Raw genomic sequence first — 144,179 nt, forward strand, 5'->3', positions numbered from 1 at the left:
CCTGGAACCGCTGTTTCAGTTGCCACAGTGAAGAGGGAACCGCGACCGACTCCGTCATCAGACTCCGTCGCTGGCTTTGTGTCCTGAAGGCACCGCAGGCCGCACCGTCTTGTCCTACACCACATGCCTTGGTCTCACCTACGCCATCTGCACAATCATCACCAAGCCGCTGCCGGCACCTCATCGAGAGGCACCGCGACCAGCACCACCGCGCTTCCCTTCACTGGCCTGGTCTCACCGACAGGGTTGCCGCTGGCTCGACACCCGTGACCGCCTCGTCACACACAGCTGTCCGGCTCAGCCAGCACCGATTCCTGCCAACCGGCTCTGCCGCTGCATTGCAACGTGCCAGCACCGTATCGAGCATCGTCTCGCCTTGCACTACCCGCCTTGGTCTCACCGATGCCGTTTGGACAATCCTCACTGAGCCACTGCTTGCACCACATCGAGGGGCACCGCTCCGTGCACCACTTCCACTTGCACCATAACTGTGACGGGCGCCACGACCGGCTCTGTCACCTGCACCGCAACCTGCCAGCAAAGCATCAAGCACCGTCTCGCCCTGCACCGCCAGCCTTGGTCTCACTGCGCTGTCTGGACGATCGTCACTGAGCCGCTGCTCGCACCTCATCGAGGGACACCGCACAGTGCACCGCTTCCACTTTGCCTCGCAACCGCGACGATGCCAAGACCGACTCGCAACTCAGTGTGAGCCGCACTAAAAAAGGTACTGTTAACGAGTTTGTCCCGCTGTTGCTGGCCCGTACCGACGCGGTCATCTGGAACTGCGTGACTCTGTTGTTTTCAGCATCGCAGTAGACTCGGACCGAGCTACCGACTGTGTTTTCAACATATTTTTGCCATTTAAAGACATCTGGTGAAGCAACTATTTAAAAGCACTGTATTGTGGATTTTTATCGCATTTGGTCTTGTTTAAGTATATTTAAATATTGGATATTTTTCTAAACTGGTGTGGTGTCCTTTGGTAGTGCTTACATTGTATTACTGTTGGTTCTGCGCAAATGCTTTACACCCTGCCTCTAAGATAAGCCTGTCTGCTCATGCCAAGCTACCAACGAGATGAGCAGGGGTTATTTTATGAGTGTAACTCCCTTATCCTGACTAGAGCGGTGGTTCCTACCTGGCTTTGGTGCAAACCTTAGCCAACCAGAAATCCCATTTTTAACATCAGCGGTGAGGATAGGACTTGTGTTTGTAATTGACTTACAGTGATTGGTGTGCACTACTACCATATCGCAGGCCATTACATACCACATACGTGTTCTTTTTCTTTTTGGCCTATTTTTGATCTTGCCAACATTGAACTTGCTACTTGAGCATGCCAGAATCTAGAGCATCGTCAATTGTATCAATGAAAATTTCCTTTGAGGAGAATAGGTTGGAATCCCTACAACATAAAGGAATTGAAAACCATTTGCAAGAACCTAAAAGTCCAGGTCAGAGGCCTCACCAGGAAGGAGGAGCTACAAAAGGCGCTGAGGGCCTGGGTAGCAGTCAGACATGCCAGTGGGCAATCTGGTGATCTCAATGGAGAGGCAGAGGATCCTGTACCTAGAATGGATGTGCTCTTGGGAGGGGGGGGGAACCTTCTAGGCAAGGCAGCAGTAGCTTTTCCCCAGAGGAGCTGGGGGACAGGCGTGAAGCAAGGAAGTTTGAGTTGGAGAAACTCAAGATAGAAAGTGAGAGGGAAGACAAAAGAATAGCCATGGAGAAAAAGAAGATGATATTAGATCTTGAGAGAATTATCAAGGAGTTGGAGCTAAAGAGTAGATCCAGCTCAGATGGTGGCAGCACCTCTTCAGCACACACAGACAGGATTGTACACATCCCCAAGAATGTAGGTAAAGAGTACAAGAAGGGCAATGACATACAAAGGTGGTTTCAAGGGTACGAGTCGTCTATTCATATGAATGGATCCCTGAGAGGAACTGGGGAGCGGGGTTATGGCCTCTCTCTCCAGAGGAAGCTAGGGATACTCTGATAGCTTTGGGTAAGGGGCGGGACCTTGCCTATGCTGACATGAAAGACGCTCTCCTCACTAGGTATGCGCTCGCACCTGAGAAGTACAGGGATCAGTTTAGGTCCAGTAAAAAGTCTGAGTCCAAGACTTGGTTGGAATGGTTGGATATGTTCTGTAGGTCGCTGGATGGCTAGGTGAAGGACAGTAATGTAACAGATTTTCAGAGGCTCTATAATCTGATTGCATGGGAGCACTTTTCTAGTCTATGTTTTGCAGATCTGCGCCAGCACGTAGTTGACAGTCAGCTAACTGACCCCAGGAAGCTTGATATGGAGGCAGAAAGCTGGGTGAGTACCTACGTGGTGAATTTGAGGACTCCAAGGAACCCAATGCGGGTCCTCAATGTGAACCGACTCAAGCCCCACTTCGAGAGGTCCGAAGTGAGTATGCTCTTGGCGACAGATGATGAGGTGGAAGAGTAGAGTGAGTCTCTCCCTGACCTCCTAGCTACCAAGGAGCATGATGGGTCAGTGGAGGGTGTGATTCTCTCCCCTAAACTGACTCAAGAGAGCAGCAGGGGGACTGTCGCCAGTTCTTGGGACAGTTCGCCCCACTGTTCTCTCTGACCCCAGGTGTTACTCACTGATGTACCTATGACATGGACACTGGTGACAGCCCTCATGTAAGGCACAATATTTACAGGTTGACTGACCGGGTCAGAGCCAGCATCAAGGAGGAGGTCTCTAAGATGTTGGTGTTAGGGGTGATCGAGCCCTACAGCAGTCCTTGGGCCAGCCCAGTGGTCTTAGCCCCAAAGGCTGCTGCACCCGGTGCCACTCCAGAACTGCGTTTTGTGTGAACTACCGTGGGCTCAATGCCGTTACCAGGATTGACGCGCACCCCATCCCCAGAGCTGATGAGCTCATTGATCGGTTGGGAGCTGCCAGATTCCTCAGCACGTGTGATTTATTGTCTGGGTACTGGGAGATTGCCTTAACTGATGAGACCAAGGAGAGATCAGCATTCTCAACCCCAGTAGGTCATTATCAGTTTCGAGTGATGCCCTTTGGGTTGAAGAATGCCCCTGCCACCTTTCAGAGGTTGGTCTATCAGGTGTTGGCTGGACTGGAGGATTCCAGTGTTGCCTACCTGGATGACATTGCTGTGTTCAGTTCCAGCTGGGAAGAACATTTACAGCACCTCCAGAAAGTGTTGAGGGCTCTGCAAGGAGCAGGCCTCGCGATCAAGGCCAGTAAGTGCCAGATCGGGCAGGGTTCGGTGGTGTACTTGGGGCGCCAGGTAGGCAGGGCCGGACTGGGAACTGAAAGCAGCCCTGGCAAATTTTGCCAGACCAGCCCCTGTCCGGAGCGCAGCGAGCGATCCCGACGGCTAATAGGCGGGGTTGGAAAACGACAGAACAAAATGGTGAACTTTACAGCGCATTTCATTACATATTCAATTGCATCAACCTAGTGGTAGGGTGTTAGCTGGTGGTGGTAAGGGTGGTGGTTAGGGGGTGGTAGTGGGTAGTAGGGGGTAATGGTGGTGGCAGGATGGTGTTGGTAGGACGGTGGTGTGATGGTGGTAGGGTGGTGGTTAGGGTGTTGGTAGGGTGGTGGTGATGGTTAGGGTGGTGATGGTCTTTAAGCTGACTGTGGGTAGGGTGGTGGGTTGGCCACTGGTATAGTGGTGATAGGGTACTAGTTAGTGTGGTCATAGTTAGGGTGGTGTTGGTGGTCAAGGTGATGGGTGGGGTGGTGGTAACATTCTGGTAGGGTAGTGGTAGTAGGGTGTTGATGGTGTTGGTATGGTGATGGTGGTGGTTGCATAGTTTGGTGGTGAGGGTGGTGGTAGGGTGATGCTGGTTAGAGTGGTGCTAGAGGTGTTAGTAGGGTGGTGGGGTGGTAGATGGTAGATTGGAGGTGGTGGGTAGGGTGGCAGTAGCTAGAATGGTGGGGGTGGTGAGATGGTTGTGGTGGTGGTTAGGGTGGTGGTGGTGGTAGGGTGTTGGGGTGGTGGCATGGCTGTGGTGGTGGTTATGGTGATTAGGGTGGTGGTGGTTAGGGTAGAGTGGTGGTGGGGCTGGTGATAAGGGTGGTGGTGGTGGTTAGGGTGGTGGAAGTGGTGGTGGTTAGGGTGTTGTGGTGGTTAGTGTGGCTAGGGTCTTGGTGGCTGTTAGGGTGGTGTTCAAGGTGGTGGTGGTAGGCGAAATTAAACCTACTCAAATGTTTTCTGACGGTGCCCAGTAGCATAACTGGTGATCTTTGGTAATATGGTTGGTTTCTAATGCACTGTATTCTTAGTAAATAACAAGCTGTTGTTGGATATCAAAAAAGTGTAAGTGTACGTTTTAATAAGCTTTAACTACAGAACAATCTCTCCCGGCCCCTTTTACAAATTCCTCTTAAAATGCTTTGCGTAGATGAAATCAATGGCATGCACACCTCTCTGGAAAGAACCAGGTTCAGATTCCTGTCCTTCTCTACATAATAAAAAAAAACACTCTTAAAGAGGCACCTTGGGGATCATAGTTTTCTTGTTAGGTTTACCTCAGAGCATCCCTCTCTTCATGGACATAGTAGAGAGATTACGAAATAAAGACTCTGGTGCAGGGACCATTTTTGAACATGGCGCTTTGGCCAAGTACTGAAACTATACCAGTTGTAAAATGACATTTTTGCTCTGCAGCAAATGCTGTTGCTCAGTAGAAAGTAATCGTCTCTCTGAAAAAAGCCTGAAGCACCACGGAATGCACTCTAGTCGAGTGCTTAGATAAAAAGAAAAAGAGTAGTTCCCAACTACGTGAGCAGTGGGAAGACACAAGAATGTGGGCCATGCTCCTGGAGAGGGACAATCGCATGAGGCGAAGGAAAGCCCACATACACAAACGAATAACAAGAAAGCAAATAAGAGTCACAATGAAGTCAACCAGTGGTAAGCAATGGATGGCAGGGCTTACCACTTAAACAAAACGTTGCGCAAGCGACAGCATGCGCTGTCTCAGGTGAGACGTTAAAAAGTCAAATGTATCCTTGTGATTAATATTGTGTCTGGATACTCATCTTGTACATAGGCATGGCAACTACAGTTTGGCTGAAATCTAGAGGGTCCATGACAAGGTTTATTTTCTTAGCACTACCATATTGATTCGATTGAGTAGAGTATCCTTAATTTCCCGCACTGTATAAACCAAACTTCAGGGCAGAATCAGTAAGGAAGAAAAAGCCAATCCTTCGCGTCTAATGGCAGTTCTCAAACTCTTCTGCAATAGAGTTGATTGAGTTGAACGTAGGTTAGTGCCAATATCTGACCCCCTCGATGCTAAATAAAGATTAGATGACCAACCTCTGCAACTCTAGCTCTTTTCTGCCTTTAATTGTTAATTCTCTTTGTCGTATTAACTCGAGCAGTAAATAGCATTTGAAGAGCATGCTCCTCATGTCCAGGAAGCGCGCGCTCCGTAATCGAGAGAAGAATCCACAAATAGTCTTATTAACTCACTTCTAGGCATCCTATCTTCCAATCGCAGGAAGTCATTCTACTGCTGAGTTTTCCTTCTGATTGCCCTGCTCACCTGCGGTGACGGCGGTGCTCATTAATTATTTTATTCATTTGGCTGCAGTGCAGCTGAGCCTGGGGCGTCAGCCCGGGGCAGGAGGAACCAAAGGGCTGCCTGCAAGGGGGGGGGTAGGAGTAGGACAAGTAGCATAGGCTCCGGGAGTCCGGGCCGGCCAGCAGGCCCAGGCACGGCACGACACAACTCAACTAGTCAAGCCAGGCAGGCAGCGCAGGCCCAGCCTAACCGTCAGCAGCCGGCTCCGCCGGGTCGTCTGCGCTGGGCCCTGTTCACCAACAGCAGGCCTGCTCAGTTGCTCACAAATAGGGACGACCAGGGTGCTACGCAGTAACGCAGAAAATGCAAACAACATCAGTGACTCACCTGCGGGCAGCAGACAGTCGGCAGCAGGGAGGGACAGGCATGCAGGGCAGGGGCTAGAATGAAATAAATTAATTTATGGGGTGCCTGTGCCTCAGTCTCAGTTGTTCTGGAAAGCTAGTCCTCTCGACCTGGCCTCACATCACGTCACGGTCCGGGTCACGCGCACTTTTTATTGCGCGAACCCCAATGCGCATGTCACAACCACCAGCCGCCCCACCCTAAGGTGGGTGAACTGAGACAGCGCAGTCACGGCGGATGAGACAGCTGCGCGCGACCCACCCCTATTAGATGGTGCACACTGCACAGACAGTGCTCCGATGCATTATGATGTTATGAATGATTGCATTTGCAACAGTAAAGAATCCAGAGAGAGATTGTGCTTTTTTTTTTACCCCCGCACGGAGCGCAGTAGTGTGTGAGTGACTAGTACTAGTCTGCTGTACTGAATGAACATTTCTGTCTCGGATTTATTTTCTGACTAGTAACGCCGCGTCAGACCAAAAACCGGCCCCAGAAGCAAAACCGGCCCCCTGCCGAAAAACCGGCCCCCACCCCTGCCAGCCGACCGGGGAATTGCCCGGTGCCCGACATTGCCAGTCCGGGCCTGCAGGTAGGAAGCGGCCAGGTGGCGCCCCTACAACCGAAGATTGACACCATTCTGGCTTGGGAACCGCCCAAGACCCAGACAGAGGTGAGAGCATTCTTAGGTCTCACCGGCTACTATAGGAGATTTGTTAAGGGCTACGGCACCATTGTTGCCCCCTTAGCGGAGCTGACTTCGACCAAGCAGCGCAGGAAGATGATCGGGACTGAGTCCTGCCAGAAAGCTTTTGATGCCCTAAAGGCAGCCATGTGCTCGGCGCCTGTGCTCAAGGCACCCGACTTCTCCAAGGAATTTGTCGTGCAGACTGACGCTTCAGAGCATGGTGTGGAAGCGGTGCTCTCACAACTGAACGAAGAGGGCCTAGATCAGCCTGTAGTCTTCCTTAGCAGGAGACTACTCCCCAGGGAACAGAGGTGGAGTGCCATATAAAGGGAAGGATTTGCTGTGGCCTGTGCACTGAAGAAGCTGAGACATATCTGTTTGGGACTCACTTCCGGGTTCAGACGGACCACAGACCCCTCCGCTGGTTAATGCAGACGAGGGGTGAGAATCCAAAACTGCTGAGGTGGTCCATCTCGCTACAGGTAATGGACTTTACGGTTGAACACCGCCCTCGTATAGAACACGACAACGCAGATGGTGTGTCCAGGTTCTTCTGCCTTAGTGAAGAGAACTCCAATGGGGTTGGGTAGTTCTCCTTACTTTCAGCTGGAGGGGACATGTGTTAGACCTAGCATCTTTTGGCGTGTTTCCCCTGACTTTTTGCTTTCTGACCTCCTGTTTTTGACTCTGTTTTTGCTGGTGTAATGATTCTGCGCACTTTCCTCACTGCTGTCCAGTGGTAAAGTGCAAGTGCTCCTGTATAACATGTGTTATGGATTGGGGTTTCCATGATTGGACTATTTGATATATGTGTCGGTCCCCAGTAAAGTGCACTGGGAGTGCCAGGGCCGATAGATCAAATGCTGTTGGTGGGCTGCAGCACTGGATTGTGCCATCCACATAAACAGCTCATAAAGTGTAACTCGGGCCTGCCAACGCAGAGCCTGTGCGCAGCCTGGGGCTGCCATGTCGACTTGGCAAGTGCACCTACTTGCAAGTCCCTAAACCTTCCCTTTGCTACATGTGAGTCACCCCTCTGCTGGTCAAAGGTAACCCCTTGGGCAGGGTGTATTGTATGTGAAAGGAATGACATGCCCTGGTGTGTGTGGCATGTCCTGATAGTGAATTACAGCCTACTTAGTGTTTCACTATTGCAAGGCTACCTGTTGTCCATAGGCCAGAATGGGCAGATCATTAGAGCCTATGATCCTAACTGACCCAGGGAACTCAAGATGATAAAATACATCTTTTAGTGAAGTTGGTTTTAACATTATGGGTTTGAAAATACCACTTTTAGAGAGTAGGTATTTTCTGACCTAACCATCCAGCCTGCCTCTGCTAGCTTGTGTGCTAGCTGTCTGGTTTGTGAGTGACCTGGGCTGGGGAGACTGGGTGAGTCAGCAGGGCTGAATAGGCACATCTACACATAGATGGGTGGGAGGAGTAGCCCCTGGGTCTGAAGAGGGCTAAGCTCGCCTTCCATAATGCTGATTGCACCTCCTGTGGTGCGTCTGAGCACCCTGGCCCACACTGACAAAGGAAGAAGGTGCACCCTGGCAGAATGTACCCCCAAACTGGTTTGAACTAGATCCAGGCCCCTCTGCCTTCAGAGGACAAATGAATTGCTGGTATAAATACTGGGGCCCAGACCCCAGAGTTTTAGATTACTTCTGAACTAAGGATCCTGCCAGGAAGAAGAACTAGGAAAGCTGGAGGAGGAGTACTGCCCCTATGCTGCGTGTTGAAGGGTTGGCCTGCAGCGATTGCTTCTGTCTTGAAAAAGGAAAGGACTGGACTGTGCTTTCATCATCCTGCTGTTAGAATTTTCTCCAAGGATTTGAAGTAGAGCTTGCCTCTTGCTGAAAGTCTCAGGGATAGAAAAGACTTCAGAGAACTCGCTGGAATCAAGGAAACTGCCAAGACGAAGAGCTGGAAGAGCTGCCAGGAGGAGTACTGCGCCTTTGCTGTGCTGTTGCTTTGTTGGGTTGGCCTGCAGCTGCTGCTTCTGCCTTGGGCAGTGAAAGGACTGGACTGAGCTTTCTCTACTTGTGCTGAGTATCTCGAAGGGCCTGAAACCAAGCTGGCCTCCTGTTAAGAAGTCTCAGGGACTGCAAAGACTTCACCAACCTCTAGGTATCGCTCCTGGAACCGTTGTTTCAGTTGCCATAGAGAAGAGGGAACCGCGATCGACTCCGTCACTGGACTTGTGTCCTGAAGGCACCGCAGGCCACGCCGTCTCGCCCTGCACCGCACGCCTTGGCATCACCGACGTTGTCTGGACGATCGTCACTGAGCCGATGCTCGCACCTCATCGAGGGACACAGCACCGTGCACCGCTTCCACTTTGCACCGTAACTGCGATGGACGCCCCGACTGGCTCTGTCACCTGTACAGCAACCTGCCAGCACCGCTTCAAGCACTGTCTCGCCCTGCACCTCCAGCTTTGGTCTCGCCGACACTGCCTGGATGATCGTCACCGATCCCCTGCTCGCAGCACATCGAGGGACACCGCACCGTGCAATGCTTCCACTTTGACTCACAACCGCGATGTATGCCAAGACCGACTTACACTTCCGTGTGAGCTGCACTAAGAAAGGGACTGTTAACGAGTCTCTCCCGCTATTGCTGGCCCGTACCGACGCGGTCAGCTGGAACTACGAGACTCTGTTGTTTTCAGCATCGTGGTAGACTCGAACCGAGCTACCGACTCGTACGAACTGTATTTTCAATGTATTTTTGCCATTTAAAGACATCTGGTGAAGCAACTATTTTCAAAGTACTTTAGTCTTGTTTAAGTATATACAAATATTGGATATTTTTCTAAACTGGTGTGGTGTCCTTTTTCTAGTGCTTACATTGTATTACTGTTGGTTCTGTGCAAATACTTTACATACTGCCTCTAAGATAAGCCTGACTTCTCGTGCCGAGCTACGAAGGGGGGGAGCAGGGGTTATTTTATGAGTGTAACTCCCTTATCCTGACTAGAGTGGTGGTTCCTGCCCGGCTTTGGTCCAAACCTTAGTCAACCAGAAATCCCATTTCTAACAGACCTTATATTGACATAGAAATTAATTGAAAACATCGTAATGTCCAGAGGGCCCGAACACTAGTAGATACCAGAGCGGAGGCCACTTTGATATATGGAAATCCCAAAAAGTTTAAATTACCGTATTTCACAATCACAGGCTTAGGCGCAAAAGCGACATCAGCAGTGCAGACAAAGGTCCAAATGAAAATAGGGAGAATGCCAAAAGACAGTACACTGTATTGATTGTGCCCCTCTCTGAATATATTATTGGAATTGATATCTTGAAGGGAATGACTCTAAATTTGGAGGATGGGTACTATCAATTTGGATCAAAAAGGTACATTTCAGTTGGCACCCTAAGAGTGGGTCACTTGAAGATTCCTCCAGTGAAGGTGCCCCAGGCTGCTAAGGTAATTCATTAGAAACAGTACAGATTTCCAGGAGGGGATGAGAAGATCAGTGCAACCATACAGGACTTGATAGAGGCAGGGGTGGTGACTTTAATCACTACCGCCTGAAATAGCCCCGTGTGGCTTGGGCACAAAAGTGACAATACTTGGCGCATGACAGTTGATTATCGTGAATTGAACAAGCATACACCTCCTTTGACTGCCGCTGTCCCAGATACTGTTACCTTAAGTGAGAAAATACAAAAGCATCCTGGGACTTAATATGCGACTATTGATATTTCCAATGCTTTCTTTTCTATATAAATAGCCCCTGAATGCCAAGAACAATTCTCTTTCTCATGGAATGCTAGGCAACTAACGTTCAGAATTCTTCATATGGGGTACTTACACAGTCCTACTATCTGTCACCGGCTGGTGGCTAAGCATTTAGATGAGGTACCAGTTGTTCCTGGAGTACAGCTTTGCCATTACACTGATGACGTAATGATAGAGGGAGAGACACAAGAACAAGTGCAGATTCAGTTGGACAGGATTGTGGAGCATTTTCAAAGTAAAGGGTGGGAGATAAATCTCGCAAAGGTACAATGACCCTCTAAAAATTTGAGGTTTTTGGGTATTCAATGGCATCTGGGACTCAGAGAGGTGGTGCCCCAGGTGAAACAAAAGATCAATGAATTTGCTGTGCCACGAAATAGGAAGGAAGCCCAGTGGATCATTGGATTGTTTGGTTTTTGGAGACAGCACATCCCTCACTTTTGGCCCCTTTGTATAAAGTTACGTGAAAGAAAAAATGCAATTGAATGGGGAGAGCAACAGCAAATTGTGTTTGAATCAGCAAAAGAGGCTATACAGCGTGCTTTGGATCTGTGGCCAGTGCATGAGGGGGATGTTGAGCTGAATGTGACAGTGCAAGGACTGTATGCTAATTAGAGTCTGTGGCAGAAGCAAGGAAAAAAGAGGGTGCCTTTAGGATTTTGGACAAAGAAATTGCCAGATGCTGGAGAGCGGTACATTCCCTTTGAAAAACAGTTGCTTGCATTTTATTAGGCCCTGGTGGATACTAAGCAATTGACCCTAGGGCACAATGTGATTTTGAGACCTGAGATTCCTATTATGTTAGACCGACTTGTGTAGCACAACAGCTGCCTCGGCAAAGAGGCGTCCCAGCGCTTACTACAGGCAGACCAAAACACTAGAGCCTAAACCGCAGGGAAAAGATGAGTTTTTATAGCCTTTTTAATTGTCAAATAATTCTCCAGGCTGTGGGTGTGCATGGGGAGGGAATTCCACAGTTTGGCTACCAAGCAGTGGAAAGAATGTCCCCCAGCACGCACGCATTTTACCCGTGGAACAACAGCAAGGCATGACCCCAGAGACTGCAAGTGGCGCATAGGTCTGTATAGTACCAGTAAGTTGGTCAGAATATATGGGGAGGAGAGTTTCAAGATTTTGAAAGCCAGGCAGAGAGCTTTAAATTCTATATGCCTGGCTACAGGCAGCCAATGTAGGTGCCGGATTGAAAAAGGAGGATCAGAGGAGGAACATGGCGGCTGCCAGCTAAACGGCCGCGGCTCGACTCCTCGGGATGCAAGGACGTCAATGAGGTTCCTGACGCTTTAGAGGCTTGTTTTCGTTCCCTGAGCGGCATGATGTGCTGCTGGTAGAAATGATTACATCGGGGCAACAAAACGAAAAAATACTGAGGTTTGGCGGCATAACGCAGTGTTTTGACATCGACTGTAGCTCCAGTGGACGCAGTGAGTACGTTTGGTGCGCGAGGTGGGTGGAGGCAGCCCAAGCACGCAGCGACGAGACTAGGCTTTGTTTTTGCTCCATGAACCGTGGCTGGGGGACGGAGATATTTACAACGGAGGCGGCGGGTGCGGTGAGAGCTGCGGTGAGAGCAGCGAGAGCAGTAAAACTAGTGGCGGTTTTCGCGCTTCTGGTGTTTTGGGCATAAGTGTTTGAGTAAAATTATCATCACTAAAGCTTTCAACTGTAGTAGCGGGAAAAGCCAAAGCCAAAGTAACCCCGGTGGAAGGGCATCATCGGAAGTACATTTTGAAGTACTTGTCGGGGGCGCCTGTCAAAGCGGTGTGAGCGATCTCAGTCTACCCATTACAGAAAATGTCCTACCTCACAGCAGGAAGGGGGGGCTTCTGAGGGTGTAGGTGGATGGATGGATGTCGACATCTGTAAACTTGTGGGGGCTGCGAAGTAGGGGGTGGTTAAACTAGTGAAACTAGTAAAATTAGTAAAAGTGAAGGATTCAGTAAAGCAGACTGAAGCTGCTGCTCAGGGCGAGGCACAAAGCAGGAAAGTCAACAGATACGCTCTTAGAGCCAGATTGATACAAGACCCTCTGCAAGAAAACTCTGGGTGTCCTACGCGAAAATCTCCTCCTATTCCTCTTGTCAGGTCAAGCAGCAAGCAAGGCAAAGGCAAAGGTAAAGGTAAAGCCTGCAGCCCAGATGAAGACCTAGAGGAGTCTAGGTTAGGAACAACAAATAAAAAGGATACAGGTGTAAACAGAGGGAAAGCAAAAACTAAGAAAGGTGCCCCACTTTACACAAAGTTTACACCTTCGCTGAAAACATACTATAAAGTTATGGCCACCAGCACTTCTCAGACACCATCTAAATCGTCAAAGTCATCAAAACCACCGACATCCTCACCTGCACCTGCACATGTACCTCAAAAACCTGTCACTAAGCAATGTACAGCTGACCAAAAGAAACTTTTTCCGCTGGAGGGGAGTTTAGAAAATAAGAGTCATTTTGTGAAAGCACTCACGAAAAACTCCCTTAGCAATGAAGCTAACAAGGCTGATAAGGTGGAAATCAAGATTGAAAATGAGATTGAAAATGAAGTTGTTTCGAGTGTACATTCGGATGTGAGCCTATCAAATAAGTAGTCTGAACTGATAAACAATAATTCCGAAGAAGGGGATACCCCTCAACCATGTCACCCTCCTCTTGGTCAGCTCGAGAAGCAGGGAAATTCAATATGCACTAGTAAACCCAGTGTCACTAACTCAGAAATAACCTCATCAATGTTGGCAGATATTCTCTTGACTATGAAAGAGGAAATAACAAACAGATTTACTGTTTCGGAAAACAATCAAGCAGAATTGGCTAGTCGTTTCTTAACATCCGAAGCGAACCAGGCAGCTATTCAGGCCTCGTGTGAAGATTTAGCAAAAAGGCTGGATGATGTCACTTTAAGAACAGAGGCACTGGAAAAGGAAATGCCATTGCTAAGGGATTCTCTGCATGCCACTGATAAAGTGGTCATGAAGCTAAGTGCGCAAAACCGAGAACTAAAAGAAGATATCGAAAGGTTAGAGAATCACTTTCGACGGAATAACTTCAAATTACTTAATGTGCCTGAAGCTTTGGAAGGGGCCAACCTGAAGGGGTTTGTGATAACGCTAATGAAGGGAACTGTTTTGAAAGGAGACGAGACGGTGGACCTGGCACGGGAAATCCAGAGGGTGCACCGAGATCCCTTTCGTAGGAATCCTGCTAGGCAGAAACCACGGAAAATTCTAGTAAACTTTTTGACATATACAGTGAAAGAGCAGATCCTTTCGTTAGCACTGGAAGAAAAATCTATTGCTTTTAACAGTTCCAACCCCTTCAACTTTCAAATAAGGTCCGATATCTCACATGTGACAGCTACTAGACAATGGGAGCTTGGGAAAAGGCTGGACGAGTTGAATGGACTGGGAGTAAGGGCACAACTAAAGTTTCCTGCACATTTAAGGGTGATGTGGAATAACCACATGCATCTGGTAAAATCAGGGGAAGAGGCAGACACTTTAATCGCGAAGATTAGGAAAGAACAGGGATCAAAGTGCAGTGAATAGAGACTCTGTCCTGTTCTTTTGTTCTTTGCCCTTCTTCTTCCTTTCTTTTCTTTTCTTTCTTCTTCTATACGCCGCTCAGGGTGGTTGACAAGTTGTACTAATATTATGATAAAAAGATGATTTTCAGGACCACGTATATTTAAAAAACGAAAATAGAAATTGCATCCTGGAGAGAGCTTTAAATTCTATACGCCTGGCTACAGGCAGCCAATGTAGGTGCCGGATTGCACCTGAAGTGGGGCGTCTTCTCTGTGATGGGTGATGAGTTCCCCCAAGACTCACAGAATAGGACATGCAGAGAGGCCAGCATATTCAAATGGAAGTGGTACATACAGGGCTGGGCCCAAGTAGGTCCTATAGGCACTGCGGTGTTGCATGAGCAGGTGGTGCAAGCCTCAATGGGAGATAAAGAGGTGTTGCATGATGTACCTGAGAAACAGGAGTCTCCTGTGAAGTGGGGTAGGCCATTTGAAGAATTGTCCTTAGAGGACAGGAAGCATGTGTGGTTGACTGATGGTTCAGCCAGGTATGTAGGGGCTAAAAGGTACTAGAAGTCAGTGTCATACAATCCTGTGACCAAAAAATTGTTGACCACTATTGGAGAGGAAAGGAGTAGCCAGTTCGCAGAACTATATGCTGTGTATCAAGCGTTGAAACAAGAATTGCCAGGAAAATGTCATATATACACTGCCAATGGGTTAGCCACTTGGCTTCCCACGTGGCATGCCCATTCCTGGATGATATATTCAAAGGAAGTGTGTGGTAAGAAACTGTGGAAAGAGATCTGGACCATGCTGCCACAAAGCACAGTTACTGTGTATCATGTAGTTGCTCACTGTTCCACCGACTCACTCAACCGCTGGTTTAATTCCCTCACAGATGAAAAAGCTAAGATGTTGGAGGCCGAGGTGGAAACACAAGATTCTGACCTGGTTGGGATTGTGAAATGGGCACATCAGAAGTGCGGGCACCTCGGAGAAACGATTACTAGCAGGTGGGCACAGAATAGAGAGATACACATTACCCTAGATCTGATTAAAACTGTGATCTCGCAATGTCCTATTTGTCAGCGTATCCAACATAGACCAGTACCACAGATAGAGAGAGGCCAGCTAGGCAGAGGAAAATTACCAGCACAGATCTGACAGATTGAGTGCATTGGGCACCTACCAACTAGTTAACGATGTCAATATGTGTGCATGGCTGTAGACACATACTCCAGATATTTGATATAATTTCTATGTAAACATGCTACTCAGTTGAACACACAGAAAACATTAGACTTGCTGATTTTGTATTATGGAATTCCATTACAGATTCAAAGTGACAATGGGTCTCATTTCAAAGGCAAATTGGTGCAGGATTACTGTGTACAACACAACATTGTGTGGGTCTTTCATATTCCGTATTACCCGCAGGCTGCAGGTCTGATTGAGCGCTTGAATGGATTGTTGAAAGATCAATTGAGAAAGTTGTCTGATGGGTCATTGGAAAATTGAAGAGATCATTTAAATGGGGCATTGCAAATACTGAACAATAGACCCTTAGCAAATGCAGAAACCCCTTTGATGCTAATGCTAACTCCAGCCTTGAAGATTTAGCCTCATGTAGCCACCAATACCATTCTCTACTGGGATCGTAAAGGAAAAACAAGGGACCTCATTGTACCTCCCGTGAACTGACGGAAGCGGTTCTTTTGTTGCAGATCCATCAAAGATGGAAATCAACATGATCCGCGGTGACTGCTAACCAGCACCCGCGTTGACTAAGACATCAGCATCCTGCTAATGAATCTTCTAGAAACCAAGCTCTGAAACCAAGAGGACAGCCATTGCGCACCCCAGAATTGCTAAAGTCCACGCACTCATTAGGGATTCCTAGTGAGTATTTTAAATTCACCTGCACATGGTTTTCACGCACACCACCAATATTCTAACAATTCCTAAATCAGATGTTCCTCACATCGTAGGTCCTGAAGAGACCCTACATCCATATTAGGGTTGAAACGCCATCGACAAATGAGAAAAGCGAACCATTGTAACTGGCATTCTATCAACATATAGATGTTATGTATTTTGAAAAAAGAAAGTGGTTGCTTTTGTAAACAACAACGTTTATTTGAAACCTTGCACATTTTGCCTCACAAATGTTATTCTCATGTTTTGGTTCATAATTTCACTTGGGACACACTACACAACTGTAAATAATTGTTGCTATATGTGTAAAACTTTTTCACTACAATTTGAATTTCAATAAAATTATTGAAGAAATGAATCAGTGTGTCTGAGTCTCTTTCTATCTGGAATCTCACATTAATCCCTGCCTACGTATGCGATTTTCGCCTTTTCTTTCAAAATTACTATGAGTATCTTTTCCACAGGAGCCACTGTCTTTCTTAAAATATTCTCTACTGGGAGACCGCTCATGGAGCTTTGGCTCTGTACCGGGTGACACCAGAGGCTGCAGGTCTTGATCTGCATGCTTTGAAACTGTACAGATTCAAACCAAGAGATACAGCACTCATTGAGACAGGAGTGGGTACCCAGATTCCCCCAGACAACTTTGGATTGATTGCCCCTCGATCTGGATTGGCTCTAAAGGGCATTCAAGTGGTGGGTGGGGTCATTGATGCAGACTATCAGGTGAAATCAAGGTCATCCTAATAAATAGTGGAGACGCTGATTTGATAAAACAACCTGGAGACAGAGTCGCTCAAATAGTGATCATGTCAGTATACGGAGGGATAGTCAAGAAGGGGACTGCCCCAGCCCTTCTCACCATGCATGGGGAAGGTGGCTTTGGCTCTACCGACAAGAATCCAGGAGCCAAGGTGTGGGTAGAATCTCCAAATAGTCCCCCCGAACAGGCAGAGGTTATTGCAACAGGAAAGGACGACGTCCTGTTAATCATGAAGCCAGGGCAGAAAAGATGGGAAAAGATGGGAACATGTGCCTGCTGATAAATGTTACTTGCGGGAATGAATAATACTTGTTTGTTCTCTGTTCTTTTAGATCACAGCATGGTGGGTCTGTGTTCTGCTTGTGCTCGCTGGAGTGTGTTTGGTCATGTTCGAGTGGGGCAGGGAGAGACCGGGAGCCCCGTACTCCGAAGTGGCCAGCTGACTGCGCAAATCAACAGCACTTGTTATGTTATGTTATGTTATTTTGTGACTTTTATAGCGCACGGCTACTCAGTGAGTATCCCGGCGCTTTATTGACATCCTAAAAGCAAACATAACACATAAAGAATACAGAAGGAGCACAAAAAATCTTTATTATTATTTTTTAAAATCTAAGAAGCAAACAGCCAGGTTTTGAGGGCCTTTCTAAAAGATAGCAGATTGGAGTTGCTTCGTAACAAAAAGGGCATAGAGTTCCAAAGCTGAGGAGCCCGAAGCATAAAAGAACGACCTCCCAGTCGAGCCTTCCTCACACGGGGAACAACGGCAAGAAACTGTGTTTCTGATCTCAAAGATCGCGACGGGCAATATTGCTTGAGCCTCCTCTGTAGGTATTTAGCCCCAGTGGAATAAAAGGCCTTATGGGCAAGAGTCAGAGTTTTGAAAACTATCCGCTGTCGGATAGGCAGCCAATGAAGTGCCTGTAACAGGCCAGAAACATGCGCTCGCCTGTGCAGGCCAAAAATGGCGCGAGCCGCCGCATTTTGGACCACCTGCATCCGCTGCAGGAGGTATTCGGGCAGGCCAAGATATAAGATTTTAGCATAGTCCAATCTTGAACCAATCAAGGCCTGCACCGCAATCCTCCTGTGATCTTCTGAGAGCAGCGGAAAGAACTTCCGCAGCATGCGGAGAAGTCCAAAGCACGAGCCTGTAAGAGTGAGGATCTGAGATCTGAGGGTCAGGCCGTTGTCAATTTTGACCCCCAGATTCTTTGCCACCTGCGAAGACTGGTTCGGTGGAGACATGTCCGTCGGCCACCACATCTGCCAGTCCGGGTCGGATTGACAACCGAAAAAGAGTACCTCCGACTTATCTGAGTTGCACTTGAGGCTGTTCAGTTGGAGCCATTTAAAAACAGCCCCAAGGCACTCACAGATACTCTTTCCGTCAAAATCCTCCCCTTTCCGGCAGATGAAGAGCAGCTGGGTGTCATCCGCATAGGATACGATCTGGGCTCCATAGGACTCCGCCAGAGCCGCCAATGGGGTCATAAAGATGTTGAACAAAGTCGGGCTCAGTACCGAGCCTTGCGGGACTCCGACTCCCAACGGCGGCATCTCGGCGGAAGCCGAGGAAACCCAGACCGACTCTCGGCGACCAGCTAGAAAAGATGTAAACCATCTCAACACCGTCCCCCTCAGACCGATCTCATGAAGTCTTGAGAGGAGACTCCCATGGGGGACGGTGTCGAAGGCCGCCGACAGATCGAGCATGATCAACATCGCTCTACCACCCAGATCTAGCATCTCCTTGATGGCCTCAGAAACCTCCAACAGCGCCGTCTCCGTGCTCAGATTGGGGCGAAAGCCCGACTGAGTAGGGTGAAGCAGGTCGTTAGTTTCCAGAAAATTGGAAAGCACGCTGTGAACATGCTTCTCCAGGGTCTTGGCTAGAGCCGGAAGAAGAGAAATCGGCCTATAATTGACCAAGACCTCAGGAGCCAAACCGGGCTTCTTAATCAAAGGAATGACCATAGCCCGCTTCCACGCCACAGGAACCTCACCTAGGCTGAGGGAGCGATTCAGGAGAGGGTTAACCAGCGAGTTAACTACCTCCGCCATCCTCGACAAAAATTTGGCCGGGCATGGATCGAGCGGTGACCCAGATTTAAGACTTAAATTTAACTTAGATTTAAGCACTGCTGACTCGACCTGACAATGTGTGGTCCTATCTTGCACAGACAGTCCTCAACAGGTTGTACTTTCACATGACAAACATGAAAAGCACCATGGACATTATTTCCTCATGTTTTGCAGCTAAACCTACCCCTGTTGATGTACTGTTGCAGACATTCAATGTCACAAATGCAGACGGGGCAGTGAAGAAACATGATGCGAGAACTCATTTGTTACCTTATGAGTTTTGCCGATTTTGTCCAGAAACTGCTGATGATAGTTGGAAAAATCTAACACAAGTGATAACGTTCAATATCTCTGAAGGCGACATTTGCTTTAATTTGACTTGTGACCCCATTACCATTGGTAAATGTGCTCAAATACGACTTGAAAGAACTGAGTTACAAATGACGTGGAAACAACAAACTCTATGCAAAAATCGAAATGAAAGTACATGCAAAAATATGCAAATCAACATGATATGCAAACTTTTTGTATCTGCTGCCAGTCATTTCAGGCATGTTAAATTGCCTGTAGGGTGGTTATTCTTATGTGGTAATGTTACATATACATACATTCCAGCAAATATCACAGGTGGACCGTATGCCTTTACTAGATTAGGCCTCATGATATTCCTGATAGATCCATTATCACATGTACGGAATACGAGAGTAGCTGTAAAACTCAATGAATATTGTGATTCTGAAATTAATTTACTATCTAAGTCAGAATATATTAGTTTAGCTGCTTCAATATTCAGAATTCCAGGCCTAACCATTTATACTTCTAGGACTGTTAGTGAATTAGCATGTTTGATGGTGAAAAATATTAATCATACATCAGTTGCTTTAGCAGAATTATTATTAGATCTACAGGGGCAAGAAAAGCTATATTACAGAACAGAGCTGCAATTGATTATTTACTTTTGAAACATGACCATGGATGTTCAGACTTTGAGGGAATGTGTTGCTTTAATCTTTCAGATCATTCCAGTCAATTTAATCCCACATTGAGGTTTTACACAAGTTAGCTAAAGATGTCAAGCAGGATGTAGAAAAAGGGTGGTGGGATTGGTCGTTTGGGTGGTTGCGGATTTTGGTAAACTTCGCTCTGTTTTAGGCGTGATAAAATTAGCAATATGTATCTTGATATCATTATGTTGTTGTATCCAGTATGTACCTAATCTCTTATCTATGCTTCTACCTAAAGCAGTTGATCTTAGACCAATATGTTATGAAAGCCAATGGTCAAAGGGTGGAATGTTATGTTATTTGCACTTATAGAGCGCACGGTTACCCTTTGGTATCCTGGCGCTAAGTGCTGGTTTACCGGGGAAGACAAGTGTATTGTACTGAATATACTGTTATTAAGAACGATATGTTGACCATTGGCTCCATTTGGCATAATTGACTCAATTTTCTTTGCTGATTCCATCTTGTGTAACAGACTCCATTTTCTGTGCTTGCATGTAGCTGCAAAGTGGGGAGAGTATGTTTTCGCTCTTCACTTGTTTTTTGCTCTTCACCAATCAGATAACCATGAGCAATGAACTCCACTCTGCTAGTGGAGGCTGCGGAGATTTGTTAACTAAGTATTACATTAAAAACACAGAATTGAAGCAATAATTCTGACTCGCCACGTAGCAGAGTTAGCTACTGCACCCACAACCCCATGCTAAATCAATTTTACCTTTACATGCTAAAAAGCATATAACCAATTCACAAAAGTGAACTTTAAAAAAATAACAGGCAATGAGAGAGGTTATGATTTTGAGGTCACCCCTAACCTAGGGGTAGGGCAAGCAGATGCCTTGAACACAAAGAACATATTATGCTGAACGATTCGGTGGTGGTCCCATCCACCTAGGACCACCCCAAACAAAGTTATGGGCAAAAATGCAATGCCAACGAAAGGCCCGGCAAAGCATTATGGGGCAAGATTCTAGATTCCGGGGCGGAAAAGGAATAATATGGTGGCGGTGTCTAATAGACACCGCCAGACATATTATAATGTGTGCTTTTCAGTGCCTTTCCACAGCGGCGATGCCACCACGGAAAGGCATTCGGTCTTCACTCTGGGGGCCCCCTGCAGGCCCCCAGAATGAAGTACAGGTGGGGGGTGGACATGGGGGGTATCTGTGGTACCCCCCTTCATTGTCATTGACAAAGCGGCAGGCACTGTGAAAGTGCCTTTTCAGCATTGTGGCGGGCGGTGCAAAGAGCACACCCCGCCACAATGCTGAAAATACAGGATGTGCCCACCTCTGTGGTGGGCACATCCTAATAGCACACCCGGGACCCCCGCCCTTATGGCGAGTGGTCCCGATTTACGATGGGATGACGGGCGGGCAAAGTCTGCCCGTCATCCTAATGAGGCCCTAAGTGTTCCTAGAGTGTGTATAGGTGTAAAGCCAATAACCCTCCAGGGGAAGATCCAACCCCATTACCTGATGGGAAAGAATGAAGGACACTGATTGGACACCCCTTATGGAATATCAGACTGCTGCAAGATGATTTCTCAGCATGCCAGGACGTTCGTGTCAGTAGAAGTGTCTCCTCTAATAATCTATCAGGATGCTCATCTTTTATAATAAAAAGCAGCCTGGCAAAGTGTTCAGAGATTAGTGATGTTATGGATATTTTGATAGCCTTGTCGCTGCGTGGATGAAGATAGTGATGACATTTGTACATGGTACAAAACAAGATCTTTTACATGATGTGCAGGGCCTTATGATAATGTTGCCAGAATCTAGATGTAAAACAAGTTTAGTTTTCAGAGAAACTAATCCAACATTGCCATCCATGAAAATGTGTGCTAAAGGTGCTGGAAATGTTATTTGTGAGGACAATGTAGGAATGAGCTGCTTTGCTTCATGGGCCTAACCCGGGAATGGTTCACTAAGAGAATATCGATGTCACGAACATCGATGTTCTAAATATTGAAAAATATATACATCTACTGCAAAAATATCAATTCCCATACCTTAACATGCGAGTACAAAAATAATTCAGAAAAAATATCAAGGTAAAAAGTATAGATGTAAAAAATATTGATGTAAAAATATATATAAAATTAAATAATATGTATTAAATATATTAAAAATTAATAATATTTTTACCAAGTTAAATTACATGTAATATACATTTTAACCAAATATAACAGATAAACGTAATTAAAAAAAACTCACATAACAATTTTTTACATGTACATATATTTACTTTAAAATATTTTATTAAATAATATCTTTCTTTAATTTTCAAACTTTTCAATTATATCAAAATATTATATATATATATATATATATATATATATATATATATATATATATATATATATATATATATATCAAGTGTTTAAAATAAAAAACATTCTAGAATAAATTAAAACATTAAACTATTAAAAAAAATTAAACTTACATTTCCCAAAACAATAAAGGCAACAGTAGGGAAAGTGTTGGATAGCGGAATAATTAAATTTACTATATCAACTCCAATGAGTGCAACAGTAGGGAAAGTGGTGGATAACGGAGGGGTAAAAACTACTATTCCCACTCCAGTGATAGCAACAGAAGGGAAAGTGTTGGATAGCGGAGGGGAAAAAATTACTATTCCCTCTTCAAAGAGTGAAACAGTAGGGAAAATGTTGGATAGCGGAGGGGCAAACATTTCTATTCCCACTCCAAAGAGTGCACCAGTAGGGAAAGTGTTGGATAGCGGAGGGATAACAATTACTATTCCCACTCCAAAGAGTGCAAAAGTAGGGAAAATATTTGTTAGCGGAGGGGTAGAAATTACTATTCCCACTTAAGTGAGTGTATCAGTAGGGAAAGTGTTGGATAGCGGAGGGGTAAAAATTACTAAAAACACTTAAACAATTGAAGAAACCCAAACATTATTTAATATTTTTTTTAAATTATAAAAATAAATAAACAATATTTAAAAAAATATAAAATAAATATATCAAACATATAAAAAGAACACATAATATAATATTAATCACATATAACAAAAACTTACAAATAATATATAAAATAAATTAATGGATACATTTATAAACAATAATTATTTGAAAGTCGCAAATGTTAACAAACAAATATTTAAAGCATAAATGTATTTATTTTATTTCTTACCCTATAACACCACACCAGTAACAAAACACCTCAACATTATTTATTACATTTATTTCCATAATTAACAAAATTAATACTCAATTAAAATATATTATTAATAAAAATTAAATCATTGAGTACACATGTGTTAACACTATGATATCCACAACACACACCTAAATTAAACTTTAAAAAAAAACACAAGTAAATATTATTTTTAACAGTAAAATTATTACTATCTACAACTAATAATTAAATAATTACAATGTATTTATTACCCACCTTTCACCCATTTAAAAGTAAAAACAACACGCACAAAATAAACAATTACACAAAATAAATATTCAATAATTAACATTAAATAACATCTATATAATAATTTGCTAAACACAAATTACTTACCACTGTTTACTCCTATAGACACAACAAACACTTAAAATTAATTACACAATTACCATAATTACTAATTAATTAATTACAATTAATTACTAAATAATTATTAATTCATCAATTAAAAATAAATTACTTTCCACACTTATAAACACGCAACACACACCTAAAATTAATTACACAATTACAATAACTAATTACCAAATCACTAATTAAATTTAATTAACAACCAATTAATAATTAATTAATAATAAATTACTTTGCACATTTAACACTATAACATCTCAATTAAACAAATATTAATAAATAAAAATTATTCAATGAATTTCATATAATTAAAATACTTCCCACCCTATTTCCCTATAAACCCACAACCCAATATGGAACTAAAAACGCAAAATTCAAATTAAAAAAATGAATAACTACTAAAAATGATCAATACATTTTATATAATTAAATTACTTCCCACCCTATTCCCCTATAAACCCACAACCCGCTACAGAACAAATCGCAAAAATAAAATAAAATAAAATTAATAACTATTAAAAATGTTACACATATATTAAATATACAAACAATTCCTATGCAAAATAAATACATCACATACATATAAAATATATACTAAAATACATAACAATAATAACAAATTGATATTTTTAACAACTAAGGGTGTCATCAGTATTGTGGGCGGATCGCCACCGGGCTGGCGGTGGCGATCCGCCTGCCAAATGGCCCTGTTGCACCCCCGCCATATTAGCATGGCGAGGGGCACCGCGGCAGAAGGAAAGACCGTCTGCCGCTTTTCGCCTGGTCGGATTGCCGGCGGAGTTTGCCTTGGGGGCCTGTTACGGGCCCCCTGGGGCAAGGGGGTGGGGGCTGCACTATGAAAGGTACCCCCTTTCATTGGCATACACAAGGTGACAAGCACCACGCAGTGCCTGTCACATTGTGCATGCCAATGCACAACATGCATATTGAACATTGTGGCGGGTGCTGCTTGAAGCACTGCCCGCCTCAATGTTCAATATGGAGGAGGTGACCGCCAGGGTGGCGGTTGCATCCTAATGGGCACAGCGGGACCGCCGCACCCCTGGCTGTCGGTCCTGTGTACCGTTACGGTGGCAGGCGGACTTTGTCCGCCCGCCATCGTAATGGTGCCCTATATTTTTGCAAACAATATTTTACACTAAGATATTTTTAACTTCGATATTACTTACCTAAAATCAATATTCTTGACCACAAGAATTTGTCTGTCGATATTTCTGACCCACAATATTTTTTAACTTGGAATTTGTGCAATTCTATATTTTTTATTTGATTTTCTGTCCCTGCACCCCCGGGAATATAACAACTTTTACTTCACATATCTTACTATCTACTAAGAACAGTGACTCTTTTTCTCAATTATGAAGTCTTGTCTACCTGCAGTGGGAACACAAATGCACGCAACATTTCTACGGCAAAGAATGAAAGGTAAATTCAAGTGTTAGCTGAAAACCTGAACTTCAAGTATAATGAAACTCGGGTCCATAATACAAGCTAAGTTAAAATCTGCACAGTTTACATTATGTGCACATATCTATTGCACATTTACATTTATTTTCTCAACACGATCATTAGAAATTGTTAACGCAAATATCAATACAAATTACACTATGATATATTAATATAGTTTTTCAATTCACATTCTACACACATATAAATTAAAATTTTCGAAGTCACAGTTATAGATTATATACCCTTGTAACACATAGGCTATACCGGTTAATAAAGGCCCTCTCCAGCGTTAAAGGCCCAAGCCAAAGGCAAGGGCCTTTAACAAGGTAGAGGAACATACTGCCACTAGAGGGTAGAATGTTCTAACAAATAAAACAAACAGGTACATGCATCAAAGGATTTTGCGATCGCAAACGGTGCGAATTGCAAAAATCGCCCGTTTGCGATCGCAAAATCCTTTTTTGGAATGCATGCAGGTACAAGGCCCTCGCAATTTAAGAATTCGCAAATATTTGCGAATTCTCAAATTGCGATTGCATTTAAGGAATCGCATTTTGCGATTCCTTAAATGCAATGCATGAAACATTTTAAAATTGCGATTTCGCAATTAAAGGGAGCAAATTACCATGAGATTGAACCTCATGGTAATTTGCGAAAACTTTGAAAAATGCACTTTTGTGCATTTTTCAAAGTTTTATGTTGTGCCCACACATGCCCTAAGGGCATGTGTGGGCACAACATAGGTGCATAGATTGATTTCAGGGGTGCAACAGGGTGTCCTTTGGACACCCCTGCACCCTTGAAATCGCAATCTCAATTTGCGATTAGCTAATTGCGGATCGCAAATTGAGATTGTCTTCCCATTCATTCCTATGGGTCTTTTGGCCCATAGGAATCAATGGGAAGGGATTCCTTAATTGCGATTCGCTAAAAAAATTGCGAAATATTGATGCATTGCCGTTTGCGATTTCTTAATGTTCCCATATAAGGAATCGCAAACGGCAACAATGATGCATGTACCTGAAAGCCTTAAGGGAGCGCGAGGGGATTGGAATCCCCTCAGGCTCCCTGAAGCCTTTGTTCACAGCCAGAGCTGTGAACAAAGAAACATTGGAATGTTGGAGCTCCAGGCTTATACCAACCATTATAAGCCCGGAGATACTCCATTCTTTTCAATGGAGCTTCCAACATTCCAATGTTCTAATATAGCCTTATAGCCCACCGTAGCGGGCTATACCGCCAATTAAAGGCCCGCTCCTGCGTTAAACGCCCGAGCCGAAGGCGAGTGACTTTAACAAGGGACGGGACTTTAATAGCCGGTATAGTCCTGCTACAAAGGGCTATAAAGCTATGAGAACATTCTGCCACTAGAGGGCAGAATGTTCTAACAAATTTAACAAAGGGGCCCATTATCAGGGTGTGAACAATGTATGCTCTCCCACACATATTTTCAATTGCAACACAATGCTGCTTGCAGCTAGGAGATGAGCAGCTTTGATAAAATGGTAACGAACTGCACCTTTTACCCACTTGTTTGTTTCACATTGACTCACTAATGGGCACACCTAACTACAATTAGTTGACAACAATCAATCAATCAATCAATCAACCATTTGTAGAGCACGCTACATACCGGTGAGGGCCCCAAGGCGCTGGGGAGAGGAGGGGGGCCTCTACTGATCGAACAGCCAGGTCTTGAGAAGTCTCCTGAAGGTCAGCAAGTCTTGGGTCTGTTGTAGGCTCAGTGGGAGGGTATTCCAGGTCTTGGTGACGAGGTGGGAGAAGGATATCCCACCAGTGGTTGTTCTTCGGATGCGCGAACGGTGGCAAGTGCCAGGTCGGTGGAGCGCAGCTGGCGGTTAGGGATGTAGAAGGAAAGTCTCCTGTTGAGGTACGCTGGGCCGGTCTCGTGGCGTGCCTTGTGTGCGTGGATGAGGAGCTTGAAGGATATCCTCTTGTTGACGGGCAGCCAGTGCAGGTTTCTCAGGTGGAGGGTGATGTGGCCGTGGTGTGGGACATCGAGGATCAGTCGTGCTGAGGCGTTTTGGATGAGTTGCAGTCGTTGGATGAGCTTGGTCGGGGCTCCTGCGTAGAGGGTATTTCCGTAGTCGAGTCTGCTGCTGACGAGGGCCTGGGTGACTGTTTTTCTTGTATCTGTTGGGATCCACCTGTAGATCTTGCAGAGCTTGCAGAGGGTGTTGAAGCAGGAGGAGGAGACGGCGTTGACTTGCTTGGTCATGGAGAGCGTTGAGTCGAGGATGATTCCCAGGTTGCGTGCATGGTCGGTGGTTGTCGGGGCTGCCCCCAGTGCTGTCGGCCACCAGGAGTCGTCCCAGGCTGATGGGTTGGAGCCGAAGTCGAGGACCTCCATTTTGTCCGAGTTCAGCTTCAGTCGGCTGATCTTCATCCAGTCGGCGACGGCCTTCATTCCTTCGTGGAGGTTGGCTTTGGCAGTAATGGGGTCCTTGGTGAGGGAGAGGATCAGTTGAGTGTCGTTGGTGTAGGAGACTATGGGGGTTGATTCCGATCCGGTAAAATTCTCGTCCATACGAATCGCATCCGGAGCCGTTTCCGAACGACTCGTACACACACCGTACGACTCGACGAGTACGATCCGGACCGGGGTATCAGGACGCGATTCGTACGGTCCACGTCAGGTAAAAGCGATTCGTACGGAAAAGCGCACATTCACATACACACCGTACGGTGCGTACCCCCCCATGATCACTGGGGTACGGTGCGTACCCCTGCGATCATGGGGGGTATGCACCGTACACCCATCGGACATGGGGTACGCACCATACACCCAGGGTACATGGGGTACGGTGCGTACACTCCAAGTTCACGGGGTACGGTGCATACACCCCGTGATCGCAGGGGTACGCACCGTACCCCAGCGATCATGGGGGGTACGCACCGTACCGGGGGGTGCGTTCTGTACCTGTTTCGGGGCGAACTCTGCTTTTATGGCTGTTTTTAGCTCCCGTAGAAAAAAGGTCGTACGGTGCGTACCCAACACGAATCGTACTTGCCGGTTCGGGAAAAGCAGCCGCGAACCTTACAGATGTCGCGTACAGCGGGTTCCGACAGAGATTTGTACGGGCATTTGATTCGTACGGTCCCTGTAAAATTCGTACGGAGTCCAGCTCCTGGTACGGATCGTACTTCGTCGTTCATACGGGGGACGTTGCAGGGTACGATTCATACGGGAAAAACTCTCTGAACGGCAATTTGGAGCACTTTTTACTGGATCGGAATCGACCCCTATGTTGAGGTCGTGCTGTCGGGCCAACAAAGAATCTGATATAAACAAATGGACTGCTTTACTTTAGAGCACAGAATTAATACCAATAATGACTTAATCAATCCACTAACCTTGGGGTCCGGGCCGGAGTAGCATGCTAATCCCTGTAAGGAGCGTCAATGCCTTGTGAGACGGTAGCAAACGCAGTTACAACACATGGGACGGAAAATTATAAGTCTCTCATTGACTATGAACCGTAGTTTAAAAGCAACACCTGATGGAAAAATGTGCAGCTAAACAGGACCACCCCACCACAATGTAACGTACCCTGCAACAACATTAGACTTATCACCTTTAATCCTTGGGTTCTGCCTTGGAGTCTCTATTTGTAATAGTTGTGATAGTATCATGTTGCGCCCGCCATAAGGTATGCGGATAGATGGGCAAGAAGAAACAGGATGCGAGACCCAGTCTAGTCCGTCAGCACCACCAACCGTCAAAATGAAGGAAGGTCAAGTGTGTCAACGCAGACAGTCAAACATGTTGGCTGCCTTTGAATGACAGCAAAGCAAATACAGACGGAGGAGAGGCTGTTTTCCAACACGATTTTAGAAAAAAAATCGTCTGGCCATCTTTAATTTGTAAAATAATACAGGAGCTATATATTTACTAGAAGTCAGTAAAACATCCTAAATGGGATATACAGAAATTATGACTTCCAGAAACTTTGTGTAAAGCGAATGATCCAGTTTTTTCTGAATGCATCCAGCATGCTCTATTTAAAACATCAAAGCTACGGCGTTATCATTGGCAAAGCAAAACAAGCCCAATCACTCTCATAAGGAAGCCAACAACCAAATTAATATCCTACCAAAAAAAGCCCAACTGACGGTCTTTATTAAAAATTGTAAAAAGAGTAAAAAATTATAATAACCGAATGTGGAGGTGTAAATATAATGGAGCTGGGGAGGATGCTGAAGCTGAGGAATAGGGTTGAAGTCTAACGGGATACTCAACATCCTGTTATTGGTGAGGGGGAGGAGGGGGGAGCAGGCAGAATGGAGAAATACAGAGGGTATGGCGTTATGACTAGAGGAGCCGACTTTGAAGCTCATGAACCACGTTTGAGCCTGAGCTCTGATACCTTCCGAGTGGGGGACAAAAGTCGCCAAACACGCAAATGGAAGGGACAAATGCTGCATTAACATGCTACTACAGGCAAACAGTAACAGAGCAGGAACCAAGAAATAAATAGTACCCCAAGGAGCAGATCAATAGCCATGGCATAATGATACCATATCCCTGCGCCAGGGGAAGAATGAAAGAGAAAAAGGAGGGACAAAGAGGCCGGGGCTGGTCACTAGCAAGCACGGATTGTTAAAGGATCCTGAAATAGACAAATGAAAAGCAATGGCAAGCAATAGGTGGAGTTGAACTCCACTAGGCATATACAACAGGTCGCTATGTGACAGTGCAAACGCTGCCTAGGCTCAACCTAAAAAGGGGGTCATTTCAGATAATCAGTTTTATTACATGTTTGTTACTGCACTGTTCCAGTGGGAAAAAGTGTCACGCAGTGTGTCACACTTAAACAACTTAAATGTCACACAGAAGCATACAAAAACATGGAAATGTCACCGACACGGCAACTGAAAGCTTGGCAGCTATGCAAACCCCTTCAGGGCTAAATGCAGTCCTTGTCTGAGACACACTATCAGTACAGTGATGGGTAGGGGTGCAACTAGACCCAATCTTCGGGGGAGCTAAGTCTCCCTATCACGGCCGGCTCGAGCACTGGTGGTGGCCGTTACGGCAGTCCTTTGTGGCACTCTCCTCCTCCATATCCTCCTTCTCCATGAATTCCCTCACTACCACTCTCCAACAGTGCACCTCATCTCTCCACAGCCTCTCTCTGACGTACATTAAAAAGTTTTATAGTGCTACTCAGAGTTCACTTACACTAAGTTCTGTGAAATTCATGGTACATATTCTTTGCAGCAGGCACATTAACCCTCCGTGACACCTTACGATGAGCAAAAAATCCAACTGGACAAAATTATGAACTCTCACTAGTAGGAACATTAATCACCAGAGTTATCTTGATATTTTTTATTGTTGCCTGAAAACGCCATGATGCACAAGAATGTAGATGTGCTTTTAAACCAAAAATAATTTTTTAACACAGTGCCCCCCCACCCCCCACCATGGTTGACGCCAGCTGCGGCTGCGCCAGCCGTATCTCCCTAAAGCCTGTCCTACTCCTAGCAATGGGGCAGGAAAAGCATTTCCAGAAATGGGGTGATATCTAACCTCATACTGTAGTGTAGTTCCTATTTGCCTAATAGGCTCTGCGCATTGGAATAATATACACTATAGTTAATGCATAGGACTGAGGTCAGTATGCCTCTATTGAGTACATTAAACTTAATTACTTGTATGTGCCAGCTAACTCAGAGGTCACTAGAAACTTCTTGACTGAACTAGAAGGGATTCGTTTCTGACAACCGCATAAACATGACAACTTTGTTTCCCTTTAGAATCGGAACAGTTCTCAGAATCGTGGAAACAATAGTTTCACTGAGTCAATCGTGCATGCTTCCTTTCCGTAGAGTTACACAGAAATAGATAGACAGACGTTTTAATAAAAGGGTTTATTGAACAGTCTAATTTCTCATGCAAGAGATATGAACTGCTACAATCGTAAGACAGAATGCGAAATAGAATATGTACAGCGTTAGCAGTAAGATAAAATAATACTGCAATAGCATGGTTTATAGCTGTGACATATATTCATAAAATACAAACATAAATAACACAGGCTAAAATGTGAATACTCGTCTGGTGCTTCTAGCTAGTTCTACCCCAGTGTACCTAACCTATGTGTAGTACGAGGTATGAAGTAGTTGCTGTTTTTCAATAGTATAGTTTAGCTATAGTTAGTATTGGTATTGCCAAGAGTACGTCTAGGTTCTAGTCTGCTCCCTACCTTAGAATGAGAGAGGTTGGAATCTCTTTCCGGGTCTCGGTCTCTAACACCCCTGGAAGGGAGTCAGAAACACTGGAACTGGATTCTCTGCGAGGAGGATGTCAACATCTGGTCAGTGCGTCAGTCGGGGACTCAAATTCCTTCTGAACTTGCAGTGGTGAGCCATATCGAGCTGTGTAGCCGAGCCGTGGTTTGCCAGGGTAAGTGAATGTATACTTATACCTTGAAGGTGTTTAGGAGTGCCAGCATTGACGTAAAAGTCGGGCAGAGGAATGTCATGAATGAACCCCTAAGAAATCGTTGTTCATGTATAATAAATGAATTATTGGAGAAATCAATAATCCAAGCAGGCCTAGTCCCATAGGCTAAAGAGTCTGGTTTCCAAGAACTCGCTGTGATGTGGGATGGACGGATGTAGGTGGCCATGACTGTATTTGGTTTGCATGGGCAATGCCTAAATAAGGACTGGGATTCTATGCCTAAATAAGGGCAAATGAGAGTTGTGCCTATATAAGGGCATGGTTTGAGAAACCTATGTATGGGTATCTAAATCGAAACCCAACAATACCTATTATAGGATCTATTTAAGTGTTGGGGTGTAATACTTCCCCCAAATTCCAGCAAGCAAAACAAGTTAACAGATTTCTTGTAGATGATTTAAGGGAAAGAAGACTTCATCCCTGAGAACTTTTTGAAACTTTTGGGATCAATTTGCTAAAACAGCGAAGACCCTTATGGGCTTTAATGAAATATTTGAGTACTATCATGGTGCACAAGGATAACCTGGCCTTTCCTTGGAGTAGATCTTGTTTTTTTCAAATTTCTTAAGTCAGAAATTAGTTCTACTATACAAAGGTCTTCATTTGTTTATGAATGAGCCCCTTATACCAAGGAGTACATTGAATATTCTATATAACAGTTTCAGAATTTTACCATGAATACTTCAGCCACAGCCATGGGTTCCACTAAAAGATCCCTCTAATATACAAGGTTCAGCATTTTGCCATGCACCCCCCCTATAAAAGGAGTACAGGAAATCTAACAAGTGTTACCTCAAATATCACTCACAACATTTTGCTATAGATCCACCCAATATGCTAAGAATTAGGTACATTATGTTAGGGCCTTCGGCCAGGTGTGGTGGCGCGTGTTCTGTGTTTCTGCCCTGGGTATGACTGGCTAGCGGCTTTCTCAGTAAGACAGTTCGAGTCCCCACAGCCAATGATAAGGTCTTAATAGAAGCATGTCAGGGCCTGCAGTTTTCCATAGGTAACACCTCCCATCCATATTCTATTAGTGCTCTTGTCCAAAAGGCAAGAATGACCTCCAGTATGCCAGACCAACAGCACACTTGCAAACATAAAACACAAACACTGAAACACACATTCTCTCTCGCACACATTCTCACTAAATCACTTGCACTCTTTCGTACATTTGTACTCTGTCACATTCACACACAGACACCCTCCCGCTCACACTCCCATTAGTCAATCTGCTTTTATTGTATTAGAAAAGCTTGCCCTGCTGCTTCTGCTATACCTGCCTTACCTCTTAGTGAAGCTTAATAAAAATACATTCTCTATTCAAAAATAATATGTTGCCTTATCAATGTTTTTTACAAGTATTATGTGAATTAAAGGTTTACTTCCTTAAAATTTCTGTACAGGGCTTATATTCGATTTCACGTGTGGATCAAGCAGTTACAGTATTGGAAATGATCGAATTCACATTCCACCAGGTAATATTACAGCATCCCACTGATCTCATGAAATGATTGACTTCTTTGGCAACCATAGATTTATCCAGTAACACTTTGCAATTTGGGGTTTTTGAGAACCTACTTAAAAACTACAAGTCCCAGAATGAAGCATTGTGATGAATGGAAAGCCAGGAATGGCTGAAGGTCTCATTTTTTTTGTGAAATCTGTTTATTGGCATTTTTAAAAAAAATTCAGCAATACAAAAGGCACTTCGTTACAATCAAATGGACTTTGCGATTGTTCATGGGTGGCATTACATCAACAGTGTGGGCAATAAGGACGTACTGATGGAGCACGTAATCAGTTTGTATACGGGATACAAGCACCCAGGTGTGTCCTCTGGCGGGGAACAAGAATGAATACGCTTCCCCCCCCCAGCAAGGGAGGGGACAAGGTTCGCCTTCGCAACCCAATCCTAGATAAAAAGCCCGTGCAAAAGAACAGAACAACTAACTGTGACACTGTCACCAAAGCACGACATCATTGTTTGCCCCCATTCTCAACCCCCCCAGCCCGTGTGCCCCCTTCCCCCCACTCTCACCATTAAACCCGCATGGCTCCTCACCAGGTGTTGCTTCGCCTCGTTGTCGCGCAGTGCTCAAGAGAGTGTGTCTGGTGCGGCGCTCCCTGCGGCCCCACCCCTCTCGCCTGTCGCGCCAGCTTAGTGCCCCACTGCCCCCTCTTCTGTAGCGACTCCTGCCTCCTGTAGGGTGTATAGCATGTGTTCCCACCTGTCCGCCATAGGTTTCTTACGAAGTCCCATGACTTCCTCCCTCCTGATGGCTGTCCATTCCGCGCGAGCCCAGGACGAGAGCGACAGGATTCACGCCCTTGTGATGGGTGGGTGCCTCGCCTTCCATCTTTTGGTGAGGAGTCTTACTGCCGTCACCATCCCCAAGTCAAGGAATCTGGACGATGCTTTGTCCTTAGGCGGCCTCTTAAAAAGGTGCAGGAGATACTCGGGCCAATTGCAGGGGATGACGCAGCCAGTGCTCCATGCGAGCAGTGCATGAATGTCCCTCAAATAGGTGCCGAGGCTCAGACAACACCACAGGATGTGGAGGAGATCTGCATTCACCTCTCCGCACCTGGGGCAGGACGTGTCCATCCTGTGGAAGTATGTATTAATTAAATCGGGGGTAAGATAGGCCCTGTGCACCATATACACCTGAATTTGGCGGAACCTCATATTTCTGGGGATACGGACCGGGCCTTTGAGGAGCTTACCCCATTCCCCATCCTCTAATGCTCGCCCCATGTCTCTCTCCCATTCCGCCCGTAACGGGGCTAATTCCTGCTCCGAATGCGTCCGCAGGGACGCAGCAAACCATTTAACTAAGTGTCTGCCGCTGCCCATAATGTGCAGGTACTGCACCGTCAAATGCTGCGCCGGCTCGTCTGCAATGTCGCTCCACCGAGCCTCCATATGTGTCGTTAGGGACCTATGCGTCAGGAAGCCCCCTGGGAGAAGCCCAGTGTCCGCAACCAGCGTCTCATAGGGTATTAATACACCATCCTGGTAGAGATCGCCCAGCGTCTGGACATCCGCCTCATTCCATTGTCTCAGCATGGAGTGGGTAAGCGTCCCCCCACCTTCGGGCGAGCCCGCTAGGGGCACCACCGGCGCATACGGGCACACCCCTCTCGTGAGGTACAGGGCCCTGCGAAAGCACTTGAACGCTACCGCCAACAGTGGAGGAGTGGTTCGTGGCGGTGCCGCCAGCGGATGGAAAAGGGCAGTAACCCGCTCCAGTGTGTATGGTGGGTCTGCCGTGGCAGTATCCTCCCTGCCCCTGTCAGCCAGCCAACGGGTGACCCACTGGAGCTGCGTCGCCAGGTAATAGTGTTCGAAGCAGGGGGCGGCCAACCCCCCCCTGTCCACGGGCAGAAATAGCTTCCCGAGTGCCAAACGGTGCCGAGATGCACCCCAGATAAAGTCCCTCAAGATCCTATTGAGGCTAGAGAAGAAAGACGCAGGCAGGAAGATTGGTAAGTTCGCAAAATATTAGAGGAGGCGGGGGAGCATCACCATTTTAGCGAGGGCCACTCTGCCTAAGGGTGACAACGGGAGCGTGGACCAGAAGCCTACTTGAGCTCTGAGCAAGGCACCGTTCTTCCCAGGTTCCCGTCCAGTAGATCCGCCTGCCGGCGGTAAATCTGGTTTCCCAGGTATTTGAAAGTGGTCGCCTGCCAGTGGACTCTTGTGCCGTGGAGGCTATACTCTGGGTCTGCCACCCCCTCTCCAAACGCGTACAGGCACGACTTGCCCGCATTGACTCGGAGCCCCGAGAGATCAGCGAAGCGACTCAGCAACGGGCCAATAGGTCCGGTATGTGACTCACGTCACGGACAAAGACCAATAAATCGTCGTCGTACAATGACACCTGGTGAACCCCGTCGCCGAGAGGGATGCCATCTGCCAGATGTTGTCTCAGGGCCGCAGCCAAGGGTTCCATCGCCAGGGAGAAAAGGAGCGGCAATAGGGGGCAACCCTGCCGAGTACCTCTACCGATCGCCACCGCCTCCGAGACATACGGTCCCATCCGGACACGGACCACAGGGTTGTTGTACAGAAGCCCCACCATCTTCAGGAAATTGTCATCCAAGCCATACGTCTCCAACACTGCCAACAGGTATCCCCACTCCAGACAGTCAAAAGCCTTCTCCAGGTCGAGCACCAGGCATCCCGCCCTGAGCCAGGCTGATGTTGCTTCCGCCGCTACCCGGAAGTACCTCCTAAGATTCAAGGACGTAGACCTTGCCGGCACGAAACCATTCTGGTCCGGGTGTACTAAACATCGAACCACCGGTGCCAGGCGCTCCGCAAGGAGCTTAGCGAACACCTTGTAATCAGTGTTCTGCATCGCCAGCGGGCGGTAGGAACCTAAGGACATGGGGTCCCTGTCAGGTTTAGGTAAGGATACTAAAAACGCTTCCCTCAGGGAAGGCGGGAGCCGGCCGGCGTCTACCGATGTCGCATACACCCGTAAGAGCTTAGGCGCCAGGATGTCGCCGTTTGCTTTGTAATACTCAACCGGCAGACCGTCTGGCCCCGGCGTCTACCGGACGCCAGCGCGCGGATTGCATCCCCCACCTCTTCCAGCGTCAGCGGTGCACCGAGTTCTTCATTTTGGCTGTCCTCAACAAGAGGCAGTGTAATCGACTCCAGAAACTCCGCTAGTTGGGGCGTGCGACCAGCACTTCGCGACCTGTAGAGTTCCCGGTAGTGATCCGTCAGCGTTCGGTGGATTTCGCGCTGCGTGTACACCACCAACCCGGTAGGAGAGCAGAGCGCACCAATCGGGGCCACGCGGTCACTGTTGCGGACTAGTCAGGCTAGCAGGCGGCCAGCCCGGTCCGCCTTTGAGTGTGTCCTGGCAGTGTGTGCTGCATAATTGTGGCACCTCAGCCAGCTCCCCCAGTGTACGTGCGTGCTCCCCTGTACCTTCCCCCTCCCTTTCATGGTGTAGGAGGTCAGACTCAATACGGGTTAGGGATTCCGACACCTGCGCACGGATATTCCAGGTGGCGCCCACGCAATGCCCACGCATGGTCACCTTGTGAGCATCCCATTCTACCCCCGGGTCACTCGCTGTGCCCTCATTCTCTTCGAAATAGGAAAGGATGGCTGCACCCAGAGATGACCTGAATTCAGCGTCTTCAAGCGCTGCAGGCTGTAATCGCCAGGTAGGCACCGGGGGACTTTCAGCCCCCCAACTGAGGTGGAAGCAGAGAGGATTGTGGTCTGAATGGGTCCTACCTAAGTACTCTGTTTTGGACAGTAGCGGGAGGAGGGACCGGGAACCCACCACACGGTCTATGGCTGAAGGTCTCATACAATCCTCAATCCATCTCCACACCCCAAAGCCTCTGCCTAGTCTCTCTCCTTGCTCCATCCCGTATTCTCTGTCCACTCTCCCCTCTTGCACCAGCCTCGTTGCTGATGGAATTAAGTAGGCATCTAGAACTACCGAAGGAGCAGGAATTCTGTGGGTGCTTTTGTAGAAATATGTGCATATTCATGAGAGGGGTGTAATTTGTATGAGTGCAGAGTAAGAGGTGTGCTCATGAAAGTTCTGGGTGATGGTGAATAGTGTGAGTGAGTGCACCATAAGTGGTGCAAGTGTAGAGTGAAAAATGTGCCAATGTAAGGGTCGGTGAGCTGCATGAATGCAATGTGAGAGGAGAGCCCATTTGAGTGTCGGGTGAGAGGAGTATGTACAGAGTGGGAGGAGTGAGTATAGGCTGTTGTGAGCACTGTAAATGCTGGGTGAGTGGTGTGCCTGTGTGCAGTGCAGGGTGAGCAGCGAGAGTGAGGGGTGATCTGTGAGAATGACTGGTGAGTGCATGGTAAGAGGAGTTAGTACAGAGTGTGTGGTGTGTCCCTATCAGTTACTGCAGCCTATTGGCCATTTGTGCAGGCTGGATGAACAGAGTGCCTGAATGAATGCAGGCTGAGCGGTTTGTCTGTGTGAGTGAAGGGTGAGAGGTGGAAGTTCAGAGTGAGCGGTGTGACTCCTGGCTGAGTGCTGTGCTTGTTTGCGTGGTGAGTGCAAAGTGAGCATTATGACAGTGTGAGAATAGGGTGAGAGGGAGTGACTGGCGGGTGAGTGATGTGACATGAGTTTGGGTATGGGTGAAGGTGCAGAGTGGGAGGAATTAATGCATGGTGAGCGAAATCCATGTTTGAGTGAGATTGCAGAGTGAGCAGTGAGAGTGAAAGGTAAGTTAAGTATCATATGAGTGCAGGGTGAGTAGTGTGCTTATGTAAGTGCAGGGTGAAAAGAGTGAGTGCATGGTGAGTGGTGTGAGTGCAGTGTGATCACTGTGGGTATAGGGTGAGAGGTATGCTCATGTGACTGCAGGGTAATTTGAGGAAGAGCAGCATGAGTTCATGGCAAGGGGCATATGTGGAGTGAGGTCGCTGTGAGTGCAGGGTGAGTGGTGTGATTGTGTGAGCACAGGGTAAGGGAAGAATAAACGTTGTGAGTGCAGGGTAACAGCGTGAGTGCAGTGTGATAGCTGTGAGTGTAGCAATAGTGGTGAAAGTGACAAGTGAGTGGAGTGTCATGTGGTTGCAGAGTGAGTGATGTTCTCGTGTGTGTGCAGGGTAGGAGGAGAGTGAGTAGTGTAAATGCAATATGATTGCTTTGAGTGCAGGGTGAACATGAAAGTGAAGGGTGAGCAGTGAGAATGAGGAGGGTGTTGTCTGAATGCAGGATGTATTCCCAGACACCTGGGGGCATATGTACAAGCCCCTAACGCCAACAGAGCATCACTTTTTCCATCGCTACTGTGGCGTTAACTACTATGGCATATTTACAAGGCACTTTTTGTGGCTTAGCGCCACCTTGAAAATAATGCCGCTATTAAGGCAGCACTAAGCATGAAAGAGGCGTGCAACGATTGTTTCAGCGGGCGTTACGCTGCAACACCCAGTGGTTTTTGATGCTGCCCTATATTTACAAGGAGTGGGCAGTGCCAAAAAAACTGCCAGGGAATACATAGTTTTAAACAGGCGATACAAGGAGAAATATTTTATTTCTCCTCGTATATTGCTCTTTCTATGTGTGCTGCAAAATGCAACACACAGAGCAAATTGCCTCTTAAGATAGTTTATGTGCAGAAAACTGTCCCTTCCTGCACATCAATAATCACCCCTACAGTACAGGCACTCTAGGAAAATGGCGCTAGAGTGCCTGCGCTGCAACCAGGGAGCATTTTTAGCACCAGTGCTAGGGGTAATGCAGGAGTGTGCTGCATTCTTGTAAACACGGCGCATCCCTGCATTTTGAAACTGTCAGAAAGTGGCCTTACCAGATTTGGCGTAGCACAGCGCTCCACCAATTTCTTATAGTTATTTCAAGTTACTAGATTCTTTAGTATACTTCAAAGGGAGATCCCTGACTGCCTAAAGTCTGGGCTAGTTTTCCCCATCCTCAAGAAACCTGAGGAGCTGAATGACTTCCGACCAATCACTTACACACCTACTCTGGCAAAGCTCATTGAGAAATGTGTACAGGTACAACTATGTAACCACATTGAGGAATTTCAGCTACTAGATCAATTTCAATCGGACTTCGTCAAGGCCACAACACCGAAACAGCCATCACTTACATAGTTGAAGATGTGCTTATCCTATTTGACCAGAACAAATCCTGCATGTTAATCCTACTCGACTTTTCATCAGCCTTTGATACGGTCAAACATGACAACCACCTGAGCCTTCTGGAACATAGGTTGGGGCTATCTGGAGCAGTACTAAAATGGTTTGCATCCTTTCTCCATAATAGAACACAGAGAATTAAATCCAACAAATCCCTCTCCCATCCCAGTCCTGTCACCCTAGGGGTGCCCCAAGGCTCCTCGCTTTCACCAACTCTTTTTAACCTATTCATTGAACCCCTCACTGAAATCCTGAAAGCATCTAACATCCAATACCACATGCATGCAGACGACACCCAGCTGCATATGAAAATCTCCTCGCCTGACAACATCAAGTCACTCAATGGAACCTTACACAAAACCCTCAACTGACTTACCTTCAACCATCTCAAACTAAACACCATCAAAACAGAATACCTCCTTGTATACCTGCCCAAGCAAAGACCCATCATTGAGGAATACATGAAAAATCTGTCTGCTCTCAACTGCACACCACATATGATAGACTCTACAAAATCCTTGGATATAGTGTTGGATATGAACTTGAGCATGCAGGACTACATTAGTGCTTCTACCAAAGGAGCGAACACTCTGCGGTCTGCCTAAGTAAAAGACTGGCCCCCATCGGAGGCTCATTGCATGCGGCCGCCAGGCTAGTCACCGGCTCCAAGACGTACAATCACATCTCCCCGGACCTGAAAACACTCAACTGGCTACCTTTCAAAGCAAGGATAAACCTTTAACTTGTCTGCATGACCCACAAAGCCCTTCACTTCAACACACCTTTTTATCTCGCAAAAAAACCTGAGCTGTCGGGTGGTGTCCGTACCTCCAGGAGCTCTAGCACCCTTCTACTTAAACCAAGGAAATTAACTCAAAAAAACACACAACTGTTCATTTGTTCTCAGGAATCGCCCCACGAATCTGGAATGCCCTTCCAATGGAAATGAGACTGATTCCATCAACAGTGTCCTTCAAAAAGGAAATGAAAGCGCTACTGATGAATACTTGCCTGTCCTAAAGTCCAGTAGGGGGTCCTGAGTCACCTCATATACTATCATGCTGATGTCTTTCCTGCCTTATCCTACTGACTAATTATTTTGCCCACTATTACGTCGTTATGTAACTATTGCTATATTTGTGTATCATGTCGTCATGTATCTATTGCTATTTTTGTGTATCATGTTGTCACGTAACTATTGCTATTTTTGTCTATTACTATGATTCTGTCATGATTGCCCCCTCTCATTTGTGTCGCATCCCTCTGTAATATGTGTAAGAATGACAGGAGGGGACCCATAAACCACGTTGGGATGGGTGTATACTGTAGATTAGAACAATTCCCAACTGGTATCATTTAAAAGACAATTTCAAAGGTGTATGCAATACGCATTACATAAATGAACATGAATGTTCATTTATGTAATGCGTATTGCATACACCTTTGAAATTGTCTTTTAAATGATACCAGTTGGGAATTGTTCTAATCTACAGCATCCCTCTGTAAAGCGCTCTGATACCTTCAAGGGTCATGTTTGCCCTAAACAAAACTTTCTAAATAAAATAAATTATATATATGCCTCATGGAGTAACTCAGCATAGTATTGACAGCTGGCATACAGTTTCAGATATAAGTTAAACTATTGCTATTATGGTATCAATCTGGGATGGAGGGTGGAGGAAATAAATAATGTGCAGATTCTGCAACAAACTTTCAATCTCCTGATTAGGGTTGCCAGCTTATCAAATTTATACAGGCATCATTACTATTTTGATGTCCTAGCCAGTTCAAAAGTAAGCAGAAGTGCAGGGGCCTCATTTATGAAGCTGTGCGTCACTTTTACGCCGCCGGTGCATCACTTTTTGTGACGCACCAGTGGCGTAAAAAATGTGCCTTGCTGCGCCATATTTACAAAGTGACGCATCTAGGTAGATGCGTCACTTTGTAAACTCCTGTGCCACATTATACCTGCGCCAGGTATAATGTATGCAAGGAGGGCATATTGACGCAAGGAAGGTTCGTAGAAGTGACGCAGTGAAATCTATGAGATTTCTCTGTGTCACTTTTAAGACGCTGTTGCGTCAAAATCTTGCGCCTGCCTCACAGCAGGCGTAAGACTGATGCAGGCCCTTTCACATGGAGCTTGCCCCATGTGAAAGGACGCATTTATGAGAAATGACACATCGCTGCGTGAAAGCAGCGATGCGTCACTTCTCAGTGCGCACTCCTTGCGACATACCTGATGCGTCATATTTAATGTGGGGCGCATCATGTCGCAAGGAGTTACAGATACGTCAGTATTTCTGACGTATCTGTTAGCGCAAAAGTGACGCATTGCTGGAGTGTGTCACAAAAGTGACGCAACTCCAGCAATGCGTCCTTTCACATGGGGCAAGCCCCATGTGAAAGGGCCTGCGTCAGTTTTACGCCTGCTGTGAGGCAGGCGCAAGATTTTGACGCATCGGCGTCCTAGAAGTGACGAAGTGAAATCTCATAGATTTCACTGCGTCACTTCTACGAGGCTTTTTGCGGTGTAACGCCCCCCCTGCATACATTATACCTGACGCAGGTATAATGTAGCGCAGGGGTTTACAAAGTGACGCATCTGCTTAGATGCATCACTTTGTAAATAGTGCGCAACAGGAGGCATGTTTTACGCCGCCGATGCGTCACAAAAAGTGACGCATCAGCAGCGCAAAACTGACGCAAAGCCTCATAAATGAGGCCCAAGGTACTTTAAGCACATATTTGTGCATAATTCAAACAACACATATAAATAGTAATTTTAAATGTGTTTCAGGGCTGCATTAATGATACATGACTAACAATTAAAGAAAACAAAGACAGAAAAGTCATGTTACAAATATATAAAGCCATATTTAGTGTGGGGGAGGGGCTTTGCAGACTCCTCAAACAAATGGCCGGTATTTTTCTCTAAGAAAGGTGCATCCCTACTCCAGATGGCTTTTCGCGAAAAGCATTCTCCCACTTTGGCAATATAAATAAAATACAAAGAGAAGACGTGATGTCACAAGCTGTCTGCAGTTCGAAGCCATCCTTGGAGCAGGGTTGACGAGGTAATGCCGAGGGCGGCCCTCTGTCGGCGGTCAGTTGAATTGTAGTCTTTAGTCAGAAGGAAGGAAGATATGGTAAATAAAACTTACCCGTAATGCCAAGTATGCAAGTCCAAAAGCCGCCACAGCCTAGCTGTCTAGAAGCATTGAACACACATTTTGTATCTCTTTTTTGCCAAATGTGTTAGAATTTCTTTATCAAGCTGAAGATCATTACATAACGTCGCTCTAATTGTCTTAAGTAAAAACGTATATAGAATGACGGATTGCAATCATTTATATTCCTACACTATAAGCAAGCGTTACGGGAGACCCATTTTCTAACTCAGATGCACTTGGAGGCAGATTTATGATGACTGGCGCGATGCACCAGTTATCTTGCGCCGCTCCTCCCCCACCCATGGTGCCCCGTATTTACACGGACGCAGCTCCAATCAAGAAGTGATGTAGTGTAGTTCCTATCTTCCCAATAGGCTCTGCGCATTGGAATAATACCTACAGCAGTAAAGGCCTAGGCCAGACGTTAACTAGCGAATGTTCAGGAAAGAATTAACTCCCCTGATTAGACAAGAAGGGATATACAGCCTGATTCATGTACATGCCGTTTTGCGTGTCCCTAATAGGGAATCATAGCGATTCGCTATTGAGGACACGCAAAACGGCATTCATGTAGGAATTGCTACTTAAATAGCGATTCCTACATGTTCTTTATTTGCGAGTAGCAATTTGCTACTCGCAAATACTCCCCATTCATTCCTATGGGCCAAGAGGCCCATAGGAATGAATGGGGATTTGCGAGTAGCAATTTGCTACTCGCAACTAAGATAGCGATTTTAAGGGTGCCAGGGGTGTCCAAAGGACGCCCTGTAGCACCCCTAAAATGCACTTTTGGACAGGTGTTGCGCACACACATGTCCAAAGGACATGTGTGTGTGCTACATGCAACTTTGAAAAATGCTTTTAAAAGCATTTTTCTGAGTTTTTGCTATTTACCGACAGGTCTGACCTGTCGGTAAATAGCGGCCCCAAAAGTCCAAAATCGCTATTTTGTTTTGTGTCATGAATAGCATTTGAGGAATCTCTATTAGAGATTCCTTAAATGCCATTCCACGCAAATATGCGAATTCTTACATAGCGATTTTTGCATTTGGTATCATGAATACCAAATGCAAAAATCGCACTCGCAAAGGGCCAGATTCTCAGAATCTGGCCCTTTGCGAGTGCAATTTACCTACATGAATCAGGCTGTTAGTTTCTGACAACCATAGAACATGACAACTTTGCTCTCCCCTAATCAAGAGTCAATCTCGAGAGTCGTGTGAGCACAAGGCAATTATTTTACTCAGTCAGTACGTGCATTCTTAGTCTCATCAGATTGTAGAGAAAAGGAAGAGACGGGCGTGTTCAATAAAAAGGTGTTATTTATTGATCAGTCTCTTTTCTCGTACAAGAGAAATGGATCGATATTATTGCAATACTTATAGTTAAGTAAAGTGCATACATTAAAAGCAATAGTATAAAATAATACTGTAAAAACATTGATATGGTTTCTGAGCCATATGATGTTTAAAATGATTAAAATATATTTACATACACATATACATTTGACTAAACGTACTCAACTGGTGTTTCTAAATACGCCTACCCCGTGTACCTGACCTAAGTCTAATGCGTGGGCGGGAATAGAAAGTTACAGTTTAAGTTAAGTTTGTTTTTGCCAAGTGAATAACTAAAGAATTCTCTGTGAGGGGTTATTCAGTTCTGTACCTGGAATTTAGGATGAATGAGGAATGGTATCTCTTTCTCTGCTCTCGATATTCCAGGCCGCCTGCGAGGGCTGCCCAGAAACGCCGGTGCTGGATTCTCGGCAGGAGAAAGCAGCGCGTCTCCCAGCGCGTCAGGAAGGCGGGGCTGCTGCCAGCGGGGTCTGCTCTGCTTCTGGGCTTCGGCAAGTATGGCTGCTCCGTCTCGTCACCACGCGTGTGTTTGCATAGGGCAAGATCGGCAATATTTATACCTTAAAGGTGCCGGGATTGACGTAAGGATGGACATAGATACGGCAATAAAGATGTCATACGACTTGCTCGTTAGCACATTCTTTTACTGAAGTTCTCTGTGAAATGAAAACAATGGCCGCACGGATTTTCCAGGTTGTCATAGGTTTGATTTGTTATGAGAACGTCGTATGCCTTATCAGGGGCTGGAGGAATGTCGCTTGTCTAATTAGATCTCAAGCGTTATGACCTAATCAGATAACACGTTCCTGTGCCGTAGTGTGACTGCGTCAGATAACGGTATCTGCATCATGGGGGCTTTTCTTGCCTCATGGGCTGACTGTTAGTTAACTTGATAGTTAGTTTAACCAGAATAGGGTCAGGAATAGGGGGATCGATTCAGAACCTATAGGAATACATGACACCCACTCCACGCTAACTATGGTCATATTTACTAATCTATGCATAGTATAACATAGTACAACATACTATAGAGTAGTGTGTATACCTTACCACCCCAAAATACATAAATGCATTTTGAAACTTTCAAATATACTGAAAAATTGCAGTCATATATATTGTATGCACTTAAGCTATGAATTAAACGCTAAAGTAAACACGCATTTGTAGACATTATTGCTTATTTGGTATATGAGAAATACACATGAAATGGCTCTTAATATGGCTATACAGAAAGAAAGTTCGAAACCATTTCATCACATAATAAAATATTTGTGAACATACCAGCGGGCAACTAAAGTTTATAAAGTATCTAAAAATAGAAATCTTAGTTCTCTAGGAATAGTTTCTTACTTTAAGCAGAAGACAAGTGTCCCGAAAATTTTGTAAAAAATAATTTGGGGCTGCTAAAAATTGCTGTCCGTGAACTGGTGGGAAAAATTGTTCATGTGACTTTATTTTCAAAGTTGAAGGCCGAATTCAGGGAACGCCGTGTGCGAGCTTGCTCAAAAGTCTCTATTTCTGTTCTGTAGAGAACATCATATCATTAAGGCTTTCGAAAAAACTGTCAACAACTTCATGGGAAAGTTCCACTAAGTCGGAAATAGGTGTAACCATGCATTCGTGCGCATGATTGTCTCCATTGACATTCTGATTTGCATTGCTGACAGAAGGTCGTACCTGATCGATGCTGCTTTCATCTTGAACTTCACTACTCTTCAATCATAGTGGTGAAGATTCCACGAATGCCGTCATCAGGATTGGCAGCCTTTGAGGGCAGCACAAAGCGTGAACCTTGGTAGGAACCAACAATGTATCTGCATCCACTGGCGCATCCGATTGTAGCGTCAGACAGGTGTCTAACACGCATTCTTCTCCGCATAGCAGACACCTTAATACAGGTAAAACACACCTTTGCCACATTGGTCGAAATGATAGAAACCAAGTCATGTTCAGGTCTCTAAGCCGGGAGAGTCCCAGGATTTTTGATATCCGGTCCCGGTATCCAATGGCTAGGATTGTATCTTCCATTGTCGCGAGAGTTTGATCTGTGACATGGGTTGCCATAACGAAAAATAAGGACTAAGAATAGGATTCCTGCAATTAGTCCCAGGATCAGGGGAAGTCCGCCAAAAATCGAATGGACGAAATCTGGAAAAATACCCAGTATGGCTTTGAATGGTGTTAATGCCATCGAAAATACTGTCTTAAATACCTTTGAGACCCCAGTGGTATCAGAAATATTTAAGATTTCGCTCAGGATTTCCGCGAAATGTACGGGGGAATTAGTTGATAATAATGTATGTATCTCTGCAGTCGTCCTTGCGACTTGTAGATCATACGTTTCTTTTGATGACGTGAGCCTTGTAGGCGTCTGAAGAAGCACTGTTTTCATTCTGCTTAAAGTATCTATTCGAATAGAAGTAATTTTCAAATTGGGCCATGCCCTTGCCTCCCTGTCTGGAAAGGAGCTGGGGAACAAAGAACGTCCACAGCACTTGACCGTCGCAGTCGTAGTGACTAGATAAGGAGTCCCGGGCGTAAGACTACAACATCTGCGGTCTACAATAAGAATGTAACTCCCATTATAGAGTCTTTGAAAGAATGGTTCTATTTCAGTTGCAGGTGCGCCTTGCTGGTGACATGAAAGGTTGTACGAATTCCCTTCACAGGCTCCATGCAAACTAATTCCGTTACACAGAAGCGTGCCGCTTAGTGACATAGCACAATTGTTGCCACTAAGAAACACTTTCTGTCCTTTATTACTGACACATGCATTGGAATAGGGCAGGTTCCAAGTTGTTTTAAGGTACCCCTTTCCCAATTTCTCGTACATGCCAGCCTGTATATATTTTTGGCAGTATTGAAACCTGAAGGTTGAGATTGGAATATTTATGATTCCGTGGATTATCCATTCAGTGACAGGTCGTTCTGACATTGTCATTGGTAATCTTTCTAGTTTTTCAATGCTCAAGATTGTATAATCAGCACCCTTTTGCGCCATACCGATTTGTCTATCAGTAAGGTTAAAGATTTGGAATAGTGACGTTGTGTTGATTAAACGCCAAGGCACATAGCCTGAACGCAGATTTTGTAACGTCCAGCCAAGCTGTACAATAGAACGCAATTGTGACTGACCATGTTGTAATAACAGTAAGTCTTGCGATAATATATCGATTGCTGAAGACACAATGCTGTCCAATGAAAAAATTCTGGAGGACAGAGTCATTAACCCATTGTCCACTACAGAAAGTGATTTTTCCAAATTGATACGGTCAATTTCCCGTATTCTCTCTGCTGTTTCAATTTGATTAACCTTCCAGGCCTCATTGTATGCTGCATATACAGAGGCTGCTATGAAACGCTTTTGACACTGTTTGCGTGGTCCCAAAGTGAAATCAAGCAAGTCAGCACCATCAGTAAGTAAAGTTAGGTGTTGCTTAATTTCTGCCAGTGTGGAAGTTTGTAGCCATTGAAGGCATATTTTGCCCACACTGTAGGTGGTTATTATCCCTGGGTGACGTCTTTGAGGATATCTAGGGTCTGGCCTGTTTATTTTGAAACCTTGTGTTTTATTCAGGAATCTGTCTTGACAGCTATTAGTATCTGTGGGCCAGATCAACCACTGTTTCCAATCAGGATGTGTTCTGTTTTGGTTTAATATATGGTTTACGTCTATCTCTTCATCTGTATCAGAGTTATTGCTAAACATTGTTGGCTTTGGAATAGACGGTTTAATTAAATCTTTGATTTTGGCTAAGCCAAGACAGGTGGTTTGTTGAACAGTGTCATTTAAAAATATCATTTGTTCTGGGATCATGCAAGCTCTAAACAAAGCTTCTAAACCCTGTACTTGCCATTCTTTTGTACCCCAAACACTTTTCAAATCAACATTTTTGTCCCAATAATCAAATCCAAAGGTATTCATTTCTTCGAAGAATGAATCTGAATATATCAACTTTGTGTTGGTTATCATGGTTTTGGTTCCTGTCTTGTTTGATAATTTAAAATAAAATGTTTCAGCATTACTTGTGTTAAAACCTGAAAAATATGAATATTTGTCATAAACGGTTCTGGAGCTCCCTTTTGGAGGTGTTGCACAATGTTCCCATTGATTATAATTTAAAACATTTCTAGGTTGTGCAGATCTATGTAAAAAGTGATTACCATAGTGGTTATAGCAATACATACTGTCATAATTTGTAGAACCCTGCAAATAATCATGTTTTGTAAATTTAGCAGACATTACTAAATCAGACATCATGTTATTAATGCTTTCGAAGTCCCAATCATCCGCAAATGAGTTTGGTTTTACAAAGTCACTCAATGAGATCTTAATTTGGTGTGGATATTTCAGGATCTCGACCGGACCATAAATTTCATAGTCAGTGTTGTCCCAGGCTACCCCACCAGGTATAGGATTGGCTGTGAAGTTGGCTGAAGAAAGTTCTCTTTTCTCGACGTGTGAAGATGTATGTGGTTTGAGGATCAAGTTGATGTTCTGACTTGCTGTGTCCATTTTGGCATATTTTCCCTCAATGAAGCGTCCCAAAGTTAATACCATGATGAGCCAAAGTATGAGGATAAATGCACCAAAACCCACCCAAAATTCAATCCATGGAGAAATCAGATATGTTTCTTTCAGTTGGTTCAAAAGTTCCTTAGCTTTGTCTTTAAAGGATTTCGATGATGGCTGTGTCTTTGATTCACTGAGGCTTTCAGAGGAATCATTGAAGTTGATGAAGTAGCCGGATGCAGTTCTGTCAATTGTTCCAATTGCTTCAGGATTTTTGTTTCTTGAATTGTCACTTGGTACTTCATTATAGATTGGTGTGTCTCTGCTAAATGTTTTTATTTGGGTTTTCAGAGGTCTGAGTTCTATTGCATTGTTGCATAGTCCTTGTTGTTCTTCTGTAGGCGTTTCGAATGTGATGAGCCTCTTCGTTAGGACCTCTGTACTGGTAGCAAACCTTGGTGTTCTGCTACTTATTGGGAGTCCACTTGGCCTACTGTTTGTTATCGGCCACATGTTGTGGTTTTACCAGGTCGATGGATACAACTCGGTTCTCCTTTTTACCAGCAAGTGGCGGTAGTACAACTGATCTTGTCCCGTTGACAGACAAGACAGGAACTGCTTTTCTGTAAGAAGGCCCAAATTCCTTCTTTACCGCGATCTTCTCCCTGACTAGATCCCCGACTTTTGGAATCCAGACAGGTCTTGCTGGGACAGGTGGTGATTCTTCAGTGGTTGTTGGCTGTTGTTTCAACTGTATGTTGCTCAGGTCTTTTCTTGTTTTGTTTAAGTCCTGCAAAATAGCCAAACGGTCTTTGACATCAAAGCTTTTTTCTTTAACCACTGAAGTCTGACTGTCGAGGTCAGAGATAATCATTCTAGTTCCAAATAATAATTCGTACGGACTGAATCCCTTCAGAGAATTTCTTGGCAAGTTATTTAGACTACGTTGGACACTTATTAGATGTTTGACCCACCCAGCTCCCGAACCTAATATCCTTTCTATTATAGATTGCTTTCTGCCTTGGTTTTTTCTTTACACCATCCCGTACCCTCAGGAAGGAAGTGAGAAGATTCCCGCTGGGCTGTGCTCATTTGGCCATGTTTCCCCCCAGGCTGGTGGGCCTGAGTGAAAACAATGGTCAAACGTAACATGCTCTTAGCGTATATGCCATTTAGACTCGCAAATCTTTGTATAACAGTCCGGACGTCAGCCGAGTGCTGAGGATCTACATTATAAGTGGAAACTAGCCTGTGTATGTTAATCGCAAGCCCTGCTTTTTACTGGTGATATTATCTGCCTTGATACGACGAGGTATAAAACTGTTTCTCTCCCCACTGCGATCTCTGTTGCAGTTTGGGCAGTTTTTTACAAACATGGTGTGATGCAGGCTCATGCCTGGCCACCAGTACCGTGATTGTAATTCTTCCAGAGAATCTTTCAGTTTAAGGTGTCCAAGACCCTCACCCATATGTGCGTCTGCGATTAACAAGTTTCTCCTGTCCATGTTTGGAATCACTCTATCCCCCACTCCAGGGATTCGAGCAAAAGGGACGGAGTTTGCATCGATTATGTATGTATAATTGAGTGGATAGTTGATCGGTAACGCTGAGCAGTCGCCTTTTGATGACGTTTTCACCGCCAGCACTGTTTCACCGTCAATGTATTTTAATGTACGCTTTTTTCGAACTACGGGAGCCGATTTAGTGGCTGCCGCTGCGGCTGTTTCAGCCAATGAATTCCCTACAACGTGAACGCCATCACGCTGATGACTCAGTGAGTGAGTCACGTGAGTCTTTGGTAGTTCTTTTTGTAAAAGAGCTATTTGTTCCCAGAGCAGTTTCTGCTTTATTGGTGCATCTGTGTCATCTTTGTAACCGTTTTGAATCCATGTCTGCAAATCCTTGTTGTATGATTTGACGCAGTAATATGAATCTGACACTATAAGTGTCGGGAATTCGCGATCCGCATTATCTAGCGCCATTTTCAATGCTATTATTTCAGTTTGTTGTTCTGAATTAGTTTCAACTGAGTGTGTTTTTGTTAATAGAGGTCTTAGTTTACCTCCGCGCCACACTTCTTTTGTAATCTCACATGTGGGGTTGTATGCTTGTTCTCCCCAAACGGAGGGTTGAGCATGTCCGTCTGTATAGATTACACAGGCGTAATGTCGTAGAGGCAGAATGTCGATTGGCAGAGGATACGTCTTTTCATACTTTAGATTTTTTAATTCTTCTAGTTCTGGATCAAAGTAGTAGTATACTTTGTCGGTTGTGATTGAATTCACCCATTGTATCCATTCCGGATTCAATGTTGTTGTTGGTAAATTACACGGTGTTGTTAGTGCCTCAAAGGCTGATTCTGCTGTTCTGACTCTGATATGTCTACCGTCAGCTATGTCTTTTTCTCTAGCTATTGCGGTTTGAACTGCGCGAATGTTTTTTTCTGTATTACTGAATTTCTGTTCAGCTTCTGTGTACAAATGTGATTTGAATGCAATTGGTACCTTTTCTCCCTCATTAGAGGTCAGGTATGTGAATCCGCATCTCCCTGGGATGACTCGAATCACAAGATTGCGTGTGTTATCACGTGTTTCTAATTTTGTTTTAATTAGCATGTCTGTTTGTAGGGATCTCAAAATTTCTGTGTGTGTTTGAGTCCAATTGGATCTTTTAAAGTCTGGTTTAATTAGATCATAAAGGGGTTTGACCCTTTCTGCGTAATTTGCAATGTATGTTCTTCCGAAATTTAGGAAGCCTAGAATTGACTGTAGGTTTTTTAGTGTTTTAAGAGCTTGGATTATGGCACATTTCTCTAGGAAATTGTCTGCCAGGCTTTTACCTTCACTTGATAACTCATATCCTAAGAATAGGACTGTCAGATGGGCAATTCTGGATTTTTTAAAGTTGAATTTGTAACCCTCTGCTGCGAACCCAAGTATTATGGTGTTCACTCTTTTCAAGTGAGTATCCAAGTCATCGTCTGTTAAGTAAATGTCATCGACATAAGATAATGCTTCATCATCATATAGTTGTAGTAATTCTGTTACTCTCGCTGAGAATACCCCCGGGCTGTTCTTGTACCCCTGGGCTAACCAACAGAATTGTTTTTGAGTGCCATTTACTGAGAATGCAGTTAAATATCTGCTCTCTGGTGCTATGTTTTGACAAAAGAATCCATTGGAGATGTCCAAGGTTGTTTTATATTTTTTGCACACTATGTTATTCATTAGTGCAGCACTGTGTGAGTTTTGCACTGCAAAAGTTTTGCAACATGTGTTAAGGTGTCAGTAATCCAAAACTAGATGATATGAATTGTCTGGTTTGGAGACCGGAAACAAAGGATTGTTCATTTGTGAGGTGCAAGTTTCAATCACCCCCTGGTATTCTAGCTGATCTAGTATTTCATTTACCTGTTTTTTAGCTTCTTGCTTAATTGGGTACTGCCTTTGTGCAGTAGGTTGTGATTTTAACTGGATTTTGTGAGGAGGAGAATCCCCATCCCATCCTACATGATTTTTATATAAAGCAGGTGCTAAGGCCACTGCCCACTTTCTAGCAAGTGTGTATTTTTTATGAATCGGGATTTGATTCGAGAAGGCAGGCATAATTACTTCTTCGCCATGAGGGCACTCCCTGACAAACTCTGGTGGCCAGTCTTTTTCAGCTATAAGGATATCATAACCCTTGTAGAGGTTATCCCAAAATAGTCCCCTTATTTTCCTAGTCTTATCTCCCTCTATACGTAATGTTATCTCGTATATCTTGTGGGGTTTGCTAACTCTGGTGTCTGCAGTTTCCACTTGAAGATATTCATTCGTGTCCACTGTCTCCAGATGATTCATAAGGACTTTGCGAGCTATGCTCACTTCTGCTGCGCTGTCTAGCATTGTCTGAGCCCACTCTCCGTTTTTCAGTTGTGTCCTCAGTATTCTCGGCATTGTTAACTACCTTGATACTGGCTACCTTCTTTTTTGGAAATTGTAATTTCTTTTTTAGTTGAGCAGGTTCCTTGTCTTTGGACTTGGCGTGCTCTTCTCTTTGTTCTGATCGTCCTCTTCTTTCCGATTTCTGCGAGGAATTCTGAAAAGATTGAGAGGGACGTGTATCAATGTCTTGATATCTATCAGGTTTTTTTAATATTATCCCTATTTCTAAGGTTATATCTTTTCCCAGAGGGGTCACTCTGGGGTGACCTGTGTCTCTGGTTCGGAGATTTCTCCCTTCGCCTAGGAGACCTTCCTCGGGACTGGAATTTCTTTTCTTTTGGATTGGATTGTTTGTTTCCATCCCAGTTCTTTTTTGGTGAATTATTATTAAAAATTATTTTTTCTGGACTTTCAGTCAGTTGCGGTTTTACTGGTATTCCACCTAAACTATCTCTACCTAGTTCCTCATAGGATTTTTCTATGATTCTGGCAATTTCAGCTGGTTGGTCTGCTATATCTGTCTCTTTTAACCTCTGGCGGATCGCCACGTTTGCTGCTTCACCTTTTATATTGGCTAATAATATAGCCGAGACCTGCTTGAAGTCTTTTAGTAATTTCATACCAAGAGTTAAAGCGGGTTCTGGACCGTATTCATCTTGAATTTGTTTTAGCACATCTGGTATTACCGAAATGGATGGAACACCGTGCGTTTTTGTGTAGATTGAAGCAAAGACTGTACCCCAAGTGTCACAGTCCTCTATGTGTGGTGCGATTCCCATTGGGAGACATATAGTCAGAATCCTGTGTTTTTCTAGCGGGGTGGTGTCAGGAAACACCGCCTCTATTTGGGTGATTTTCTGTGCCAACCAGAATGGTATCTGTTCCCGTTTAGCCGGAACTTTACCTAGGCAGGATTGGATGTTCTGTGGTGTGATTTTATTTGTGTTCCCCTGGTGAGGGGTCAGCTGTGCAAGTTTAATCGCTGGCTGAATTGTTGAAGTCCGCATTACATACTGGACTAATTGTCTATGAATTTTTAGTAATTGTTTTAGCTGTATTAACAGCTCTCCTGTAGACATCCCTTCGATGTCTGGGTGTGGTGTGTATCCGGCTAAGACCGGCCACGTTGCTCCTGGTCTACCTAAAGGACCGAGCCTGGTGATGTGATTATTGTGTTTTAGGGCGCCATCAAATAAGAGCAAATGCTCTTGGAATTTGAGTGGTACTTCCACCTCCTCGAAAGGAGTGTACATTTCAGGAGGTTCCTCTATTTTGTAATAGTGGAAGTACTTTGTTACAGCATTTGCTGCTGGAAAATGTATCCATGAATAGTATACCTCTGTCTGCCGATATTTGTGTGCCTCAATTACGAATATGACTGTGCCACCTCTAGGTGTCAGTCCATTTTCTATAAGTTTTAAGGTTATAGATCTCCTTTTGATGACCGGAATGAGTATTATATCCGCGTCTGCTGCTTGCATGGTAGCATCAGCATCTGCGAGTTCAGTTGCTAATCTAATTGCCTCTCTTTCATCCTCATTGTCTGACATTTTACTGTCCAAAAGGTTATTTTGTTTGTTTGCAGATCAGGTTTCTTATGGAACAAAGATTAGGTGCACAATATTTTGGAACAGTGTATCCTTCAACGTTGACTATACCAAGAACCATACATAGGAGTTCCCTCCTGCGAGGTTTTGGAGGATATTACCTTTCACCCACTCCAGACGTCTTTGGAGTATTTGGGAAAAGGGGTCTGAGTGAGAAAGCACGACTGAGTTACTCTAAATGTCTTACGTTAGTTTTATCGCCCTTTCCAAACGCGTTGGGAGCCATGTAGTGTAGTTCCTATCTTCCCAATAGGCTCTGCGCATTGGAATAATACCTACAGCAGTAAAGGCCTAGGCCAAACGTTAACTAGGTCTACTACTGTCGATACTAGACTTAAGTTTTGGGTTTGCCAGCGTAGCTCAGACTTCGCTAGAAACTTTCTCGAATGTTCAGGAAAGAATTAACTCCCCTGATTAGACAAGAAGGGATTTAGTTTCTGACAACCATAGAACATGACAACTTTGCTCTCCCCTAATCAAGAGTCAATCTCGAGAGTCAATCATTTTACTCAGTCAGTACGTGCATTCTTAGTCTCATCAGATTGTAGAGAAAAGGAAGAGACGGGCGTGTTCAATAAAAAGGTATTATTTATTGATCAGTCTCTTTTCTCGTACAAGAGAAATGGATCGATATTATTGCAATACTTATAGTTAAGTAAAGTGCATACATTAAAAGCAATAGTATAAAATAATACTGTAAAAACATTGATATGGTTTCTGAGCCATATGATGTTTAAAATGATTAAAATATATTTACATACACATATACATTTGACTAAACGTACTCAACTGGTGTTTCTAAATACGCCTACCCCGTGTACCTGACCTAAGTCTAATGCGTGGGCGGGAATAGAAAGTTACAGTTTAAGTTAAGTTTGTTTTTGCCAAGTGAATAACTAAAGAATTCTCTGGGCCCGATTCACAGAATGAACTTAAGACTCAACCCTAAACTTACTACTATTTTGGTATTCACGGAAAGCACTTACTACTTTTGGCATTCACAGAATGAACTTACTACTTTTGGTATTCACAGAAGTTAGGATTTTGTCTTAAGTTTGTCTTAAGACAAACTTAAGACAGACTTAAGACAGACTTAAGACAACATCCTAACTTAAGTCTGTCTTAAGTCTGTCTTAAGACAAACTTAAGACAAAATCCTAACTTCTGTGAATACCAAAAGTAGTAAGTTCATTCTGTGAATGCCAAAAGTAGTAAGTGCATTCTGTGAATACCAAAATAGTAGTAAGTTTAGGATTGAGTCTTAAGTTCATTCTGTGAATTAGGCACTGTGTGAGGGGTTATTCAGTTCTGTACCTGGAATTTAGGATGAATGAGGAATGGTATCTCGTTCTCTGCTCTCGATATTCCAGGCCGCCTGCGAGGGCTGCCCAGAAACGCCGGTGCTGGATTCTCGGCAGGAGAAAGCAGCGCGTCAGGAAGGCGGGGCTGCTGCCAGCGGGGTCTGCTCTGCTTCTGGGCTTCGGCAAGTATGGCTGCTCCGTCTCGTCACTACGCGTGTGTTTGCATAGGGCAAGATCGGCAATATTTATACCTTAAAGGTGCCGGGATTGACATAAGGATGGACATAGATACGTCAATAAAGATGTCATACGACTTGCTCGTTAGCACATTCTTTTACTGAAGTTCTCTGTGAAATCAAAACAATGGCCGCACGGATTTTCCAGGTTGTCATAGGTTTGATTTGTTATGAGAACGTCGTATGCCTTATCAGGGGCTGGAGGAATGTCGCTTGTCTAATTAGATCTCAAGCGTTATGACCTAATCAGATAACACATTCCTGTGCCGTAGTGTGACTGCGTCAGATAACGGTATCTGCATCATGGGGGCTTTTCTTGCCTCATGGGCTGACTGTTATTTAACTTGATAGTTAGTTTAACCAGAATAGGGTCAGGAATAGGGGGATCGATTCAGAACCTATAGGAATACATGACAGTGACTGAGTGAAATTTTATAGATTTCACTCAGCCACTTTTAGGAGGCGTTACTGCGCAGGAACGCCCCCCCTGCGCAGGAAAGCCTCCTAATCAGACCCTCCAGGATTTCGCGATTTCGCGATTTGCAAAAAAATCGCGAAATCGGCAGTTTTGTAAAAACGCCGCGATTTTTATAAAACTGGCCGCGAAATTTAGAAAATGAGCCCAAAACACTGCAGGCATGAATGTTTTACCCACAGTGGCAGGCTCAAAGGTCTTCAGCCTCCCTCCCTCCCCGGAGTGTTTGTCAGCCCGTGCTGAGACAGCCCCGGGCTGCCGGCCGTCTTGTCTTAAGGCAGCTCCACCCGAGTACTTAACAGGTCTTTAAAAGACCATTCACTTGTTAACTAGGCATTGTTTCGGTTTTCACACCTCCGAGCCCCCTGGCCCTCCACTCTGCCTATTGCTGTTGGTACTTCACACCCCCTCCTCCCCCCCCTGCAGCTGCCTTAAGACACGACGGCCGCCAGCCCGGGGGTGTCTCAGCCCGGGCTGACAAACACTCCGAGGGAGGGAGGGGGGCTGAAGCTCTTTGAGCCTGCCACTGTTTTGCACATGCCATAAATAATAGTGGCAAATGCACGCACCAATTATAACTAATAACCATTAGCCTTGAAACCACGGCCCTTACTCCCTGCTCTGCCTCGCTCCAGCTCCCTTGATCCCTGACTCAGTGCCTGGGTATGCCTCTTTGTAAACAGTATTTCCAGTGTGTGTCAGCAGCGAGTCCTTTAAAGGGCGCGACCCTGGGAAGTTGTGTCCTGAAGCGGGAGTGATGCAGACACAGCATCTGTCTCTTGTGCGGTCCTGCAGGTGGGGTGCTGGGGCCGGCAGTGTCAGGTTGATGCTAGAACTAGCAAAGCAGCAGCTTCCGAAAATAGAAGACATGTAAGCAACAGCACAGCTTATCAGGCAGCTTATCAGCATCCCTCGCGCTGTGCTGCACACTGCTCTCACTTATACACCCAACACCCACATAGCAGGCATCATTGTGCTGCTTGCTCGGCTGGCTACGCCAACTAGGGGTGGGAGGACCCTGGCTGGTCTTTTAAAGAACCAACATCAGCCTAGCACTCAGGTGGATGTGTAAGAATAAATGCTGGGCTACACACCACAGGCGGTGGTGTGTAGCCCAGCATTTCACCTAACCCTACGGCCACACTGAGCATTAACAAGATTCGTATTTAGCGAGGACGCAGGATCAAGCCTTGTTTCATCCTCCGGACCCAGAGTCGACAACCCTAGAGATAGTACATTTCTATCCTCCATGACTATGGAAGTGCCTTCTCAGTGTGTTCTTGTGGTTTGAGAGTCTGCCATTTATTGCAGTACAACCCCTTTACTTGTGTCTGGTTCTCTTTTGTAACATGCACACGTCACTTTTCTCTTGTAACACACTGTTTGCTAACTCTTACATTTTGTTTGCTTTTGATACCTGCACAAGTGCCACCATTGCCTACCTAACGTTTGTTCTTGTGTTTGAGTGTCCTTCATGTATTGCAGTATTATACCTCTATTTGTACTTCGTACGCTTTTGTAACCTGCACACATGTCACTTTTTTCACCTGAGAAGAAGGGGTTCATTTTGTGTAGTAAAATGAAGTCTTGTTGCATAAAAGAGTTTGAAGGCGCTGCCAGCCTCCGGGGACAGGAGATGTACATGCATATGGTATGCACATCTCCTGTCCGTACACGTGCACATCTCCTGTACGCTCGTGCCTTCTCTTGTCTCCCTTCGGGACAGAACGCAGCAGCAATAGAGTCTCATAGCTTCATGTTGCTAAATAACTCAAAAACAAAGATATCTGTGTTTGTTGTAGGAAAAATGGCCCAAAAAAATGCCGCAAAATTGCAGCTAAATTTCCATGTTTGTGCCGCTAAATTTCCTTTTTTGTGCCGCTAAATTTGCTAATCCATGCCGCTATATCCTGGGGGGTCTGCCTAATGGCGCAGGGCTTTACAACGTGACGCATCTCCTAGATGCGTCACGTTGTAAATAGGGCGCATTGTTTGCACCGCCGTTGCGTCAGTTAAAGTGACGCACCGGCGGCGCAAGGCCTTCATAAATCTGCCCCTTGGTGTGGCTCTGACGAAGGAAGGTGAAAATTTTGTTAATTTTTAGAAGATCTCGCACCGAGATCTGAATATGTGTAACTGTAACATAACATATTTTGGATGTCGGAGAGCTGTTCGATGTATACTCACAGCGATCAAAATATGACGGCAATTAGATAGTTAAAACAGCACATACATTGTATCTAACAATATGTCTCGTCAGAGCTCATGTTGCGGTGATAATAGCAACAAGAACACCTGTCAGAGCGTGTATCTGTCTTACTTCTCACGCTCGAGATGTTTACATAATGTCGTTCTATTTGTCTTCATTAAAATTTTGTAGCAAGACATTGGGCCTCATTTATGAAAAGTGATGCATCGCTGCGTGAAAACAGCGATGCCTCACTTTTCATTGCGCCCTCCTTGCGACACCAACGATGCGTCATATTTACATTATGAAGCATCATTGCGCAAGGAGTTACAGATACGTCAGTATTTCTGACATATCTGTAAGCGCAAAAGTGACGCATTGCTGGAGTGTGTCGCAAAAGTGACGCAACTCCAGCAATGCGTCCTTTCACATGGGGCAAGCCCCATGTGAAAATGCCTGCGTCAGTCTTACGGCTGCTATGAGGCAGGCGCAAGATTTTGACGCAACGGCGTCCTAGAAGTGGCGCAGTGAAATCTCATCGATTTCACTGCGTCACTTCTACGACCCTTTCTTGTGTCAATACACACCCCCTTGCATACATTGGGCCTCATTTATGAAAAGTGACGCATCGCTGCGTGAAAACCCCATGTGAAATGACCTGCGTCAGTGTTACGCCTGCTGTGAGGCAGGTGTAAGAAATTGACGCATTTGTGTCGTAGAAGTGGCGCAAAATCTACTTCTATGACCCTTTCTTGCGTGGGAACACCCCCCCTGCATACATTATACCTGACGCACGTATAATGTAGCGCAAGGGTTTACAAAATGACGCATCTACCTAGATGCGTCACTTTGTAAATGTTTCATAAAAGGGGGTGGTGATGGACAGAGCATCTGAATTAAGCAGAACACTCCTACCCAGTCAAAAGATCAGGGCTTGATCCATCACCGTTTTTTTAGCTCACTGCACCATCCCTGTTCAGAACCCAGCTACATGCAAATTAGTCTGTCCCTGGCCCAGTGCATCATGGGAACAGGGCAGACCAAACTACCAAGCCAATTCTTTACTGGAAAGGAAACAAGCTTCCGGGGACCAGTTTCTGGCATTGCAGCTGTCTTCGGCCCAGCTTGCTTGAATCCTGATGGTGCAGTGAGCAAGGGACTCATGTCTGAGCATACCCTTCCACTCTTATAGTGGCCAAAACGATTCATAAAAGGGGGTGGTGATGGACAGAGCATCTGAATTAAGCAGAACACTCCTACCCAGTCAAAAGATCAGGGCTTGATCCATCACCGTTTTTTAGCTCACTGCACCATCCCAGTTCAGAACCCAGCTACATGCAAATTAGTCTGGCCCAGGCCCAGGCCCAGGCAATCATGTGAACAGGGCAGACCAAACTACCAAGCCAATTCTTTACTGGTAAAGAAACAAGCTTCCAGAGACTGGTTTCTGGCATTGTAGCCGTCTTCAGCCCGGCTTGCTTGAATCCTGATGGTGCAGTGAGCAAGGGACTCATGTCTGAGCATACCCTTCCACTCCTATAGTGGCCAAAACGATTCATAAAAGGGGGTGGTGATGGACAGAGCATCTGAATTAAGTAGAACACTCCTACCCAGTCAAAAGATCAGGGCTTGATCCATCACCGTTTTTTAGCTCACTGCACCATCCCAGTTCAGAACCCGGCTACATGCAAATTAGTCTGTCCCTGGCCCAGAATCACTTTGTAAATGTGGCGCAACAAGGCGCATTTTTTACACTGCTGGTGCGTCACTTTTTGTGACGCACCAGTGGTGCAAAAGTGACGCAAGGGCTCATAAATGAACCCCCAGGTACTTTAAGCACATATTTGTGCATAATTCAAACAACACATATAAATAGTAATTTTAAATGTGTTTTAGGGCTGCATTAATGATACATGACTAACAATTAAAGAAAACAAAGACAAAAAAGTCATGTTACAAATATATAAAGCCATATTTAGTGTGGGGGAGGGGCTTTGCAGACTCGTTAAACAAATGGCCGGTATCTTTCTCTAAGAAAGGTGCATCCCTACTCCAGATGGCTTTTCACGAAAAGCATTCTCCCACTGTGGCAATATAAATAAAATAGAAAGAGAAGACGTGTTGTCACAAGCTGTCTGCAGTTTGAAGCCATCCCTGGAGCAGGGCTGACGAGGAAATGCCGAGGGCGGCCCTCTGTCGGCGGTCAGTTGAATTGCAGTCTTTAGTCTGAAGGAAGGAAGATATGGTAAATACAACCTACCCATAATGCCATATATGCAAGACCGGGGCAACAGAAAAGGCTTGGGTCCTGTCACTGGCTGTCCTGGACCACTCTAATACATTAAACAAAAGCAAAAGGCCAGACAGGTTTTTATTTTTTGTTTTAACACACCTAGTCAAGGAATTCTAGGTGGTACGACTATTTTATTTTTGTCTTTTATATTTCATAAAAAGCTTGTTTTCAAGTACATTCTGTATGTCATAGAAAAGAATCAATTGTCAAACAATATTAAACACATATGGACAGTTAAACATAATACACAAAATCAATGTTAGAAATTACAATGCACACCAAATACACAACTATACAATGCCTCCAATTACTTCATTACAAGGCACCAGTCCTTCGCATTGCATATAAACAGACAAGCGGACAAAACATTCATCAGAGACGCCTGCTTGTCTAACTGAGCCAGAGACTAAACTTCTCAATGGGGTCACACTTCTAGGGGAAGAAAGTATGGTAGAATTTTTTATTGCCCTAGAAGCGTCCCTCCTTTCTCGCTCAGGCTCAGGATCGACGCGTTTCGAACCACTAAAAAATTTAAGAGTTCTCCTCAGGACACGGACTGGAAGTGGCCATCACTGTAAAGAATGTAATGAGATTGGTATCAGTGTTATAGGAGCTGTTAAAAATATTTCTAAATTCTCAGACTGCTCTACTAATGTTCACAATGACTTGTTGTCAGCATCTATGGCCACTTATGGAAGGAAGTTGCCAGACAAATGTGGGAATTCTGCGGGTAAATGCAAAATGAAAGGTCAGTCTACCGTCAATTGCCCCCTTCCACGCTACGCTAAATTCCTATAGGAACCGCCATGTAGTGCAGCCTACCTTCATGTGTTGACAGAATGAAGGGGGAGAGGTAGGGAAGTGCTGGCCAATCCTCGGCACTAAATGTTCTTACTCAGCGGACTGTATCATTTCCATCTCGGCTGAAACGGGAAATAACACCTATTGAATATGTGCCGCATGAGTTGATGTCTGCACAAGCAAAGAGAGGAAATGCGAGCTTTTAAAAAAAAAAACGTGCAGCTCTGAACTTACTTAGAAGCAAAACTCCTCTCTCTTGGTCTTCAACGTCCGTTTACTCTCACAGGGCGTCTGACGTGTAGATGCCGCGGACGTTGTTAATACTTTTAAAGGGGCCGCAGTTATTTAGATCTTCCTGTCGGAAGTTGGTATTTGTAGTTTTTTTCATCTTAGTAGTTTTTTCATCATCAAGGTCAACTCGAGCAAATAGGGCCAAAGCAGTTAGTAGTTACGAAATTCACTTGCATAGACTGGTGTGAATTACAGATTGCTCAATTCAGTTAATTCATTCAAACCTGACATCGCTGCGTCAAATTTCAATATCAAATACGCTTCTTTCTGGGATAGACGTGCATCATGGTCACCACCCCTTCCAACTGAATTTTTATCACTGCCAAGACTGTCCATTTTAAGTCATTCACTGAATGATTTTTTTGTAGAAAATGCGAAACCAAAGGTGCTGTGAGTACTTTATTGTTGATTCTTGAACGGTGCTGTGTGATTCTTTGTCGGACCTCTTGTATGGTCTTGCCAATATATAATGTGACCTAACAAGGCAACCAAAATAACCTAAACGTATGTGTATCTATTCAGGGTCATCCCCACAGTGGTCAGGAAAGGATGCCCATCAGTCACCACACGGAACCGCCCTCCATCATTTGGGGTTCCATCAAGACCACTACTGGGAGAGCCACTCAACTTTCACGGAAGAGGGTCCAGATGTAAATAGGGAAATCCTCCACCGATCAGATAGGTCTTACTGTGGTCTTGTTACTCAGTTTTGAGGATCTTAGCACACATAACAAAAGGGGGACTGAAGCTGCAGTGCACAAAAGGTGTGAAAATAAACAAATGTGATAATAAAATTGGATGGGGGGGTAATAACAATTTTGTTAAGGTGCTACCCACTCTTCCAATGTCTACAAAGTAGTCAATGACAGTCACTATAGTATGGACTGCCCAGATGTTTCATAAGGTCGACATGTTTCAGCAATTAATGACCAGTTCGTCATTGCTTTCTTCAGGACCATATATATTAATAGCTACTGCAAAATAGTGATAATGAAAACAAGAAGGTGCTCAAAATCAAAAGTAGATACAGAAATCACCTGACATTGCTAGGTGTTCATATCGTTTGAGCCGATCGGGGAGGTTGTCGATTCTAGGAGTACCGACGGACAGAGCGGTGCTTCCCCTTTCCCTGAGCTGTGGCCAGGTAGGGTGAGGACCATACCTCTTACAAGTGTGTGCTTTTCGTACTACTTGGAAAGAGTGAAGGAAACGATATGAGCACCTAGCAATGTCAGGTGATTTCTGTATCTAGTTTTGATTTTGAGCACCTTCTTGTTTTCATTATCACTATTTTGCAGTAGCTATTAATATATATGGTCCTGAAGAAAGCAATGACGAACTGATCATTAATTGCTGAAACATGTCGACCTTATGAAACATCTGGGCAGTCCATACTATAGTGACTGTCATTGACTACTTTTTAGACATTGGAAGAGTGGGTAGCACCTTAATAAAATTGTTAGTACCCCCCATCCAATTTTATTATCACATTTGTTTATTTTCACACCTTTTGTGCACTGCAGCGTCAGTCCCCCTTTGTTATGTGTGCTAAGATCCTCAAAACTGAGTAGCAAGACCACAGTAAGACCTATCTGATCGGTGGAGGAGTCCCCTATTTACATCTGGACCCTCTACCGTGAAAGTTGAGTGGCTCTCCCAGTGGTGGTCTTGATGGAACCCCAAATGATGAAGGGCGGTTCCATGTGGTGACTGATGGGCATCCTTTCCTGACCACTGTGGGGATGACCCTGAATAGATACACACACGTTTAGGTTATTTTGGTTGCCTTGTTAGGTCACTTTGTGCGTACACTTTATTTTGCTAGACCCTCTGATATATTTGTTGTTGTAAGCTTGTAGGGAACCTATTGGAGCTGGGTCTTTAAAATGTCCCCTGGTCCTAACTACCTGTTTTTGCTTGCCAATATATACCTTTTTGCATGGACATTGAATGGCACACACTGCATACTTGGTCTTACAATTAGTGAAGTCTTCATGGCGCTAGTACTTCTTAGCATCGATAAACAGAGAACCTTCCATTGTTAGGCTGCACACGGAACAAGTTCCACATTTGAGGTGTCCCTTGACAGGGCTGAGACCAAATAAAGTGCTTTGAGTATCTTTTTTACTTTCAGGACGAGTGGATGTAATCGGCTGTCCTATGCTCCGATTCTTCTTTAGCACAAACAAGGGGGAACCCACATTGGGGATTGCCTCTTCAACTAGATGCCAGCTGTTGCGAATGATATTTTGCACTGGATGCGTGTGGGGTCCAAAGGTGGACACACATACAATCCGTTGTGTCAGTGCCTTCTGGTTCTTCTGCAATAGATGCTCCCTTGGGGCCTTATTTATGAAGGCCTTGCGCCGCCGGTGCGTCACTTTTAACATGGGAAAAAGTGACGCACCGGCGGCGCAAGGCCTTCATAAATAAGGCCATTGGTGTCCATCTCGCCCTTTTCATAGAGTGTTTCAGGAGCTTACGCGGATACCCTCTTTCTTTTTTTTTAAAATTATTTTTATTAGAAACAAAACACATTTAAACAGTGACCGAAATGCAGAAATCACAATAGCAAAGTTCCGACAATGACTTCTAGGCGCTCTACAGTTCTTTACAATTATTAGAAAAACAGGCCTAGGCATTCTCCAGGTCCACAGTTATCGGCTCAAGTTCAGGAAGTTCACAAATGTCTCCACGATAGGCGTTCCAGGCTCTCCATATCTTGACCCATTTTCGGGGTCGCCCCCTAGAAACATACACAGACTTCTCACGAGACATACACCAATCAAGATCTTCCATCCATTTCCCAACCCTGGGTGCCCGAGCCGCCCCCCAAAGCTGAGCAATGTTGCGTTTGGCAATTGCGCACGCCAGAGTCACCCACACCCTGCCATGAGTCGGCAGGTCCATGGGTTCCCATACATTTAGCAAACATCTCCATGCCTTGGGGTCGACTCGCATCTCCCACACTTCACTCATCTTAGCATGTACACGGTTCCAGAACTCCCGGACCTCCCGGCACTCCCAAAGAATGTGTATAAAGGACCCCGGCAGCCCACATCCCCTGCGGCACGCAGGCGATTCAGTCAATCCCATCCTCTGTAGGCCCAAGCCCGTCACATAGGAGCGATGCAAGATCCGAAGCTGGATCAATCGGAGCCTCATTGGAACTGCCACCTCCTTAGGGGATGCCACCGCCTCCCTCCAATCCTCGTCATCTAGGACAAGACCATCGGCTACCCACTGCTCGCGAAGGCGCACCAAGCGGGTCATCCGAATGGTTAATCAATTTAGGGTATGTGAGGGAAATTGCTTTGGTAGGTAAAAGGCCATCAAGCAGGCGATCCTCCAGAGGGGAAGCCACAGGCAGCGCCTCTCCGCTAGACACCGGCGCGTTCAATGCATGGCTAATCTGAATGTAGCGAAACCTCTCAGTGTCACACAACTGGTACTTGGCCTGTAACTCCTCAAAGGTCAAAATTCTGTCCTTGCCCCACATATCCCGAATCTGCGAAATGCCAATCAAGTCCCACCGATCAAACCCCTTCGACTTCCAGAGCATCCCAAGCTTTTCAGAGCTCTACAGCGGCGTAGATAAAGTCAGACGTCCAGCCCATCGAAGGGCACCATTAGCCTCGTGCCACACTCTCGTGGAGCACAAGGTAGGCCCCTTCAGCGGAAAACGGCCACGTCGGGCGTACAAAACTCGGGTGAACTCCCCCCCCGGCAGCTGGTCACGATCCATTGCGTAACCCGGGTCACCCGGGGAACCATATATCGCGTGGTTAATGGGAGCCAGCTGCGATGCCCAATAATATTTGCGAACATTCGGCAAGCCGATTCCACCATCGTACCAGGGCAACATCAATTTGGAAAGAGCTATACGTGGCCTTCCCTCCCACAGAAGGCCGCGCCGAAGAGACTCTATCTCACGGAAATACGAGGGGGCACAGGATCAAAAGAGTTGTGAAGAGCATATAAAAAGCGCGGAAGGGCCATCATTTTAAAAAGGGTAGCGCGACCCAGCATGGAGAGAGGCAACGCCCTCCAACGCGCCGTGTCCGCCCGAAGCTGGCCAAAGGGGGCAACAAATTTAGACGATGGCCCACTGTGGGGTCCAGAGAGATATGGATTCCCAAATAACGAAAGCTAGTCGACTCCACCCTCACGGGACAGTTCGCGGGCACCCTAGGGGGATCCCCGCTCAGTACAAACAAAACCGACTTTGCCCAGTTGATTAAGAAGCCGGAGTACCTGCTAAAGATGGCGAGAACGTCTATAAACACTATCAATGAAGCCCGGGGGGAGGTAAGGTACAACAGGATAGCATCCGCGTAAAGCGAAATCTTGTCTTCCCGCTCCGGGGTCCAGCGCAACCCCTTTATCGAGCGGTCCCAGCGCACCCAAGCCGCAAGGGGCTCCAGAGCCAGTGCGAACAGCAACGGTGAAAGGGGGCACCCCTGACGAGTGCCACGCCCGAGAGAAAAATCACCAGATCTATGATTGTTCACGACGACTCGCCACAAGGGAGCAGAGTAAAGGAGGCGGACCCAGCCGATGAAGCCGGGGCCGAATCCCAATTTGGCCAGCACCGCGAAAAGATAGGGCCATTCCACTCGGTCGAAAGCCATAGTGGCGTCCAGGGACAGCAATATGGCAGGCTCGTGAATATAAGATGCACTAGCCAAAACACTGTGAAGGCGCCTGAGATTGAGAGCAGTATTCCTTCTAGGCATAAAGCCTGATTGGTCGGGATGGACCAGCGTGGGGATAACCTTCACGAGGCGCGTGGCAAGCAATTTTGCTAACACCTTGGGCTCCACGTTTAACAGCGAGATCGGGCGACACGAAGAGCAGTCCAACCGAGGCTTACCCTCTTTATGGATGACGACTATATTGGCAATCCGCTGGTCGTAAGGCAATTGACCATGCTCCAGGCTCTCTGTAAACATACCCTTCAAATACGGAGCCAACCTATCGGCATGGGGTTTAAACAATTCAATCGGGAGACCGTTGGGGCCAGAGGCCTTACCAGAATGTACACCCCGGATGGCCATTGCCACCTTGTCGTTAGTGAGAGCAGAGTCCAGGTACTTCCTATCATCTTCCGACAACACTGGCAAGAGAATATCACGCAACATATCCGAGTTATCGGCCTCAGAAAACGCGCCCGAGGAGGTATAAATCTCAGCGTAATAACGGGCAAACTCCTCTACAATCAGCTGGGGGTCCGACGTGTCCACAGAGCCAACGATGTGCAGCTCCGGGACCAGTCTAGAGCCCCAGTCGCCCTTCTCTAGCCAGGCAATCAGTTTCCCAGCCTTATCGCCGTGCTCATAAATCCTATCCTGAGTAGCGTCGAGCTGCGCCCTAGCGGTGTGTCGAGTCAAAGTTTTGTATTCATCCCGGAGCAGTCCAAGGCGGTGATCCGCCCACGGGTCGCCCCCGGAGGAAACAGCAGTCTCTAGTGTCAAAAGCTCTGCTTCCACCCTGTCTATCTCCGCCCTCCTCTTCCTTTTCTGTTCAGCAACAAGGGAAAGAACCTCCCCCGAACTACTGTCTTGTACGCCTCCCATAAGGAGCATCTGGAAGCGACCAAGCCCTCGTTTTGACTGAAATAGCTGTTAGTTACACGCTCCAGTTCCGTCTTCACTATCGGGTCGCACAAGCGCCAGGCGGGGACGGGAGCGATTCTACCCACATCTCCCCGTCCGACACGCAAACGTAACCATACTGGCGAGTGGTCAGAGACCCCTCTCACTAAGTGTGTTACTTTGCTGATTTCGCGGCGGCATGGGCCGCCGGCAACAATACATAGTCAATACGAGAGAGGGAATGGTGTGCCGCATATGCGTGCGTGTATTCCGCCGCTTCCGGGTGTCGCAATCGCCAGCCATCAATCAATCCAGAAACTGAGAGAAAGTCAGGCAACCACCTGCGGGAGGGCAACAACGTGCGGGTGGGGAGTCTATCCAATTCACCATCCATAACCGCGTTGAAATCGCCACCGATCACCATGAGGCCCATGGGCAAAGCAAGAAATATCAGACCCAAGTCACAAAATGTATCGGTCTGCAGCGACGGGGGACATAGACAGAGAGAAAAGATACCGTTCTACCCTCCCAAACTCCAGAAACGCCAATATAGCGCCCACGATTGTCAGACCAGGTAGACTGGATCGTAAATGGGAATGAATTTTTAACCAGAATGCCCACGCCCCTGGAACCTGAAGTAAAACCAGCCTGTGCTACTAGCTTATAGCCACCCCTGTGCAGAGCCATACAGCGTTTCCCCAGCAAGTGGGTTTCCTGTAACAGGACAACATCTGGTGATCGCCGTCTGATAAATTGATTCACAGCAGTGCGCTTTATCCTGTCACCTAGGCGTTAACGTTCCAACTAAGGACCGAGAATCCCAGGCCCTGTCTAGATGAAGCCATTAGTCAATGTAAAGCGAGTATGTTTCAAAGGATCCCATTGGATATATCGGTCACAAACCACAAACAAAACAACATCCCAACCCCCCCAACCCTTGGATAGGACTCCCCCACCCTGCACCCCTGCACGTAACATGTACACATCCCCAACTCGCAGTGTGACTGTCACCCCCGCAATCTAGATCTAAACGTAGAAAAACGGAGGAGGACCGTACAACAGGTCGCCAGCCCCCACCACCCCAGACCAAGAGTCCCCCATGCAAAACAATAAGATATGAAGCAGAAATTATAAGTTGCAGAGGGGTAAAGTTAAAGAGCAGCAAACCCCCCATCAGTCACTCAGCGCCAATAAAGTAAATGTACACAGTTCTGGTCAACCAGGGCCTCATTCGTCGTCTTCCGTCTGAATGTGTCCGGTTACCCTCTTTCTTGAAGTTTCTGGACCAATGCATGGCCATGAGTTTCAAAATCTTGAAGCCTTGAACAGTTCCGTCTCACCCTAAGGAATTGTCCATAGGGGAGGTTATTTTTTTTAAACTTCTTGGATGGTAGCTCTTGAAATGTAAGGCATTGTTCTTATCAGTTTTTTTCTGAAAGAGGGAGGACATCAGTCCCTCGGATGTCGATTTAATTTCTACATCTAAAAATGATAGGGATTTCGAATCATACGTCAAGTTGAACTTGATATCACGGCTCCGATTATTTAGCCAGTCGTGAAATTCTTAGGAGTGCCATCCCAGACACACCACATGTCGTCAATGTATTGTAGCCAATGTGTGAATGTGTGCTTGGTACGGATTGTTGTTATATTCATATTTTTACTCGTACTGGGCATTGTACAGAACAGCCATTTCAGGCGCAAATGGACATCCCATCCCACTTTTTCAGATTGCCTATGTGCAGGGGCATAGTGAACCTTTCTCCACCCCACCCTTGCTTTAGGAACTACAGCGAGGGTGGAGTTCTTGAGAGGTCTCATAATTAATGTGAAAGCGTGAGTGAGTAAGTAAGTGAAGGGATGGGTGGATGGATGGCTGGATAGATGAGTGAAATGATGGATGGATGAGTGAAAGGGTGGATGACGGGTGAGTGAATGGGTGGATAGATGAGTGAAATCATGGATGGATTGATGAATTGATAAGTGAAAGGGTGGATTGATGAATTGATAAGTGAGAGGGTGGATGGATGGACGGATGAGTGAAAGGGTGGATGTAAGGCTGAATGAGTGGGTGAAAGGGCGGGTAGATGGACAAAAGGATTGATAGATGAGTGAAGGGGTGAAAGGGTGGCTGTATGAGTGAAAGGATGGATGAATGATAGATTCAATGGATGGATTCATGAGTGGATGAGTAGAAGGATGGGTGGGTGGATGGAAGGATGGATGGCTAAGTGAAAGGAGAATTGAAAGAGGAAGGGGGATGGGTAAATGGATGATTGAACGGGTGAATGGCTGGATGGATGAGTTAATGGATGGATGGGTGGAAGATTGGATGGATGAGTGTATGGATGGATAGGGTGAAAGGGTGGATGGATGGATGATGGATGAGTAAAAGGGTGGATTGAGGGATAGATAAGTGAAATGATGGATGGAAGGAAACGTGATGGATAGGTTTATAAATCAATGAATATGGACATTGTTAGGCACACAGGTGGAAGGACAGAATGAATGGTGAAAGACTGAATGAAGGATGAAAGTATGATTACACATTGTAAGCCCCATTATCTTAAGCAACATTTCCTATACATTGACTTTCCCATTTATATGAGTGATTGTCTCTATATAATATGTGTGTGTTGTAACACACTCCAAAACTCTGCCCCACATATTTGGGATGAGTAGCACTATAGAAGAAATTAAATACACATGAGAGAGGGTCTATGTGAAGATGAGAGGCATGCCATTGGAGGGTGGTATCAATACCAGACTGGCTGGACCGGGCATCAGGTGTTTTCTCTGGGAGCTGGAAAGGTGGAGGCGGTTTTGTTACCACAAAAAGACCTGCATATTTGCTTAAAGCTTCTCGTATACTGACAAACCATGAACCTTATTTAAACTTATTTTAACTTGTACTTTAGTGGTTGTCTATTTACTTATTTGTATACTATTGCGCAACCTTCTCTGATGTGTCTGTAAACTTTACCTTTTGTCCTGAATTTTGACCTCCTGTCCTGAATTTTTGTCAAGAATTTTGACCCTTTGTCCTGAATTTTTACACTCACTGTCCTGAATTTGCACCCATGCCAGTTGGTCACCCTAGACATCATGGCGACCCCTCCAGGTGCCGGTGGTCAGCGTTCAGATGGAAGCAGGGGGCTACCTATGACAGAGGCGACAAGTGCAGTTGCCCTGCAACCCACTCATCACCACCACATGAAGGAAGAAAAGAACCCGATCAGCTCGTCGACCCAACTTCCAGAAAAAAACTTTCAGATGCCATGGAAAGGCAGCAGCATTTGCTGTCTGCGAGTCTGTCAAATTAGATTTGTACAATAAACCCATTTGAAAAGGAAACTGCATTAATTGGCTGCCCCATCACGGTCATCACTATGCGTCTTCAATCCTTCGTTCACCTCTCTTTTAAACCTCACGTCAACTCGTCTCCCTCAAATTTCGGGAGGGGAGGCTAATTCATCCAGCCAAAGCCATATGCAGAGTGGAGAGACAGGGGCTCTAAGTAGGGGCGAAAACACAACAAAGCCTCATTACCAAGTAAATGGTCTTTTAAAGACCTGTGTGAAGTACTCCGGTGCGGCTGTGTGTGTGTGCTGTGCCGGGAAGCTGTCTCAGACAGGCACACACATTCTTATAACATTCACACCCCTCAGAATGATAAATGACTACTTCTAGCTGCCTTGTCATGGGGTGGGAGTGGGAAGATGTGCAGAGCAGGGGGAAAGGGATGGCCAGTGCAGGTGACGCTTTTCTTTTGTATAGGAATTTCTGCTGGTATCATAGCCCAGGGTTTGCTGTCTGTGCACTTGTATAGATGTGTATTCCATACTAGTGCACAGACAGCACACCCTAGGCTATGATGCCAGCAGGAATTACTTTACGAAGGAAAAGTGTTGCCTGCACTGCCATCCCTTTCACCTTGCTGTCTGCACTTGTATGGAATACACATCCACGGCACTGCTCAGCAGATAAATGGTGAACAGGGCCATGGATATGTCTCTTTTTGCATCCAAGGGCACCGATGAAGAAGCAGAGGAGGCCCAGGCAAGGAGAATCCAGGAGACATTTGACCCACACCTATCTAGAAAGTGAGACCTTCGGGAGGGGCTGGATGCCAGGACGACAGTGCTGCTGATCAGCCCGACTCCACTGAATAGTATCAGAAGAGCAGGCAGCAGTTTTTAAGTATGTTCCAGTAACTTTAATGCATTCTACAGCATCACCAGCATTACCTACTGGCTGCATATCTAGGTTACGGTGTTTTAGACTTACATGCATGTAAACGTCAAGCAGGACAGTCCCCACCGAATATGCAAATGTAGTGTGAGTTTGTAGTGGCAGATTTATAAGCCACTTGGGACATTTTTGCATCACTTTTCCCATTTTAAGATTGATGCAAAAGTGGCGCAAGGGGCTTGTAAATCTGTCCTGTAGCGTTCAGCTTTTGGGAGGCCAGTGGGGTAATTTTAGGGTTCAAGGTGGGTATGAGTTTTTGGGTGCCAAGGGTAATTTTAGGGTTCAGGGCGGGTATGGGTTTTGGGGTGCCAGGGGAAATGTTAGGGTTCAGGGTGGATATGGGTTTTGGGGTACCAGGGGGGTAATTTTAGGGTTCAGGGTGGGTATGGGTTTTGGGTTGCAAGGGGGGGACATTTTAGGGTTCAGGGCAGGCATGGGTTTTGGGGTGCCAAGGGGACAATTTTAGGGGTCAGGGCGGGTATGGGTTATGGGTTTTGGGGTGCCAGAAGGCATATTTTAGGGATCACGGTATGTATGAGTTTTAAGGGGCCAGGGGTGATATTAGGGTTCATAAGTGTGCTCTAATTGTTGTCCAGTTCCAAATGCAGAATTCAACACCTTTTTTTTCTCAGCTTGGCCTGAGCATTACCCGATCCTGATTGTCTACCATTTTAGCCCCGCCCTTATTGATTAACATTAGCCATGCCCTTCGTTTGCCAGGTTAGCCCCCCCTGGGAAAATTTCAGCTGATGCCCATGATTCTGAAACTGTGCTTGTTGCACGGCGCCCCTGAATAGATTTCATGGCACACTGGGGTGCCGCGGCGCACAGATTGGGAACCACAGGCATAGGGGTTCGGTTCCTGCGACACCGACAATGGTTACTGGCCTCAAACTTGGTGAGAGGGCAGGGCAGGCCTCGAGGGATGTGAAGAACCACTACCAGTGTTGCTGAGCCTTCCGGGGTCTGTCGGAGCCCAAGATCAGCGGACAAGTCAGCTTAGTTGTGGTGCCTGCAGATGCAGAGATGTGACTCCTTCACTTCAAGGGAGATTCCTTCAGGTGTCTTGCATGCCCACCAGGCCTTGGAATGTTTCTTTATAGGGCACAGGCACAGTAGTTGCTGCAGACGAGTAGGGCGACAAGATCAGGAGCAGCAGGAGTCTTCCCAGTTGCAGCCTTGATGCCAGAGCGATGTCCACCGAAGTCCAGAGTGCCCATTTGGTTGAAAAAGAAGTAGTGTCAGAAATTAATCATGTCCTATGACAAATCTAGGGACCCACCCACAGGTAAGCCCTTAAATACCCTAAGGAAAGGGTTCAGACGATTCAGGGGTCTCTCCCTAAGGAGGAGCTGGACAAGGAGGAAGATACACCCCTGTCCTCTGTCCAGTTTTGCGCCAGAGCACTAGTTTGAACTGGACGATGCATGGAGGGCACCAAGTGTGCCCTGCACGCAGGCTATGTGGTGCTGGCAAGTGCCTTCACCCTGCCCAATACAGTAAGCCCTGTCTGGGAGGTGGTCACACCTCCCTGTGACAGGATACCAATTGTTTTGCCTTCCCCTGCTAGAGCTTGTCTCAGCAGCAGGAGGGCAAAATTGTGTCTCTGGCCAGTACCAGCTCTAGCTTGCTGTCCGGGTCCAGAAGACTGGTATCAGGAGCACCGAGGGCATCCCAAAGGAGCTTTACGGTGCATGGAATCATACCTCCCGCGCCATTTATGGTGTAGGGGTATGATTCCAACATGTCTCATACCAAATATGATATGATTCGTTACAGCCAGTTACGAGATGGTCATCGCGTAATGACGCTGTGGTCCTCTATATGTCATATGGCTGTCTCACTTACAACCTGGGAGAATGGACTCCATAGGCTTTAAGGGTGTCCTGCTCATGCAAGGGCACCCTCGGATCACTGACAGAATATCGACAGACAAAATTTCGACCTACCAAAATAATGAGGTAAAAATATAGAATTCCAGAATATCGACTGCTTATCTACAAACAGGTAAGTACAAAAATATCATTTGTAAAAAATATATACTGTCAAAATGTCGAATTTTTTAAATGTCTTAAAATTAATTTACAACTAATATAATGATAAATATAATTAATTTAAACATACTTAAAATAATTGAATAAATGTTAAATTAATAAATAATTAATGTAACTTTAAAATAAGAAAGTAAAAAATGTAGTATATATATATATATATATATATATATATATATATATATATATATATATATATACTCTAGGGGTATGGATATATATATATATATACGTATATATATATATATATATTACCTACTGGCGGTCGCCAGTAGGTATATATAGTTAGGATTTTTTCTCTATGGGATTTTTGAAAATTCTATGTCTAATAACTTTGGCGTTTGTGGACGGAATTGGCTGAAATTTTCAGGAAAATGGCACATTTTGTTTCTGAGCAGCCCCTGAAAATTTGGGGGGGGTTCGTCAAGGGAGGGCCGAGAACAAAGGGGGGTCCCAAAACGTGTTTTTAACATTGAGTTTTCCATAGGGCGGTTGGCCTCACTTTTAGCCCGAACGGCTGAATGGATTTGCACGAAACTTGGCAAAATTGTAGGGACTGGTAGCCCGATGTGCCTTTTGTAGGTCTCAATATATGTGCTTCAGTGGATTTTGAGAAATTAACGTTCAAAAAAGATATATATCTGTAAAAGCGGACTGGGCAGCGCTCCGGTTCGCGGACTTTACGCGGTACGGAGCTTTGTGAAGCGAAGCTGATTGGTTCTCCGGCGTCTGTAAACATTCCAAAGATTCCGTAGCGGCCGCCATCTTGTCTCTCGGTAGGATCGAGAGACAAGCGGAGGCCAAACCGAAGGGGCAAATGACCATAAGGGGGCATAGTAGATCCTCCCTGACCCTCTAGGTTTGATGTGGAGGTTTTAAAAGGGCCCCGCGGGGCAAAAAAAAAATAAAAAATAATAATGGAACGGCTGAATGGATTTGCACGAAATTGGCAAAATTGTAGGGACTGGTAGCCCGATGTGCCTTTGCTAGGTCTCAATATATGTGCTCCAGTGGATTTTGAGAAATGAATGTTCAAAAAAAGATATATATCTGTAACAGCGCTCCGCTTCGCGTACTTTTCGCGTTACGGAGCTTTGCGAAGCTGATTGGTTCTTCGGCGTCTGTAAACATTCCAAACATTCCGTAGTGGCCGCCATCTTGTCTCTCGGTAGGATCGAGAGACAAGAGGAGGCCAAAGCGAAGGGGCAAATGACCATAAGGGGGCATAGTAGATCCTCCCTGACCCCCTAGGTTTGATGTGGAGGCTTTAAAAGGGTCTCGCAGGGCAAAAAAAAAAATATCATTTTTTTAGTTTTTTTGCGTGGAGTGCGCCCGGTTCGCGAACCGGGAAGCGTTCTGGGGAGCGTACTTTCTTGAAAATTAGTGAAAAAAGTTAGAGTAAAATAATAATTGTGAGTGATCAGATGTAGGGTAGCTCTGAGAAGAGCTTTTGGGTTTATGGTACATTTAGGTACTTATAAGTAGGTACCAATGCACAGTCTTAAATTCAGAGTGAAAATTCTGTTGCCCTCATCTGAGAAGTGAACTCCATCTCCTCTGTAGATATCTTGCATGTAGTAACGCAAGTTATTGTTGTACAGGGAGCCCATTCCATGGTCTCTCATGTAAGCTGAAACAGATTTGTTTACATGCTTCCTCGATTTCTCAATTTGTGGACAAAATTGGTTCGACCACCTCCATTTTTGTCTTTGGCATATATTTGAATATACCAAGGCAGTCTGAGGAAAAAGTGCCATCAATTGCTCAAAGGTGTCCTTTAAAAGCATTTCCAGACCTACCCCAGTCAAAGTGCCCAAATCATTACCTCCACAGTGCACAATTAACAGGTCAGGTTTTGGCAAATGCATAAAGGTTTTCACCAATGGTATCAATTGGTGACATTTTATTCCTCTGTGGCCAAACCACTTAATTTCCACATCTTGTAAATTGAGGTTAGGTAAATTCCTGTTTTCAGCGTACCTCTGAGCCCAATAGATGTAACTATGTCCAACAATCCAGACAGAAAACATGGCGAGAGAAGGTTCTCCTGCAGTCAGATGAAGTGTGGCAATGAAATGGCAGTTGAAAAAATGAGAGTGTAAAATGAAAAAAACTGAGGAGTTTCTGTGTTAATGAAGCAGTAAGAGTGATTGGTGGATTTTGATTGCTGAAAACAGAAAGTTAGGGTGCATGGATGAGTTCGTTGAAAGATGTATTTTGAGTGGCGAAGAAAAAATCATTAAATGAAAGATTGCACTGGATATGCAGGTGCACTGAGAGTTCAGAGTTCAATTGCAACATTGTTGTGTGAACTTGGAAACACCAGAGGTCTTGCAAGAGGTGGTTGCTATGCAGGAAAAGCAGAGAGGGGGCAGAGGGGGGAAGGGTTTTGATTTGAAAAAAAGTGAGGGAAGAGTTTTGATTGGGTGACATGAGAGATATGTGTGAAGAAATACAGCATTTCTGTGCTTTTGATAGCTGCAGACTCTGGAGTGGATACCTTTTGCTCTGCTGAAGACAAATTGGTGTGTTTCTGAGACTGTTTTGAAACTCAAAGTATTTGCTAAGGTGAGAAAAGATTTCTTTAATTTAGATAGAAAATTGTGTGCTTTAAGGAGAAAATTATGAAGAAAGTTGTGTTTTTCAAATGTTGGTTTGTCTCAAGTGTTTTACAAATAGATTTTGTTTCTTTGAGAAATTGTAATTGGAGAAAATGTGAAGTATTAGTACTGACAGGGTTTTTATGTGCATAGGAGCTGTGGAGTGTTTTCAAATTATGACTTGTAAATCGTTTTTGAGGAAAAGCAATGGTTTTAATATTGATGACAAGGACATAATGGTGTCTGCTTCTTTATAAGGTAATTGAGAGTCTCTGATGTTATTTTTCCCATTTCAATGTAGGAAGTTTGTCTGTGGAGCAAATTGCTTGTAAATATGCTCCCACCTGTGCATGGCAAATTTAGATTTTGAATGTTTGCGTTACATAGGCATGTTAAAGGTGACCGAAACATGCTGCAAAGGCAATCAAAAAACGCTTTTATGTGTCTTAAGGACATTTTAAGTCATTTCCCCATGTGCAGTGTTTTCAAATTATGAGTTGAAAATCGTTTTTGAGGTAAAGGAATGTTTTCAAAATGTATGTGCGCCATATGCCCCCAAATTTCTTTTTCAGGGGTGCAGCAGGGTGTTCTTGAGACACCCCTGCACCCTCGGAAAAATTCGTAATTTGCGATGAGGTAATTGCTAATCGCAAATTGCACCTTCATTCCTATGGGCCTCCTGCTGCATGGAAATGAATGGGTAATTTGTAATTAGCAAATAGCTCATCGCAAACTAGGAATGGTAAAGAATCGCTATTTATTCCTTAAAGTTCGCTATTTAGGAAATGCAAAAAACTTTGATGATACATATGGCGGTTCATCTCTAACAAGATAAGAAGCATAGGGATAGATTTATGATGACTGGCGCATCACCAGGGATGTGTTAGTCATTCTGTGCCGCTGTTCCGCCACCTATGGTGTGCTGCATTTACAATGCGGCGCATCATGGGGCAAAAACAGCACAGATGCGTGACGTATCTGTGCCGTAAAGGTGGCGCCATGCTGGAGTTGTATCGCAAGTGTGATGAAGCTCCAGCAAGGCTCAGGGGTGCCCCTGTCGCAGGGTTTCTGTTCTCACACAGAACTGTGGACAGAGGATTGAAACCTCGGCGAATTAGGGTGCCCCAAAACTCACCTTAGTAATCAAAAACCCCTTAGCAAGCTAGGTACAGTGTCACATTGGATATAACAAACTCTCAATGTTTAGACAATCCAGAATATGAACTTATAGTACCTCAGGATACGTGGAACTCATGAACACTCGGTCGTTATATATTTCTTAGAAACCAGAACATGGAGTTAAGAAGAACACATGTGTATTTGAAATGTTTATTTACTAATGCCGTCTTCTCAGGCGTAGTATCTTAGATAATACAAGTACACATATTATCAGTAGCAAAATTACCAGCATAGTTACTAGTACATAAAAAGCGAATGGTGACAGTATGTTAACATGCTGTAAATGAATAAGAGTTAGCAACACTTATAAGCAGCCGCGGGCCGTGGAGGGAGTTACGGTGGGGCAGGGAGGCGGGGAGGGGGAGGGGCAGGGTGGAGAGGGCTCCACCCTGCCCCTCCCCCTCCCCGCCTCCCTGCCCCACCGTAACTCCCTCCACGGCCCGCGGCTGCTTATATCTCACCCTCCCTAATACACATATTATATTATTTGCTAAGAAGGTCTCTTTGTGTTGGTTTAGGGCGTGCCCATACTTTAGTGTCTTAGATTTGAAGGAATCACATCAGCATACACCAGCTCTCTCTTCATGTGAACCGCATCAAGTGTTGTGTATGTGTGTTCGGCAAAGCAATATAAAACCCGCCTCATGCCCAGAATTGGCAGAAGCTGCACTTATGTTATGAGTATGAAGTCGTGGAGATCAGACCTCATAACAATTCTGTATCGTGTTGTTCTTGAAACTTCAGCACTCGCTGTACAGATATAGTTTAACAAGTAAAGCAGATAGTAGAGCAATAACATATTATTCTCATGTAAATCACGATGAACTATTAGGTTGAAAGCTAAAGCAACAACTAAGTGTCGTGTGCAGAAGTTGCAAAAAAGGAAAAATGGCGTTTAAACCGGTAATGAGCCCATGCTAACTTAACACGGTGTAAAGATATCCAGGATTTAGATGACACCTCCCCATGATCCGGAAACGAACTGAATAAGATAATAGAAGTGCCATCTCATGAGAGCAGATTGCAACTTTATATGTGGACGGTCCGCAAGGTAAAACATTAAAAACTAGGAAAATTTAATGCTAAAGAAAAATAACACAGCCAACTACTTTATCGAGGCTTAAGCCAATAGGCAAGCTAAATAATAAAAACTTGACAAATAAGTCAATGAATTGTCAATGAAATGCTAGTACTCAGCATATCAAACATGAAAAAGGTCTATGACATAACTGTGTATGCAAAATAAGCTGCAACAGCCTCTAATAGGAAGTCACCGTCTTCATCCGAAAAGAGTTCAGCCATCCAATTTAAAAGCGGAAAAGAACATACGTGCTCTCCCAGCACCGGATCCTCTATCACCATCAGAGGACAGCTCGGTGGGTTTTCAAGAAAGCTCTGTTCCAAGAAAGACTGTGTTGCCGCGAGTAAATTCCAGGGACCAATTAGTCCATGCATCAATGCCACAGCCATAATCCTTTCGCCAGGACAAACCAACTCGTGAGTAATGATAGGACTCATCAGCTGATTAAAGTCGACGTCAGGAGAAACCGGTCCGCAGAGACACAAATCAATGGCCCAATCGAAATCACAGGTCAGGCAGTGAAATACAGGCTGGACACAGGTGAAGTAGGAGAATCGAAAAGATAATCCATATGCCGTGCTTAATATCGCCAACGGCATTGTGCCATAATATTCAAGCATGCGATTGCGGAACAGCGTCAGCAGCTGCAGGGCGGGAGCTTGCACAGGAGGGACATCCATATTTAAACATGTAAAAAAGCACAAGAGCGTCCGCTGGTAATGCAAGTAAAAATGGGAATCCACCAAGCACAGTGGAAAAAATAGAATGAAAGAAAGCAGGGATGACTCCAAAGATTTTCTCAAATGAAGTCACGAGACCACTGGTAACAACTTTAAAAGAGTGCGCCAGGCCCTTTGTGGAGGACGCGTTAAAGATAGTCCGAACCATGTCGCTGAAATGCAAAGGCGAATCAGTATTTAAAAGGGTCTGCACCTCTGTACGGGTGTTCGCTATGTGAAGCACGAAAGTTTCACGGGCCGAACTCAAGGCCACCTCTCTCTGAGACAAAAGAGCTCTTATTCTTGCCATGCCGTTGAAATCTGCTCCCAAGGTTGGTATTTGTGGCCAGATTCAAAACTCCCTATGTTCATGTGTGGGAGGAAATAGAACATTTCTGCAGCAAATAACCCGTTCACTTACTGTTACGATAAAAGGAATACTTTTAATTAACCCAGAACAATCTTCATTATTGAGCATCAAATAACTACCATTTTCCAACAACTTGAACGTGGGGCTGATAGCAGGAACTGGCGTGCCTTGCAACACGCAAGCCATATTTGGTCGGTGTTTGTTGCATGAACCGTGTAACTGTATGTGCCTACACATTAGTGAATGATCTGGCGTCTTAGTGCATTCCTCTCCATTCAGATAAACTTCTTGATCATCTTTGAAAATCTGTATGTGTATGGAAGCGACCAGACCTCATGAAGAAAACCACTACCTAAAGGTTCATAACGACCTATTGGTATATATTTCATACAATTTGAAAACTTATATAAAGCAAAAGGCAGCGTTATTAAACCGTGGATAAGGCACGTTGCCAAAGCAGCCAACCTTTTGGATTTATACTGGAAATGTTAAAGGAAGAATTACGGAGTAGGGCCTGTAAATCTTTAATGGACAACCGAGTAAAATTACTCCAACCATCATATTCCTCTAACTCCGGGATAGTAGGGGTGTTTAATTTTTTAGAAGTAGCCAATCCAAAGCATTTGGTCTGGGAAATTGTTTCATTCACAAACAACATATGATTTGGGATGAGACATGCACGGTGCAAAGCCTCAGTGCCTTGTACCTGCCAGGTTCGTGAACCCCAAACTGATGTAGATCCTGGATATCTTTACACTGTGTTAAGTTAGCATGGGCTCATTACTGGTTTAAACGCCATCTTTCCTTTTTTGCAACTTCTGCACACGACACTTAGTTGTTGCTTTAGCTTTCAGCCTACCTGCGTCAAGATCTATGCCTGCTTCAAGCAGGCGCAGGGTTTTGATGCAGCTTTGTCCTATCTGATTGTAAATGCGGCACACCGTGGGTGGCAGAGCAGCGGTGCACGTTAACTGGTGCATCCCTGGGGATGTGCTAGTTAATATAAATCTGCCCCTTTACATTTAATTATGTGCAGGGGACACAGAGTCGGTGAGGTTTATCCAAGGTTAAGAAGAGATGAGTCCTGTTCAGTGAAAAATTGGAGATAGGCTTCACCTCCTCACAGCCGCGGGCCGTGGAGGGAGTTACGGTGGGGCAGGGAGGCGGGGAGGGGGAGGGGCAGGGTGGAGGGACCTAAAAACTGGCATATGGATAATTGCAGGTAAGTACACAATTTAATTATTTAAACGAAATTCGTAGCGCGCACAGCATCGCATTTTGCGATGCTGTGCGCGCTACGAAATTCGTTTGAATAATTAAATTGTGTACTTACCTGCAATTATTCATATGCCAGTTTTTAGGTCCCTCCACCCTGCCCCTCCCCCTACCCGCCTCCCTGCCCCACCGTAACTCCCTCCACGGCCCGCGGCTGCCTCCTCAGCATCGTTGGACATGGTTAAATAATAGCTGCAAAATGTTACTCTTGTTAAACAATTTTACTATTATAATCTCTGAGATTTGTCTCTTACTCTGCAACATCTCATTGTTGTTATCTTTCTTTAAAGATAAAGACAACATCAACATGAGCGACAATCAGCAATCAGTTGATTTCGACCTCATCATTGAACTCGTAATTGAAACATCAGTGGATGTTGATCCCTTGGATGATTTCAATCCTGAGGATGAAGAAGAACGTGATGAGGATGCAGATTTGTCAGAATTGTATGACATAGGATGGGAAGCTGACGTGCTTGAGCCTATGGAACTATAAACATTTATTTTATAAATTTATAATAAATAAAACTTAAATATGTAAACCGTTTAATTTAAAAATAAAGACACCTTCAAAAACAGGTTATGTGTAGTGTCTTCAATAAAATATTAAAATATGGTCATAAAATTAGATCAGATTCATATATAAAACAGCACAGGTAAAATGAATATAAATTCAATTTCTTTTCTGCTATTTCTGTATTCTAAATTTGCCATGTACAAAAAATTCTTCTATGTAAAAATGTTAAGTAGTGTGTTAAGTTTTTGATGACTGTTATTAATTTACGGTTGGGTAATAGTGGTTAATAAAATTTTTTATTATATTTTACCACAGAGTCAACTGCAGATTATTTCAAGATTTCAGGATGCCAAGCAAAGAAAGAGTGAGAAAGGCTGCAAAACGTCAAAGACAGCAGGTGAATGAAAAAAGCAGCAGTCCTCTAACAAAAAGATTTGTCAAGTCACCAAGAAAGCACCGGGTAAGAGTACAAAAACATTCATAAGAAATATCTGTAGTAAAAAAAATATTACTACAGAAAATGTTTCAGTCCAGAAAAGGAGAAGCAATTCAAACGGTAAGGAAAGGCCAGTGAGAAATGTTACTGCTAGAGTAAGAGATAACTCTATGCATGAAAGTAGAAGGAAACAACAGTTTAGGGACATTCGTAAACGAATGTTCCGCAACAGGATAATTGGCAATTTGTTAAAAAATATTAAGAAAGGTCAACAGAAAGTGGTTTTTTATAAGAGAAAAAAAATAGTTGAGAAAGTTATTGATCAGGCATTTGAAATTAAACGTAAGTTATTTATTTTGACAATCAATAGAATTAGGAAGCTAAACAAGGCAATTTATGATTTCAAAAGAAATAGTAGATGGAAGAGAATAGTTAATCGTAGTAATTTTTGTGAAGTTTTTTCTGGAGAATGGATGCATAGTTCAAGCTCTGAGGCATTTTTTAATGAGGAGAGTTATTTCCAGGATAATGATTTGGTGCATGCAGTTGACACCAGTGGTCGAGCTTATGAAGTGAAAGATGGTTGTCCAGTTGAAAAAGAAAAACTTGTGACAACAGAGATAGAAGAGGTGTTAGGTAATGAGGTTTTAGGGAGACGTCCTAAGGGTCCTGTGTACACCTGGAAGTGTAGTAGTATTTGCAGTGTACGACAGGATTCCATCAATTTGCTTTGTGATTTTATACGGTCATTTAATAAGAAAAGTTTGAAGCAGAAAATGAAGTTGTTGCAAGAATTAGATCCTTGCAGAGTGAGAGAAGTGATAGGTTTGCATGGTCATTCACTGGCTTGTCTTTCCAGGAGAGTATGCCAGAGTGTTTTTCATCATTTCAGGATGCTAGCAGTGCATCATAATAAAGTGAGGAAATTAGTTAGAATGTTGTATTATGCTAAGAGTCCAGCAATTATGCTTAAACAATTATGCGCTGCTCTTTTGCATGGTTCTGAAATAGATGTGAAGAATATATGTGAAGAAATTGAGTTTTGTTACTTTGGAAGTAAAGAGGAGAATGTTGAAGTTGACCAAGAAGAAGAGAGTAATGTGGAAGATAGTGTACAGGTTTCCAGTACAGATAATTTCCAGAGGGAAATTGCGACGTTTGAGGTGAAATCAAGTGAGAGGCCAAATTTCACTTGTGTGTGTTGTCGACGCACTTATTATAAGAATCAGACTAAGTTAGTGGATTTATATGGAAAAAGTGAAAGGGAAAATAATAGTGAATGGAAGGATTTTACAACATACTTGATGGTAGAAAATTGTTTTGATTTGGGATTGGATCAACGTGTGTGTACTTATTGTTGTAACAAATTAAATCAAAACCAGATGCCTGCTAGAGCAGTTCATAATGATCTGGAATTGGTTCAGATTCCTTCTGAATTGAAGGATTTAAATACTTATGAATCTATTTTGATTCAAAGTATCCATCCCTTTCCGGCTATTGTAAGAATGGAGCCAAAGACAGGGAAATTGCCTCCATCAGATTTACAGAGAGGATTAAAGGGAAGAGTTGTTTATTTGCCTCTAGATTTGAAGAAAAACATTAACACAATTGGAGTAGAAAAAGTGGAAGAGGAACCTCTTGTTATCTTAGTTAATGGGGTTCCGACAAAGAATAAGAAAATATGGCAAGATTTAGTAGATGTTAGGAAAGTCAAAAGGGCAACATTGTATTTGAAAATCTATAATAAATACTATAAAAATGTATATGTTGCAGAAGAGGAAGTAAGTGAGGAAGAGGATAGCGATTTGTGTGCTGGTCAAATTGAGAAAGTAGAACCCTGTACTAGTGAAGAAATATATGAACATTATAGTGTTCATCCTTTGCATTCCAAGGAAGTCATGGGGAATGCTATTGAGTTGTTTCAAATGAAACAAGCGAAAGGGAGTCCCATTAGTGTTTGGGAGGAAAGTTTGGAAGCTCGGTGTTTCCCACAGCTTTTTCCAACAGGTCAGGGAGGAAGATATGATGAGCGACCTCATCAAATTCCTGCTTCTGAATACCGGACTTTGCGATTGTATGCAGGAGATCCTAGGTTTCGACAATGCATTCCTTATTTGTTTCATCTCCTGTTTGAAAGCGATCTGTCTGGACTGTCATATGCAGTGAACCACATCTTGAAAAGTGGTATACACATGCAAAACATCTCGGCAAGTGACTTTATGGATAAAGTCAATGTCCAAGACAGTATTTTGGATTCTCACCTGATTAATCTCATGGCGAGTCAGCGTGGTACTAATGAGTACTGGTACCGTCGTCATGGTGATTTAAAATGTATGCTGAGGAACTTAGGAACTCCCACATGGTTCCTCAATTTGAGCTGTGCTGAGTATGGCTGGGAAGACTTACTTGAATTTCTACGAGAGGCAAATGCTAACGTAGAAAACATCGAATTCAAGACACCCGGAGAACTGTGCTCTTTGGATCCAGTCAATGTATGTAGGTACTTCAATCATAGATTTGAAGGTATGATGTCTTTCATCATGAATAAGAAGAATCCACCTCTTGGAGAGGTGTTGGATTTCTTCTGGAGGAAGGAGTACCAAGCAAGAGGTGCTCCTCATATACATATGTTGCTGTGGATCAAGGATGCACCTAAATTTGGAACGGATGCAGAAGACTCAGTGATGAGTTTCATAGAACAGTATTCTACGTGTGCTGTTCCAAACGCAAAGGAGAAAAAAAGCCTAAGAGAAAAAGTTCTACGTTTCCAAAGCCATCGATGTGGAAAGTACTGTCGTCGTATATTCCGGAACAAAGACAAGTTCTACACCAAATGTCGTTTCGGCTTTCCACGACCGGTGATTTCTAAAGGAAGAGTGAACAGTTTGATGTCTTCGCTGCGACATAATGTGATGAAGAAATCACCTAAAAACACATACAATTTGAAGAGGAACGAAGAGTCTAAGTACATCAACGACTACAACCCGGTGATTTTGTCCATGTGGAATGCTAACATGGATATACAGTTTGTGGCTGATAACTGTATGGCTGTGGCTTGGTATGTGACATCTTACATCACCAAAAAAGAGAAGACAGAATTGAAGGATATGTGGGAGGACATTTCCCATGAAAAGAGCCTCAGCAAGAAGTTGTACAGTTTCAGTCTGAAGATGTTGTCGCATCGAGAAATTGGAGCTTACGAATGTTCTGACCGGTTGTCTTCAGCAAGTCTCTATGCCAAGTCCAGGAGTATCGTTTGGGCGAGTGTTGGTCTTGCTGCAACGCGTAATCGAGTTCTCAAACCTGTGCGGGAAATTGAGTATTTGGCGGAAAAGGAGCCAAACAGTACCGACATTTTGAAGACCAACATGTTGGATACATATTATCCAAATCGAAGCAGTCACCTCGAGAATGTTTGTCTGTATGAGGTTCTGCAAAATTACATATTCAAGAGGAACATCAAAGAAGATACTGAGAAAGGAGTGTATGCTGTAATAGGAAGTGAGGGATGTCTGGTCAAGCAAAGAAAATGCCACTTGATAAACCATCGAAAATTGAGTGGCGAATCTCCTGAAAAAAAGGAGTTTTTCTATTTAGCACTTTTGCAACTTTTTAAGCCTTGGCGTGCAGAAGAGGAACTGCTTGGAGATTTCCTTTGTTACGAAGACTCATTCAATGCTGCCAAGGAGACCATAGAATGTCCTGCTTTTCCCAAATATGTAGAAATGTTGAATGTGGAAATTGAGCAGGAAGCAACGATTGCAGCCGAGATTGCCAGAGACAGTTCTCAGGACAGTCAGAGTTCTGCTTCATTGAGTCAGGATCCACTAGGAGGACCTCTTATCAAAAATGAAGCTGCCACTGCTATGAATGAAGTGGAAAGAGCCATGGCACATGCTCAGGAGGATGCGGTTAACTTAGAAGAGTTGGAAAGACAACTCAACGTTGAGCAGAGGAAAATATATGACGAACTTACCATGCAAATTGACCATGGATTAAGTCATGACAAGAAAGAGTGCTCATGTACGTCGTTGAAGCCTGTCCGACTGTACGTGAGTGGAGAAGCGGGAACTGGAAAAAGTTTCCTTATTAAAGCAATTTCATGTTATTTGCAGGAAAGGACAGAGTCATCGCTGTCTTGTGTTGTCACCGCTCCAACTGGACTGGCAGCACATAACATTAAAGGGATTACTTTACATCGTTTACTGATGCTGCCAGTGGAGCATGACAACAAATTAGAATATCACAAGCTATCTGGAGATGCTTGTTTTGAAGTTTCAAGAGTCTTGAGGAAAATGAAACTTCTTATCATTGACGAAGTAAGCATGGTTTCCAATGTCATGCTTGCCTTTGTGCATTTGAGAATGCAAGAAGTTCTCAAAACAGAGTATGATGTGTTATTTGGTGGCAAACACATCATTGTTTTCGGAGATCTTCTGCAGCTGACACCAGTGAAAGGGCAACCTGTGTTCAAAATGCTCACGCATGAAGATACCAGGAAGTGCTTAGGGAGCATTGGCAACGTCAATATATGGTTAAACTTCAATTATGCTGAACTGCATGAAAATATGCGTCAGGCAAAGGATGAAGTTTACAAGACTATTCTACAAGATGTTAGAATTGGAAAAGTGACCGAGCATGGGAAAGAAGCTTTACATGCACGATTACTGACAAATGTATATCCAGACGAAGATGTTGTGCCTGAGAATATTTTTCAGAAAATTACTGAGAAAAAATCTGGAATATGTTTGATGCCAACTCTTGCAGAATGTGCCAAATTCAACAACAAAATGTTGCATTTAGAAAAGCAAGAGATTGTGAAACTGGAAGCTATTGACAGAGTAGAGCATATGGGATCAACAATTATTTTGTCTGAGAATCTGAAAACAAAATTGGATTCATTAGAGAAGAGTATATCTAAAACTGCAGGTTTTGAAAAGACTCTGAATGTGTGCTTGAACTGCCGTATAATTTTAAGAAGGAATTTACATGTTGAAAGAGGTCTGGTAAATGGATCAATGGGTAATGTTGTTGATTTTGTGAAATACAGAAATAGAGATGGAATTGAATTTTTTAAAATTAAATTTGATGGCATTGAGGAAGTACAGCTAATTGGTCGTTGTTCTGCTAGATTTTTGCTTGTAAAAGACTTATATGTTGGTCGTAAGCAGTTTCCTGTTTGCTTGGCATATGCGGTGACAATCCATAAATCGCACGGTTTAAGTGTAGACTGTGCATTGGTGAATATTGGCAGTTCTGTGTTCAAGGAGGGTATGGCATATGTGGCATTGTCACGAGTTAGAACTTTATCGGGATTGTACTTGATTGAGTGTGATGTCACAAACATTTGTGCGGATCTAGATTGTGTTAAGGAATACAATAGGTTAAGAAGAGAGTATGCGCCACATTTGCCTCAGTATCCTTTGTTTGAGAAACGTGTGGTAGGCCGGAAACAAAGAAATGTGACCAATACTGAAGAGGTTGTAGCAAAAAGACGAAAAGTCGATGAACCTGAAATTATAAGCAGAAACAAAAAGGATTCTGTTGAAGATGTTGTTGGTTTTCAATTTGAAAACAGTTCTGGTGTCAACTGCTATGCTAATGTAGTGGTTAATGTTTTGTTTTCTCTAGAAAATGTAAAAGAAGAGATTGTGGTCAATTTTGATCAAAGATTTTGCAGTTTGTTAAATTCTGTGTTAGAGAAATGTAGCACTGATAGAACAAACATAGAAAGTGTGTCTGAAATTCGAAATCTGTTAGACAGATGTTCAGGCCAAACACAATTCTCTCAAAATAGTCAGCAAGATTGTCAGGAGTTTTTAATGTATATGCTTGAGGTATTGCATGATGAAGGTGTAGATGTAGATCACCTGTTTGGGCTTTCTTATCAATGGCAGCATGACTGCGAGAACTGTAGGGTCTACTAGTGTAGACTCAGAAAGATTTATATATTTAACTTTGCCAGACAGTAAATCAGTCTCTTTTAATAAGCTAGTAAAAGCAGCTGATCACAACATGGAGTGTAGCCAATGTAAATCTGAAATGATGTCCACATTATTTATACGAACATATGGCCAGTATGTCATTTTAATGTTCCAACGATGTAGGCCTGATGGAACAAAATTGACAACTTTAATTAAAAATTTTGTGGCTTCACAGTTGTCAATATCAGGAAGGACTTTTGTAACTGTAGCAATTATATATCATGATGGTCCTTCAATAACATCAGGACATTACACAGCTTATTTAAAGTGTAGAAATGGCTGGTCATTCTGCAATGATTCTGTTTTAATTTTCCCAAAAAAATTGCCGTATGACCTTAAAAACTCTTACCTGGTGTTTTTAAAACCAAAATTTTAGGGAAAGAATCTCGGGATGTGCTCTGAGGAATTTCAAGAAGTTCTAATGGCTCCTACACGATTTGGCCTTGAGGATAAGTGTAGTACAGAGACATAACTTCTTACCATAACACTGGACGTCATGGAGAAATACGTGCACTTTGAATGAGTTCAGAAAAACTGTTTCTTTTTATAAGCTAATTGAAGCAGCCAATCAAAACATGGAGTAGAGGGAATGTAAGTCTGCAATGCTGTCTACTGTTTTACATTGCTTTGTGATTAAAAGTGATGTAGAGAATTAAATAATTGTACTAGTCATAAAGGTAGTGTAAGTCTGCTTCATAGTAAGCAGTATCAGTGTGATAGGAAATGTAGAACATGATTGAGCAAGAAGGGGAAGATATTACTAGTCCAGGATTGTGAAAATGATCTTCAACATTTTAATTGTGAAAGTTGCGGAAATACAACATGACGGGATTGGCTTAAAAGAATTCTAAGAGTTATAAATGGCTCAGACACGATTTGGCCTTGTGGAAACGTGTGGTAGAGAGCGAGAAGTCATTTATTGTATGTAACATGTTTTTGAAAACGATGGAGGTTTTCTTTCAGAAAGTGGCGGGTTGAAAGTAATAACAGCACAACAGAGTGTAAGCTGTTCATAGGACATCCTTGGCCGTCATGGAAAGTAAGTTAACTTTAAGGAGTTCTGAATTCTGATTTGTTATGTTGTATGGGTTTTTTAAACACAATCATTTTGATTGTGTTTTTTTTTCCCCGCTGTTATATGATGAATACCTTCAAGTCACTGTTTTAGTGAAATTTGATACATTCTGAGAACAGCAAAAATAAACCATTTAACATGTATAATTAATTCTGTTCTGTTTGCATTTATGATGTACATGTAGAACTGTGTAGGAGGCATGGAGAAGGTGAGGCTTCTGTAAGTGTCAAAGTTGTTGCATACAGTGCTCATATTCTACGTAGTCTTTTATATTTCATTACTTTCACTGTTTCTGACTGATCTAAAAAATTTTTTTTAAAAAGAACAGTAAGTATAAGGGAAGGAAACAGACAGTTATGTTAAAAGAAAGACAGCTATAGGGAATAAACTAGGGATACTGTTACCCGCAATCCTCTGCTGATGATGTCACTGAGCATGTCATGAATGATGTAATATGTGACATCATCAGCAGTGGATTACGGGTAATAGTATCTCTAGTTTACTCCCCTATAGCTGTCTTTCTTTTAACATAACTGTCTGTTTCCTTCCCTTATACTTACTGTTCTTTTTAAAAAAAAAAAATTTTTGGTTCGCTTCCGGTTCGCATACCGGCGAGCGAACTGGGAAGCGGACTAAGAGAAATAGAGGTTGGCACAGTTCCAAATATTGTACCAATTTTTTAATAACGGGGAGGTAGTTCTGAAAAGAACTTTTTTTTTATTGTTTTTGTTGTTTTATATTTTTTTATTATTTTTCTGAACATTTTTTTACTTTTTTTGAATTTTTCTGAACAGTTTTATATTTTTTGGGGGTTTTTTTCGGAGGGGGCAACGAAAACGATTCATTGTAAAGGGCTCAACAGGAGCAACAAAAAAAAAAAAGAATTTATTATTTGGGGCGTTTCGTACAAACTTGCATATGATAGTCAATAGCTCTGTTGATCAGAGTGATGCTACTTTCTCCGTAGCAAATGAATCCACTGCAATGTATGCAGACTTGTTTTACTTCACGAAATCTCGTTTGTATATTTGGCACCATCTCCCTGCCCTCTGGTCCCGTTACTTCCGGTACAACAGATCTTCTGGCCATAATAGGGAGATTATCTAGGTCGTTACGAAACTGTGCAGCACTGTAGTTGTTAGGATGCCACCTAGTCATATGGCGATGCATTGTGTAGTTTCCGAAACTGTATTTTTTGTCGGTCCCTCTGGACAGTCTATCTTGACATATAAGGCAAGTTACGTATCTTGCATTTACTTTTTTCTGACCTTTGGGAATTTAAAAAAATTGCCAAATGAAGTTTTCTTTCCGGTGAGACGTCCTGGGCTCCTCAGGCAAAAAGTGCCTCTCTTCGTGCTCTTCCTCCTGTTCCTCTTCTTCCTCTTCTTGCTGAATTATAACTTCAGCAGGTGGTCCACTCTTCCTTGGATGTGGTGGAGGTGGTGGGGAAGCACCAGCTGAAGCTACTAAAGAAGCCATTGCTCACTGGTAACAAAGGGTCTTTCTCTCACAATGATGAAAGTCAGAGTGAGGAAAGAAGGAGGGATTTTCATCATTTGGGAAAAACAATAGTTCTCAACCAATGAAAAGTGTTCATTTTAGATTATATGACCTAGTCTTACATCATTAGGAAACCAAAAGTGAAATGAACCAATGAAAAGTGTTATTACCAAGTCACATGACCTGCTGTGTTTACGTTACGCGCTTTGCAGGGCCTCCCGGTTTGCTTCCAGAAACCTGCGCTTTGCGCCTCGGTAAGCGTACCAGTTCGCTAACGTAGCACGTCATATGACGTATCACGCGACAACGCGAAACGTCATGCGAACGGGAGGCGTCACGATGTTGTTTTCTAACGCGGCAGTTGCGGTAAAGGAACGTTTACCGGCTCGCGGTCTATTTCGCGGCATCAAGGTCAGCTAACGGGAAGCTTCCCGATTCGCGAAGCGGGAACGAAGAAAAAAATATATTAAAAAAAAATAATTATTAATAAACATATAAAATATATTTTTGGATTTAAAGAAGAATACATTTTACAGCTACAGATATTAGCTGTTAAAAAACCAATGAAATTCACTGAAAAAACCATAGGTTATAGACCATATATAGTTAGGAATTAGCATTTACAAAACCTTGAAAATTCACTGAAAAAACCATAGGTTATAGACCATATATAGTTAGGAATTAGCATTTAGAAAACCTTATTTTACTCACACAAAACCATTGAAATTCCATATATAGTTAGTTGCACTAACTATATATCGCGCACCCGCAATCCACTGCTGATGATGTCACATATTACATCATTCATGACATGGTCAGTGACATCACTGATGACATCACTGATGACATCTCAAATGACATCACTGATGACATCACTGATGACATCTCAAATAACATCACTGATGACATCATGACACACCAATACCAGTTACTTCATACGCACTCACTGATTCCTATGTCTACACACACATTCACTCATTCACCCATACAATCACTCATACATACAGTCACTCATTATTACAACACTATCATATGCACTCATACACCTATGCAGACAGTCACACACTGCCACTCATCCATGGAGTTACTCACACACCAAGTCAGTCCTGTAAAGAATCAATCACACTTCCATTTCCTCATCTATACAGTTAAACACAGAACACCATACTTCAGTGACATCACTGATGACATCACTAATGACATCTGAAATGACATCACTGATGACATCTCAAATGACATCACTGATGACATCATGACACACCAATACCAGTTACTACATACGCACTCACTGATTCCTACGTCTACACACACATTCACTCATTCACCCATGCAATCACTCATACATACAGTCACTCATTATTACAACACTATCATATGCACTCATACACCTAGTCAGTCCTGTGAAGAATCAATCACACTTCGATTTCCTCATCTATAGTTAAACACAGAACACCATACTTTTCACACATATACTAACACATACTTACTCTCTTATACAATCACTGATACAAGTACACATTGATATGCACAGAGTCACACACCTCCCAGCCAGCCACACACACACTCAGTCTTCCATACATCCAGTCATTCTTCAATATGTAAAACGTATTTAAACTTTACAAAAACACACAGACACTAGATGATGTCATCAGTGATGTCATTTGAGATGTCATCAGTGATGTCATCAGTGATGTCACTGACCATGTTATGAATGATGTAATATGTGACATCATCAGCAGTGGATTGCGGGTGCGCGATATATAGTTAGTGCAACTAACTATATATGGAATTTCAATGGTTTTGTGTGAGTAAAATAAGGTTTTCTAAATGCTAATTCCTAACTATATATGGTCTATTACCTATGGTTTTTTCAGTGAATTTTCAAGGTTTTGTAAATGCTAATTCCTAACTATATATGGTCTATAACCTATGGTTTTTTCAGTGAATATATATATATATATATATATATATATATTACCTACTGGCGGTCGCCAGTAGGTATATATAGTTAGGATTTTTTCCCTATGGGTTTTTTGAAAATTCTATGTCTAATAACTTTGGCGTTTGTGGACGGAATTGGCTGAAATTTTCAGGAAAATGGCACATTTTGTTTCTGAGCAGCCCCTGAAAATTTGGGGGGGTTTCGTCAAGGGGGGGCCGAGAAAAAAGGGGGGTCCCAAAACGTGTTTTTAACATTGATTTTTCCATAGGGCGGTTAGCCTCACTTTTAGCCCGAACGGCTGAATAGATTTGCACGAAACTTGGCAAAATTGTAGGGACTGGTAGCCCGATGTGCCTTTTGTAGGTCTCAATATATGTGCTCCAGTGGATTTTGAGAAATTAACGTTTAAAAAAAGATATATATCTGTAGCAGCGGACCGGGCAGCGCTCCAGGACGCGTACCTTTCGCGCAACGGAGCTTTGTGAAGCGAAGCTGATTGGTTCTCTGGCGTCTGTCAACATTCCAAAAAGTCCGTAGCTGCCGCCATCTTGTCTCTCGGTAGGATCGAGAGACAAGAGGAGGCCAAAACAAAGGGGCAAATAACCATAAGGGGGCATAGTAGATCCTCCCTGACCCCCTAGGTTTAATGTGGAGGCTTTAAAACGGCCCCGCGGGGCAAAAAAAAATAATTTTTTTTTTGTTTTTTTGCGTGGGTAGCGCCCGGTCCGGGAACCGGGAAGCTTTCTGGGCAGCGTACTGCAATGAAAAATGAATGATAGACTTTTATTTTTTAAGGATTGTTTATTGTGTTTAATAATTTATTAAACTTTCTAACGCGGCGCGTCATATGACGCATTACGCGACAACGCAGGTCCAGAATATAGTGAAAATGTCTCCACCAACCAGCGGACGGCACACAACCCCTTTCAGCAGGCTAAATAGTTCTGTTAAATGACAACAGAAGGGACAGGCAACAAGAACCATCAGTCAAAGAGGGGAGGGCAAGTTCTTCTCTACCGGGTCACGTTGGAGCGCTACCGGAACTGATCGAATTGGTAGTCTACAGTGTTTCTGGATGTTTCAGACTGAAGCTGGCGTTAGCATGAGAGCACCACCATTTCGTAGCTCCGTCGTGGCCATTCCACGAGCAATCATGCTAGGCGCTCCCCACCAGAAGCCTGCGGGAGTCGGGGGCCCCCCAAGACTTTTGTAGAATCTTCAAGGATGAGGGGACGCTTTCGAGAATGGAGCCCAAGCTCTAGCAGACAAGCGTCCGAGTTCCAAGGTGTCGCAGGCCCATTTTAGTGGACCACGCCCAAATCTGAAGAGATGGCCGCCATTTTGAGAGTCCTGTGGCAGCCGCCTATCGCTGCGCCGCAAGAGCGGGAGCAACTCAAGTACATGGTGAGCGAGACGCTGTAGTCGAAAGAGCGGGCGGTAAACAGCTGAATAGCGGAAGAGGCACAGTGTAGCAAAAGCGGGCTGAATGGCAAATGAAACGGAAAAGGGGTGCCCCACTACAGCGTGTCTTTAGGTGAAACGGATTGTGGGACAAGGTGAAGAATGGAAGAGTCACCAAAAGGAAAAAAGTTCCGCTTGACCCCGGGAGCCGGCCACCTATGTCGGGGGCGATCTCAGGCCACACCAGGGCAACACGACTTGGGGAGGGGGCCGGAGCCAAGCGCCCCCTCCGAGTCCGCGACATGACACCGTCCCTCGGGGGCCTCCGTCAAGCGGTTCAGGGTGGCACCGCATCACAACAGCCCCCACTTACTTTAAGAATAGTGAAGATGAAGCAATTGCAAATAGGCTTCAGACAATGTTACAAGCACTCCTCAAAACTTTGAACTTTCAGAGTGCATGAGTTGGGACAGCGAGGGGTGATTTGGTTTCTCGGATTTGGTTTCTCGGACTGTTTTTCTGGTCTCTCACCACTGGCATAGTTTAACGTTTTCTTGTTTCTAGGACATTAATAGGTTTTATCATTACGTTATGTTATCGTTTCTTTGTTTGTTGTTTAATAAAAGTTCATGTTCATCAGTGGCCTACTGATTTTCGTTTTCCTATTTTTTTCTTTCCAGGTTGTTTCATGGTAAAGTTTCTGTTAACAGGATACAGTGATCACTTCGTTATTATTGCATATGTCCTTTTCACTAGGGGTGCTCTCTGGTCGGGCCAGATGACGTATCTCTAGTAAATGGTCCGGGTGAAAAAGGTGCATCAATCAGTGGGGAGTAGATAGGCATGACAGATTACAACGGGGGAGAAAGGTCCGCATTACGTACCCTTTCACTACTTGCAAAGATTTTCCTACGTTTATATGCAAACAGGGAATACCTCCAAAAATAACTAATTCCCAAACAGTCAATGTTCGGACAATCAATCAATCAATGAGGAATGAAATAGGTACGACGTGTTAAAGGCTTGCGTTACCTACCCTTCACTATCTGCAAAGGGAGAGAGAATATTCCTATTCTTCCTCGTTTGCAGGTAGAGAAGATCCTTAAGAGAATTAACTTCGAACAATTCAATGCTCGATTGAAACAATCAACAAGGGGTACTGTGAACACAAATGAACGCCGCTTATGTACATACGCATTGCTATTTTCAACAGGTTGTTCCTAATGTTTCTATTTTAGCGAGGTCAAAAAGAGATCCCATTAGTGGCCTACTGATTTTGCTCGATTCCTTTTGTTTTTTTACACGATTTTTCGCTATCTGCAAAGACTAAAAAGAGTATTGCGACTCTGTGCTTGTTTGTAAATAGAGAATGAACCAAAGAGAACAATCAATCAAATGGAGAGAGAAGCAGGCACGACGTATTACAAAGGGGGCAAAGGGCTGCGTTAACTACCCTTCACTATCTGCAAAGAGAGAGTACTCCTAATAGAAATGAGGGGTGGGGGGCAGTATTCAAAGCAGATCAGTGTGCATAAACACGAAAATGTTTTTACTTACCACGTACTTGACATTCGACAGCTTATGATATTTGCTATTAAAAAACCATTGAAATTCACTGAAAAAACCATAGGTTATAGACTATATATAGTTAGGAATTAGCATTTACAAAACCTTGAAAATTCACTGAAAAAACCATAGGTTATACACCATATATAGTTAGGAATTAGCATTTAAAAAACCTTATTTTACTCACACAAAACCATTGAAATTCCATATATAGTTAGTTGCACTAACTATATATCGCGCACCCGCAATCCACTGCTGATCATGTCACATATTACATCATTCATGACATGGTCAGTGACATCACTGATGACATCACTGATGACATCTCAAATGACATCACTGATGACATCACTGATGACATCTCATTTGACATCATTCTTGTGCTAATACGATAAACCTCTTCAGACTCTAATATAACCTTAGATACACTCAGTGTAAACAGACACTCACACACTGCCACTCATCCATGGAGTTACTCACACACCCAGTCAGTCATGCAAAGAAACAATCTCACCTCCATTTCTTCAACTATACAGTTAAACACACCTTACTTATTGAAACATATACTAACACATATTTACTCTCTTATACAATCCCTGATACAAGTTCACAATGATCGATACAACCACTCACTCATTCAGTGGCTCTCATGCACAGTTATTTATATATGCCAACTCTCACATGTACTGTGTTTTACATATGTACTTACTATGACATGTAGCATTGAGATATCCATTCACTCATCAATACACTCATGCACACAGTCAACTGCCCATGTAGCTGTTTCCACATGCACTCTTGAACTCATACACCTAGTGAATAAACTGCTCACACATCTATGCATAGAGTCACACACCTTCCAGCCACCCCCACACAAACTCAATCTCCCATAGAAATACTTGGGCAACCAATTAATAACACATATAGCCTCTCGTATAGCTAATGATCAACACATGCAGCAGTTTACAGAACAACAGACATAATGATGCACAAATTAAGACAGTTTAGTCACTAACCCATGCATTCAGTGAGACACATTTAATCACTCACTCATACAGTCAGTCATGCACCTACTAAATCCTTCATCCAGACACTTATACATCCACTCAAGACATATTTTAACTTTACAGAAAAATACAGTCACTGGATGTTGTCATCAGTGATGTCATTTGAGATGTCATCAGTGATGTCATCAGTGATGTCACTGACCATGTCATGAATGATGTAATATGTGACATGATCAGCAGTGGATTGCGGGTGCGCGATATATAGTTAGTGCAACTAACTATATATGGAATTTCAATGGTTTTGTGTGAGTAAAATAAGGTTTTTTAAATGCTAATTCCTAACTATATATGGTGTATAACCTATGGTTTTTTCAGTGAATATATATATATATATATATATTACCTACTGGCGGTCGCCAGTAGGTATATATAGTTAGGATTTTTTCTCTATGGGTTTTTTGAAAATTCTATGTCTAATAACTTTGGCGTTTGTGGACGGAATTGGCTGAAATTTTCAGGAAAATGGCACATTTTGTTTCTGAGCAGCCCTTGAAAATTTGGGGGGGGTTCGGCAAGGGGGGGCCGAGAAAAAAGGGGGGTCCCAAAACGTGTTTTTAACATTGAGTTTTCCATAGGGCGGTTGGCCTCACTTTTAGCCCGAACGGCTGAATGGATTTGCACGAAACTTGGCAAAATTGTAGGGACTGGTAGCCCGATGTGCCTTTTGTAGGTCTCAATATATGTGCTCCAGTGGATTTTGAGAAATTAACGTTTAAAAAAAGATATATATCTGTAACAGCGGACCTGGCAGCGTCCCAGGACGCATACTTTACGCGCAACGGAGCTTTGTGAAGCGAAGCTGATTGGTTCTCCGGCGTCTGTCAACATTCCAAAAAGTCCGTAGCGGCCGCCATCTTGTCTCTCGGTAGGATCGAGAGACAAGAGGAGGTCAAAACAAAGGGGGAAATAACTATAAGGGGGCATAGTAGATCCTCGCTGACCCCCTAGGTTTGATGTGGAGGTTTTAAAAGGGCCCCGCGGGGCAAAAAAAAAACAAAATAATAATAATCGAACGGCTGAATGGATTTGCACGAAACTTGGCAAAATATTAGGGACTGGTAGCCCGATGTGCCTTTGCTAGGTCTCAATATATGTGCTCCAGTGGATTTTGAGAAATTAACGTTCAAAAAAAGATATATATCTGTAACAGCGCTCCGCTTCACGTACTTTTCGCGTTACGGAGCTTTGCGAAGCTGATTGGTTCTCCGGCGTCTGTCAACATTCCAAACAGTCCGTAGCGGCCGCCATCTTGTCCCTCGGTAGGATTGAGAGACAAGAGGAGGCCAAAGCGAAGGGGGAAATGACCATAAGGGGGCATAGTAGATCCTTCCTGACCTCTTAGGTTTGATGTACCATTTTGCCAAGTTTGGTGTAATTCCGTTCAGCCATTCAGGCTGTAGACGTATGTAAATGTCCTATGGAAAATTGCATGGGGAAAACACATTTGAAAGTGTTGAAATTTAGAACCAATTAAAATGTTACTTTGGTTTTGTATTTGTGTGTGATGAAAGTTAATTGGTTATGTATATATGTCAAATGAGAGGAAACCACAGCCATTTTGTGATACTACTGTCTGAGGTACATTTGTGAGGAATTTTTGGTGGTGAATTTCTGGTGTTTGATTTACACAGTACTAACACTTCTGCTACTTTTAAAAAGGTGAGTTGTTAATTTGTAAGGGGAACTATGTTGTACACTTGAAGATAATTTGAAAAATGTTTTCTGTTATTTATTTGCAGTCCTTCTGTTATACTAAATACTTGATAAAGTTAGTTTTATATTATGTATTACTAAAAACGATAAATGAAAGTGATTTTTTTTTTCTGCAATTTACAGCAAGCAATTTCAAAATAAAATGGCTCACAATGAAGAGACCGTGGCAATTTCTTTTGAATTGTCCAACACATTGATTGAAATTGAGAGCACCAATAATGAAATATTGTCACAAGGAGGACATGACTTGTATGATTCCATTAGATTGATTGAAATGGACAGCACCAAGAATGAAATATTGTCACAAGGAGATGACTTGAATGATTCCACTACATTGATTGAAATTGAGAGCACCAATAATGAAATATTGTCACAAGGAGGAGATGGCTTGTATGATTCCATTAGATTGATTGAAATGGACAGCACCAATAATGAAATATTGTCACAAGGAGGAGATGACTTGAATGATTCCACTACATTGATTGAAATTGAGAGCACCAATAATGAAATATTGTCACGAGGAGATGACTTGAATGATTCCACTACATTGATTGAAATTGACAGCACCAATAATGAAATATTGTCACAAGGAGGAGATGACTTGAATGATTTTTTTGATCAATCTCTTGATGGCGAATTTATCGAGTGTTTGGAGACCATAGAGTTACAAGAATCATCATTGGAGACTTTTAATGAGGACATTGCTGATGAGGACATGTTACTAGTTCTTTCAAATTTAGAAAATTCTGAAGAATAAATTTATATTTAGAAATCAAAAATTGTTTGAGACATTATTCATTTTTATTTTTAATTTATGAGGTTGTAGCGAAGTGATTGTAGTATAAAATGAGACTTATAGTATAGAGTGCAACATTTTTATGTTACATGGTAAGTTTACTCATATTTACTTCCCTTCTGCCACTATATTATCTCCAATGTGTATTTGACATGTCTTCTTCATCTCCGGCCTCCTTTCTCTCACTGTGTGTCTCCGATGCATCTTATCGCTGCTATTTTGTGTAATTACAGAAGAGAGTAAAATAAAATAGTTCGGAACGTGAAAAGGGGGCAAAGTAGAGTACTCCTCACCCCCTAGGCCTTTTTAGGCGGTCCCAAAAGGATCAGTTTCTGCTTTCCTGAGAGATTATGGTATGAGTTCCATATACCACAATAACTTGCATTACAACATGCAAGATATCTATCTCCTATTACCAACTTTTGGAGATATTCGCGCTAAGCGCGAATATCTCCAAAAAGTAACACCTGCCCTGAGCAGTTCTTAGCCATGTTATCCAATGGGAGGTGGATAACATGGCTAAGAGCATTAGCTCGGTAATGCATGAATATCGCTGAGTTTTTAGCGATATTCATGCATTGCGGCCGTTTATTATCGCATTTGCGATAAACCTTGATAATAGTAAGGTTTATCTTCGATAATTTCTGACGATGCTTAGTGGTAAAAAATTGGTTGGTAAGCATCGTTAGCGATAAATATCGCTTAACTTTGGTAATATGCCCCAACGTCTGTTAACGTTCGATTCGAAGGAAATGAGGAAGTGTTGAAAAACATTGTCTGCGCCATCTTGCCTTTTTTGAAATGCCACACTTTTGTCGTGCACGGCAGCCATTTTAGATGTCTTGACCAGACCCACTCTCTGCACGCTGTCGATTCGTAGCATGGCTCCTCACCCACGCAAGCATCTTCCCTAGGCACTGGTCACCACCGCTCTCTGTCTTATGCATGGGCAATAAACCTCCCCCCATCTGCGCTGCTCTTCCCTGAGAATCACACTCTGTGCCCGCCCGACACCTCCCTTTCGCCCTATTCACTACCGCACCCTCTGACACTCCTCTTTCTCTGTGTCCGATTGTCCAGGCTATCAGCTAGCCCTGCAGATGTAGTTTATGGCCCCAGCTGTAAAGAATCACCCCTCTTCAAAGGAGTTATAGTAGATCAAGGCCCACACCCGATGAGATCCGTCACACCACACGTGTTCCTACTATCTGAAAACCATCCTGTATTGTGATTGGGGAGGGGACCGAGCCTGAAGCGGAAGATTCCAGGAATGACTCTTTGTACATCAAAGTTTTTACAATTATGTGTCACATTAAAAATATATAGCACTCCAACAAAGTAGTAGGAATATAAAACTTTAATAACATATAAATATATACAAGAAAACAAAAACAGTAAAAACAGTTAAACAACGAAGAGACCGTGGCAATTTCTTTTGAATTATCCAATAGATTTATTGAAATTGACAGCACCAATAATGAAATATTCTTGTCAGTAGCGGTCTGTTGTGCGAATAGTTCCAAGGCAGCAGAACGCGCTGAAATCTAGATGGCACGAAAGTGATGTCTAGTAAGTTGCCGCCCAGCAAAAAACGGCGTGGGGCGCCGCGGGGGTGAGTGAGTCCAGTAGGCACCACAGCTATTCTTACCGGCATTGCAGAATTACTGCTGGGGACAATGCCTGTGCTGTAGCAGGGTCACAGCAGAAACAAAAAGGATTCTGTTGAAGATGTTGTTAGTTTTCAATTTGAAAACAGTTCTGGTGTCAACTGCTATGCTAATGTAGTGGTTAATGTTTTGTTTTCTCTAGAAAATGTAAAAGAGGGGGAGGCAGTCCAAAGTTCTGTTAAAAGGGCAAAGGAAAGGATCGGTGGTTTGAACTATCAGTCAAAAAGGGGAGGGGGTGCAATAATTTTTCCTACCGGGTCACACTGTGCTTTCACCGGAAGTGAGGTCTGCAGGATCTCCACGGGCGATCATGGCAGTCATTCCCCATCGGGGGTCGGAGACTCCCGCGGCTCCTCTAGAATCTTCAAGGTCGTGGAGGACTACGGTGGTGGAGTCAACCAGTGACCGGGCCATTTCTTTATGCTGGGCCCGCTCTTGCCAGGTCGACCGCCATTTTGAGAGTTCGGCAGCTACCGGCGATCGCGGGGTCACATGAGCGGACGGGCTCCACCCTGCCGGGCGAGACGTTGCAGCATGGCCACAGTGGAAGAACCGTTTTCCGGGCGCCTGGAGCGCTGAGGGTGCAGCTGGGAAGTCTCCACCTGGGGAGGCGGGAGAGGCCTGTTCGCACCGTCTCTCCCTCCCAGTGCACCCCACGGCGTCTCGCTTGAGATTTGTTATGGCCGGACCAGGCGATGAGGACGAGGGGGGGGTCGGAGGCATGTGCAAGACATCCCCCCCCAGTGTTGTCGCAGCCATTATAAAAGAAAGAAGTGTCCCGTCCGTCTTCGGGCCGGGCTTCTGGTGGATGTCGGCCGGACGCCCCTGGCTCTGGCCCCATGAACGGGTTTCTTGGTTTATCGGCTGCAGCCGGATCCCGTCGGCCTCGGCCCCCCGACCGTTGGTGGTCGGACCGGAAGAGCATGTGGCGGGACTACCTGCAACTCTCAAGGGCCACCGCGGCCGGACTGGGAGAGAGAGGGGAGGGTCGAGGAGACATTCCCCCCCCTGCAACTGTTCAGCGTTGTAAAGGCAATCCCCTGGCCGGGTCCCGCTGGCCTCGGCCTCTCCTTCGGCTACACCCTACGTTAGGATCTCCTGGCCGAGGCGTGGCAGCAGGACCTGCCTTATATGGGCTGCTCCCGGCTGGGCGTAGCCGGAACCCTGCCCCACCTTGGAAGTTTCCAGAGTGGGGGTGGATGTTCTACTGACTTGCATTTTCCCTAGTCTATCGATTTTTTTGGCGTGGCAGGCGGTGGGACAGCGAGGGGTGATTTGGTTTCTCTTACTGTTTTTCTGGTCTCTCACCACTGGCATATTTTAACGTTTTCTTGTTTCTAGGACATTAATAGGTTTTATCATTACGTTATGTTATCGTTTCTTTGTTCGTTGTTTAATAAAAGTTCATGTTCATCAGTGGCCTACTGATTTTCGTTTTCCTATTTTTTTCTTTCCAGGTTGTTTCATGGTAAAGTTTCTGTTAACAGGATACAGTGATCACTTCGTTATTATTGCATATGTCCTTTTCACTAGGGGTGCTCTCTGGTCAGGCCAGATGACGTATCTCTAGTAAATGGTCCGGGTGAAAAAGGTGCATCAATCAGTGGGGAGTAGATAGGCATGACAGATTACAACGGGGGAGAACGGTCCGCATTACGTACCCTTTCACTACTTGCAAAGATTTTCCTACGTTTATTTGCAAACAGGGAATACCTCCAAAAAGAACTAATTCCCAAACAGTCAATGTTCGGACAATCAATCAATCAATGAGGAATGAAATAGGTACGACGTGTTAAAGGCTTGCGTTACCTACCCTTCACTATCTGCAAAGGGAGAGAGAATATTCCTATTCTTCCTCGTTTGCAGGTAGAGAAGATCCTTAAGAGAATTAACTTCGAACAATTCAATGCTCGATTGAAACAATCAACAAGGGGTACTGTGAACACAAATGAACGCCGCTTATATACATACGCATTGCTATTTTCAACAGGTTGTTCCTAATGTTTCTATTTTAGCGAGGTCAAAAAGAGATCCCATTAGTGGCCTACTGATTTTGCTCGATTCCTTTTGTTTTTTTACACGATTTTTCGCTATCTGCAAAGACTAAACAGAGTATTGCGACTCTGTGCTTGTTTGTAAATAGAGAATGAACCAAAGAGACCAATCAATCAAATGGAGAGAGAAGCAGGCACGACGGATTACAAAGGGGGCAAAGGGCTGCGTTAACTACCCTTCACTATCTGCAAAGAGAGAGTACTCCTAATAGAAATGAGGGGTGGGGGGCAGCATTCAAAGCAGATCAGTGTGCATAAACACGAAAATGTTTTTACTTACCACGTACTTGACATTCGACAGCTTATGATATTTGCTATTAAAAAACCATTGAAATTCACTGAAAAAACCATAGGTTATAGACCATATATAGTTAGGAATTAGCATTTACAAAACCTTGAAAATTCACTGAAAAAACCATAGGTTATAGACCATATATAGTTAGGAATTAGCATTTACAAAACCTTGAAAATTCACTGAAAAAACCATAGGTTATAGACCATATATAGTTAGGAATTAGCATTTAAAAAACCTTATTTTACTCACACAAAACCATTGAAATTCCATATATAGTTAGTTGCACTAACTATATATCGCGCACCCGCAATCCACTGCTGATGATGTCACATATTACATCATTCATGACATGGTCAGTGACATCACTGATGACATCACTGATGACATCTCAAATGACATCACTGATGACATCTCAAATGACATCACTGATGACATCACTGATGACATCTCAAATGACATCACTGATTACATCACTGATGACATCTCAAATGACATCATTGATAACATCCCAAATGACATCACTGATGACATCACTGATGACATCTCAAATGACATCACTGATGACATCACTGATGACATCTCATTTGACATCAATGGTCACATCACTGATGATATCATTCATGTGACAATACAATGCATCTCCTCACACTTTAATATAACCTCTGTTACACCCAGTGTTAAATACAGAATATAATTTTTTAAACCATTGACACACCAATACTAGTTACTACATACGCCCTCACTGATTCTTATGTCTACACACACATTCACTCATTCACCCATGCAATCATTCATACATACAATCACTCATCTTTACAACACTATCATATGCACTCATACACCTATACAGACACTCACACTCTGCCACTCATCCATGGAGTTACTCACACACCTAGTCAGTCCTGTAAAGAATCAATCACACTTCCATTTTCTAATCTATACAGTTAAACATAGAGTACCTTACATTTTCAAACATATACTAACACATACTTACTCTCTTATACAATCATTGATACAAGAACACATTCATCTGCACAGAGTCACACATCTCCCAGCCAGCCACACACACACTCAGTCTCCCATACAAATACTTGGACAATCAATCAATAACCCATATAGTTACTCATATAGCTACTGATCAACACATGCAGCAGTTTACAGAACAACAGACAGAATGATGCACAAATTAAGACAGTTTAGTCACTAACCCATGCACTCAGTGAGACACATTTAATCACTCACTCATACAGTCAGTCACGCACCTACTAAATCCTTCATCCAGACACTTCTACATCTACTCATTCTTCAATATGTAAAACATATTTAAACTTTACAGAAACACACAGTCACTGGATGATGTCATCAGTGATGTCATCAGTGATGTCATTTGAGATGTCATCAGTGAAGTCATCAGTGATGTCATTTGAGATGTCATCAGTGATGTCATTTGAGATGTCATCAGTGATGTCATCAGTGATGTCACTGACCATGTCATGAATGATGTAATATGTGACATCATCAGCAGTGGATTGCGGGTGCGCGATATATAGTTAGTGCAACTAACTATATATGGAATTTCAATGGTTTTGTGTGAGTAAAATAAGGTTTTTTAAATGCTAATTCCTAACTATATATGGTCTATAACCTATGGTTTTTTCAGTGAATTTTCAAGGTTTTGTAAATGCTAATTCCTAACTATATATGGTCTATAACCTATGGTTTTTTCAGTGAATTTTCAAGGTTTTGTAAATGCTAATTCCTAACTATATATGGTCTATAACCTATGGTTTTTTCAGTGAATATATATATATATATATATATATGTATGTATATATATATATATCCATACCACTCCAATCCCAAAAGGACAGGTCCGACACATGCTCGGTGACTCAAGATCATTTTATTTTAAAGCTGCTCTATTGTTCACAAAAAACGAAACGCTGGGGCAGACGCGTTTCAGCCTGACGGCTTTCTTCAGAGCCCGCTTCGCTCTCACTGTTCCTCCAACACCAAGGGTCTCGTGATATTAACAGATCAACATGGTGATCTCTGATTGGCCCAAAGTCCTTGGCTTCCACCGCCGCCCTTCCATCTGGTGATCCATGTCGGAGTTTCAATGTCTACCACGGGGATTACAGGTACAGTGAACTGATTCCTCCAACATCGGGTGGTGTCCCAAACGTGCAGTCTGGTGGTGGCAGTCACTCCGCTCCGATGTACATGGTGTAAAGGCAGCAATGTTTTTTAAAACTGTTTTCGCTTGAGTCACTTACACGCAGCAGCCCAGTACAGACCGCCACATGCTTTCTCCCCGCACAGTTCCGCACTCAGGTGAGTATAGCTTAACCATCACAGGGGGGCGCCGCGTTTGTCTCTTCTCGAAACCATACCACTTTGATTGACAAGTTGACGCGGTGCTCCTGACCGAAAGGCGTGCCGGCAGGACGGTACTTGCAAACCGTCCAACATCTCCACACCACTCCAATCCCAAAAGGACAGGTCCGACACTTGCTCGGTGACTCAAGATCATTTTATTTTAAAGCTGCTCTATTGTTCACAAAAAACGAAACGCTGGGGCAGACGCGTTTCAGCCTGACGGCTTTCTTCAGTGCCCGCTTCGCTCTCACTGTTCCTCCAACACCAAGGGTCTCGTGATATTAACAGATCAACATGGTGATCTCTGATTGGCCCACTATTCACTGAAAAAACCATAGGTTATAGACCATATATAGTTAGGAATTAGCATTTACAAAACCTTATTTTACTCACACAAAACCATTGAAATTCGCTTATATAGTTAGTTGCACTAACTATATATCGCGCACCCGCAATCCACTGCTGATCATGTCACATATTACATCATTCATGACATGGTCAGTGACATCACTGATGACATCACTGATGACATCTCAAATGACATCACTGATGACATCACTGATGACAACATCCAGTGACTGTATGTTTCTGTAAAGTTAAAATATGTCTTACATATTGAAGAATGAGTGGATGTATAAGTGTCTGGATGAAGGATTTAGTAGGTGCATGACTGACTATGAGTGAGTGATTAAATGTGTCTCACTGAGTGCATTGGTTAGTGACTAAACTGTCTTAATTTGTGCATCATTATGTCTGTTGTTCTGTAAACTGCTGCATGTGTTGATCAGTAGCTATATGAGTAACTATATGGGTTATTGATTGGTTGCCCAAGTATTTGTATGGGAGACTGAGTGTGTGTGTGGGTGGCTGGGAGATGTATGACTCTGTGCATAGATGTGTGAGCAGTTGATTCACTAGATGTATGGGTTCAAAAGTGCATGTGGAAACAGCTGCATGGGCGGTTGACTGTGTGCATGAGTGTATTGGTGAGTGAATGGATATCTCAGTGCTACATGTCAAAGTAAGTACATATTTAAAACACAGTACATGTGAGAGTTGACATATATAAATAACTGTGCATAAGAGCCAGTGAATGTGTGAGTGGCTGTATGGATCATTGTGAACTTGTATCAGGGATTGTATAAGAGAGTAAATATGTGTTAGTATATGTTTGAATAAGTAAGGTGTGTATAACTGTATAGTTGAGGAAATGGAGGTGTGATTGATTCTTTGCATGACTGACTAGGTGTGTGAGTAACTCCATTGATGAGTGACAGTCTGTGAGTGTCTGTTTACACTGAGTGTATCTAATGTTATATTAGAGTCTGAAGAGGTTCATCGTATTATCACATGAATGATGTCATCAGTGATGTGATCAGTAATGTCAAATGAGATGTCATCAGTGATGTCATTTGAGATGTCATCAGTGATGTCATCAGTGATGTCATTTGAGAATTCTATGCCTAATAACTTTGGCGTTTGTGGACGGAATTGGCTGAAATTTGCAGGAAAATGGCACATTTTGTTTCTGAGCAGCCCCTGAAAATTTGGGGGGGGTTCGTCAAGGGGGGGCCGAGAAAAAAGGGGGGTCCCAAAACGTGTTTTTAACATTGAGTTTTCCATAGGGCGGTTGGCCTCACTTTTAGCCCGAACGGCTGAATGGATTTGCACGAAACTTGGCAAAATTGTAGGGACTGGTAGCCCGATGTGCCTTTTGTAGGTCTCAATATATGTGCTTCAGTGGATTTTGAGAAATTAATGTTCAAAAAAAGATATATAACTGTAACAGCGGACCGGGCAGCGCTCCGGTTCGCGGACTTTACGCGGTACGGAGCTTTGTGAAGCGAAGCTGATTGGTTCTCCGGCGTCTGTAAACATTCCAAACAGTCCGTAGCTGCCGCCATCTTGTCTCTCGGTAGGATCGAGAGACAAGCGGAGGCCAAACCGAAGGGGCAAATGACCATAAGGGGGCATAGTAGATCCTCCCTGACCCTCTAGGTTTGATGTGGAGGTTTTAAAAGGGCCCCGCGGGGCAAAAAAAAAATAAATAAATAATGGAACGGCTGAATGGATTTGCACGAAATTGGCAAAATTGTAGGGACTGGTAGCCCGATGTGCCTTTGCTAGGTCTCAATATATGTGCTCCAGTGGATTTTGAGAAATTAATGTTCAAAAAAAGATATATATCTGTAACAGCGCTCCGCTTCGCGTACTTTTTGCGTTACGGAGCTTTGCGAAGCTGATTGGTTCTTCGGCGTCTGTAAACATTCCAAACAGTCCGTAGCGGCCGCCATCTTGTCTCTCGGTAGGATCGAGAGACAAGAGGAGGCCAAAGCGAAGGGGCAAATGACCATAAGGGGGCATAGTAGATCCTCCCTGACCCCCTAGGTTTGATGTGGAGGCTTTAAAAGGGTCTCGCAGGGCAAAAAAAAAAAATATCGTTTTTTTAGTTTTTTTGCGTGGAGTGCGCCCGGTTCGCGAACCGGGAAGCGTTCTGGGGAGCGTACTTTCTTGAAAATTAGTGAAAAAAGTTAGAGTAAAATAATAATTGTGAGTGATCAGATGTAGGGTAGCTCTGAGAAGAGCGTTTGGGTTTATGGTACATTTAGGTACTTATAAGTAGGTACCAATGCACAGTCTTAAATTCAGAGTGAAAATTCTGTTGCCCTCATCTGAGAAGTGAACTCCATCTCCTCTGTAGATATCTTGCATGTAGTAACGCAAGTAATTGTTGTACAGGGAGCCCATTCCATGGTCTCTCATGTAAGCTGAAACAGATTTGTTTACATGCTTCCTCGATTTCTCAATTTGTGGACAAAATTGGTTCGACCACCTCCATTTTTGTCTTTGGCATATATTTGAATATACCAAGGCAGTCTGAGGAAAAAGTGCCATCAATTGCTCAAAGGTGTCCTTTAAAAGCATTTCCAGACCTACCCCAGTCAAAGTGCCCAAATCATTACCTCCACAGTGCACAATTAACAGGTCAGGTTTTGGCAAATGCATAAAGGTTTTCACCAATGGTATCAATTGGTGACATTTTAATCCTCTGTGGCCAAACCACTTAATTTCCACATCTTGTAAATTGAGGTTAGGTAAATTCCTGTTTTCAGCGTACCTCTGAGCCCAATAGATGTAACTATGTCCAACAATCCAGACAGAAAACATGGCGAGAGAAGGTTCTCCTGCAGTCAGATGAAGTGTGGCAATGAAATGGCAGTTGAAAAAATGAGAGTGTAAAATGAAAAAAACTGAGGAGTTTCTGTGTTAATGAAGCAGTAAGAGTGATTGGTGGATTTTGATTGCTGAAAACAGAAAGTTAGGGTGCATGGATGAGTTCGTTGAAAGATGTATTTTGAGTGGCGAAGAAAAAATCATTAAATGAAAGATTGCACTGGATATGCAGGTGCACTGAGAGTTCAGAGTTCAATTGCAACATTGTTGTGTGAACTTGGAAACACCAGAGGTCTTCGAAGAGGTGGTTGCTATGCAGAAAAAGCAGAGAGGGGGCAGAGGGGGGAAGGGTTTTGATTTGAAAAAAAGTGAGGGAAGAGTTTTGATTGGGTGACATGAGAGATATGTGTGAAGAATTACAGCATTTCTGTGCTTTTGATAACTGCAGACTCTGGAGTGCATACCTTTTGCTCTGCTGAAGACAAATTGGTGTGTTTCTGAGACTGTTTTGAAACTCAAAGTATTTGCTAAGGTGAGAAAAGATTTCTTTAATTTAGATAGAAAATAGTGTGCTTTAAGCAGAAAATTATGAAGAAAGTTGTGTTTTTCAAATGTTGGTTTGTCTCAAGTGTTTTACAAATAGATTTTGTTTCTTTGAGAAATTGTAATTGGAGAAAATGTGAAGTATTAGTACTGACAGGGTTTTTATATGCATAGGAGCTGTGGAGTGTTTTCAAATTATGACTTGTAAATCGTTTTTGAGGAAAAGCAATGGTTTTAATATTGATGACAAGGACATAATGGTGTCTGCTTCTTTATAAGGTAATTGAGAGTCTCTGATGTTATTTTTCCCATTTCAATGTAAGAAGTTTGTCTGTGGAGCAAATTGCTTGTAAATATGCTCCCACCTGTGCATGGCAAATTTAGATTTTGAATGTTTGCGTTACATAGGCATGTTAAAGGTGACCGAAACATGCTGCAAAGGCAATCAAAAAACGCTTTTATGTGTCTTAAGGACATTTTAAGTCATTTCCCCATGTGCAGTGTTTTCAAATTATGAGTTGAAAATCGTTTTTGAGGTAAAGGAATGTTTTCAAAATGTATGTGCGCCATATGCCCCCAAATTTCTTTTTCAGGGGTGCAGCAGGGTGTTCTTGAGACACCCCTGCACCCTCGGAAAAATTCGTAATTTGCGATGAGGTAATTGCTAATCGCAAATTGCACCTTCATTCCTATGGGCCTCCTGCTGCATGGAAATGAATGGGTAATTTGTAATTAGCAAATAGCTCATCGCAAACTAGGAATGGTAAAGAATCGCTATTTATTCCTTAAAGTTCGCTATTTAGGAAATGCAAAAAACTTTGATGATACATATGGCGGTTCATCTCTAACAAGATAAGAAGCATAGGGATAGATTTATGATGACTGGCGCATCACCAGGGATGTGTTAGTCATTCTGTGCCGCTGTTCCGCCACCTATGGTGTGCTGCATTTACAATGCGGCGCATCATGGGGCAAAAACAGCACAGATGCGTGACGTATCTGTGCCGTAAAGGTGGCGCCATGCTGGAGTTGTATCGCAAGTGTGATGAAGCTCCAGCAAGGCTCAGGGGTGCCCCTGTCGCAGGGTTTCTGTTCTCACACAGAACTGTGGACAGAGGATTGGAACCTCGGCGAATTAGGGTGCCCCAAAACTCACCTTCGTAATCAAAAACCCCTTAGCAAGCTAGGTACAGTGTCACATTGGATATAACAAACTCTCAATGTTTAGACAATCCTGAATATGAACTTATAGTACCTCAGTATATGTGGAACTCATGAACACTCAGTCGTTATATATTTCTTAGAAACCAGAACATGGAGTTAAGAAGAACACATGTGTATTTGAAATGTTTATTTACTAATGCCGTCTTCTCAGGCGTAGCATCTTAGATAATACAAGTACACATATTATCAGTAGCAAAATTACCAGCATAGTTACTAGTACATAAAAAGCGAATGGTGACAGTATGTTAACATGCTGTAAATGAATAAGAGTTAGCAACACTTATAAGCAGCCGCGGGCCGTGGAGGGAGTTACGGTGGGGCAGGGAGGCGGGGAGGGGGAGGGGCAGGGTGGAGAGGGCTCCACCCTGCCCCTCCCCCTCCCCGCCTCCCTGCCCCACCGTAACTCCCTCCACGGCCCGCGGCTGCTTATATCTCACCCTCCCTAATACACATATTATATTATTTGCTAAGAAGGTCTCTTTGTGTTGGTTTAGGGCGTGCCCATACTTTAGTGTCTTAGATTTGAAGGAATCACATCAGCATACACCAGCTCTCTCTTCATGTGAACCGCATCAAGTGTTGTGTATGTGTGTTCGGCAAAGCAATATAAAACCCGCCTCATGCCCAGAATTGGCAGAAGCTGCACTTATGTTATGAGTATGAAGTCGTGGAGATCAGACCTCATAACAATTCTGTATCGTGTTGTTCTTGAAACTTCAGCACTCGCTGTACAGATATAGTTTAACAAGTAAAGCAGATAGTAGAGCAATAACATATTATTCTCATGTAAATCACGATGAACTATTAGGTTGAAAGCTAAAGCAACAACTAAGTGTCGTGTGCAGAAGTTGCAAAAAAGGAAAAATGGCGTTTAAACCGGTAATGAGCCCATGCTAACTTAACACGGTGTAAAGATATCCAGGATCTAGATGACACCTCCCCATGATCCGGAAACGAACTGAATAAGATAATAGAAGTGCCATCTCATGAGAGCAGATTGCAACTTTATATGTGGACGGTCCGCAAGGTAAAACATTAAAAACTAGGAAAATTTAATGCTAAAGAAAAATAAAACAGCCAACTACTTTATCGAGGCTTAAGCCAATAGGCAAGCTGAATAATAAAAACTTGACAAATAAGTCAATGAATTGTCAATGAAATGCTAGTACTCAGCATATCAAACATGAAAAAGGTCTATGACATAACTGTGTATGCAAAATAAGCTGCAACAGCCTCTAATAGGAAGTCACCGTCTTCATCCGAAAAGAGTTCAGCCATCCAATTTAAAAGCGGAAAAGAACATACGTGCTCTCCCAGCACCGGATCCTCTATCACCATCAGAGGACAGCTCGGTGGGTTTTCAAGAAAGCTCTGTTCCAAGAAAGACTGTGTTGCCGCCAGTAAATTCCAGGGACCAATTAGTCCATGCATCAATGCCACAGCCATAATCCTTTCGCCAGGACAAACCAACTCGTGAGTAATGATAGGACTCATCAGCTGATTAAAGTCGACGTCAGGAGAAACCGGTCCGCAGAGACACAAATCAATGGCCCAATCGAAATCACAGGTCAGGCAGTGAAATACAGGCTGGACACAGGTGAAGTAGGAGAATCGAAAAGATAATCCATATGCCGTGCTTAATATCGCCAACGGCATTGTGCCATAATATTCAAGCATGCGATTGCGGAACAGCGTCAGCAGCTGCAGGGCGGGAGCTTGCACAGGAGGGACATCCATATTTAAAAATGTAAAAAAGCACAAGAGCGTCCGCTGGTAATGCAAGTAAAAATGGGAATCCACCAAGCACAGTGGAAAAAATAGAATGAAAGAAAGCAGGGATGACTCCAAAGATTTTCTCAAATGAAGTCACGAGACCACTGGTAACAACTTTAAAAAAGTGCGCCAGGCCCTTTGTGGAGGACGCGTTAAAGATAGTCCGAACCATGTCGCGGAAATGCAAAGGCGAATCAGTATTTAAAAGGGTCTGCACCTCTGTACGGGTGTTCGCTATGTGAAGCACGAAAGTTTCACGGGCCGAACTCAAGGCCACCTCTCTCTGAGACAAAAGAGCTCTTATTCTTGCCATGCCGTTGAAATCTGCTCCCAAGGTTGGTATTTGTGGCCAGATTGAAAACTCCCTATGTTCATGTGTGGGAGGAAATAGAACATTTCTGCAGCAAATAACCCGTTCACTTACTGTTACGATAAAAGGAATACTTTTAATTAACCCAGAACAATCTTCATTATTGAGCATCAAATAACTACCATTTTCCAACAACTTGAACGTGGGGATGATAGCAGGAACTGGCGTGCCTTGCAACACGCAAGCCATATTTGGTCGGTGTTTGTTGCATGAACCGTGTAACTGTATGTGCCTACACATTAGTGAATGATCTGGCGTCTTAGTGCATTCCTCTCCATTCAGATAAACTTCTTGATCATCTTTGAAAATCTGTATGTGTATGGAAGCGACCAGACCTCATGAAGAAAACCACTACCTAAAGGTTCATAACGACCTATTGGTATATATTTCATACAATTTGAAAACTTATATAAAGCAAAAGGCAGCGTTATTAAACCGTGGATAAGGCACGTTGCCAAAGCAGCCAACCTTTTGGATTTATACTGGAAATGTTAAAGGAAGAATTACGGAGTAGGGCCTGTAAATCTTTAATGGACAACCGAGTAAAATTACTCCAACCATCATATTCCTCTAACTCCGGGATAGTAGGGGTGTTTAATTTTTTAGAAGTAGCCAATCCAAAGCATTTGGTCTGGGAAATTGTTTCATTCACAAACAACATATGATTTGGGATGAGACATGCACGGTGCAAAGCCTCAGTGCCTTGTACCTGCCAGGTTCGTGAACCCCAAACTGATGTAGATCCTGGATATCTTTACACTGTGTTAAGTTAGCATGGGCTCATTACTGGTTTAAACGCCATTTTTCCTTTTTTGCAACTTCTGCACACGACACTTAGTTGTTGCTTTAGCTTTCAGCCTACCTGCGTCAAGATCTATGCCTGCTTCAAGCAGGTGCAGGGTTTTGATGCAGCTTTGTCCTATCTGATTGTAAATGCGGCACACCGTGGGTGGCAGAGCAGCGGTGCACGTTAACTGGTGCATCCCTGGGGATGTGCTAGTGAATATAAATCTGCCCCTTTACATTTAATTATGTGCAGGGGACACAGAGTCGGTGAGGTTTATCCAAGGTTAAGAAGAGATGAGTCCTGTTCAGTGAAAAATTGGAGATAGGCTTCACCTCCTCACAGCCGCGGGCCGTGGAGGGAGTTACGGTGGGGCAGGGAGGCGGGGAGGGGGAGGGGCAGGGTGGAGGGACCTAAAAACTGGCATATGGATAATTGCAGGTAAGTACACAATTTAATTATTTAAACGAAATTCGTAGCGCGCACAGCATCGCATTTTGCGATGCTGTGCGCGCTACGAAATTCGTTTGAATAATTAAATTGTGTACTTACCTGCAATTATTCATATGCCAGTTTTTAGGTCCCTCCACCCTGCCCCTCCCCCTACCCGCCTCCCTGCCCCACCGTAACTCCCTCCACGGCCCGCGGCTGCCTCCTCAGCATCGTTGGACATGGTTAAATAATAGCTGCAAAATGTTACTCTTGTTAAACAATTTTACTATTATAATCTCTGAGATTTGTCTCTTACTCTGCAACATCTCATTGTTGTTATCTTTCTTTAAAGATAAAGACAACATCAACATGAGCGACAATCAGCAATCAGTTGATTTCGACCTCATCATTGAACTCGTAATTGAAACATCAGTGGATGTTGATCCCTTGGATGATTTCAATCCTGAGGATGAAGAAGAACGTGATGAGGATGCAGATTTGTCAGAATTGTATGACATAGGATGGGAAGCTGACGTGCTTGAGCCTATGGAACTATAAACATTTATTTTATAAATTTATAATAAATAAAAAGTAAATATGTAAACCGTTTAATTTAAAAATAAAGACACCTTCAAAAACAGGTTATGTGTAGTGTCTTCAATAAAATATTAAAATATGGTCATAAAATTAGATCAGATTCATATATAAAACAGCACAGGTAAAATGAATATAAATTCCATTTCTTTTCTGCTATTTCTGTATTCTAAATTTGCCATGTACAAAAAATTCTTCTATGTAAAAATGTTAAGTAGTGTGTTAAGTTTTTGATACTGTTGGGTAATAGTGGTTAATACATTTTTTTATTATATTTTACCACAGATTCAACTGCAGATTATTTCAAGATTTCAGGATGCCAAGCAAAGAAAGAGTGAGAAAGGCTGCAAAACGTCAAAGACAGCAGGTGAATGAAAAAAAGCAGCAGTCCTCTAACAAAAAGATTTGTCAAGTCACCAAGAAAGCACCGGGTAAGAGTACAAAAACATTCATAAGAAATATCTGTAGTAAAAAAAATATTACTACAGAAAATGTTTCAGTCCAGAAAAGGAGAAGCAATTCAAACGGTAAGGAAAGGCCAGTGAGAAATGTTACTGCTAGAGTAAGAGATAACTCTATGCATGAAAGTAGAAGGAAACAACAGTTTAGGGACATTCGTAAACGAATGTTCCGCAACAGGATAATTGGCAATTTGTTAAAAAATATTAAGAAAGGTCAACAGAAAGTGGTTTTTTATAAGAGAAAAAAAATAGTTGAGAAAGTTATTGATCAGGCATTTGAAATTAAATGTAAGTTATTTATTTTGACAATCAATAGAATTAGGAAGCTAAACAAGGCAATTTATGATTTCAAAAGAAATAGTAGATGGAAGAGAATAGTTAATCGTAGTAATTTTTGTGAAGTTTTTTCTGGAGAATGGATGCATAGTTCAAGCTCTGAGGCATTTTTTAATGAGGAGAGTTATTTCCAGGATAATGATTTGGTGCATGCAGTTGACACCAGTGGTCGAGCTTATGAAGTGAAAGATGGTTGTCCAGTTGAAAAAGAAAAACTTCTGACAACAGAGATAGAAGAGGTGTTAGGTAATGAGGTTTTAGGGAGACGTCCTAAGGGTCCTGTGTACACCTGGAAGTGTAGTAGTATTTGCAGTGTACGACAGGATTCCATCAATTTGCTTTGTGATTTTATACGGTCATTTAATAAGAAAAGTTTGAAGCAGAAAATGAAGTTGTTGCAAGAATTAGATCCTTGCAGAGTGAGAGAAGTGATAGGTTTGCATGGTCATTCACTGGCTTGTCTTTCCAGGAGAGTATGCCAGAGTGTTTTTCATCATTTCAGGATGCTAGCAGTGCATCATAATAAAGTGAGGAAATTAGTTAGAATGTTGTATTATGCTAAGAGTCCAGCAATTATGCTTAAACAATTATGCGCTGCTCTTTTGCATGGTTCTGAAATAGATGTGAAGAATATATGTGAAGAAATTGAGTTTTGTTACTTTGGAAGTAAAGAGGAGAATGTTGAAATTGACCAAGAAGAAGAGAGTAATGTGCAAGATAGTGTACAGGTTTCCAGTACAGATAATTTCCAGAGGGAAATTGCCACGTTTGAGGTGAAATCAAGTGAGAGGCCAAATTTCACTTGTGTGTGTTGTCGACGCACTTATTATAAGAATCAGACTAAGTTAGTGGATTTATATGGAAAAAGTGAAAGGGAAAATAATAGTGAATGGAAGGATTTTACAACATACTTGATGGTAGAAAATTGTTTTGATTTGGGATTGGATCAACGTGTGTGTACTTATTCTTGTAACAAATTAAATCAAAACCAGATGCCTGCTAGAGCAGTTCATAATAATCTGGAATTGGTTGAGATTCCTTCTGAATTGAAGGATTTAAATACTTATGAATCTATTTTGATTCAAAGTATCCATCCCTTTCAGGCTATTGTAAGAATGGAGCCAAAGACAGGGAAATTGCCTCCATCAGATTTACAGAGAGGATTAAAGGGAAGAGTTGTTTATTTGCCTCTAGATTTGAAGAAAAACATTAACACAATTGGAGTAGAAAAAGTGGAAGAGGAACCTCTTGTTATCTTAGTTAATGGGGATCCGACAAAGAATAAGAAAATATGGCAAGATTTAGTAGATGTTAGGAAAGTCAAAAGGGCAACATTGTATTTGAAAAAATATAATAAATACTATAAAAATGTATATGTTGCAGAAGAGGAAGTAAGTGAGGAAGAGGATAGCGATTTGTGTGCTGGTCAAATTGAGAAAGTAGAACCCTGTACTAGTGAAGAAATATATGAACATTATAGTGTTCATCCTTTGCATTCCAAGGAAGTCATGGGGAATGCTATTGAGTTGTTTCAAATGAAACAAGCGAAAGGGAGTCCCATTAGTGTTTGGGAGGAAAGTTTGGAAGCTCGGTGTTTCCCACAGCTTTTTCCAACAGGTCAGGGAGGAAGATATGATGAGCGACCTCATCAAATTCCTGCTTCTGAATACCGGACTTTGCGATTGTATGCAGGAGATCCTAGGTTTCGACAATGCATTCCTTATTTGTTTCATCTCCTGTTTGAAAGCGATCTGTCTGGACTGTCATATGCAGTGAACCACATCTTGAAAAGTGGTATACACATGCAAAACATCTCGGCAAGTGACTTTATGGATAAAGTCAATGTCCAAGACAGTATTTTGGATTCTCACCTGATTAATCTCATGGCGTGTCAGCGTGGTACTAATGAGTACTGGTACCGTCGTCATGGTGATTTAAAATGTATGCTGAGGAACTTAGGAACTCCCACATGGTTCCTCACTTTGAGCTGTGCTGAGTATGGCTGGGAAGACTTACTTGAATTTCTACGAGAGGCAAATGCTAACGTAGAAAACATCGAATTCAAGACACCCGGAGAACTGTGCTCTTTGGATCCAGTCAATGTATGTAGGTACTTCAATCATAGATTTGAAGGTATGATGTCTTTCATCATGAATAAGAAGAATCCACCTCTTGGAGAGGTGTTGGATTTCTTCTGGAGGAAGGAGTACCAAGCAAGAGGTGCTCCTCATATACATATGTTGCTGTGGATCAAGGATGCACCTAAATTTGGAACGGATGCAGAAGACTCAGTGATGAGTTTCATAGAACAGTATTCTACGTGTGCTGTTCCAAACGCAAAGGAGAAAAAAAGCCTAAGAGAAAAAATTCTACGTTTCCAAAGCCATCGATGTGGAAAGTACTGTCGTCGTATATTCCGGAACAAAGACAAGTTCTACACCAAATGTCGTTTCGGCTTTCCACGACCGGTGATTTCTAAAGGAAGAGTGAACAGTTTGATGTCTTCGCTGCGACATAATGTGATGAAGAAATCACCTAAAAACACATACAATTTGAAGAGGAATGAAGAGTCTAAGTACATCAACGACTACAACCCGGTGATTTTGTCCATGTGGCTGATAACTGTATGGCTGTGGCTTGGTATGTGACATCTTACATCACCAAAAAAGAGAAGACAGAATTGAAGGATATGTGGGAGGACATTTCCCATGAAAAGAGCCTCAGCAAGAAGTTGTACAGTTTCAGTCTGAAGATGTTGTCGCATCGAGAAATTGGAGCTTACGAATGTTCTGACCGGTTGTCTTCAGCAAGTCTCTATGCCAAGTCCAGGAGTATCGTTTGGGCGAGTGTTGGTCTTGCTGCAACGCGTAATCGAGTTCTCAAACCTGTGCGGGAAATTGAGTATTTGGCGGAAAAGGAGCCAAACAGTACCGACATTTTGAAGACCAACATGTTGGATACATATTATCCAAATCGAAGCAGTCACCTCGAGAATGTTTGTCTGTATGAGGTTCTGCAAAATTACATATTCAAGAGGAACATCAAAGAAGATACTGAGAAAGGAGTGTATGCTGTAATAGGAAGTGAGGGATGTCTGGTCAAGCAAAGAAAATGCCACTTGATAAACCATCGAAAATAGAGTGGCGAATCTCCTGAAAAAAAGGAGTTTTTCTATTTAGCACTTTTGCAACTTTTTAAGCCTTGGCGTGCAGAAGAGGAACTGCTTGGAGATTTCCTTTGTTACGAAGACTCATTCAATGCTGCCAAGGAGACCATAGAATGTCCTGCTTTTCCCAAATATGTAGAAATGTTGAATGTGGAAATTGAGCAGGAAGCAACGATTGCAGCCGAGATTGCCAGAGACAGTTCTCAGGACAGTCAGAGTTCTGCTTCATTGAGTCAGGATCCACTAGGAGGACCTCTTATCAAAAATGAAGCTGCCACTGCTATGAATGAAGTGGAAAGAGCCATGGCACATGCTCAGGAGGATGCGGTTAACTTAGAAGAGTTGGAAAGACAACTCAACGTTGAGCAGAGGAAAATATATGACGAACTTACCATGCAAATTGATCATGGATTAAGTCATGACAAGAAAGAGTGCTCATGTACGTCATTGAAGCCTGTCCGACTGTACGTGAGTGGAGAAGCGGGAACTGGAAAAAGTTTCCTTATTAAAACAATTTCATGTTATTTGCAGGAAAGGACAGAGTCATCACTGTCTTGTGTTGTCACCGCTCCAACTGGACTGGCAGCACATAACATTAAAGGGATTACTTTACATCGTTTACTGATGCTGCCAGTGGAGCATGACAACAAATTAGAATATCACAAGCTATCTGGAGATGCTTGTTTTGAAGTTTCAAGAGTCTTGAGGAAAATGAAACTTCTTATCATTGACGAAGTAAGCATGGTTTCCAATGTCATGCTTGCCTTTGTGCATTTGAGAATGCAAGAAGTTCTCAAAACAGAGTATGATGTGTTATTTGGTGGCAAACACATCATTGTTTTCGGAGATCTTCTGCAGCTGACACCAGTGAAAGGGCAACCTGTGTTCAAAATGCTCACGCATGAAGATACCAGGAAGTGATTTGGGAGCATTGGCAACGTCAATATATGGTTAAACTTCAATTATGCTGAACTGCATGAAAATATGCGTCAGGCAAAGGATGAAGTTTACAAGACTATTCTACAAGATGTTAGAATTGGAAAAGTGACCGAGCATGGGAAAGAAGCTTTACATGCACGATTACTGACAAATTTATATCCAGACGAAGATGTTGTGCCTGAGAATATTTTTCAGAAAATTACTGAGAAAAAATCTGGAATATGTTTGGTGCCAACTCTTGCAGAATGTGCCAAATTCAACAACAAAATGTTGCATTTAGAAAAGCAAGAGATTGTGAAACTGGAAGCTATTGACAGAGTAGAGCATATGGGATCAACAATTATTTTGTCTGAGAATCTGAAAACAAAATTGGATTCATTAGAGAAGAGTATATCTAAAACTGCAGGTTTTGAAAAGACTCTGAATGTGTGCTTGAACTGCCGTATAATTTTAAGAAGGAATTTACATGTTGAAAGAGGTCTGGTAAATGGATCAATGGGTAATGTTGTTGATTTTGTGAAATACAGAAATAGAGATGGAATTGAATTTTTAAAAATTTAATTTGATGGCATTGAGGAAGTACAGCTAATTGGTCGTTGTTCTGCTAGATTTTTGCTTGTAAAAGACTTATATGTTCGTCGTAAGCAGTTTCCTGTTTGCTTGGCATATGCGGTGACAATCCATAAATCGCACGGTTTAAGTGTAGACTGTGCATTGGTGAATATTGGCAGTTCTGTGTTCAAGGAGGGTATGGCATATGTGGCATTGTCACGAGTTAGAACTTTATCGGGATTGTACTTGATTGAGTGTGATGTCACAAACATTTGTGCGGATCTAGATTGTGTTAAGGAATACAATAGGTTAAGAAGAGAGTATGCGCCACATTTGCCTCAGTATCCTTTGTTTGAGAAACGTGTGGTAGGCCGGAAACGAAGAAATGTGACCAATACTGAAGAGGTTGTAGCAAAAAGACGAAAAGTCGATGAACCTGAAATTATATGCAGAAACAAAAAGGATTCTGTTGAAGATGTTGTTGGTTTTCAATTTGAAAACAGTTCTGGTGTCAACTGCTATGCTAATGTAGTCGTTAATGTTTTGTTTTCTCTAGAAAATGTAAAAGAAGAGATTGTGGTCAATTCTGATCAAAGATTTTGCAGTTTGTTAAATTCTGTGTTAGAGAAATGTAGCACTGATAGAACAAACATAGAAAGTGTGTCTGAAATTCGAAATCTGTTAGACAGATGTTCAGGCCAAACACAATTCTCTCAAAATAGTCAGCAAGATTGTCAGGAGTTTTTAATGTATATGCTTGATGTATTGCATGATGAAGGTGTAGATGTAGATCACCTGTTTGGGCTTTCTTATCAATGGCAGCATGACTGCGAGAACTGTAGGGTATCAAGTACTACTAGTGTAGACTCAGAAAGATTTATATATTTAACTTTGCCAGACAGTAAATCAGTCTCTTTTAATAAGCTAGTAAAAGCAGCTGATCACAACATGGAGTGTAGCCAATGTAAATCTGAAATGATGTCCACATTATTTATACGAACATATGGCCAGTATGTCATTTTAATGTTCCAACGATGTAGGCCTGATGGAACAAAATTGACAACTTTAATTAAAAATTTTGTGGCTTCACAGTTGTCAATATCAGGAAGGACTTTTGTAACTGTAGCAATTATATATCATGATGGTCCTTCAATAACATCAGGACATTACACAGCTTATTTAAAGTGTAGAAATGGCTGGTCATTCTGCAATGATTCTGTTTTAATTTTCCAAAAAAAATTGCCGTATGACCTTAAAAACTCTTACCTGGTGTTTTTAAAACCAAAATTTTAGGGAAAGAATCTCGGGATGTGCTCTGAGGAATTTCAAGAAGTTCTAATGGCTCCTACACGATTTGGCCTTGAGGATAAGTGTAGTACAGAGACATAACTTCTTACCATAACACTGGACGTCATGGAGAAATACGTGCACTTTGAATGAGTTCAGAAAAACTGTTTCTTTTTATAAGCTAATTGAAGCAGCCAATCAAAACATGGAGTAGAGGGAATGTAAGTCTGCAATGCTGTCTACTGTTTTACATTGCTTTGTGATTAAAAGTGATGTAGAGAATTAAATAATTGTACTAGTCATAAAGGTAGTGTAAGTCTGCTTCATAGTAAGCAGTATCAGTGTGATAGGAAATGTAGAACATGATTGAGCAAGAAGGGGAAGATATTACTAGTCCAGGATTGTGAAAATGATCTTCAACATTTTAATTGTGAAAGTTGCGGAAATACAACATGACGGGATTGGCTTAAAAGAATTCTAAGAGTTATAAATGGCTCAGACACGATTTGGCCTTGTGGAAACGTGTGGTAGAGAGCGAGAAGTCATTTATTGTATGTAACATGTTTTTGAAAACGATGGAGGTTTTCTTTCAGAAAGTGGCGGGTTGAAAGTAATAACAGCACAACAGAGTGTAAGCTGTTCATAGGACATCCTTGGCCGTCATGGAAAGTAAGTTAACTTTAAGGAGTTCTGAATTCTGATTTGTTATGTTGTATGGGTTTTTTAAACACAATCATTTTGATTGTGTTTTTTTTTCCCCGCTGTTATATGATGAATACCTTCAAGTCACTGTTTTAGTGAAATTTGATACATTCTGAGAACAGCAAAAATAAACCATTTAACATGTATAATTAATTCTGTTCTGTTTGCATTTATGATGTACATGTAGAACTGTGTAGGAGACATGGAGAAGGTGAGGCTTCTGTAAGTGTCAAAGTTTTTGCATACAGTGCTCATATTCTACGTAGTCTTTTATATTTCATTACTTTCACTGTTTCTGACTGATCTAAAATTTTTTTTTTAAAAAGAACAGTAAGTATAAGGGAAGAAACAGACAGTTATGTTAAAAGAAAGACAGCTATAGGGAATAAACTAGGGATACTGTTACCCGCAATCCTCTGCTGATGATGTCACTGAGCATGTCATGAATGATGTAATATGTGACATCATCAGCAGTGGATTACGGGTAATAGTATCTCTAGTTTACTCCCCTATAGCTGTCTTTCTTTTAACATAACTGTCTGTTTCCTTCCCTTATACTTACTGTTCTTTTTAAAAAAAAAAATTTTTTGGTTCGCTTCCGGTTCCCGTACCGGCGAGCGAACTGGGAAGCGAACTAAGAGAAATAGAGGTTGGCACAGTTCCAAATATTGTACCAATTTTTTAATAACGGGGAGGTAGTTCTGAAAAGAACTTTTTTTTTAATTGTTTTTGTTGTTTTATATTTTTTTTATTATTTTTCTGAAAATTTTTTTACTTTTTTTGAATTTTTCTGAACAGTTTTATATTTTTTGGGGTTTTTTTTCGGAGGGGGCAACGAAAACGATTCATTGTAAAGGGCTCAACAGGAGCAAAAAAAAAAAAAAAAAGAATTTATTATTTGGGGCGTTTCGTACAAACTTGCATATGATAGTCAATAGCTCTGTTGATCAGAGTGATGCTACTTTCTCCGTAGCAAATGAATCCACTGCAATGTACGCAGACTTGTTTTACTTCACGAAATCTCGTTTGTATATTTGGCACCATCTCCCTGCCCTCTGGTCCCGTTACTTCCGGTACAACAGATCTTCTGGCCATAATAGGGAGATTATCTAGGTCGTTACGAAACTGTGTAGCACTGTAGTTGTTAGGATGCCACCTAGTCATATGGCGATGCATTGTGTAGTTTCCGAAACTGTATTTTTTGTCGGTCCCTCTGGACAGTCTATCTTGACATATAAGGCAAGTTACGTATCTTGCATTTACTTTTTTCTGACCTTTGGGAATTTAAAAAAATTGCCAAATGAAGTTTTCTTTCCGGTGAGACGTCCTGGGCTCCTCAGGCAAAAAGTGCCTCTCTTCGTGCTCTTCCTCCTGTTCCTCTTCTTCCTCTTCTTGCTGAATTATAACTTCAGCAGGTGGTCCACTCTTCCTTGGATGTGGTGGAGGTGGTGGGGAAGCACCAGCTGAAGCTACTAAAGAAGCCATTGCTCACTGGTAACAAAGGGTCTTTCTCTCACAATGATGAAAGTCAGAGTGAGGAAAGAAGGAGGGATTTTCATCATTTGGGAAAAACAATAGTTCTCAACCAATGAAAAGTGTTCATTTTAGATTATATGACCTAGTCTTACATCATTAGGAAACCAAAAGTGAAATGAACCAATGAAAAGTGTTATTACCAAGTCACATGACCTGCTGTGTTTACGTTACGCGCTTTGCAGGGCCTCCCGGTTTGCTTCCAGAAACCTGCGCTTTGCGCCTCGGTAAGCGTACCAGTTCGCTAACGTAGCACGTCATATGACGTATCACGCGACAACGCGAAACGTCATGCGGACGGGAGGCGTCACGATGTTGTTTTCTAACGCGGCAGTTGCGGTAAAGGAACGTTTACCGGCTCGCGGTCTATTTCGCGGCATCAAGGTCAGCTAACGGGAAGCTTCCCGATTCGCGAAGCGGGAACGAAGAAAAAAAAATATTTTAAAAAAAAATTATTAATAAACATATAAAATATATTTTGGGATTTAAAGAAGAATACATTTTACAGCTACAGATATTAGCTGTTAAAAAACCAATGAAATTCACTGAAAAAACCATAGGTTATAGACCATATATAGTTAGGAATTAGCATTTACAAAACCTTGAAAATTCACTGAAAAAACCATAGGTTATAGACCATATATAGTTAGGAATTAGCATTTAGAAAACCTTATTTTACTCACACAAAACCATTGAAATTCCATATATAGTTAGTTGCACTAACTATATATCGCGCACCCGCAATCCACTGCTGATGATGTCACATATTACATCATTCATGACATGGTCAGTGACATCACTGATGACATCACTGATGACAGCTCAAATGACATCACTGATGACATCACTGATGACATCTCAAATGACATCACTGATGACATCATGACACACCAATACCAGTTACTACATACGCACTCACTGATTCCTACGTCTACACACACATTCACTCATTCACCCATACAATCACTCATACATACAGTCACTCATTATTACAACACTATCATATGCACTCATACACCTATGCAGACAGTCACACACTGCCACTCATCCATGGAGTTACTCACACACCAAGTCAGTCCTGTAAAGAATCAATCACACTTCCATTTCCTCATCTATACAGTTAAACACAGAACACCATACTTCAGTGACATCACTGATGACATCACTAATGACATCTGAAATGACATCACTGATGACATCTCAAATGACATCACTGATGACATCATGACACACCAATACCAGTTACTACATACGCACTCACTGATTCCTACGTCTACACACACATTCACTCATTCACCCATACAATCACTCATACATACAGTCACTCATTATTACAACACTATCATATGCACTCATACACCTAGTCAGTCCTGTGAAGAATCAATCACACTTCGATTTCCTCATCTATAGTTAAACACAGAACACCATACTTTTCACACATATACTAACACATACTTACTCTCTTATACAATCACTGATACAAGTACACATTGATATGCACAGTCACACACCTCCCAGCCAGCCACACACACACTCAGTCTTCCATACATCCAGTCATTCTTCAATATGTAAAACGTATTTAAACTTTACAAAAACACACAGACACTAGATGATGTCATCAGTGATGTCATTTGAGATGTCATCAGTGATGTCATCAGTGATGTCACTGACCATGTCATGAATGATGTAATATGTGACATCATCAGCAGTGGATTGCGGGTGCGCGATATATAGTTAGTGCAACTAACTATATATGGAATTTCAATGGTTTTGTGTGAGTAAAATAAGGTTTTCTAAATGCTAATTCCTAACTATATATGGTCTATAACCTATGTTTTTTTCAGTGAATTTTCAAGGTTTTGTAAATGCTAATTCCTAACTATATATGGTCTATAACCTATGTTTTTTTCAGTGAATTTTCAAGGTTTTGTAAATGCTAATTCCTAACTATATATGGTCTATAACCTGTGGTTTTTTCAGTGAATATATATATATCGTATCATCACATGAATGATGTCATGAGTAATGTCAAATGAGATGTCATCAGTGATGTCATCAGTGATGTCATTTGAGATGTCATCAGTGATGTCATCAGTGATGTCACTGACCATGTCATGAATGATGTAATATGTGACATCATCAGCAGTGGATTGCGGGTGCGCGATATATAGTTAGTGCAACTAACTATATATGGAATTTCAATGGTTTTGTGTGAGTAAAATAAGGTTTTTTAAATGCTAATTCCTAACTATATATGGTCTATAACCTATGGTTTTTTCAGTGAATTTTCAAGGTTTTGTAAATGCTAATTCCTAACTATATATGGTCTATAACCTATGGTTTTTTCAGTGAATTTCATTGGTTTTTTAAAAGCTAATATCTGTAGCTGTAAAATGTATTCTTCTTTAAATCCAAACATATATTCTATATGTTTATTAATAATTTTTTTTTAAATATTTTTTTTTGTAAGCTCCCGGGGCGCGGACAGGTGAACGCACGGGTAAGCGCAATCTTGCGGCGCGCCCTGGGGCGCGTACTAATACGCGTCCCGGAAGCGCTATTGCCGCGAACGAAAACGAAAACAACATCGTGACGTATCGCGTAGCCGCCACGCCTTGCGTCATAAGACACGTATCGCGTAGCCGCGAGATGCGTCTTATGACGCACCGCGTAAGCGCACCCAGAAGCGCATACGATCGCGCAGCGTAAGCGCCCCGATGCGCTTACGATACACGCCCGGGTCGCGCCTCGGGGCGCGTAGCGTAAGCGCGTCAAACCATGTGACTTTAAAATAACACTTTTCATTGGTTCAGAACTTTTTTTTTCTCCAAATTGTGTGAAACCCACCCATTTCTCTCACTATTGCTTTGTACTTGGAGAGAGCAAGAGCTGTTCTGTCTACTCTATCTCCTACTTTTCTAATCTCCAGCAAAGGCTGCAAGAGAGTCATCCAGCAGTGATTCAGATGGATTTTTAGATGAGGACCATCCTCAGCAAAAGAAAAAAACCCATTTCATCTGGAAATTTTACGACATCCCTGAAGGACAGAAAAAAGTCAACGCTCCCAAAGTAACCTGCAAAATATGTGGGAGTAGTTTATCCAGAGGCAATCCTCTGAAAAAATATAGTTTTGGTAATGCTAATTTGATCAGGCATGTGAAAAGAAGACACCCTAACAACTTTGCCAGGGAGAGTGTCAGAGAGCTGGCACGGAATGTACCAAAAGATGGCGGCAGCACCTCCACTGGTAGAGCAACACCTTCGGGACCACCCCGTGGAAGAATGGTCCCTAACATTCAGCCGGTGTTTGCAGGCATCAAATTTTTGTGCACGGAGTGTGACGAACTGCTCTGCTATGGGGAGCAGAGTGTTGAACTCATTGCCCTAAAGAAACAGCAACACCGCTGCTCTGCCAGTCCCTAAATTTTCAATTTTTTTTGCTCCTGTTGAGCAGTTTTGGAATCCCTGTTTTTGTTTTTCCCTTGACAAAAATCCAAAAAAAATATAAAATTGTTTTAAAAAATCTAAAAAAAATATAAAACAACAAAAACAAAAAATATATATATAAAACAAAATCAAAAAAAAAGTTCTTTTCAGAACTACCTCCAATTTATAAAAAGAAGCTTTTTTTTTTTTAAAAAGTCTGTCATTTTTAATCTCCATGGTACGCTCCCCCGTAAGCTCCCCGGTGCGCGTACCGGGCGCTCCCCCCCCCCCGCGAAAATCGTTTTTTTTTTTTTTTTCACCCGCGGGAGCCTTTTATGGCCCCCACATCAAAAGTAGGGGGTCAGGGGGGTGTACCCTGCCCCCTTTTGCTAATTTCCCCCTTTTGATTCTTGCCACCTCTTGTGTCTCAATCCCACCGAGACACAAGATGGCGGCCGCTGCGGACTGTTTCGAATGTTTACAGACACCCGAGAACCAATCAGCTTGCCGTGCGCAAGTCGCGTGGCGCGCCTGAAGCGCTCCCCGGTACGCGTACCGAGGCGCGGCTCTAGATATATATCTTTTTTTAAACCTAATTTACTCAAAAGTCACAGGACCACATATCTTGAGACCTAGCAAAGGCACATCGAGCAAACAATATCTACAATTTTGCCAAGTTTCGTGGAAATCCATTCAGCCGTTCGGGCTAAAAGTGAGGCCAACCGCCCTATGGAAAACTCAATGTTAAAAACACGTTTTGGGACCCCCCTTTTTTCTCGGCCCCCCTTTGACGAAACCCCCCCGCAATTTCAGGGGCTGCTCAGAAACAAAATGTTCAATTTTCCTGAAAATTTCAGCCAATTCCGTCCACAAACGCCAAAGTTATTAGACATAGAATTTTCAAAAATCCCATAGAGAAAAAATCCTAACTATATATACCTACTGGCGACCGCCAGTAGGTTATATATATATATATATATATATATATATATATATATATATATATATATATATATATATATATATATATATATATATATATTCACTGAAAAAACCATAGGTTATAGACCATATATAGTTAGGAATTAGCATTTACAAAACCTTGAAAATTCACTGAAAAAACCATAGGTTATAGACCATATATAGTTAGGAATTAGCATTTAAAAAACCTTATTTTACTCACACAAAACCATTGAAATTCCATATATAGTTAGTTGCACTAACTATATATTGCGCACCCGCAATCCACTGCTGATGAGGTCACATATTACATCATTCATGACATGGTCAGTGACATCACTGATGACATCACTGATGACATCTCAAATGACATCACTGATGACATCACTGATGACAACATCCAGTGACTATGTTTCTGTAAAGTTAAAATATGTCTTACATATTGAAGAATGAGTGGATGTATAAGTGTCTGGACGAAGGATTTAGTAGGTGCATGACAATGTATGAGTGAGTGATTAAATGTGTCTCACTGAGTGCATGGGTTAGTGACTAAACTGTCTTAATTTGTGCATCATTATGTCTGTTGTTCTGTAAACTGCTGCATGTGTTGATCAGTAGCTATATGAGTAACTATATGGGTTATTGATTGATTGCCCAAGTATTTGCATGGGAGACTGAGTGTGTGTGTGGCTGGATGGGAGGTGTGTGACTCTGTACAGATCAATCGACCTGCGCATGACCCAAGACCACCTCTCCTTCAGGAAAAAGCTCAAGACCTGGCTGTTCGAGCAGTAACGGCACCCCCCCCCCCTCCCAGCGCCTTGAGACCCTACGGGTGAGTAGTGCGCTCTATAAATGTCTTGATTGATTGATTGAATGTGTACTTGTATCAATGATTGTATAAGAGAGTAAGTATGTGTTAGTATATGGTTGAAAACGTAAGGTGCTCTATGTTTAACTGTATAGAGTAGAAAATGGAAGTGTGATTGATTCTTTACAGGACTGACTAGGTGTGTGAGTAACTCCATGGATGAGTGGCAGAGTGTGAGTGTCTGTATAGGTGTATGAGTGCATATGATTGTGTTGTAAACATGAGTGATTGTATGTATGAATGATTGTATGGGTGAATGAGTGAATGTGTGTGTAGACGTAGGAATCAGTGAGTACGTATGTAGTAACTAGTATTGGTGTGTCAATGGTTTCAAAAATTATACTCTGTTTTTAACACTGGGTGAAACAGAGGTTATATTAAAATGTGAGGAGATGCATTGTATTGTCACATGAATGATATCATCAGTGATGTGATCATTGATGTCAAGTGAGATGTCATCAGTGATGTCATTTGAGATGTCATCAGTGATGTCATCAGTGATGTCACTGACCATGTCATGAATGATGTAATATGTGACATCATCAGCAGTGGATTGCGGGTGCGCAATATATAGTTAGTGCAACTAACTATATATGGAATTTCAATGGTTTTGTGTGAGTAAAATAAGGTTTTTTAAATGCTAATTCCTAACTATATATGGTCTATAACCTATGGTTTTTTCAGTGAATTTTCAAGGTTTTGTAAATGCTAATTCCTAACTATATATGGTCTATAACCTATGGTTTTTTCAGTGAATTTCAATGGTTTTTTAATAGCAAATATCATAAGCTGTCGAATGTCAAGTACGTGGTAAGAATTTTTTTTTCCGTGTTTATGCACACTGATCTGCTTTGATTGCTGCCCCCCACCCCTCATTTCTATTAGGAGTACTCTCTCTTTGCAGATAGTGAAGGGTAGTTAACGCAGCCCTTTCCCCCTTTGTAATCCGTCGTGCCTGCTTCTCTCTCCATTTGATTGATTGTTCTCTTTGGTTCATTCTCTATTTACAAACAAGCACAGAGTCGCAATACTCTGTTTAGTCTTTGCAGATAGCGAAAAATCGTGTAAAAAAACAAAAGGAATCGAGCAAAATCAGTAGGCCACTAATGGGATCTCTTTTGACCTCGCTAAAATAGAAACATTAGGAACAACCTGTTGAAAATAGCAATGCGTATGTATATAAGCGGCGTTCATTTGTGTTCACAGTACCCCTTGTTGATTGTTTCAATCGAGCATTGAATTGTTCGAAGTTAATTCTCTTAACGATCTTCTCTACCTGCAAACGAGGAAGAATAGGAATATTCTATCTCCCTTTGCAGATAGTGAAGGGTAGGTAACGCAAGCCTTTAACACGTCGTACCTATTTCATTCCTCATTGATTGATTGATTGTCCGAACATTGACTGTTTGGGAATTAGTTCTTTTTGGAGGTATTCCCTGTTTGCAAATAAACGTAGGAAAATCTTTGCAAGTAGTGAAAGGGTACGTAATGCGGACCGTTCTCCCCCGTTGTAATCTGTCATGCCTATCTACTCCCCACTGATTGATGCACCTTTTTCACCCGGACCATTTACTAGAGATACGTCATCTGGCCCGACCAGAGAGCACCCCTAGTGAAAAGGACATATGCAATAATAACGAAGTGATCACTGTATCCTGTTAACAGAAACTTTACCATGAAACAACCTGGAAAGAAAAAAATAGGAAAACGAAAATCAGTAGGCCACTGATGAACATGAACTTTTATTAAACAACGAACAAAGAAACGATAACATAACGTAATGATAAAACCTATTAATGTCCTAGAAACAAGAAAACGTTAAAATATGCCAGTGGTGAGAGACCAGAAAAACAGTAAGAGAAACCAAATCACCCCTCGCTGTCCCACCGCCTGCCACGCCAAAAAAATCGATAGACTAGGGAAAATGCAAGTCAGTAGAACATCCACCCCCACTCTGGAAACTTCCAAGGTGGGGCAGGGTTCCGGCTACGCCCAGCCGGGAGCAGCCCATATAAGGCAGGTCCTGCTGCCACGCCTCGGCCAGGAGATCCTAACGTAGGGTGTAGCCGGAGGAGAGGCCGAGACCAGCGGGACCCGGCCAGGGGATTGCCTTTACAACGCTGAACAGTTGCAGGGGGGGGGGAATGTCTCCTCGACCCTCCCCTCTCTCTCCCAGTCCGGCCGCGGTGGCCCTTGAGAGTTGCAGGTAGTCCCGCCACATGCTCTTCCGGTCCGACCACCAACGGTCGGGGGGCCGAGGCCGACGGGATCCGGCTGCAGCCGATAAACCAAGAAACCCGTTCATGGGGCCAGAGCCAGGGGCGTCCGGCCGACATCCACCGGAAGCCCGGCCCGAAGACGGACGGGACACTTCTTTCTTTTATAATGGCTGCGACAACACTGGAGGGGGATGTCTTGCACATGCCTCCGACCCCCCCCTCGTCCTCATCGCCTGGTCCGGCCATAACAAATCTCAAGCGAGACGCCGTGGGGTGCACTGGGAGGGAGAGACGGTGCGAACAGGCCTCTCCCGCCTCCCCAGGTGGAGGCTTCCCAGCTGCACCCTCAGCGCTCCAGGCGGTGGCATCCTAACTACAGTGCTGCACAGTTTCGGAACGACCTAGATAACGGTTCTTCCACTGTGGCCATGCTGCAACGTCTCGCCCGGCAGAGTGGAGCCCGTCCGCTCATGTGACCCCGCGATCGCCGGTAGCTGCCGAACTCTCAAAATGGCGGTCGACCTGGCAAGAGCGGGCCCAACATAAAGAAATGGCCCGGTCACTGGTTGACTCCACCACCGTAGTCCTCCACGACCTTGAAGATTCTAGAGGAGCCGCGGGAGTCTCCGACCCCCGATGGGGAATGACTGCCATGATCGCCCGTGGAGTGACGAAACTGTATCCGCGGGACGTCGGCGCTCCCATGCTGGCGCCAGCCTCACTTTGAATTACTACAATCCTGCAGACCTTACTTCCGGTGAAAGCACAGTGTGACCCGGTAGGAAAAATTATTGCACCCCCTCCCCTTTTTGACTGATAGTTCAAACCACCGATCCTTTCCTTTGCCCTTTTAACGGAACTTTGGACTGCCTCCCCCTCTTTTACATTTTCTAGAGAAAACAAAACATTAACCACTACATTAGCATAGCAGTTGACACCAGAACTGTTTTCAAATTGAAAACCAACAACATCTTCAACAGAATCCTTTTTGTTTCTGCTGTGACCCTGCTACAGCACAGGCATTGTCCCCAGCAGTAATTCTGCAATGCCGGTAAGAATAGCTGTGGTGCCTACTGGACTCACTCACCCCCGCGGCGCCCCACGCCGTTTTTTGCTGGGCGGCAACTTACTAGACATCACTTTCGTGCCATCTAGATTTCAGCGCGTTCTGCTGCCTTGGAACTATTCGCACAACAGACCGCTACTGACAAGAATATTTCATTATTGGTGCTGTCAATTTCAATAAATCTATTGGATAATTAAAAAGAAATTGCCACGGTCTCTTCGTTGTTTAAATGTTTTTACTGTTTTTGTTTTGTTGTATATATTTATATGTTATTAAAGTTTTATATTCCTACTACTTTGTTGGAGTGCTATATATTTTTAATGTGACACATAATTGTAAAAACTTTGATGTACAAAGAGTCATTCCTGGAATCTTCCGCTTCAGGCTCGGTCCCCTCCCCAATCACAATACAGGATGGTTTTCAGATAGTAGGAACGCGTGTGCTGTGACGGATCACATCGGGTGTGGGCCTTGATCTACTATAACTCCTTTGAAGAGGGGTGATTCTTTACAGCTGGGGCCATAAACTACATCTGCAGGGCTAGCTGATAGCCTAGGACCGGCCTGGACATTCGGACACAGAGGAAGAGGAGTGTCAGAGGGTGCGGTAGTGAATAGGGCGAAAGGGAGGTGTCGGGCGGGCACAGAGTGTGATTCTCAGGGAAGAGCAGCGCAGATGGGGGAAGGTTTATTGCCCATGCATAAGACAGAGAGCGGTGGTGACCAGTGCCTGGGGGAGATGCTTACGAGGGTGAGGAGCCATGCTACGAATCGACAGCGTGCAGAGAGTGGGTCTGGTCAAGACATCTAAAATGGCTGCCGTGCACGACAAAAGTGTGGCATTTCAAAAAAGGCAAGATGGCGCAGACAATGTTTTTCAACACTTCCTCATTTCCTTCGAATCGAACGTTAACAGACGTTGGGGCATATTACCAAAGTTAAGCGATATTTATCGCTAACGATGCTTACCAACCAATTTTTTACCACTAAGCATCGTCAGAAATTATCGAAGATAAACCTTACTATTATCAAGGTTTATCGCAAATGCGATAATAAACGGCCGCAATGCATGAATATCGCTAAAAACTCAGCGATATTCATGCATTACCGAGCTAATACTCTTAGCCATGTTATCCACCTCCCATTGGATAACATGGCTAAGAACTGCTCAGGGCAGGTGTTACTTTTTGGAGATATTCGCGCTTACCGCGAATATCTCCAAAAGTTGGTAATAGGAGATAGATATCTTGCATGTTGTAATGCAAGTTATTGTGGTATATGGAACTCATACCATAATCTCTCAGGAAAGCAGAAACTGATCCTTTTGGGACCGCCTAAAAAGGCCTAGGGGGTGAGGAGTACTCTACTTTGCCCCCTTTTCACGTTCCAAACTATTTTATTTTACTCTCTTCTGTAATTACACAAAATACCAGCGATAAGATGCATCGGAGACACACAGTGAGAGAAAGGAGGCCGGAGATGAAGAAGACATGTCAAATACACATTGGAGATAATATAGTGGCAGAAGGGAAGTAAATATGAGTAAACTTACCATGTAACATAAAAATGTTGCACTCTATACTATAAGTCTCATTTTATACTACAATCACTTCGCTACAACCTCATAAATTAAAAATAAAAATGAATAATGTCTCAAACAATTTTTGATTTCTAAATATAAATTTATTCTTCAGAATTTTCTAAATTTGAAACAACTAGTAACATGTCCTCATCAGTAATTTCCTCTTCAATCATCTCATCTGGAATCTCCTCATTAAAAGTCTGCAATGATGATTCTTGTAACTCTATGGTCTCCAAACACTCGATAAATTCGCCATCAAGAGATTGATCAAAAAAATCATTCAAGTCATCTCCTCCTTCTGACAATATTTCATTATTGGTGCTGTCCATTTCAATCAATGTAGTGTAATCATTCAAGTCATCTCCTCGTGACAATATTTCATTATTGGTGCTCTCAATTTCAATCAATGTAGTGGAATCATTCAAGTCATCTCCTCCTTGTGACAATATTTCATTATTGGTGCTGTCCATTTCAATCAATCTAATGGAATCATACAAGCCATCTCCTCCTTGTGACAATATTTCATTATTGGTGCTCTCAATTTCAATCAATGTAGTGGAATCATTCAAGTCATCTCCTTGTGACAATATTTCATTCTTGGTGCTGTCCATTTCAATCAATCTAATGGAATCATACAAGTCATGTCCTCCTTGTGACAATATTTCATTATTGGTGCTCTCAATTTCAATCAATGTAGTGGACAATTCAAAAGAAATTGCCACAGTCTCTTCATTGTGAGCCATTTTATTTTGAAATTGCTTGCTGTAAATTGCAGAAAAAAATAATCACTTTCATTTATCGTCTTTAGTAATACATAATATAAAACTAACTTTATCAAGTATTTAGTATAACAGAAGGACTGCAAATAAATAACAGAAAACATTTTTCAAATTATCTTCAAGTGTACAACATAGTTCCCCATACAAATTAACAACTCACCTTTTTAAAAGTAGCAGAAGTGTTAGTACTGTGTAAATCAAACACCAGAAATTCACCACCAAAAATTCCTCACAAATGTACCTCAGACAGTAGTATCACAAAATGGCTGTGGTTTCCTCTCATTTGACATATATACATAACCAATTAACTTTCATCACACACAAATACAAAACCAAAGTAACATTTTAATTGGTTCTAAATTTCAACACTTTCAAATGTGTTTTCCCCATGCAATTTTCCATAGGACATTTACATACGTCTACAGCCTGAATGGCTGAACGGAATTACACCAAACTTGGCAAAATGGTACATCAAACCTAAGAGGTCAGGAAGGATCTACTATGCCCCCTTATGGTCATTTCCCCCTTCGCTTTGGCCTCCTCTTGTCTCTCAATCCTACCGAGGGACAAGATGGCGGCCGCTACGGACTGTTTGGAATGTTGACAGACGCCGGAGAACCAATCAGCTTCGCAAAGCTCCGTAACGCGAAAAGTACGCGAAGCGGAGCGCTGTTACAGATATATATCTTTTTTTCAACGTTAATTTCTCAAAATCCACTGGAGCACATATATTGAGACCTAGCAAAGGCACATCGGGCTACCAGTCCCTAATATTTTGCCAAGTTTCGTGCAAATCCATTCAGCCGTTCGATTATTATTATTTTGGTTTTTTTTTGCCCCGCGGGGCCCTTTTAAAACCTCCACATCAAACCTAGGGGGTCAGCGAGGATCTACTATGCCCCCTTATAGTTATTTCCCCCTTTGTTTTGACCTCCTCTTGTCTCTCGATCCTACCGAGAGACAAGATGGCGGCCGCTACGGACTGTTTGGAATGTTGACAGACGCCGGAGAACCAATCAGCTTCGCTTCACAAAGCTCCGTTGCGCGAAAAGTCCGCGAACCAGAGCGCTAACCGGTCCGCTGTTACAGATATATATCTTTTTTTAAACGTTAATTTCTCAAAATCCACTGGAGCACATATATTGAGACCTACAAAAGGCACATCGGGCTACCAGTCCCTACAATTTTGCCAAGTTTCGTGCAAATCCATTCAGCCGTTCGGGCTAAAAGTGAGGCCAACCGCCCTATGGAAAACTCAATGTTAAAAACACGTTTTGGGACCCCCCTTTTTTCTCGGCCCCCACTGGACGAACCCCCCCCAAATTTTCAAGGGGTGCTCAGAAACAAAATGTGCCATTTTCCTGAAAATTTCAGCCGATTCCGTCCACAAACGCCAAAGTTATTAGACATAGAATTTTCAAAAAACCCATAGAGAAAAAATCCTAACTATATATACCTACTGGCGACCGCCAGTAGGTAATATGTATATATATATATATATATATATATATATATATATATATATATATATATATTCACTGAAAAAACCATAGGTTATAGACCATATATAGTTAGGAATTAGCATTTACAAAACCTTAAAAATTCACTGACAAAAACCATAGGTTATACACCATATATAGTTAGGAATTAGCATTTAAAAAACCTTATTTTACTCACACAAAACCAATGAAATTCCATATATAGTTAGTTGTACTAACTATATATCACGCACCCGCAATCCACTGCTGATGATGTCACATATTACATCATTCATGACATGGTCAGTGACATCACTGATGACATCACTGATGACATCTCAAATGACATCACTGATGACATCACTGATGACAAAATCCAGTGACTGTATTTTTCTGTAAAGTTAAAATATGTCTTACATATTTATGAATGAGTCGATGTATAAGTGTCTGGACGAAGGATTTAGTAGGTGCATGACTGAATGTATGAGTGAGTGATTAAATGTGTCTCACTGAGTGCATGGGTTAGTGACTAAACTGTCTTAATTTGTGCATCATTATGTCTGTTGTTCTGTAAACTGCTGCATGTGTTGATCAGTAGCTATATGAGTAACTATATAGGTTATTGATTGGTTGCACAAGCATTTGTATGGGAGACTGAGTGTGTGTGTGGGTGGCTGGGAAGTGTATGACTCTGTGCATAGATGTATGGATTCAAAAGTGCATGTTGGAAACAGCTGTATGGGCGGTTGACTGTGTGCATGACTGTATTGGTGAGTGAATAGATATCTCAGTGCTACATGTCAAATTAAGTACATATGTAAAATACAGTACATGTGAGAGTTGACATATATAAATAACTGTGCATAAGAGCCAGTGAATGTGTGAGTGGCTGTATGGATCATTGTGAACTTGTATCCAGGATTGTATAAGTGAGTAAATATGTTTTAGTATATGTTTGAATAAGTAAGGTGTGTTTAACTGTATAGTTAAGGAAACGGAGGTGTGATTGATTGTTTGCATGACTGTCTAGGAGTGTGTGTAACTTCATGGATGAGTGACAATCTGTGAGTCTGTGTTTACACTGAGTGTATCTAAGGTTATATTAGAGTCTGAAGAGGTTCATCGTATTATCACATGAATGATTTTATCAGTGATGTCATCAGTAATGTCATTTGAGATGTCATCAGTGATGTCATCAGTGATGTCATTTGAGATGTCATCAGTGATGTCATCAGTGATGTCACTGACCATGTCATGAATGATGTAATATGTGACATCATCAGCAGTGGATTGCGGGTGCGTGATATATAGTTAGTACAACTAACTATATATGGAATTTCATTGGTTTTGTGTGAGTAAAATAAGGTTTTTTAAATGCTAATTCCTAACTATATATGGTGTATAACCTATGGTTTTTGTCAGTGAATTTTTAAGGTTTTGTAAATGCTAATTCCTAACTATATATGGTCTATAACCTATGGTTTTTTCAGTGAATTTCATTGGTTTTTTAATAGCTAATATCAAAACCTTTACAATGTATTATTCTTTAAAAAGAAAAATATTTTTTACATGTTTTTTATACAATTTTTTTTTGTTTCGCTCCCAGTACGCGTACCGGTTAGCTTCCCGTTAGCTCAATCCGGAGGCGCGACCCGGTACGCGAACTGGTAAACGTTCCTTTTGCGCACCTCTCGCGTTACAAAACAACATCGTGACGCTTCGCGTCAGCATGACGTTTCGCGTTCTCGCGTAATACGTCATATTACGTGCTACGTTCGCGTACCCGGAAGCGCAGCGGTACGCGAACCGGAAGCGATCCGCGGCGCGGCGCCGACCGCGTAATGTAAACATAGCAGGTCATGTGACTCGGTAATAACACTTTTCATTGGTTCATTTCACTTTTGGTTTCCTAATGATGTAATACAAGGTCATGTGATCTAAAATGGACACTTTTCATTGGTTTAGAACTTTTGTTTTTCCCAAATGATGAAAACCCCTCCTTCTTTCATCACTCTGACTTTCATCTTGGTGAGAGAAAGACCCTTTATTGAGACTTTGAGATGGCTTCATTAGTAGCTTCAGCTGGTGCTAGCCCACCACCTCCACCAAATCCAAGAAAGAGAGGACCACCTGCAGAAGTAATTTTGCAAGAAGAGGAAGAACAGGAAGAGGAGGAAGAGGAGGAAGAGCATGAGTTTTTGCCAGAGGAGCCCAGGAGGTACAATCGAAAGGAGAATTACATCTGGCAATTCTCCAGAATTCCTGAGGGGCAAAAGAAAGTGAATGCACGTTACGTGTTTTGCCGCATATGCGGTGATAGATTGTCAAGGGGCACTGATAAAAAATACAGTTATGGCAATCATACTATGCATCGGCATATGAGTAGGTGGCACCCAAATAATTATAGTGCTGCCCAGCTACGTGACGAACAACAAAATCCCCTCCCAATGGCAAGAAGATCGGTGGTTCCAGAGGTGTCGGGACCAGAGGCGAGGGAGATGATCGCAAACATCCAAATGTTGTTTGGGCACGTAAAGCAAGTGTGCGTGGAATGTGGCACTTTCATCTGCTACAGAGAAAGTAGCATCACTTTGATTTTGCGAGCAATTCAAAATCATATTAATGTTTGTACGAAACGCACCAAAAAATAAATTCTTTTTTTTTTTTTGCTCCTGTTGAGCCCTTTATAATGGATCGTTTTTGTTTCCCCCCCCCCAAAAAAAAACCAAAAAAAATTTAAAAACGTTCAGAAAATACAAAAAAAGTAAAAAAATGTTCAAAAAATACTAAAAAAAATATAAAACAACAAAAACATAAAAAAAAAAGTTCTTTTCAGAACTAACTCCCCATTATAAAAAAATTGGTAGAATATTTGGAACTCTGCCAACCTCTATTTCTCTTAGTTCGCTCCCGGAGCGCTACCCGGTACGCGTACCGGAAGCTAACCAAAAAAAATATTTTTTAAAAAAAAGAACAGTAAGTATAAGGTAAGCAAACAGACAGTTATGTTAAAAGAAAGACAGCTCTAGGGAGTAAACTAAGGATACTGTTACCTACAATCCACTGCTGATGATGTCACATATTACATCATTCATGACATGGTCAGTAACATCAACAGCAGTGGATTGTAGGTAACAGTATCCTTAGTTTACTCCCTATAGCTGTCTTTCTTTTAACATAACTGTCTATTTCCTTCCCTTATAGTTACTGTTCTTTTTAAAAAAAAAAAAATTTGATCAGTCATAAACAGTGACATTAATAGAAACAGAGAGAGTGAACAAGAGTGAAGAACTATGGTCCTCCTCAGCCACCCTCAGAAAACCAAGGGGGTCAAGATACATCTACCGTGCCCCCTTCTACCCATTCTGAACATTATTTGCCCTCCATCTTGTATCTTGATTCGACCGAAACACAAAATGGTGGACTGCCATAACGCTGCTGGTTTGCGAACCGGGCAACTTCCCGGGAAGCGGTCCAAAAAAAAAAAAGTTGGGAAAGTAATTCACAGACACTAAGAGTAATAGAGATGGAGTGAGTGAACAAGACTGAGGAACTATGAGAACAGAGGGACTGAGAAAAAGAGTGGAAGGAGTTGAGTAAATAGGTAATAGAGAAAGGAATGAGGAAAGTAGCAAAGGCAGGAAACTGAGGATTAAAGAAGTGAAGCAGTGGATCTAATAGTAGGTGAATGTGATAGAAATGTAACGAAAAGAGTACAACTATTTACCTTGTAATTGCCGTTAAATTAATCACATTTTATTTCTATACTTTCAATCTGTGAAAGAGAGAACCAACATTTGAAAAAAATTAAAATATGTATTTAAAAATTACAAAAGACAAGGGAAAATATTGAAGGACAAATAGTTTTTCAACAACTTTGACACTGACAGAAGCTTCTGCTTCTCCAGGTCCTCTACACAATCCTAAAGATATACATTTTAAACTAACAGTATCTTGATGCAGATGAAGTGAGGCCTATCTTAAAACATGGTGCATCTTTTGCATTGCTCTTGTTTCAGAAAAGTGTCGCTTCAGTATGCAAATAACATGTCTCCTATCCAGAGATTTGTTTGAGGTGAGGCCTACTCAGAGTTCAAGATGAGATTTACACTTGTTGAAGTGTACAGAGGAGATAATATCTGTGAAAGTCTACTAATGAAGTGAGTCATGTCCACTGCACTCTTCAACAAAGTAGAAACCTCCTATGTTTCCCTGGACAGACCTAAACTTGATCTGCACAATGTGATTCGTAATGATAGGAAACACAGGTGATGTAATTGAAATATGTGCAATTTATTTTGCTCATTTCACAATCACATCACTTGTGTTTCCTTTGCTTAGGTATCTCATTGTGCAGATGTAGTCCAGCATATGAAAGAATACGTAGAAGTGCAGCACTGCATACAATAAATTTAACACTTACAGAAAACTCACCTTCTCCATGCCTCCTACACAGTTCTACATATACATCATAAATGCAAACAGTACAGAATTAATTATACATGTTAAATGGTTTATTTTTGCTGTTCTCAGAATGTATCAAAATTCACTAAAAACAGTGACTTGAAGGTATTCATCATGTAACAGCGGGGAAAAAAAAACACAATCAAAATGATTGTGTTTAAAAAACCCATACAACATCAGAAATTAAAATTCAGAACTCCTTAAAGTTAACTTACTTTCCATGACGTCCAAGGATGTCCTATGAACAGCTTACACTCTTTTGTGCTGTTATTACTTTCAGCCCGCCACTTTCTGAAAGAAAACCTCCATCGTTTTTAAAAACACGTTACATGCAATAAATGACTTCTTGCTCTCTACCACTATTTTCCATAAGGCCAAATCTAGTCAGAGATATTTATAACTCTTGGATTTCTTGTAAGCCAATCCCATCATTTGGCATTTCCGCAACTTTCAGAATTAAAATGTTGAAGATCATTTTCACAATCCTGGAATAGTAATATCTTCCCCTTCTTGCTCAGTCATGTTCTACATTTCCTATGACACTGATACTGCTTAATATGAAGCAGACTTACACTACCTCTATGAGTACTACAATTATTTAATTCTCTACATCACTTTTAATCACAAAGCAATGTAAAACAGTAGACAGCATTGCAGACTTACATTCCCTCTACTCCATGTTTTGATTGGCTGCTTCAATTAGCTTATGAAAAGAAACAGTTTTTCTGAACTCATTTAAAGTGCACATACATCTCCATGATGTCCAATCCTATGATTAGAAGTTATGTCTCTGAACTACACTTATCCTCAAGGCCAAATTGTGTAGGAGCCATTAGAACTTCTTGAAATTCCACAGATCATATCCCGAGATTATTTTCCTAAAATTTTGGTTTTAAAAACACCAGGTAAGAGTTTTTAAGGTCATACGGCAATTTTTTTTTGAAAATTAAAACAGAATCATTGCAGAATGACCAGCCATTTCTAGACTTTAAATAAGCTGTGTAATGTCCTGATGATATTGAAGGGCCGTCATGATATATAATTGCTGTAGTTACAAAAGTCCTTCCTGATATTGACAACTGCGAAGCTACAAAATTTTTTATTAAAGTTGTCAATTTTGTTCCATCAGGCCTACATCGTTGGAACATTAAAATGACGTACTGGCCATATGTTCGTATAAATAATGTGGACATCATTTCAGATTTACATTGGCTACACTCCATGTTGTGATTAGCAGCTTTTACTAGCTTATTAAAGGAGACTGATTTACTGTCTGGCAAAGTTAAATATATAAATCTTTCTGAGTCTACACTAGTAGTACTTGATACCATACAGTTCTCGCAGTCATGCTGCCATTGATAAGAAAGCCCAAACAGCTGATCTACATCTACACCTTCAGCATGTAATACATCAAGCATATACATTAAAAACTCCTGACAATCTTGCTGAATATTTTGAGAGAATTGTGTTTGGCCTGAACATCTATCTAACAGATTTCTAATTTCAGACACACTTTCTATGTTTCTTCTATCAGTGGTACATTTCTCTAACACAGAATTTAACAAACTGCAAAATCTTTGATCAGAATTGACCACAATCTCTTCTTTTACATTTTTTAGAGAAAACAAAACATTAATTACTACATTAGCATAGCAGTTGACACCAGAACTGTTTTCAAACTGAAAACCAACAACATCTTCAACAGAATCCTCTTTGTTTCTGCTTGTAATTTTAGGTTCATTCACTTTTTGTCTTTTTGCTACAACCTCCCCAGTATTGTTCTCATTTCTTCGTTTCCGGCCTACCAGACGTTTCTCAAACAAAGGAAACTGAGGCAAATGTGGCGCATACTCTCTTCTTAACCTATTGTATTCCTTAACACAATCTAGATCTGCACAAATGTTTCTGACATCACACTCAATCAAGTACAATCCCGATAAAGTTCTAACTCGTGACAATGCCACATATGCCATACCCTCCTTGAACACAGAACTGCCAATATTCACCAATGCAGTGTCTACACTTAAACCTTGCGATTTATGAATTGTCACCGCATATGCCAAGCAAACAGGGAACTGCTTACGGCGAACATATAAGTCTTTTACAAGCAAAAATCTAGCAGAACAACGACCAATTAGCTGTACTTCCTCAATGCCATCAAATTTAATTTTTAAAAATTCAATTCCATCTCTATTTCTGTATTTCACAAAATCAACAACATTACCCATTGATCCATTTACCAGACCTCTTTCAACATGTAAATTCCTTCTTAAAATTATACGGCAGTTCAAGCACACATTCAGAGTCTTTTCAAAACCTGCAGTTTTAGATATACTCTTCTCTAATGAATCCAATTTTGTTTTCAGATTCTCAGACAAAATAATTGTTGATCCCATATGCTCTACTCTATCAATAGCTTCCACTTTCACAATCTCTTGCTTTTCTAAATGCAACATTTTGTTGTTAAATTTGGCACATTCTGCAAGAGTTGGCATCAAACATATTCCAGATTTCTTATCAGTAATTTTCTGAAAAATATTCTCAGGCACAACATCTTGTTCTGGATATAAATTTGACAGTAATCGTGCATGTAAAGCTTCTTTCCCATGCTCGGTCACTTTTCCAATTCTAACATCTTGTAGAATAGTCTTGTAAACTTCATCCTTTGCCTGACGCATATTTTCATGCAGTTCAGCATAATTGAAGTTTAACCATATATTGACGTTGCCAATGCTGCCTAGGCACTTCCTGGTATCTTCATGCGTGAGCATTTTGAACACAGGTTGCCCTTTCACTGGTGTCAGCTGCAGAAGATCTCCGAAAACAATGATGTGTTTGCCACCAAATAACACATCATACTCTGTTTTGAGAACTTCTTGCATCCTCAAATGCACAAAGGCAAGCATGACATTGGAAACCATGCTTACTTCGTCAATGATAAGAAGTTTCATTTTCCTCAAGATTCTTGAAACTTCAAAACAAGCATCTCCAGATAGCTTGTGATATTCTAATTTGTTGTCATGCTCCACTGGCAGCATCAGTAAACGATGTAAAGTAATCCCTTTAATATTATGTGCTGCCAGTCCAGTTGGAGCAGTGACAACACAAGACAGCGATGACTCTGTCCTTTCCTGCAAATAGCATGAAATTGCTTTAATGAGGAAACTTTTTCCAGTTCCCGCTTCTCCACTCACGTACAGTCGGACAGGCTTCAACGACGTACATGAGCACTCTTTCTTATCATGACTTAATCCATGATCAATTTGCATGGTAACTTCGTCATATATTTTCCTCTGCTCAACGTTGAGTTGCCTTTCCAACTCTTCTAAGTTAACCGCATCCTCTTGTGCATGTGCCATGGCTCTTTCCACCTCATTCATAGCAGTGGCAGCTTCATTTTCAATAAGAGGTCCTCCTAGTGGATCCTGACTCAATGAAGCAGAACTCTGACTGTCCTGAGAACTGTCTCTGGCAATCTCGGCTGCAATCGTTGCTTCCTGCTCAATTTCCGCATTCAACATTTCTACATATTTGGGAAAAGCAGGACATTCTATGGTCTCCTTGGCGGCATTGAAAGAGTCTTCGTAACAGAGGAAATCTCCAAGCAGTTCCTCTTCTGCACGCCAAGGCTTGAAAAGTTGCAAAAGTGCTAAATAGAAAAACTCCTTGTTTTCAGGAGATTCGCCACTCAATTTTCGATGGTTTATCAAGTGGCATTTTCTTTGCTTGACCAGACATCCCTCACTTCCTATTACAGCATACACTCCTTTCTCAGTATCGTCTTTGATGTTCCTCTTGAACATGTAATTTTGCAGAACCTCATACAGACAAACATTCTCTAGGTGACTGCTTCGATTTGGATAATATGTATCCAACATGTTTGTCTTCAAAATGTCGGTACTGTTTGGCTCCTTTTCCGCCAAATACTCAATTTCCCGCACAGGTTTGAGAACTCGATTACGCGTTGCAGCAAGACCAAGACTCGCCCAAACGATACTCCTGGACTTGGCATAGAGACTTGCTGAAGACAACCGGTCAGAACATTCGTACGCTCCGATTTCTCGATGCGACAACATCTTCAGACTGAAACTGTACAACTTCTTGCTGAGGCTCTTTTCATGGGAAATGTCCTCCCACATATCCTTCAATTCTGTCTTCTCTTTTTTGGTGATGTAAGACGTCACATACCGAGCCACAGCCATACAGTTATCAGCCACAAACTGTATATCCATGTTAGCATTCCACATGGACAAAATCACCGGGTTGTAGTCGTTGATGTACTTGGACTCTTCGTTCCTCTTCAAATTGTAAGTGTTTTTAGGTGATTTCTTCATCACATTATGTCGCAGCGAAGACATCAAACTGTTTACTCTTCCTTTAGAAATCACCGGTCGTGGAAAGCCGAAACGACATTTGGTGTAGAACTTGTCTTTGTTTCGGAATTTACGACGGCAGTACTTTCCACATCGATGGCTTTGGAAACGCAGAACTTTTTCTCTTAGGCTTTTCTTCTCCTTTGCGTTTGGAACAGCACACGTAGAATACTGTTGGATGAAACTCATCACTGAGTCTTCTGGATCCGTTCCAAATTTAGGTGCATCCTTGATCCACAGCAACATATGTATATGAGGAGCACCTCTTGCTTGGTACTCCTTTCTCCAGGAGAAATCCAACACCTCTCCAAGAGGTGGATTCTTCTTATTCATGATGAAAGACATCATAGCTTCAAATCTATGATTGAAGTACCTACATACATTGACTGGATCCAAAGAGCACAGTTCTCCGGGTGTCTTGAATTCGATGTTTTCTACGTTAGCATTTGCCTCTCGTAGAAATTGAAGTAAGTCTTCCCAGCCATACTCGGCACAGCTCAGAGTGAGGAACCATGTGGGAGTACCTAAGTTCCTCA

This window comes from Lissotriton helveticus, chromosome 8, assembly GCF_964261635.1.
Source record: "Lissotriton helveticus chromosome 8, aLisHel1.1, whole genome shotgun sequence".
Taxonomy (NCBI): Eukaryota; Metazoa; Chordata; class Amphibia; order Caudata; family Salamandridae; genus Lissotriton; species Lissotriton helveticus.